This window comes from Podarcis muralis, chromosome 16 (assembly GCF_964188315.1).
Source record: "Podarcis muralis chromosome 16, rPodMur119.hap1.1, whole genome shotgun sequence".
Lineage (NCBI taxonomy): Eukaryota > Metazoa > Chordata > Lepidosauria > Squamata > Lacertidae > Podarcis > Podarcis muralis.
Window position 1 is genome coordinate 3,626,298 of NC_135670.1, and position 112,682 is coordinate 3,738,979.

Below are 112,682 nucleotides of genomic sequence, written 5' to 3' on the forward strand. Positions count from 1 at the left end.
TGAGGTTACTTATCCCCACAGGGAACCCTTCCTCTGATCCCCACAGCTGTGGAGACCTGTTGTTTCGAGTCGCAAGAGAGGGGCCCTGTGCGGCTGCTTTCTGCACGTGCTCAGAGGAATGCTTCCCGTCAGAATTACACCGCTTGCTTGGGGAGTGGATTATTTTTAATTTAAAGCAAGGTGTTTCCCCAGACCTCGCACCTGCCTGTCTCCTTTCCTACAACCAATCCAGGGGTAGCTCTGCTTGCATTGGCTCTGGGCCTCCCTTCTGCCAATATCCCGCCTTTCAGCTCACTAGTAATCACTAGAATTGTGCAAGGAAACACCATCTCGCCCTTTCTTTAGGCAGATAAATGTTTTGGGCCGGCACTGAAAAAATTCCTGGCTAAGTTCGGAGCGAAGAGATTCAGCCAAGCTCCCAAAAGCTTGACCCAGCAGGGCTCTTCCAATGTTCTCATGGAGCCTCCAGGTCTCCAGGCAGTCTATCTTAGTTCCTAGGTTCAGGTGACGTCGGATCACAGTTCTCCTTGGACCTAGCCAATGTGGTGAACAGTGCATAAGATCATGAGAGCCAGCTAGATCAGGCCAAAGGAGGCGTATCTAGTCCAGCATTCTGTTCTCACAGTAGCCAACCAGATGTCTCAATGGGAAACCAATAATAATAATAATAATAATAATAATAATAATAATAATAATAATAATAATAATTTATTTGTACCCAGCCCATCTGGCTGGGTTTCCCCAGCCACTCTGGGCAGCTTCCAACAAAGTTTAAAAATACATTAAAATGTCATGCATAAAAAACTTCCCTGAACAGGGCTGCCTTCAGATGTCTTCTAAATGTCAGGTAGTTGTTTATCTCTTTGACATCTGCTAGGAGGGCGTTCCACAGGGCGGGCGCCACCACCGAAAAGGCCCTCTGCCTGGTTCCCTGTAACTTGGCTTCTCACAGTGAGGGAACTGCCAGTAGGCCCTCGGAGCTGGACCTCAGTGTCCGGGCAGAACGATGGGGGTGGAGACACTCCTTCAGGTATACAGGACCGAGGCCGTTTAGGGCTTTCAAGGTCAGCAGCAACACTTTGAATTGTGCTCGGAAATGTCCTGGGAGCCAATGTAGGTCTTACAGGACTGGTGTTATGTGATCTTGGCAGCCTCCCCCAGTCACCAGTCTAGCTGCCGCATTCTGGATTAGTTGTAGTTTCCGGGTCACCTTCAAAGGGAGCCCCACATAGAGCAGACCCAAGCTCAGGAGCAACTCTCCCCTTCCTGAAGTATACCTGAAGGAGCACCTCCACCCCCATCGTTCTGCCCGGACATTGAGGTCCAGCTCTGAGGGCCTTCTGGCGGTTCCCTCATTGCGAGAAGCCAAGTTACAGGGAACCAGGCAGAGGGCCTTCTCGGTGGTGGCACCTGCCCTGTGGAACACCCTCCCACCAGATGTCAAAGAGAAAAATAACTACCAAACTTTTAGAAGACATTTGAAGGCAGCCCTCTTAAGGGAAGCTTTTAATGTTTAATAGGTTATTGTATTTTAGTGTTCTGTTGGAAGCCGCCCAGAGTGGCTGGAGAAACCCAGCCAGATGCGGGGTATAAATAATATATTATTATTATTATTATTATTATTATTATTATTATTATTATTATTATTATTATTCCTGCCGTCTCCGGCAGCTGGTGTTCAGAAACATCGCATACCGTGGAGTATGGCCATTGTGGCTTTGTAGTCACCCACAACCTTCTCCTCCTCCATGAATCCGCCCAGTCCTCTTTTAAAGCCATCCAAATTGCTGCTCATCCCTGCCTCTTGTGGCAGGGAGTTCCACAGTCTAACTATGCTCTGAAGAATTCCTTCCTTTTACCTGTTCTGAATCTTCCAAGGTTTACCTTCCTCGGATGCCCCTGAATTCTAGCATGATGCTAGAGGGAGAAAACCTTTCCCCCTCTCCAAACTTTCCATGCCACCTACCGTTTAATACCCTCTTCTGTCGCATCTGACCTGCCTCACCTCTAGTGTCGCTCAAACAGCTGTCAAGAGTTGTTTGACCTGCCCAGCAACATCTTGGGGAGCTCGTAGATTCCCACGAATGTGTGCGGCATGTGTTTCCCCTCTTACATTTTAATTCTCTTTGCTTTTCCGTTTCACACTTCAGGAACCGAAGCCGAGGCGCCAACAGTGAAGGCCAAGCAGCCATGGCGATCGCTGAGCATCGGCCCTGAGTAGGGCCTTCTAAGAAACGTGGCGCTTGGGATCTCACTCTTCTTCTACCCAAAAGCCAAAAGAACTGCTTTCGAATTGGCAACAGAGCGAGCCTGGAAAACAGGCAGGGCGAAGGAGGCTGTACCACGGACTGATGCAGCATGCTAAACATTCTGTGTTGGAAAGAAAGGGTTTTTTATTATTCTTTTCGGGTCTCCTCTGCCTTCCTATGGAGGCCCCCCTGCTGCTGCGAGCAGCTGAATAAAAAACCCTGATTCCTGAGTAGGTTTCCATTTTCTTTTTCTCTCTGGTTTAGAGAGACTGGGGCACAGACAGGTGACTTGTGGACAGGTGATATTGATGGCCTTACAGCACCCATCATCCTCATTCCTGACCAATAGGCACACTGAATGCTGAGGCCACGATGGGAGGTAGGAATCCTAAAGTGTCTGGGGAGGAGGGCACAGATATCCCCCCAGTACAGGATTGTATCTACAGTGGTACCTCGGGTCAAGTACTTAATTCGTTCCGGAGGTTCGTTCTTAACCTGAAACTGTTCTTAACCTGAAGCACCACTTCAGCTAATGGGGCCTCCTGCTGCTGCCGCGCTGCCAGAGCATGATTTCTGTTCTCATCCTGAAGCAAAGTTCTTAACCTGAAGCACTATTTCTGGCTTAGCGGAGTCTGTAACCTGAAGCGTATGTAACCTGAAGTGTATGTAACCTGAGGTACCACTGTATTTTGAAAAAAAGTTGTTTGTCTCCTTGCTACGCATCCCAAGCTCTCTTAAGATAAGGTAATGGTCAAGGGACCCCTGACCATTAGGTCCAGTCGTGGCCGACTCTGGGGTTGCGGCGCTCATCTCGCTTTATTGGCCGAGGGAGCCGGCGTACAGCTTCCGGGTCATGTGGCCAGCATGACTAAGCCACTTCTGGCGAACCAGAGTAGCACACGGAAATGCCGTTTACCTTCCCACTGGAGTGGTACCTATTGATCTACTTGCACTTTGACGTGCTTTCAAACTGCTAGGTTGGCAGGAGCAGGGACCGAGCAACGGGAGCTCAACCCGTCACGGGGATTCAAACCGCCAACCTTCTGATCAGCAAATCCTAGGCTCTGTCGTTTAACCCACAGCGCCACCCGTGTCCCTTCTCTTAAGATATCGTAACCAAATTTTGCACGGCCGTTCCCGAGATAAAGGCTTGCACCGTGCTTTTAGAGCAGGTGATTTCCTGCAAAGGATCCTGGGAACTGTAGTTCCTTGCTCACTGAACTACCATTCCCATTGTTGACAGGCGACAGCTCCCAGAATTCAATGCGGGGGGGGGGGTGTCCCATGCTACAAAGGCACATTGGGTTTGCTTTGGATCTACACTGCGGATCTGCCTGTAGATGTTTGGATGAAGTCTGAACCTTTCCAAAGTGTATGGATTTTTAGGGAGATCTTCCTGAGTTTTCCAGGTCCAGAGGTTGGGGAGATGATCTGTTCTGGACACTCCTGGAAGGTGCAGACTCGTAGCCTAAGGGTACGCCTGGACCCAACATAGTTACCGGAGGCCCCTTTCAGACATAGGTGACTGGACCTCCGCACTCCACGCCCTGGTGAACTTCAAGCTGGACTGCTGCAATGCACTTTTTGTGGTGCGGCCCTTGAAGACAGCGCAGGAAGTCCAATTGGTAGCAGCCAGATTACTGCCTGGCTTAGCGCTTGCATGACCTCTTTTCCGTAAGCAACTTAAGAACCCAAATATCTGAAAGGCCACCTCCTTCCCTATGGACCTCCTGGGTGTTCAGATTGGCAGAGGGGCCCCTCTTGGTAGTTCCACCACCCTCAGAAGTTCGGGGGGGTCATGACCCAAGACGGGGTCTTCTCTGCGGTGGCCCCTAAGTTGTGAATCTTTCTCCCTTGGCACCTTCATGAAATAGGTTCCAGAAAATGCTGAAGATGCACCTCTTTTTCTGTTCAGGGAATCATAGAAGTGTAGAGTTCAAAGGGACCCCCAAGGTCATCCATTCCAACCCCCTGAAATGCAGGAATCTCAACGAAAGAATAAACACGGACCAATTCACAGACGGAAGAAAAGCTGTCAGGTGCGATTGGGTCACATCCATGCCATACCTTGAAAGCGCATTTAATGCACCTGGCTTCCACCAAAGAATCCTGGGAATTGTAGTTTAAGGGTGCTGGGAACTGTAGTTCTGCAAGGGGCTGAACTACAATTCCCAGGATTCCTGGACCAGGGGGAAATATACACCGAATGTGTTTTAAATCTATGATGTGCACCATGGACTTGGAGGTCCTCTAAGAACAGTAGCTGGGCCCATCATCTCTGGAGCCTGAACTTCATATAATAATGAAATATTGCAGGGGGGGGGGCCTCAAGGGAAAGTCTCTAAAGAGGAGCGGGCAGGTATCGTCATTTTCTCCCTCCTTCCACCATCCAAGACACAGATCCTGGCCATATTTTGACTTTTTTTTAATTTTTCAAGCATACATTACACTCTCCAGAACAGGTCGCAAGTTGGCGGGGGGGGGGGGAGGGGGGGAGGCAGCAGTGCAGGGGGAGAAAACGTTTTAAGAGCAAAGGAAAATAAAAAAATCTACCCCACTCATCCTCTACCCCACCAGTCCAACCTTCCCTTGGATCGGATACACACCAGATTCTTGCATCCACCCCAGCGAAATTTCTGCACGCAGATTGCGGCTTCTCCCCTCCTTTAAAAAAAATACTCTTTTAGGAAGCTTCCTCGTTATATTTAGACATCTTGGTCCGCCCCCCCTCGCCCCCCCCATAAATTTCCTCGTTTACAAAAAAAGAAGAGAGAACATGTTTTCAGCAAACAAGCACACACCCAAATAGTCCAGCTATTCTTTCCCAAAAGCGATGGTTTCGACGCCAGCCCTGCTGGAGCGAAACTTAAGCAGTTTGACATCGAGTCACCCATTGAAATCGCAGAGGGGAGAGGTGGTTTCAGGAGCTTTGGGGGGTGAAATGGTGCCGGCTCTGACATTAGGCAAAGTGGTGAACAGGGCAGGAGGTCGACAGTAGGTGGCGCCAGAGGCCACGGCAGGCAGAGTCAGAGCCGACGTCATTGGCAGCCTGAGAAAATCTCCTGTTTGGTGTGGTCGGTCTCGGCCGAACCAGAAATATTTGGGGAGCGGGTCCAAAGTTACGGGGAGCAGGAATACAGGCATAGCTGCATTTCTAACCCGGTTTCCTTCAAGAGAGGATCAAGATTTGAGATTAATTTGGAGCGAAAGGACAGTTCCGGAGGTTTTCTTCAGCTCGAATGTGCCGGGGGGGGGGGGGAGTCAGCTGAGTAAGGAGCGCAAACTTTGCCTCTGTGCAGTAGGTTAGCTTCCATCCTACATCAACGCAAGCAGGAAACAGGATCCGAGTTCGAATCAGGGAAAGGTTGCTCCAGGAGGGTGCGAAGGAGAGCCAACGAGGGGAGTGGCCTGGGGAGAGGGGGCGTGGTCTGCAGATGGTTCCGAGGGCCAGGCAGAGAGGTTTGGGGGCCGCTTTTGGCCTCAAGGATCGAGGCTCCTCACCCCTAGGGTCTAAATGACAATTCCCAGCTATCTGATAGCCTCTGGGTGACATCAGACGGAAATCCTACTCAGAGGAGACCCAGGGAAAGCAAGGGAGCGTTCAAGAGGTATACTCTGAGCTTGACTTAGCTGAATCTCGCCCTCCTGCATTTGTTAACTTTTTTAAAAAAAAAGATGGTAAAATGGCAGTAAAAAATTATTGGCCAGCACACATAGAAATGAAGGCAGACTCTGATATATTTCAAACCTGTCGTGTAATGAGCAAATGGATGGAAGTCTTCCACATCTTAATGTGAAAAGCAAAGAGGGGTTTTTTTTGGGGGGGTGGGCAATCAACAGACGACAAAGCTGGCATGGCTCAGGAAAGCTAAGCATACTATTTTTTCCCTTTAACGAACAGAAAGATGTGGGCTTTTTATTTTTATTTTTTTGCAGTGGAACCCTAAAGCGATTCCAGAGTTCAGCCTGGCTGGCTTCATATTTCCTGCAACGGCCCTGCGAATAATAACGAGAGAGAAGGAATGTGGGTGGGAACGATCCGCCACCCGGTGCCAGAGCCTCATGAGGCCTAGAAACTTGAAAGCTGAAGTGCTCCCCCAACACCTGCCCCTAGCGCCCTTCCCATACACCCCACCTCAGAGTTCCTCCTCCTCCTCTTGGGAAACCCCATTCAGTCAGAAGGAGCAATTCTGGAGCGAGGAACTGGCCGGAGGGCTGAATTTCTTTCCGGGGGCAGCATGCCAGCTGTGGGCAGTGGTGCCAGGGAGAAAAATGGGCATAGCAAAGGATATAATTTTCGCTTTTGTGCAGTGGGCTGGTCCTTGCACATTTTCACACAGTCTTCTCTGTGTCCCTGTCAGAGTTCAGGGACAAATCCCAGCCAGGGAACATCATTCAGGATGTGAAGGAGGGATGGAGAGGGGGTGTGGCCTATGGAGAGGGGTGTGGCCTAGGGAGAGTTCTGAGGGCCAAAGAGAGCAGCCTTGGGGGCCGGATTTGGCCTGAGGTTCTCCACCCCTCGGGAGGAGAGTCAGGATGAGTCCTTAGCGATCAGATGGGGGGATGTTTCTGCGGAGAATTTCACGGGGTCAGAGAGAGGAACTTCCAGAAACTGGGGAGGGGGGGGTGCAGGGAAGCATCTGCCACCCACCTGAAATTGCCGGACTACAACTCCCATAATTCCCTCACTGGCCGCGCTGGGGCTGCTGGGAGTTGTAGTATGAGCACCTCCAGAGCCCCACATTCGTGGTTCGACGGGAAGAACTGAGCATCAAGGCTCCTGCAGTCCAAGCAAAATCTCAGTGAAATGTCCCTACCCCAACAGAACGACGAACTTTGCCCAGCTGTGTGCTTTTAACAGGAATATTGCATTTTCTTATATATATATAAAAGGAAGTTCCGAAATTGCCTTGATGTGGTCCAGAGATTTTCTCCCTCCACGATGCTTTGCGGCCAAAGAGGTGACAAGACCTTGCCATCATCTGGACCAGATCCTCTCCATCTTCCGTGTTTGTTCTCTCACTTTGCTTGGTGAAAAAACGTCTCTCCCGTTTTGCTGCCCTTTGGTAGAGGAAGTCGAACATGCAAAGGCCGCCCTGCGTATGGGATGCTTTGCCGCAGGAAACCCAAAAGCGGCCGCACCCCATCTTTAGTGACTGGCACAGAGAAGAGGTCTTCAGGAGCAGGAGCAAAATGCTGGCCAATTGTGGAAGGTGGCGACTGGCTAGTGCCTGTGACGTCACTAACCACACTCTCGCAGGCCTCCCAGTCATTTCAGCAAGGCTTTCACAGGGGAGATTCCGGCAGGGTGGCGCTCTGCCTCCCGCTCTTAAAAAAAACCCGTGCCTCATAGAAAGGTCGATCCTTCTCCCCCTCCCCAGAAAACAGCCAAAAATCCAGTGATTGCACTTCCATGTAAAAAAAACAAACAAGTTACGATAAGTTCCTCTCCAGATTTTTTTGGGGGGATGAAACAGAATGCACTTTTAAAAAATGAAGCAAAATGGCACACACATTATACATTTAAAGCACACGTACCCCGAGAACCGTAGTTTACTCCTATAGCGCTACAATTCCCAGCACCCATAGCAAACTACAGTTCCCAGGCTGATTGGCCTGGGTGTGTGTGTGTGTGGAAGAGGCTTTGGATGTGCTTTAAATGGATGGCATGTTCGCAGACGTAGATGCCTGCCCCGGGCGTCAATCTCCCTCAAACGCCCACCCTGATTCCTTGCAAAGTTCTGAAAAAGCAAAATGCGGCAGCCATGAAACGAAGGACGGCATGAGAGACTGACTGAAGGTCCAGAGATGCTTCTGCATATTTTTTTTTTGGGGGGGGGGAGAAGAGAGAGAGGAAGCGGCAGCTAAGGGAGTGTTGGATTCAGCAAATCTTTCTATGCAAATCTGGGAGGCGAAAATTAGCGGCGGAATAAACTGCTGCGTTTTTGTTGCTGACGCTCTTTTGAAAAAGAAAATCCAATCCGATTTCGTTTGGAATCAGTTTGCATAAGTTACAAAGGGTGTTCGGTGTCTTCTGAGCTTCGCCGACCGGCCTTGACAGGATCCGAGAAGGCCACTTGTGCGAGGGTTGTTTACATACTTATTTCTTTCTTTGGGTTTTCTCAATTCGTTAATTTGCCCGGGACCTGCGAGAAGAGAAGAGATCAGAACAAATAATTACATTCCCTCTCCACCTCCTGCCTGCTCCTCCACCTGAATTGGCAGGGGAAGTGAAAACTACAGTGGTGGATTGCCCTGAATGAATTAAGACAGAGGGAGACCAACCTTAGGATGAGAGGTATACCAGAAGTCCAGGGAGAAAACATTAAAGAAAAATTAATATCAGAATTAGCCCCCTGGCTAGAGATATCAATAGAAGAGGTCGAAAAAGCACTACAATCGGCCTTCAGACTGAAACCAAAGACACTAAGAAATAAAAAATTGGCAGGAGACTGCCTAGTTGTATTCAAGGAGAGAGAAATAAGAAATAGGATACTCCAAAAAAACAGAGAGAAAAGGCTAATTATTGAAGGAATTAACATAGTGATCTTTAAAGACATTCCAGTCAGACTCCTAAAACGCAGGGACTCCTATAAAGAACTGGTGCAGATACTCAAGAAAAACAATATTGAGTTTAAGTGGGAGTTTCCCGAAGGTTTATCTTTCTCATACAGGAGCAAGAGGCAAAAATTGACAAATCCAGAAGAAGTAGAAAAGTTCCTAAGGAAATATAAAGAACTGAAACCACTGAGGGGGGGGGATAAAGACGGGGTGGTGGGAGTTGGGGGGGATCTGGGAGGGGAGGGGGAGAGTTCTGAGGGGGAGGGGGGAGGGGTGGTGGAGACTGAAGAAGCAAGCTAAACTGAAATTAACGGTTGCTCTTTTCATTACTTTATAAGTAAATCACAATGGCATTAAAGGTTTATAGCTGGAACGTTAATGGAATGAATGATAAGGGAAAGAGGAACAAAATTGAGCACATTTTGAAGAAGGAAGGCCTAGACGTCATCTGCCTACAAGAGACCCACATAGCGAGAAAACACAAAAAAATGCTGATTAATCACAGACTGGGAAATGAATTTATCTCTTCAGATTCGAGTAAAAAGAGGGGGGTGGTTATTTACATCAAAAAACAAATTGAGGCGAAACATATATTTAATGATGAAGAAGGAAGGATAGTAGCAGTTCAAATCAACTGGCAGGGAGAAAAGCTAATTTTAGTGGGAATCTACGCCCCCAATGAGAAAAAGTCTGAGTTTTATGAAAGGCTTGAAGGGAAATTACTTGAATATGCTGACCAGAAGATAATACTTCTGGGAGATATGAATGGAGTGGTGTCGTTAGAGTCGGACAGGCAAAGGAATTCTAAAGGGAAAGAGGGGAAGTTACCTAGAACCTTTTTCTCTCTGGCTCAAAGCTGCAATTTAGTGGATATTTGGAGATCTAAACATCCTCTAGATAAACAGTATACATTCCATTCAGAACCTAATGAGTCATTATCAAGAATAGATCAGATCTGGATTTCGAAAGAATTAGTTTTAAGATCAACAAGCGTGGAGATCCAGGTCAGAACAATTTCAGACCACAACCCAATAAAAATGGTATTAAAAGGACAAGAAAGCAGACTAAACAGATGGAAGTTAAGGGACTACTTGCTAGATGACCAAGAGATAGTAGAAAAAGCCCAAAACAGACTAAAGGAATATTTTGAAGATAACTTAGGTAAAGACATAAAGTCAAATGTGGTGTGGGATGCAGGTAAGGCGGTGATGCGGGGCTTTTTCATTCAACAGAGTGCAATTAAAAATAAAAAGAGGGAAAAAGGAAAAAATGAAATTGTTCAACAAATAGCGGAGAATGAACAGAAATTAAGTCAAAACCCAAAAAATAAGAAATTAAAAGAAAACATCAAAGTACTACAATCTCAATATGCAATGTTGATAAATAGAGAGATAGAATGGAAGATTAAAAGGTTGAGACAGAGGAATTTCGAATATGCCAATAAACCCGGGAAACTCTTAGCGTGGCAATTGAAAAAAAGGAAAGAGCAGAATACAATAAACAAGATAGTGGTGGAAGGAGAAGAGATAACTAAGCCTAAAGAAATAAGGAGAGCCTTCTCTGACTTCTACGGAGAACTGTTTAAAAATGCTGACAAGAACAAGATGCGGAAAATAGAGAGATACATAAAATCTAAAAACATTAACAAAATCCCCATAGCTGCAAAAGCAAAATTAAATGCCCCAATCGAGACAGATGAAATCAAAGCAATAATAACGGATTTAAAAAATGGGAAAGCCCCAGGTCCAGATGGGTTTACCAGCAGATATTACAAAGAGATGATATTAGTTTTGTTAAACCCACTACAAGAAGTGATGAACAACATTCTTAAGCAAAGAGAAATACCCGAGACGTGGAAGGAGGCACTGATCACGCTAATCCCAAAGCAAGACTCAGACCCAGAGCAAATTAAAAACTATAGACCGATCTCCTTATTAAATATAGACTACAAAATATTCGCTGGAATTCTGGCAAGAAGACTGAAAGGTATTTTGGTAGAAAGTATCCATAAAGATCAGACCGGCTTCCTGCCTGGCAGGCAAATGAAAGATAATTTAAGAAACATCATAAACATAATAGAATACCTAACAGAAAGAAGTGATAAACAAGGTGCATTGCTATTTGTAGATGCTGAAAAAGCATTTGATAATGTAAGCTGGGAATTCATGCTGAAATATTTTGAGAGTATGGAAGTAGGTTCGGAATTTTACAACGGGATAAAAGCAATATACACGGATCAAAAAGCAAAATTGATAATAAACAACGAGGAGTCGAGGGAAATAACAGTAACAAAAGGAACAAGACAGGGATGCCCGTTATCCCCGTTACTATTCATAATGATACTAGAGATTTTACTAAATTCGATCAGAAACAACAAAGAAATTAAAGGAATCAAAGTGGGCCAACACGAATACAAGACTAAAGCGTTTGCAGACGACCTGGTCGTTACAATCGAAGACCCACTAGACTCAATTAAAGAAGTACTTGCTGAAATCGAACACTTCGGGGAAGTAACGGGCTTTAAATTAAACAAAAGGAAAACAAAAATTATAACCAAAAATATGCATGTAGATCAAATTGAGGAACTACAAAGAGAAACAGAAATAGAAGTGTCCAAGAAAGTAAAATATTTGGGGGTATGGGTAACATCAAAGAATATAGATTTATTCAAAAATAACTACGAAACAACATGGAAAGGGGTTAAGAAAGATATAGAAATATGGAGCAGACTCAAACTATCATTTTGGGGCAGAATAGCCACAATTAAAATGTCGGTCCTCCCAAGAATATTATTTTATTTCCAAAATATCCCAGTGATCAAAGGCACAAAGATATTTAATTCCTGGAACAAAGTGATTTCTAAATTCATCTGGCAAGGGAGGAAGCCGAGAATAAAATTTAAAATTCTGACTGACGCTAAGGAAAGGGGAGGCTTCGCCCTGCCAGATTTGAAATTATACTATGAGGCCTCGTGCCTATGTTGGGTAAGAACCTGGATAAAACTAGAAGACACGGAAGTGTTAGATCTAGAGGGCCACAACAATCGATTTGGGTGGCATGCTTACTTGTGGCATGAAAAGAAGAAGGTGCATAGGGAATTTGTTAAACATATTTTCAGGGGTTCTCTGTTGGAAGTATGGGAAAGGTATAAAGCTGCGTTAGAACCAAAAACACCAAAGTGGCTGTCACCACTAGAAGCCATGTCGGTTACCAGGAAAGATAAGAGTACAAAATGGGCAACTTATGAACATCTGCTAAAGAAGGAGGAAGGAGAATGGAAGTTGAGACCATATGAACAGGTTAAGTTTTTAGTCTATGATTGGCTACATTACCATCAGATAAATGGAATGTTTAAGAAAGATGTTAAGGAGAATGGATATGCGGATAAGAACTCCAGATTCCAAACAGAGATTTTAGATAACAACATAAAAATCCTGTCCAAAATGTATAAGCAACTTTTAGAATGGAACTTAGCTGACGAGGAAGTCAAGGTTGCAATGATTCATTGGGCTAGAGATCTAGGTCGAATTGTCTATTTCGAAGAATGGGACAAACTTTGGAATCAACATCTAAATTTTTCGGCCTGTGTGGTACTCAAAGAGAACCTAATGAAAATGTTCTATCGCTGGTACTTGACCCCAGTTAAACTAGCCAGAATGTATGGATCATGTAACAAATGTTGGAAGTGCAAAGAAAAGGAGGGGTCCTTCTACCATATGTGGTGGGAATGCCAAAAGGTTAAAAAGTTTTGGGAGAGTGTTTATAACGAACTAAAGAAAATATTAAAATATACTTTTGTTGAAAGGCCGGAAGCGTTCCTGCTTGGTATGGTGGGAAGGGAGATAAAGAAAGAAGATTACAGGTTATTCCAATATGCAACTACGGCAGCAAGAGTTCTAATAGCTAAAAATTGGAAATTAGAGGGTCTACCGACACTGGAGGAATGGAGATACAAACTATTGGAATACGCGGAGATGGATAGGCTGTCAGGCAAAATAAGATACTTAAAAGATCAGAGATTTGTTAAAGATTGGGAAAGTTTTACGAAATATCTGGAAAACTTAACTGATGATCAGATAACTCTAGTCGGCTTCAAAACTGCTTTGTAATATCTAAGGGTAATGTCAAAAAGGACAGGGGAGAAGGTAAATGACTTACGGCATTACAATCAATGGAATGCAGATATATTGCAATTATCAGAATGGACGATTCGTGGTAAGATTGAAGGAAGTCTTTATTTATGTAGTATGTGATGATTTGATTTATTATATTCTGTATTTTGTATTTTGATTTTGTAAACCAATAAAAAGCATTATGAAAAAAAAAAAAAAGAAAAGAAAACTACAGTGGTGCCTCACAAGACGAAATTAATTCGTTCCGCGAGTTTTTTTGTCTTGCGATTTTTTCGTCTTGCGAAGCACGGTGTCGGAAAAGTTTTGGAAAAGCTTCAAAAATCACCAAAGTCTTCAAAAACCTCAAAAAAGGCTACCACACCGCCTGCTACGAATTGCTCCTCAAAGCCAAGTCGCAACTGTATTAACGGTTTTAAGAAAAAGGAAACAAACTTGCAAGACGTTTCCGTCTTGCGAAGCAAACCCATAGGGAAAATCGTCTTGCGAAGCAACTCAAAAAACCGAAAACCCTTTTGTCTTGCGAGTTTTCCGTCTTGCGAGGTACCACTGTACTTAGAAAACAGCGTCTAAGCTACGTATTTTAACTCAAGACTTCCCTGGCAGGCTGCCCTCTAGGCAGTGGGGACTGTGGGATGTGATGCATAAGTAGCAGTCAAGTACAACATTCCTTGTTTTCCTAGAGTGGACATGCAAAGAGGATGTTTGTTCCAGCCAGTCGAAAACTTCCTGTTTCCTCCTGGGCTGGAGCATCCTTCCTTTTGCATGTGACCAGAGGTGGGCGTGACCTTACCTGTGCAGGTAACAAAAGCACAAGACATGCAGCCCCCCTCCCTTCTTCTCCATCTTCCTTTCGTCTTGTGAACTGCAGTGACTACCAGTCTGCAGTCACTGGGATTAACCCCCTATATGGGGTGGATCCATATCTACATATTTGTGACTAAGCCTGCCTTCAGGGATCCAACTGTGAACTGATGATGTGAGTAAACTTCTTTTATATATACAGTGGACGCTCGGGTTGCGAATGTGATCCGTGCAGGAAGCACATTCGCAACCCGCAGCGCCGTGTCTGCACACGTGTGGGTTGCGACTCAGCGCTTCTGCGCATGTGCAAAGTGCAATTTAGCGCTTCTGAGCATGCGCCGAAACCCGGAAGCAACCCGTTCAGGTACTTCCGTGTTGGGCGTGGTGCGCAACCCGAAATCGTGCAACCTGAAGCGTCTGTAACTGGTATGACTACTTTAAACAAGATTGTGGCGTATTCTTTTAAGAGGGATATACGGGAACTTACTAGGAACCGGTGGGTTAAACCACAGAGCCTAGGGCTTGCTAATCAGAAGGTCGGCAGTTTGAATCCCCGTGACGGGGTGAGCTCCCGTTGCTCGGTCCCTGCTCCTGCCAACCTAACAGTTCGAAAGCACATAAAAGTGCAAGTAGATAAATAGGTACCGCTCCGGCGGGAAGGTAAACGGCATTTCCGTGTGCTGCTCTGGTTCGCCAGAAGCGGCTTAGTCCTGCTGGCCACATGACCTGGAAGCTGTACGCCGGCTCCCTCGGCCAGTAAAGCGAGATGAGCGCCGCAACCCCAGAGTCAGTCACGACTGGACCTAACAGTCAGGGGTCCCTTTACAAGGTACCTAATAGTAAGAGGCTTAAACTAGCCTGCAACCAGCTATCTGCTCTGCGTTTAAAAGGGGGATGTAAAACTCTGCTAAGTTCTGGAACCATCCCCAACCTTTGGCCCTCTAGATGTTTTGGCCTACATCTCCCATGATCCCTAGCTAACAGGACCAGTGGTCAGGGATGATGGGAATTGTAGTCCAAAACATCTGGAGGGCCAAAGGTTGGGGATGCCTGTTACAGAACTTGCTAGCGCAAGTTAGAAAAGGTATTAATAAACAATATATCCTCTGCTGCCTCCCTGAACACTCCCACAGGGACTAGAGCTCAAACCTTGGGCAGGGAGCCAGGATTCCTGCTTCTACGGCAGAACAAGAAGCTAGTCCTTAATGATCAGATGGGGAACTTATTTTAAAAAAAGGAAGAAGGGATTTTCGTTTCTAGCAAGGCACTTACACGGAAGAGAAAGCGGGGGAAATACCACAGAGCTACAAAACATGGGAGCTGCTCCACTGTCGATCTCGGCCGCATTTGGATCTCATTTCATGCATTGCTCCCGTCTGATGGAAGAGAGAGAAAGAGATCGAGGTTAGGACTAAGCAGCAGGAATACCTTTTTGAAGGCAAAAGCTGTTTGGTGGTGGAAAAAACAATGCTGTCCAGGGTTGTAAAGACTGCAGAGAGAATAATTGGGTGCACTCTTCCCACCTTGGATCAAATCTACGCTTCCAGGTGCCATAAGAAAGCGGCAGAGAAGCGCAGGATCGTGCGCACCCTGGAAATGATCTCTTTCAGCTTCTGCCTTCTGGAAGAAGGTACAGGGTTATAAAGATTAGGACTAGCCGCCTGAGAAACAGTTTCTACGCAAATGCAATTCTGGTTCTAAATTCAGCATAAGGGGTCTCTGTAGTATAGTGTATTTTATAGTATAGTATAGTATAGTATAGTATAGTATAGTATAGTATAGTATAGTATAGTATTTTAAAATGGGGTTTCAGAGTTTTTAGGGGTTTTTATAGTATAGTATAGTATAGTATAGTATAGTATAGTATAGTATAGTATAGTATAGTATAGTGTATTTTTAGGGACACGGGTTGCGCTGTGGGTTAAACCTCACTGCCTAGGACTTGCCGATCATATGGTCGGCGGTTCGAATCCCCGCGGCGGGGTGAGCTCCCGTCTTTCGGTCCCAGCTCCTGCCCACCTAGCAGTTCGAAAGCACTCTTAAGTGCAAGTAGATAAATAGCTACCGCTTTATAGCGGGAAGGTAAACGGCGTTTCCGTGCGCTGCGCTGGTGCCGGCTCGCCAGATGCAGCTTCGTCACGCTGACCACGTGACCCGGAAGTGTCTCCGGACGGCGCCGGCTCACGGCCTCTTAAGTGAGATGAGCGCGCAACCCTAGTCGGTCACGACTGGCCCTGACGGGCAGGGGTACCTTTACTTTACCTTATAGTGTATTTTAAAATGGGGTTTCAGAGTTTTTAGGGGTTTTTGAATGTTTTATGTAGTTTTTCAGTTTCATTGATCTGTATGGGACAATGACAATATTGTATATTGTATATTGAACGGAAGAGCTTGGAAGGTAGCGGACCCTCCTTTTTCAAGCAGGCCCATCTGTCAGGATTCCTGCATTGCACGGGGTTGGACTAGATGATCCTTGGGTTCCCTTCCAAGTCCTCCATTCTACGACGACGGTGTCGGAAGTGGTCCTGCCACAGCACCTTCGATTCCTCGCATCCCAGCTGGATGCTGGGGTTCGTAACCAATGGCTCTCGAGTAGATTCTTTGAACAGGCCTAAGTTAGCCCACCTTCATTCGTTCAGATGGGTCTACTCAGAGGAGGTTGGATCCGGCCCACGGGGATGCAGAGTGCAGGACTGGGGAGATGAATTGTGGGACGAAAAGAGGAGGGCAACTCATAAAACCACCACCTTGGAAATGCAGAAAGGGCCTCCAAGACAAAATAAAAACACCAAAAAATAGAAGAAAAGAAAAAAGAGAGAGGGGGGGAATAAAAGGGACTTCCAACCCTCTGTTTGTCAGATACAAAAAAAATAAATCACTGAAAATATTCACTCTATATTCAAGAGAGCGGGGCCCTGAGCTATAGCTTGTTTAGCTTATACGTAAATCTGGCACTGGGGGTGAAGCGACCGGGGTGGCAAAGGCAGGGCGGGTTTTTGGCTGGCGCTATCTCAGCTGGAGAAGCGAGGGCGCGGCGTCTGGCTGCTGTTCGGATCTCCCTTTCGCACACAAGACTCTCAGCGCCAGCTGGTCGAGGAAGGATGAAGCCCAGAAGCACACAGAGGCATGTTTGCAAAAGGGGAGGGCAGGCTGTGGCAAGCCCAGGTTTTGCCAGCCCTGGCGTTCTGAACCTGTCAAAGCTGCAGCTTTCGAGCCTGATTAATAAGCAGGGCTCTCTGTTCCCTGGCAAACGTCAAAAACGTCCTCTTCCATCTCACCACATTGTTGGAGGGGTTGTGATCAGCTTGGCACAGCTTATCCTTTATGGCAGGAATTTAACTTTGACACAAATGGTAAATATTACAAGGATTGCCATACGTCTGGGGTTTTTTTACTTTAAAAAACTCACCAACTTTCCTTTAAAAATTGAACAATTTCCCCCCAAAAAAGCTCAGCCAACTTTGTGTCCGGACTTCTTGAAATATGGCAACCCTAATAGAAATCATGAAGATGGAGTATTTAAAAAAGAGAGGGAAATGTTTGCAGGATATTTGAAGAATCGTGTTAACAGGTTAAACTTTAGCAGGGTAAACTCAGCAGTTTAGAGTATATAAAGATAGGAGGCGGAAGGAGAACAAAAGAATTTATGGAGCAATTTAAAAATGCAGCCGTAAATGGGTATATATACAGAACCACGGAAGGGGAAGTCGATGATTCTGATTGTATGAGTAAATTGAATGGAATGTGAAAATTTGTAATGGAAAAATGTATATTTTTTTTCATTAAAAAAGAAATACTAATGAAACGAGGGTTTGCTGTCCAAAATTAATGTTGCCAAATATTTCTGATGATACCAAGATTGTCAAAAGAACTGGCCTTATATATGATCTTGACAGATGGGCTAGTAATTGCATCTCAACAGAAAACAGCCCAGAATTTCGCACTTGGTATCGCTCGCTTTGCAATATTGGTATAATGGAGCAAATTATGCATGATTTGAGATATTGACAAGGACCAGAAGCTCCAGACACTTTAAATATGATTATGCGTTCCTTTACAGCTAAACCAGTCCACATCACAAGCCTGAAAATGTTTGGGATTTTGGTTGTTGTTTTTTTAACCCATGTGCAACTGAACTCATTCTACATGCCTGATTTACAGTTTTGTTTTTCCTCTTTAGATTTGCATCTGTGACTGCAACTGCCCTCTCTGGTTTATATACATTATAAAATTAAATAAAAAAACAAAAAAACTTTACAAAACCAAAATTAAAAATGAGGCCAGTTCGGCTGTCGCCCTCAAACAGCCGCTAGAGGGCAGGCGAGGGCAAACCTTTCCTTCCCCATAGAACCTAATGAAAAACCCACTTCCTGCCATTTGCTAGAGTGGATGGGGAAGGTTTGTATCTGCTGCGTGGAAACGCCCAACTCCTTCTGAACCCAAACCGAACCGCCAAAGAGAACAGAGGTTTACCATGGGAAGACCCTCATTCGCCATGTCTCCGGACCCGATGTGCGTCAGGTGGACGAAATTCATGGGCTCCCCTATCATGCTGCGGTCGATTCTCCGCCGCGTCTTCTTCGGCTGCGGGGGGAGAGCGGAGGAACAGGACAGAAGGGAAACATCACCACCGGAGTCGAGGAAACACAGAAACGGGGCTTCGCCTGAGCCAGAAGGCGAGCAAAGCCTTTGGCGCATTGGAAGCGCCACTTGGAAGAGTCCGGTTGCTGGGTCAGGCCAAAGGGGGTCCATCAAGTCCAGCCCCCCTTGTTCCCACAGAGGCCAAATGCTCCAAGAACCGGACTGTCTCGCCAGAGTGGTGCATGCTCTGGTTATCTCCCGCTTGGACTACTGCAATGCACTCTACGTGGGGCTACCTTTGAAGGTGACCTGGAAACTACAACTAATCCAGAATGTTGCTGCCAGACTGGGGACTGGGAGCGGCCGCCAAGACCACATAACACCGGTCTTGAAAGACCTACATTGGCTCCCAGTACGTTTCCGAGCACAATTCAAAGTGTTGGTGCTGACCTTGAAAGCCCTAAATGGCCTCGGTCCAGTAGACCTGAAGGAGTGTCTCCACCCCCATCATTTAGCCCGGACACTGAGGTCCAGCGCCAAGGGCCTTCTGGCGGTTCCCTCATTGCGAGAAGTGAGGTTACAGGGAACCAGGCAGAGGGCCTTCTCGGTGGTGGCACCCACCCTGTGGAACGCCCTCCCACCTGATGTCAAAGAGAACAACAACTACCAGACTTTTAGAAGCCATCTGAAGGCAGCCCTGTTCAGGGAAGCTTTTAATGTTTAACAGACTACTGCATTTTAATACTTTGTTGGAAACTGCCCAGAGTGGCTGGGGAAGCCCAGCCAGATGGGTGGGGTATAAATTCTATTCTATTCTATTCTATTCTATTCTATTCTATTCTATTCTATTCTATTCAGAACCTGGAAATCTGGATAGATTGCACCTGGAGCTGGAGGTTCCATAGGAACACCCAAAGATCCTGGCTACCAGATCAGGCCCAAGGGGACCCATCCAGTGGCGTAGCGTGGGGGGTGCAGGGGGGGCCGGCCGCACCGGGCGCAACATCTGGGGTTAGGGCAAATCCACAGGTTAGGGGGCGCAAATCCACGGGTTAGGGGGCGCAAATTACTTGCCTTGCCCCGGGTGCTGACAACCCACGCTACGCCACTGGACCCATCTCTTGTACAGAATCCGGTTCTTAAGAGTAGCCAACCAGAACCCGGATGGAAAACCGCAAACAGGAGCTGAGCTCTGCCCTCCTGCAGTTTCCAGCAACTGGTATTCAGAATCATAGCTGCCTCTGAGATAGACTCATGGAATTGTAGAGTTCGAAGGGACCCTGGGGCCATCCAGTCCACCCCTGCAACACAGGAATCTTTTGCCCAATGGGGACTTTGAACCAACGAACCCGAGAATCAGGGTCTCACGCTCTACCGACTGAGCTATTGGAAGCAGATTGTCGGATGAGGGCGATTTCTGCTCATTTGTCATTAGACCTGTTAGTGATTAATTACCGAAAATCTCTATGTGATTTAAGAGGCAGTTTTTAATGTTTGATGCCTTATTGCCTTTTTACGTTTCGCTGGAAGCTGCCCAGAGTGGCTGGGGAAACCCAGTCAAGTTATACCTTGTGCCACAGAAACAAGAGAAAACAACACGATCCGTCCAAATAAACAGCTGCAGGAAACTTTGCCAGTGTGTTGGTAACAAAAACAGTCATTATCTCAAGCCGCTGTCACACTGTACATTCAATGTACTCTGATACCACCCTAAACGGTCGAGGCTTTCCCCCAAAGGATTCTGGGAGCTGTAGTTTGTTACAGGTGTGAAGAGTTGTCAGGCGACTGTTCCCCACTATTCGCCTCCCAGAGCTACAGTTTCCAGAGTGGCTTAGCAGTCAACCCCTCTTGGGGGAAATAATAATAATAATAATAATAATAATAATAATAATAATAATAATAATTATACCCCGCACATCTGGGCGGCTTACAGCATACAGTGGTACCTCGGTTCTCGAACGTAATCCTTTCTGGAAGATGGTTTGACTTCCGAGGTGCGTTTGAAAACTGAGGCGCAAAGGGCTGGCTGAGAGTTCAATTGGAAAAATGGAAAAACAGGCAGCGGAAGCCGTTTGACTTCCGAGGTGCGTTTGAAAACGGAAGCAATTACTTCCGGGTTTTCGGCGTTTGAAAAACGTTCGGCTTCCGAGACGCTCGAAAACCAAGGTACCACTGTATCTTAAAACATATTAAAAACGTCGAGCCTTAAAAAACGCTTGCCAACTCTCTGCACTGGAGCATTCCAAGGGCAGGAAAAACCACCCCCAAGGGCCAAATTCAGACCTCTGGCCTGCTGTTCTCCACACCTGGGCTAAGAGATTCGGGACTACCCACCTGCTGCGATTTCTCTACGACGCAGCAACCCAGCTTGTGCCAGAAATCGCTCATATTCGTTGAGGATTCCAGCTTTCCGCCTAGTGGGTCGATCTCCTCTCAGATACTGGTAAGCCGGACCCCTTTCCACGTGCCGGATCCTTCTCTACGCAGGAATGTTTCTGCGACCGCCGCGACCCAAAGCTGCTTTCTTCCTCCCCACCACCACTGTAGGGTCCAGAAAATTCACACGGCGGCCTCCGAGATCATTCCGCGAGCTGAGACGATTCTGCCGTTCCGGAGAAAAGACGCCGGCGGAGATTTGCGGAGTTTGTTCCCGTGCCCTGACAGCGAGGCAGAAGCAAATAGGACTCCTCGGACGTTGTTTGAAGTCTACCTTTGGGGAAGGGAGGAAAGAGAGTCATTTAGGAGATTTTAAATATTCCTTAAGAACATGAAGGTGTCAGAAGAGGCGTTCTGGATCAGCTCAGCAGCCTGGTCTCATAGCAGCCATTGTACAGACAGGAAGCTGGGGTTAATGGGTCACTGGTCTGATCCTGCAACAAGGCTCTTATTTTTATATGGAGGGCTCCCCCCCCCCCCCGCTTGAATCGCTCAGAAACCCCACCCACCCTTGGCGAATCCAGGGTCATGTTGAGGAACGATGGGAGGCTGAGATCTGACTTCCTGCAAATCCTGCGCTGCAAATACTCCAATGGGAGCTGCGTGACGACAGCATTGCGTTTCTATGTATATAGCAAGAAACTCCAAACAGCATCAGCTACGAGTATTAGGATCGCAGAGGCTGTGGTGTTTTTTCTGGCCAATTAATTTGAATTTCAAAGAATTTAACTTCAAATTTAGTACAAGTTGAAAATATTTTTTATAAGTTGGTTTCCCCTTGATGTTTTCATTCCCACCCTTTCCTGCTGTATTAAATGTTTGTTTTCCTTCTGGGATTGTACCCCAAAATGTGTTTTATAAACTTGTCTCCGACCGTAATAAATTATCTATCTACAACATACTTTTATCTATTATATTTCCCCTTCATTACAATTAATTATTCCTTCATTTCCCCCCATTTAAAAATTCATTGTCGATTTCCCACCCGCTGCTATGTTAGATCCTGTTCGCACTTCCGTGGACTTTAATAATTTTCCAGATAGTCCAAAGAAGGCTCCAAACTTCCATAAAGCTTTCAATATTTCAACATCTTAATCTCTTAATTATACTGTCTCCTTTGTCATGCCCAAGGCTTAATAACCCTTTCCTGCCCTGTTTTGGTCCTGAGGGGGAAATTCTCTTTTGGGGAAGACTGTTAATTTGACTTTACTTCCCTTTTCTTAAAAGGACACCTTCTTACTGAAGGGCGTTGCAACGCAGATCGCCCCACAATTTCCCTTCGAGGAAGATCAGACCCAGCAGATAAGACCTCCTTTTCTACTGGTCGACTTGACTGCTCTCTGCAGATAACAGGAAACCGAATGTTTCCATAGAACCAGACTGGAGTGACTTATTTTTCGTAAAAAAAGAACTCTAAACGAAAAAGACGCCACTTCCTCATTTTGAAAGCGTTGCCACAGAGAGAGACTCAGCGAGGGTCACTGGCTCTGGGGCTTGGATTTCCCAAGCTTTCGCGGCCGCCTGCGTCACACGACAGGCCGGAAAGTCATAACACAACCGCTGCGCAATCTGATGTGTGTTTACTGAAAATTGAGCCCACTGAGCTCAGCGGAGCTTGCTCTGCGTCGGATCCCAGCCTTGCAAATAATAAAAAGCCCAATTTTTTAAAAAAATACAGAGGTCACACATTTTGAGCACTCTTACAACGCTTAAGGAACCATAGTTCCTCTCTGCAAAGAATCTTGGGAACTGTAGCTGACCTACTACGGTGCTGCGGTTCCCAGAGCCCTGAACAGAAACTATGTTTCTCAGCAATATTTGTGGGAAGCCATGTGGCCAGTTGGTTAGAGAGTGTTCTGGTGGGCAGAGATTTCAGTCCCCCACTTTTTTTCTGAACAAACACAAACCACTGTGTTGCAAAATGTAAGAATCTGCAAAAATGCAATAGCAACACAATGACTAATAACTGTGAGGGAATACAGTGGTACCTCGGGTTAAGTACCGGTACTTAATTCGTTCCGGAGGTCCGTTCTTAACCTGAAACTGTTCTTAACCTGAAGCACCACTTTAGCTAATGGGGCCTCCCACTGCTGCTGTACAGCCAGAGCACGATTTCTGTTCTCATCCTGAAGCAAAGTTCTTAACCTGAAGCACTATTTCTGGGTTAGTGGAGTCTGTAACCTGAAGCGTATGTAACCTGAAGCATATGTAACCCGAGGTACCACTGTATATCATGTGTTATGATGTCATTCAAAATATACGACTAAGCCACTTTAAAATGATGTATATATCATACAACACATCTCACAAAATATACAAGTAACTTCAAGTTGTTATGGGTATCAGAGTCAAACAAAGAATCAAACAGATCAAGGAATAGCAAGGAACGCCAAGCCGTCTCTCAAAGGAAGACATCTCACAAAAGTCTCAAATAACAACAACAATAACAACAACAACAATTTTTTATTTGTACCCCGCCATTCTGGCTGGGTTTCCACCGCCACTCTGGGCAGCTTCCAACAAAGATTGAAAATACATCAAAATACATAAAAAAGGAAGACGTCTCTCCGAAGTCTCAAAGGACAGTCTATCCGGAATAGTTCAACTGATTCGGAATAAGGTCTTCATCAGCTGGAAATGGAATATAAGGCATTGCAAGCAATGAATGACAACAAAACTGTTTTGTTCCATAGGTTAACTTTTCTTCTCCCGGTCCTGAATTGTCCAGCATTCAGCTTAGCTGGAGGTCCACGAGTTCGAGTGCCACAAGAGAGGCAGGAAAACTCTTCCCTATCCGCTTTCTCTATGCCGTACATCATTTTATAAACTTCCACCATGTTGCCTCTTAACGATGGATAGATTCGAACTCTGGTCTCCCAGGCCTTAGTCTGACACACTGGGATCTTTTCAACCAGACTCAAGACTGGACAGATAGAGGAGATCCTTCTAAATACAGATCAGGGCATGAGCTCACCCTAGCGGTTGGAGGCAAATTCATGGTGGAGGAGGAGGCTATCAGTGGCTACTAGCCAGGATGGAACCTCCAGGTCCAGAGGCAGTCTATCTAGATTTCTAGGTGGTTGGGGGCAATTGACCACAGAGGGAACAGGATACCGGACTAAGATGGGCCCCTTTTGGCCCGATCCGGCAATATGCTCTCCTGATGCTTCTTATGCTGACTGTTCTGTGCTTTGGTAAGTGAAGGCGGAGGGAAGGAGTTTCCGCCGGGGATTTCGCAAAGCGGAATTAAGAAGAGATTTTTGTTAAAGGCATCATTTGAGCAAACTGCTGGGGAAGGCCCAGCCAGCCCCCAAGTCTGTCTGCTGTGGGATCAGCCAGACAGGAACAATGCGCGGCCTTCATCCCTCCGGCGGGGCTGGCCGGCAGCCGCTGCGGCTGATCACCAGGGTTCCCGTCTGTTGCCAAAGGATGACGGAGGCACCGGGACAGAGTCATGGAGCAAATTGCTGTTTTTGCAAGCGGAGAAAAGCTTTGTCAGGAAGAAGGAAAAACGTGACTCAGCAAAGAGTCTTTGCTCCTTTTCCTGGGACGGGAGAACGTTCTCCCCCCCCCCCCAATTTTTTTTTTATTAGTTTTCACAATATTATAAACAAACAAGACAAACAAACATAAATCATAGCCTTATTGAAAATTACAGTTATTAACTTTGTTAAGTGACTTCCTCGCTTCCCCTTGGTTGAATTTCATTGCATGTCCTTTTAACGGTTTTCCAAATCCCAATTTTTATGAAATTTAACTTAAAACATGAACATCCTTTGATCTTATGGAATTAAACATATTAATTCATCACTTAACATAAATAAAATCCCATTAAGTATCTGCAAGCTATTTTCAGTTAGTTTAACTTAACAAATTTAACTAAATAATCATTAAATTTATTCCACTCTTCCTGATACTCTTCCTGATACTCCACCAACGTTCTCTCGGGGGGCTTCCACAGATTTCCTCCGCTCGCTTTGCGATCCTTCAAGGTCCCCAAATTTGAGCCGTGTCCGCATGGCGTCCACTTGAGAAACTCCCCTTTCCCTCAAACAGGCTTCAATCCAATTAGGAAATGGAAGCCGTGGTTCAGCGGAGGTGTGGACGTAAGAAGAGACTTGCAGCTGGATCAGGTCCAGGCCTGGTCCAGCCTCCTGTCCTCTCAAATACGACCCTAAGAACTCAAGAATTCAGATAGACTACCTCTGCACCTGGAGGTTTCATACAAACACCATAGGAACCCTGCAGCTGGAACAAGTCAGCAGTAACACATCTGAATAGCGGTGGAGGGAAACCACCGGACAGGGAAACACAGTAACGCTCGAATCCTGCACACGTTCTCCCCCACGATGTCCACACACCCCTTGTTTCTAGCTCTCTTTCAAATCAGAACCAGTGAAAGTCCTGTCTGAGTGCCTGGAGGCAGTTGGAGGATGGATGGCGGCTAACAGATTGAGGTTGAATCCTGACAAGACAGAAGTACTGTTTTGGGGGGACAGGGGGCAGGCGGGTATGGGGGACTCCCTAGTCCTGAATGGGGCAACTGTGCCCCTGAAGGACCAGGTGCGCAGCCTGGGAGTCATTCTGGACTCACAGCTGTCCATGGAGGCACAGGTTAATTCTGTGTCCATGGCGGCTGTCTATCAGCTCCATCTGGGACGCAGGATGAGACCCTCCCTGCCCACAGACTGTCTCGCCAGAGTGGTGCATGCTCTGGTTATCTCCCACTTGGACTACTGCAATGCACTCTATGTGGGGCTACCTTTGAAGGTGACCCAGAAACTACAACTAATCCAGAATGGGGCAGCTAGACTGGTGACTGGGAGCGGCTGCTGAGACCACATAACACCGGTCTTGAAAGACCTACATTGGCTCCCAGGACGTTTCTGAGCACAATTCAAAGTGTTGGTGCTGACCTTGAAAGCCCTAAATGGCCTCGGTCCTGTATACCTGAAAGAGCGTCTCCACCCCCATCGTTCTGCCCAGACACTGAGGTCCAGCTCCGAGCGCCTTCTGGCGGTTCCCTCCCTGCGAGAAGCCAAGTTACAGGGAACCAGGCAGAGGGCCTTCTCGGTAGTGGCACCCGCCCTGTGGAACGCCCTCCCACCAGATGTCAAAGAGAACAACAACTACCAGACTTTTAGAAGACATCTGAAGGCAGCCCTGTTTAGGGAAGCTTTTAATGTTTGATGTATTATGGTACAGTATTTTAATCTTTTGTTGGAAGCCGCCCAGAGTGGCTGGGGAAGCCCAGCCAGATGGGCAGGGTATAAATAATAAATAATAATTATTATTATAATATTATTATTATTACTTAAGGCAGCAACAACAGAGGACCGTGGGAAGAATTCACCCTGCACCAGGGAAGGTGTTATTTTGGCCCCGGGACTAATGTCAAGGCCAGGGAACGAGTCTTCCAGGGCCTGCGCAGGAGGGGAAAAATAAAACAAAACAAGATTTTCGCTTCCTGTTTGCCTTCGGGAATGAAATCACCTGGAGACCCGTTGCTGAATTGGACTGATGGCCTGCCAAATCAGGCATCCCACTTCCAACCCATCAGACGTCCCCCGGCAAGCAAGCAAGCAAGCCCTCCCTTATTACCCATCCCTAGGAAATAGTTATATTCGGCGGTAGACTGCTCCTGTACATGGAGGCTCCATCTGCTTCTCCAAGCCAACAGATGGCAGTAGACCAACCTAACCACACAGGATTTTCCTTGACAGATCAGACCAACACGGGTCCATTGTGCCCAGTCGCCTGCTCCTGATGGAGGACAGCAAGTTACTTCCTGGAAGCTTATAAACAGGGCAGAGAAGAACAGCAGCAAGAATACTCATTGCAAAGTATTGGAAGACACAAGATCTACCCATCTTGGAAGAATGGCAGATGAAGGTGATAGACTATATGGGACTGGCAGAAATGACTGGCAGAATCCGTGACCAGGGAAGAGAGACGGCGGAAGAAGATTGGAAGAAATTTAAAGACTATCTCAGGAAACATTGCAAAATTAATGAATGTTAGAACGATGTTGATTTTAGAAATTAAGTGGTTGTCAGTTGTAATGATTAAGTAAAAAGAAAAGAAAGGCCAAAAATTAAGTTAAATTAAGGGAGAGGATTTGCTGAACTAATGAATTAGAAATTGGAATACAGAAAGGGGAGGTATGAGGAGGTCAGGGAAGTAAGTTATAAGAAAATAAGGGATTGAAATTATACTTGTTTTTGTTTGTGTTTTGTTTGTATTACTGTTTTTTCTTTTATATAACTTTTGAAACTTTAATAAATATCTTAAAAAAAATAAAATAAACAGGGCAGAGAAGAAACAGCCCCCATTCTCGGTTTCCCCTCTCATTTTCTCTGGGGTCTGGTATCCTCTCATTCTCTTCCAGAAATTTGCCTCGCCCCGCTTTTAAGGCTACCCGAGCCTGTGGCTACTACTTCACGTCTTCCGGCCGCGTAAGAGTCCATAAATTCAAATTAATTGCCCAGGGAGGACACAACACAGGGCGAACACTCAGGTACACGCCACCCAGGAGAGCGCAGTAAGGTGGCAACGCCCCTAACTGTGACAAAGCCGGAAAAACAAAGGTATAATTGGTTTTATACATCGTGGTGTAGCGGTCAGAACCTGGGAGACCAGAGTTCGAATCCTGCCACGCAGGCATGAAGCTCACTGGGTGCGGCCCCAGGGACTAGTCAGTCTCTCAGGCTAGTCTACCTCACAGGGCTGCTGTAAGGATATAAATCGGTAGTACGACTCATGCAACACGTTGGCGACTAATATACAAACAATAATTACCAAAACAATTATACATTCTTTATCAATCTTCTGAGAAAAATACAAAAGCCACAGGGACTTGTGAACTACCCAACTTAAGATGAACTTATAATGTCTGGTTTCAATGGATTTTTCAAATGCTTAACTCAGTCTTTTGTTATCTTTATCTTTTTAGGTAAGTTCATGAAGATACCAATGAAGGGTAAGTTCGGTGTTGTTCACAATACTGAGAGATGCTAGTGGAGTTGTAGATGGATATTAATGAAGTTGCAGACAGGATCTACAGCTTCACTAGCATCTCTCAGTATTGTGAACAACACCGAAGGACCTCAGGTGGTGTACATGTTTCTCCATATTTTATATTACTATCAAGCATAGAACAAAATCATCCCAGAAAACAGGTGTGAAATATTCAAGCAGAGTGAGAGAGAGAGGGCCAGAGACATCCGTAATACCGTATTTTTCGCTCTATATGACACACTTTTTACCTCCTAAAAAGTAAGGCGAAATGTGTGTGCGTCTTATGGAGCGAATGCAGGCTGCGCAGCTATCCCAGAAACCAGAGGGATCGCTGCGCAGCGCGCCCTCTCGCTGTTCTAGCTTTTGGCTTAGCAGTGCGAAGCCTCCTCAGGGCAGCGGGAGCCTTCATCTAGCTTCTGGGATAGCTGCGCAGCCTGCATTCATAACAGACACACACATTTCCCCTTACTTTTTAGGAGGGAAAAAGTATGTCTTATAGAGCGAAAAATACGGGCTGCCCTTCTCCCTCCTTGGGGAAAAGCCTGCAAGTGCCGCATACACGCTCCTCGCGGCTCGTGAAAGGGAGCGCTGAGCAGAGCCTGGGATGCATACAGGCTCTGCTCAGCGCTCCCTTTAAAGAATATTTCTTTCCTTTCCTTCCCCCTCTAAAAACTTTTCGTCTTATGGAGCGAAAAATACGGTGCATTCCAGACTTCTGACATACAGTGGTACCTCGGTCGTCGAACGGAATCCGTTCCGGAAGTCCGTTCAACTTCCAAAACGTTCGGAAGCCAAGCCGTGACGGACGTTCGGGTTCCAAAGAACGTTTGCAAACCGGAACACTGACATCCGGGTTTGCGGCGTTCGGGAGCCAAAACGTTCGACTGGCAAGGCGTTCGCGAACCAAGGTATGACTGTAATAGAAACGACAAGTCTATAAGAAGAAAATTGGCAGGGATACCTCGTTTCTCCAGGGTGATGAGCTGTCTTTACAGAAAACCTTAGTCTGTGAAGCTCTGCAGATATTTCACCTTTATTGTTTTAACCACAGCCATTTATTGGCTATGGTGTGTGTGTGTGTGTGTGTGTGTGTGTGTGTGTGTGTGTAGATCTACTACGTTCTACATTTAATTCCCCCAACAGCGCTGCAGAGAAGGCTAGGCTGAGAGACAGGCTGGTCCAAAGGCACCAACAGACAACAACAACAACAGGTGCCACATAACACCCACTCCACATTTGTAAGGAAATCAATCTTTTAATGTGGCAGCACCTACGGAACTCCTTGCCTCTTGATATCAGGCAGATGTCTTCACTGCACTCTTTTCAGTGCCTGCTAAAAGGGTTTTTTATTGAGACGAGCTTCCCCAGACATGGAGAATGTGTCTAAGAGACACAAATCCAGAATCTTCCCAGGAGGACTGGAAGCTTTTTTTCTAGCCTATTGAAAAAAAAAATTCCCATATGTGAAATCCACAGCGGGGTTTGAAGTTTAGGGAAAAATAGCAGAATATTTTAAGAAACCCATGAAAGTGGATGAAACTGGGTATGGTGGAATTTTAAGACACAATTGTATGCAATCGTGATTATAAATATCGAGGGAGGGTGAGCGGGAAGACATTGGTATGGCAGAATAAAGATAACTGTTGAGTGATAAAATGTAACTTTGAACCTTGAAATAAAAGAAAAAGAAATCTGAAAAAAATGCGGATGTATGTTTTGATCAGCTTTTATTTTATGGCTGATTTTATTTTTTTTAATGTTCTGAAGGTTTTTTTATTTTACTGATAATTCTATCGTTTATTATCTTTGTAAAGTGCTTTGTAAAGTCCGAAAATGAAGGGGAAATGTGTGTGCGTCCTATGGGGCAAATACAGGCTTTCGCTGAAGCCTGGAGAGCAAGAGGGGTTGGTGCGCACCGACCCCTCTCGCTCTCCAGGCTTCAGGAAGCTATCCGCAAGCCTGGGGAGCCCGGCAGGAACTCCCAAGGCTTGCGGATAGCAGCCTGTTCTGGGGGCTGGGGTCGGGGAAAGCTTGGGCTTCCCCCGCCCCAGCCCCGTGCCTGAGGGGGGGGGAAATATTTTTTTTCCTTTATTTCCCTCCCCCCCCCAAAAAAACTAGGTGCGCCCTATGAGCCGGCGCACCCTATAGGGCAAAAAATACGGTATTTGATTCCTTGATTCCTGGCCCTTGGGGTCCCAACTCTACAATTTTGTGATTCTCTGATTCTAAAACCCCGCTTCTCCAAGCTGCAGCTCTTTTGGGCTAACCAGAAGAGACAGCTGGAAGGCTGAAACTCTCCTTGCCGCAGCAGCTATATTTATCTGTTTGAAATATTTCCCGTCCACCTTTCTGGGTCAAGACAGAGGCACCTCCCAAAATACCCAGCTTGTCATCGAACGAAACCTTAAAATACCAACAAACCAGTAAAACCTTAAGCCACCCAGCACATTAAACCTAAAATCAACTCCAATGATTGCAGTTAAAATTGGCACCAAAGAAAGAACAGGGGAATGTTGAAACGGAGGCGAAAGGAAGCACCGAATGGGGAAGGGTCGTGGGTCAGTGGCGTGCAGGAAGATCCGGGTTCGATCCCCAGTGGCTTCTCCAGGTGGGGCTGTGGGAGAGGGAGGGGACCCCAGCTGCTGCCAATCAGTGTGGACAGTACTGTATTAGATAGGCCAATGGTCTGACTCTGTACAAGTTTCCTAAGCAGAGGTTGCAAAACCACTCCAGGGGCTCAGCATCGTGTCGGTGACGACCCGGGCGCTGACCAATCAGTGCTGTCTGCCGTGTTGGGTTTTGCTTTGAAATAGTGGTAAACGTCTCAGAGAAATGAAAAAGTGGATTTGGGCACCAGGTGCCATGAGAACACTTCCAAGTTTATCTATGAGACATAGAGATTAGATAGATGATAGATAGATAGATGAGGGACTCAGATGGCGCTGTGGGTTAAACCACAGAGCCTAGGACTTGCCGATCAGAAGGTCGGCGGTTCGAATCCCCGCGACGGGGTGAGCTCCCGTTGCTCAGTCCCTGCTCCTGCCAACCTAGCAGTTTGAAAGCACGTCAAAGTGCAAGTAGATAAATAGGTACCGCTCCGGCGGGAAGGTAAACAGCGTTTCCGTGTGCTGCTCTGGTTTGCCAGAAGCGGCTTAGTCACGCTGGCCACATGACCCGGAAGCTGTACGCCGGCTCCCTCGGCCAGTAAAGCGAGATGAGCGCCGCAACCCCAGAGTCATCCGCAACTGAGCCTAATGGTCAGGGGTCCCTTTACCTTTACCTAGATAGACAGACAGACAGACAGACAGACAGATGACAGACAGATAGATAGATAGATAGATAGATAGACAGACAGACAGACAGACAGACAGTCTTGAATCTTTGTAAACTCCCTTTCTATTGACTTCAGCCAGCCAACTTCACTGAGCTCTCTTTGGCTCCTGCTAAAACATTTTTGTTCTGGCAAGACTACCCAGGTGTGTAGAACGTTGACGTGTGTTTTAAGCTGTTTGTGGCTCGTTGGTTTTCAATTATTGTCCAAATGTTTTTAACCACTAACTCCATTGTTTTATTAATAATTTATTTTCCTGGGTAACTGCTTTGAGATTGTTGTTTTGAGCAAGCAAGCGGTATACATTTTTTTTTAACAAAATCAGTCAATAAATCTGGACTCTGACTCGCAAGGGCCAGTCCCAGATGATGGGAGAGGCTATGGCTACGTTTGGACAAAGAGAGGCAAGGAGGTTAGTAGGCAGGTGGACCGAATCATAGAATTGTAGGGTTGGGCCTCATGGGTGATCTTGTCCAGCGCTTCAAGAGTCTCACAGCTAAAGAATCCTTGAAAGATGGCCATCCAAACTCTGTTTAATAACCTCCAAGGAAGGAGAGTAGAACAACCTTCCAAGGTTGTCTCAAACAGGTCTTGCCATTGGAAAGCTCTTCCTAATGTTTAGTTGAAATCTCCTGGGTCTTCAGTCTTTGACCCGCAAGGGCCAACCCCGGGGCTCAGCGGGAAACGAAAACGTGCTGTTTGCACATGCTCAGAGACACCCACGCCACTATCGGATAGTACACCCACGAAGGACCTTAAGGTCCATAAATAGCAGCACCCTAGAGGTCCCGGGCCCTAAGGAAGTCAGATTAGCCTCAACCAGAGCCAGGGCCTTTGCAGTACTGGCCCCGACTTGGTGGAACGCTCTGTCTCATGAGACCAGGGCCCTGCGGGATCTGATTTCTTTCCGCAGGGCCTGTAAGACAGAGTTGTTCAGCCTGGCCTTTGGCTTGGAATCAACTTGATCCACTTCCCCTCTTTCCTTTTTCCTTCTGTGATGGAACTCCTACTTGGGGACTTCCCTGGCTTTTTTTCTGGCCCACATAGGACCAGACTGGATAGTTAGCCTTGGTGAAGACTTGATGTTTTCATTCCCCAAAAAGTTTTTGAGTTTCTGCTGAAATGAGGCTGCATTTTAATGTTGTATTTTAATCTTGTTTTTTTAAGTTGTATTTCAATCAGTTGTTTTATATCTGGTGTTAGCCGCCCTGAGCCTGGTCTTGGCTGGGGAGGGCGGGGTATAAATAAAATTCATTATTAATATGGTTGTTGTTGTTGTTTAGTCGTTTAGTGGTGTCCGACTCTTCATGACCCCCTGGACCAGAGCACGCCAGGCCCTCCTGTCTTCCACAGTTTGGTCAAACTCATCCTGGTCGCTTCGAGAACACTGTCCCACCATCTCGTCCTCTGTCATCCCCTTCTCCTTGCGCCCTCCATCTTTCCCAAAATCAGGGTCTTTTCCAGGGAGTCTTCTCTTCTCCTGAGGTGGCCAAAGTCTTGGAGCCTCAGCTTCAGGATCTGTCCTTCCAGGGAGCACTTAGGGCTGATTTCCTTCAGAATGGAGAGGTTGGATCTTCTTGCAGTCCATGGGACTCTCCAGAGTCTCCTCCAGCACCAGAATTCAAAAGCATCACACGAAGGAAATAAAACAGTGTTCGTGCAGGCATTTATTCCCACCGGCTCGCCTCTCCAAAAAGCCACACCTGTCCTCGTTTCAGGGAGGAGAAATAACTGCCGTGTTACAGGGAGGCGGGGAAGGACGGATCCGACCTGCCCTGGCACGACCGGCCTCCCCGAGGCGAAAGGCCAGCCCTCCTGGCCCAAACTGACTCACCTTCCTGCCTCAACCTGCGCACCTCTGACTCATCTCTCCACCTGGACCGGGGTGGGGCGGCAGAAAATAAATAAGAAGGAACCTGAGAAGTGGGAAGCCAGGCGGGCAGTTTTTGGAGGCAGGAATTCGGCGGTGAAAGAGCAGTTTGCGTAGCCACACCTGTCACCTGCATCAGGTGTGCAGGGCTGGCAAAGTCGCTTTGGGGTCAGGCTGCCAGGCGACTGATTGGCAGGGCTGTGGTCCCGCCTGCCTGCCCAAGCCGGCCCGCAGGGTGGGTGTTAACCTAAGAATCTGGCTCCCTGACTGGATCCAGTTTCCCTCAGAATGGGATCTTACCAAGTCCTACTCAGAGCAGATCCATCAAAAGAAATGGTCTTCGTTTAGGACCCATCTGTGCCATACGTTTAAAATGGCATTGTAATAATAATAATAATAAATTTTTTTTATATCCCGCCCTCCCCGGGCTCAGGAGGGACGCGGGTGGCGCTGTGGGTTAAACCACAGAGCCTAGGAGTTGCCGATCAGAAGGTCAGCAGTTCGAATCCCCGCGACGGGGTGAGCTCCCATTGCTCGGTCCCAGCTTCTGCCCACCTAGCAGTTCAAAAGCATGTCAAAGTGCAAGTAGATAAATAGGTACCACTCCAGCGGGAAGGTAAATGGCATTTCCGTGCGCTGCTCTGGTTCGCCAGAAGCGGCTTAGTCCTGCTGGGCACACGACCCGGAAGCTGTATGCCGGCTCCCTCGGCCAGTAAAGCAAGATGAGCGCCGCAACCCCGGAGTCGTCCGCGACTGGACCTAATGGTCAGGGGTCCCTTTACCTTTACCTTTACTTTACCCCGGGCTCAGGGCGGCTAACACCAATAAAATCACAGTAAAAACATAATGGGGGAAAAGAGGGGGGAGAAAAGGGGAAAAAACCCAATTTAAAATACAGGTTAAAATGCAATTTAAAATGCAGCCTCATTTTAAAGTAGCTGATAAATCAAGACCACAAGGGGAGGGAAACATAAGGGTCAGACCGAGTCCAAACCAAAGGCCAGGCGGAACAGCTCTAAAGAACTGTACCGGTTTAAAGAACTGTGGCTTCTCCCCCAGGGAATCCTGGGAATTGTAGTCCGTCTAGGGTGCTGAGAATCGTTGGGCCCAGCCCCTTCACAGAACTACAGTTCCCAGAATTCCATGGGAAGCGTTAAACCGCTCTGGGAATTGTAGCTCTGTGAGGGGAATAGGGGTCCCCCTAAGGAGTCTCAGCACCCGGTGCAAACTACAGTTCCCAGGATGCTTTGCAGGGGAACATAACTGTTTAAAGTGGGATGATACTGCTTTAAACGTATAATGAAGATGAGGCCTTAGTTATGGCGCCAATTCTATTATTATTAGGCTATCAGTATGTTTTTTTATTATGTTTTAAATCATTGATGTTCTGTAATGTGTTTTTAATGTTGCACACCGCCCTGATAAAAGGCTGTACATAAAAATAAATAAAATTTAAAAAAAATAAATAAATTTCAATGGGTGTATATTTTTGAGAAGGATTTGGGTCGACACAGCAATTGTGTGTGTCTGTGTTTGCATGTAGATATATAGATACATACACACATACACAGATATACAGAGAGATAACTATAGATTATAGACGTATAGATATATATCAATATCTATATAACATGGGTTTATTATTCTTCCTTAACATATATGCTGCTTGCAGCCAAACAATCCTCTGAACTAGGCTACCGTTAACGGAGACTAAAAGCCAATTACGTAAAGCTCAAAACATGAACGTCCCTAATTAAAACCCACGATAAAAAGCAGTCTCATTACAGTGTAAAAATAAACACCAGTCATTACAACATGTGGCAATAATAATAACAATCATAATAAACCCCTATTAAAATGACGCAGCATTTGAAAGAGGAGACTCAGCTCGAGAGGTCAGCCCGGGACAAGGGGGCCGCACATTCTCCCGGGGGCGATGTTCTGGGGGCCGCATTCTGGCCAGGAAGAAGCCAGGGATTTTGATACCCCATCCCTTCTCTCTCACGCACAAACATCCCTCCATCCTCCGCCAGAGAAGCAAGAACCAGCTTCAAGAATTCAAAAGCACATCCTGGTCTGGCAGAAGCGCCCAAGGAGGACCCCGAAGAGGACTGCAAAAGGAAAGCACTGTATTTTTCGCTCCATAAGACGCACCTGACCAGTGGCATAGCGTGGGTTGTCAGCACCTGGGGCAAGGCAAGTAATTTGCGCCCCCTGACCCGTGGATTTTAGCACTCGAGCCTGGCACACACCCCCTCCACAGTGGGCGGCGACCCGGCGGCTCGGATTTGCACAGCCAGCACTGCAGTGAGAGAGAGTGAGCCAGGTAGGGGCAGAGAGCTGCGAGTGCGAGCGCACCCCCCCCCAGATGTTGCGCCCGGTGCGGCCGGCCCCCCCTGCACCCCCCATGCTACGCCACTGCACCTGACCATAAGACGCACCTAGTTTTTAGAGGAGGAAAACAAGAAAAAAAAATATTCTGAACGAAACAGTGGATGTATGATTTTTGTGGTTCATGCTGTGGCCATGGACATGTGATTTGACATGTGATTTGGGGTAGCCCAATGCAAAAATCCTGAGAATCCATGTGGATCCGTGCTTTGTAACCACGTTTTTGCGCCACTGCGGCCCCACGGAAAAGTGGATGCGTGATTTTTTTGGTGCAGGCTGTAGCCATGGACATGCTATGTGACCTGATGGTGAATTTGGGGTGACCCAATGTAAAAATCCTGAGGATCCATGGGCTTTTACCTCCCCCCTCCCAGGCAGCCTCCTTTATCGCTAGCATCCCTTATCTCCCTCCTGATCGCTTGCTGATCAGCTGTTTCCTTTCAACACCCCTTTCCCTCGTTTGCCTTAGTGTCTTTCCCTTAGCTGGAGCAGTTTTTTGCTCCTCCTTTTCTTCTAATTTCTCTCCTCATTGCTTTCGTCTTCCTGTCTCCTCTCCTTGCAAGTTCGCTGTGTTTACTCCCCCCCCCCCCAGGCAGCCTCCTTTATCTCTAACGTCCCTTATCTCCCTCCCCGATTGGCAAACGATCAGCAGTTTTGTTTCAACACCCACTTCCCTCTTTCAGAAAAAGAGAGCATGATCTGTTTTTCGCCCCTGGGCAATTCGGCTCCAGGGACCATACATTTGCTCCATAAGACGCACAGACATTTCTTTCCCCTTACTTTTTAGGAAGAAAAAAGTGCGTCTTATGGAGCAAAAAATACGGTAATTTGGGGAGATTCTCCAAATCTCTTCCTTGCATGGTGTCCCGTTGGGCGTGGTGGGGTGGGAGGCGGGGAGCCTGGCAGTAGGGGGCGCTAGAGGCAATAGCGGGCAGAGCCATCCCATTCTACTTTTGCCCCTGACCCCTTCCTCGCTGCTGACTTCCAGAAGAGGCGACACTGAGACAGTAGAGGAGGAAACTGGAAAGCAGGGACACCCCCAAAACTGGTTGTCAGTAGGAAGGTAAGCAAGCGAGGGCTGGCAGAGGGCAGACCAAAGCTGTTGGGGCAGTGCCCCATTGGTCCTACTCTAGGGCCACTCCAGCCTGACTCCCCTGTAAACACACAGTTTTGAAACCCCACTCTAAGAACTAGTGCGACCTAGCGGCTAAGAGTGTCGGACCAGGAATATTCCGCAAAAGAGGAAGGGTATCTTTTTATATGCGACGGCAGCAGTGAGAGTTCTGACCGCAGCAAAACGGAAGAGTAATGACATCCCCTCTATACAAAATTGGATCCAAAAGCTGGCAGAATACGCCAAATTAGACGGTCTATCAGAAAAAAATAAAGAAGAAATTGAAACAGGAATTTGTCTCAAAACGGGAGGCTTTCAAAGAATATTTGAAAAATATAGTGGTTTAAATTCTGTTGCAGCATTCGAGGAACTTCAGTAATAGTTGCAAGGTAGATATAAGAAATTAGATATATTGAGAAAAAGTTTTAATTATGATAAAAGTAATATGAAATCGAAATATGGAATAGACGGGAGGTTAGGTCTTTAGGGTTAAGACCAATTAATGTTTTATTGTTTGTTAAGAAAATTATGTGTCTATGGTTATCCCTGTGTGTAATTTGGTATTTGTGTTTTTTTCTTTTTTCTTACTGTATAAATAAATAAATAAATAAATAAATAAATAAATAAATAAGTAAGTGTCGGGCCAGGATCTGGGTTCAAATCCCCACTCCACCATGAAGCAAAATGGGGGTAACCTAGGAGGCCAGTCGCTGCCTCTCAGCCTGACCTACCTCATAGGGTTGTCGAGGGGATTAAACGTACAGTGGTACCTCGGGTTAAGGACTTAATTCGTTCCGGAGGTCTGTACTTAACCTGAAACTATTCTTAACCTGAAGCACCACTTTAGCTAATGGGGCCTCCCTCTGCTGCCGCCGCCGCACAATTTCTGTTCTCATCCTAGGGCAAAGTTCTCAACTCAAGGTACTATTTCTGGGTTAGCCCGAGGTACCACTGTATTTGTTAAAATGATTGTCCCGCTTTCACCAGTGGACCCCAGGCCTGTTTAAATTGGGGTGGGGGCCAAGCGCCACGTCGAGCCCCTCAGAGTAAAAGGCAGGAGACGAAAATAAAACAGGCCGCCCCCTTTGGTTCGGCACAAACGCCGCCTGAGGGGGCCAGGAAACCCAACGGCTGATATTTCACTTCCTTAACCTCGGCTGCCCCCCCCCCCTTTCTTTCTCTCTTCTTAAAAAACAAATCTCTGGTGGCTTCGCTCTCGGAAGGGATCGAGTGTCGGACGAAAACAGGATGTGCACAGAGTCGGCAGGGAGGATCACGTCCAGAGCGAGACGGGCGCCGTCTCTGTTTCAAGCCTCCGAGGAAAGCGGGGCTGGGCACCCAGCGGCTTGTGGGGGGCGGGTTGGACTTATGGGGCAGAAGAGGAGCCTGGCAACTCAGCAGTGGAATAACGTCAGGCGCTGTCCAACGAGGGCTGAGTCCACGCAGCTGGAGGGGAAAAGGGCTGTGGCTCAGTGGTTAGAGCAGCTGCTTGGCATGTAGAAGGTTCAACCCACCATTGGCTTCTCCAGTAGGGCTGGGAGAGCCCTGTCCGAATCGCAGGAGACCCGCTGCTGCCAGCCAGTGTGCAGACAATACAGAAGTGGCTTCTGGCGCAGCTGGAGGGGCAAAGGGCTGTGGCTCAGTGGTTAGAGCAGGTGCTTGGCATGTAGAAGGTTTTACCCGCCACTGGCTTCTCCAGGTAGGGATGGGAGGGAGAGCCCTGTCTGAATCACAGGAGACCCGCTGCTGCCAGCCAGTGCGCAGACAACACAGAAGTGGTTGGAAGAAGACTAGAAGAAATTTAAAGACTATTTGAATAAATATTGTAATATTAAAGATATGTAACCACTTGAAAGAAACAACTAGGCCTAGGATTAAACTGGAATTAAATTTATAAATAAGAAAATGTACAATAAGGAAGGTTATGTAATTTGATTAGGACTGTGATATGGTCTTTTGAAACACTGATATTGGAAACTGCTACATATGATTACTAAGAAATTCGGATGGAAGAGATTCGAGGAAGTCAAATACTATGTTTATGAAGATGGATGGTACTTAATTTCAATTAATTAAGTGGTAATATGCTGTATGTTTCTTTTTTCTCTTTTGCTTTTATTCTTTGTTTGTTTTTTATTATTGTTAATCTTTTCTTTTCTTTTTACTATGTTTATCTACTGAAAATAATAAATATTATTTGATTAAGAACAGAAAGAAGAAGAAGAAGAAGTGGCTTCTGGCTCCATAGAAAGCACCTCCTCAGTTCCTGCCTAGATCAGACCTTGTCTCACAATCATGAGGACTAGATTCTTCCTCTTGGTTTTAAAGGAGGCTCCGGAGCATCAATGGGAGGTCCCAGGGGTGTTCCCTGGCGTCTCCATCTTTGGAAATGACCCCATCTTTGGAAACCCCAGGGAATCCACTATCCCTATTGTTCCTGAGCTCACTGGGCTGGTTTTGTAACTTGGCTTGAGCATCTTCCTGTTTAAACCATGAGGTCTAGCACCTTACTATCGTGCTTTAAGAAAGGGGCATAGCTCTGGGACAGAACACAAGAGGAAAGTCCCGGGTCCTATCCCTGGAAATCCCAAGTGGGGTTGGGAATGTCCGTTGCCCAAAACCCCGGAGCGCAGCTGGGAAGACCAGCGGCCCAGATTTTGCCCCCGATTTGAAAACGAATTACCGTATTTTTTGCTCTACAAGACTCACTTTTTCCCTCCTAAAAACTAAGGGGAAATGTGTGTGTGTCTTATGGAGCGAATGCAGGCTGCGCAGCTATCCCAGAAGCCAGAACAGCAAGAGGGATTGCTGCTTTCGCTGCGCAGCATCCCTCTTGCTGTTCTGGCTTCTGAGATTCAGAATATTTTTTCTCTTGTTTTCCTCCTCCAAAAACTAGGTGTGTCTTGTGGTCTGGTGCGTCTTATAGAGCGAAAAATACGGTAGTTAGTGGAGTCTTTCGCCCTTTATAGTAAAGCGGAGCCTATCTAAAATCCGCAGGCCGGCCGACACTCACGTGTGTGTGTTGATTCCGGTTAGAAGCAATTGGCTCCTTTTTGTTTCCCTACCTTCTAGTCCTCAAGGCATCGGGGAACAAAACCATTTGCCAAAACCCGAGCGGCGACTGGAGATCAACACAGGTGTCAGGCCCCTTTGTCCACCCACCCCTACCTGGGGATCAAACCTGAGACCTTCGGCACACAAGGCATGTGTTCCACCAGTTTGTTACAGTCCTTCGCCTAAAACCAAAACAACTTCCTAGTCCTCATGGTTCTGATTAAAGAGCTGACTTAAACAGGAAGCTGCCTGTCGGTGTAGCCCAATATTGTGCGCACGGGCTGGCAGAGACACTCTGCGAGTCTCTCGCGGCCCTACCTAGAGATGCTTTGGGGGACTGACCCTGGCACCGTCTGCATGCCAAGCAGCCGATCTGCCTGCTTCTTTTACCCTACCTCCTCAAAAGGCAAGCGAGCCTCACGACGCCCCACCCTCCCTCCCTTGCTTTCCGTTTTGAGCCTGTTGCTACACAGCAGCCGGGACTAAATTGCAAAAAAGAGAGAGAGAGAAAGAAAATAAATCAGCCGTTGCTCAAGAGCGGGAGGAAGGAACAAAGGTGTCTTGCAACGCGGGGAGCTCCTTATCTGCAGTAAGTTTGTGCAGGGAAAGTGTTTAGGCCGGCTGCCTGGCCGTTCCTACGGACTGGACTCTGCTTGGCTCCGGGTCACCCAGCTGAGCGGGTCGCTGGCCAGAGAGAACATGAGAGCCTAGGAATAGCCCTGCTGCAGGATCAGGCCAAAGCGGAGGCCCAACCACTCCGGCGTCCTGTTCTCCCAGTGGTCAGACAAGGAGTCTAGGGATCCAGATAGACTGGGTCTGCAGCTGGAGGTTCCACAAGCACCTAAGAAGAGCCCTGTGGACGGACTGGGCAGCCAAGGGGGACCCTGGCTATCCCAGGATCCTGTCCTTACAGTGGCCAACCAGGTCCCTCTCCTGGGAAACCCGCAAGCAAGATCTGAGCCTGTGGTCTCCAGCAACTGGGATTCGGAAGGATAGGAGAGGCAAAGTATTGTGGCTAGTAGCCATCGACAGCCCTTCTTCTCCACCATGAATTTGTCCAATCCTTTTTTAATGCTGGCCAGGTCAGTGGTGGTCGCCTCCTCCTGTGGCAGTGAGTTCCACAGGTTAACGGCAAAGGCGCCCTGCCTGTCGGCTTCCCTGGCTGCATCTGGAGGGGTGCCGTAGGGAAGAAGAAGCTGGCTTTTGGGTCTGATCCAGAGGGTCTCCTCCTGGGTTCCTTTAATCCTGCACGGAGAGGATATCTTAGGGCCCTCGTATCTACAGGACTGCCTCTCCTGGTCTGCCCCGCAGAGGACCTTAAGGTCCATGAATAACCATAGCTTAGAGGTCCCGGGCCCTAAGGAAGTCAGGCCATCCTCCACCAGGGCCAGGGCCTTCTCAGTGGTGGCTCCAACCTGGTGGAATGCTCTGTCCCATGAGACCAGGGCCCTTCCTTCCGCAGGGCCTGTGAGACAGAGCTATTCCGCCTGGCTTTCAATTTGAACTTAACCTGATCTTTTATTCCCCTTCCTTCCCTCCCCCTCCCCTTTTTATGAAGATTACCCGCTCTGGGATCCCCTGGTCTCCACACGGGCCCAAATAGGACTAATTTAGCCAGCTAGCCCTGGGGATTATCTAATTTATTTTTGATTTTTTAATTGTCATTCATGTTTTTATACTGTATTTTATGCTGTTTTTATAATTAAGTGTTTTAAATTTGTTGTTAGCCGCCCTGAGCCTGGTTTTTGAACCAGGAAGGGTGGGATATAAATAAAAAATTTGTTGTTGTTGTTGTTGTTGTTATTGTTATTATTATTATTATTATTTCCTTGGGAGTTTGGGTAGCAGCAACATCTCACTGGGCTTTTTGGAGTTTGCACCCATTGCTTGCCAGGATGGGGTTGATGTGTAAACAGCAGCTCCTTGATCGGAAAGGGTTTGCGAAGGTCTGGGGGGGGGGCGGTTCTGCTGTGTCCCTGTTCTGAAGCTGCCCAGGTAGAGGGTCAGTCGGCTTGAGTCCAGAGCTGTCTGGAGCTCTGGTTTCTTTGACCGGATATCATGAGATGCCTTCTACTTCTCCCAGAAACTCCTCTAGCCTCTTCTGTAATGGTTAGACTCACAGCTGTCCATGGAGGCGCAGGTCAATTCTGTGTCCAGGGCAGCTGTTTACCAGCTCCATCTGGTACGCAGGATGAAACCCTCCCTGCCCGCTGTCTGTCTCGCCAGAGTGGAGCATGCTCTGGTTATCTCCCGCTTGGACTACTGCAATGCGCTCTACGTGGGGCTACCTTTGAAGGTGACACGGAAACAACAACTAATCCAGAATGCGGCAGCCAGACTGGTGACTGGGGGCGGCCGCTGAGACCATATAACACCGGTCTTGAAAGGCCTACATTGGCTCCCAGTACGTTTCCGAGCACAATTCAAAGTGTTGGTGCTGACCTTTAAAGCCCTAAACGGCCTCGGTCCAGCATACCGGAAGGAGCGTCTCCACCCCCATCGTTCAGCCTGGACGCTGAGGTCCAGCACCGAGGGCCTTCTGGCGGTTCCCTCACTGCGAGAAGCAAAGTTACAGGGAACCAGGCACAGGGCCTTCTCGGTGGTGGCACCTGCCCTGTGGAACGCCCTCCCACCAGATGTCAAAGAGAACAACAACTACCAGACTTTTAGAAAACATCTGAAGGCAGCCCTGTTTAGGGAAGCTTTTAATGTTTAACAGACTACTGTATTTTAATACTTTGTTGGAAGCCACCCAGAGTGGCTGAGGAAACCCACCCAGATGGGCAGGGTATAAATAAATTATTATTATTATTATTATTATTATTATTATTATTATTATTATTATTGCTGTAGATGTGTGTGAGTTCTCTGCAGATCTCCAAATTGACTCCTTTTGCAGGACACCAACATACTCCAGCCAGCCCCTCCTTTCAGATGACACTGAATGAAGCCAAATGGGGGAAGATTCAGGAGAGAGAAAGAGAAAACGTCCTGCTTCCTGCAGAGTGGGACTGTGGAACTCCTTGCCACAGGAGACCGTGATCACCACCAACTTGGACGGCTTTAAAAGAGGAATTGGCAAATTAGTGGAGGGGGAGAGGGCTGGAAATGGCAGGAGGGGAGAGTGCTTGTGTGATCAGATCCTGCAAAAGGATTTCCCACAACCACCTGGGTGGACCCTGAGAGGAGAGGATGTTGGGACTAGCTGGTCCAATGGTCTGATCCAGAAGCAAGGCTCTCCTGAGGTTCATACGGAACCTCCAGCTCCAGAGGCAGTCTATCTAGTCCTCCAGGTTCTTCGGGGTATTTGGCCATGGTCAGAACAGGACGCCGGACTAGATGGGCCTCCTTTGGCCTGATCCAGCTGTAGGGCTCTCCTGATGTTCTTGTGCACGCATAACTGTGTTTCTGTTTGCGTGGCGTGACCAAATTTAGACGCAAGATAAACCGGAACGTTTGAGGGGTGAAAAACAACTGGATTTTAAGCAGCAAGCAAATGAGACAGATACCAAGTGGAAATGAAGCGGTCTACCTGGAAACTTTTGCAAGTGCAAAGAGGAGTGAGATCAAGATCACATCTAACCTCCCCGATATACAACCAGGAGCAGAAATACAAACACACAATTAAATGGTTGCCTGGAGATCACATCTCTCTTTTCCCCAAACTCCAGTGAATTTCCAAATCGCAGGCATTTCCTTTTTATCAATATCAAGAGATGATGATAGATATAGATAGATGATGATAGATGATAGATATAGATAGATAGATGATAGATAGATGGATGATAGGTAGGTAGGTGGGACGCGGGCGGTTTGAATCCCCACGATGGGGTGAGCTCCCGTTGCTCGGTCCCTGCTCCTGCCAACCTAGCAGTTCGAAAGCACATCAAAGTGCAAGTAGATAAATAGGTACTGCTCCGGCGGGAAGGTAAACGGCGTTTCCGTGCGCTGCTCTGGTTCGCCAGAAGCGGCTTAGTCATGCTGGGCACACAACCCGGAAGCTGTACGCCGGCTCCCTCGGCCAGTAAAGCGAGATGAGCACCACAACCCCAGAGTCGTCTGCAACTGGACCTAATGGTCAGGGGTCCCTTTACCTTTAGGTAGGCAAGTAGGTAGATAGACAGACAGACAGACAGACCTTGCAGCAGTTCTCAACCAAGGGTCCGCAGATGTTGTTGGACTACAACTCCCATCATCCCTGAGCTCTGGCCTTGCTAGCTACATGTGATGGGAGTTGTAGTCCAACAACATCTGGGGACCCACAGGTTGAGAACCGCTGCCTTAAGAGAAAACAGTGATCCTTCCCACTGCAGAATTAATTTTTGTCTGGGGAGGAAGAGATCTCAAATGCTGCTAACCGCAGAGGGTGGGCGCCTGACCGAGGTTTTAAGATTCCAGTGACAGCACTGACCGAAAGCCGGGTTTTCCACCCAGACCCCAGGCACTTCTGCAAAGAGGTTATTTCGGGTTCTGTTGGTCACACACGGCATCTGCAGTCTGGTCACAAGGTGCCTCGCTGCAGCTCACACGCCTTGCCGCCCCCTGCTCCCACCCACCTCCTTTCTCCCGTGGCCTTGTGTGGACGGCTTGGAAAGCTTTTCAACATCTACATGAAGCCTCTGGGAGAGATCATCAGGGGGTTTGGGCTGGGTGTCCATCAAAATGCAGATGGTACCCAGCTCTACCTCTCTTTCAAATCAGAACCAGTGAAGGCGGTGAAGGTCCTGTGTGAGTGTCTGGAGGCGGTTGGAGGATGGATGGCGGCTAACAGATTGAGGTTGAATCCTGACAAGACAGAAGTACTGCTTTTGGGGGACAGGAGGTGGGCAGGTGTGGAGGACTCCCTGGTCCTGAATGGGGTAACTGTGCCCCTGAAGGACCAGGTGCACAGCCTGGGAGTCATTTTGGACTCACAGCTGTCCACGGAGGCGCAGGTCAATTCTGTGTCCAGGGCAGCTATTTATCAGCTCCATCTGGTATGCAGGATGAGACCCTACCTACCTGCGGACTGTCTCGCCAGAGTGGTGCATGCTCTGGTTATCTCCTGCTTGGACTACTGCAATGCGCTCCACGTGGGGCTACCTTTGAAGGTGACCTGGAAACTACAACTAATCCAGAATGCGGCAGCTAGACTGGTGACTGGGAGTGGCTGCTGAGACCACATAACACCGGTCTTGAAAGACCCATATTGGCTCCCAGTACGTTTCTGAGCACAATTCAAAGTGTTGGTGCTGACCTTGAAAGCCCTAAACGGCCTCGGTCCAGTGTACCTGAAGGAGCATCTCCACCCCCATCATTCTGCCCGGACGCTGAGGTTCAGCTCCGAGGGCCTTCTGGCGGTTCCCTCCCTGCAAGAAGCGAGGTTACAGGGAACCAGACAGAGGGCCTTCTCGGTAGTGGCGCCCACCCTGTGGAATGCCCTCCCATCAGATGTCAAAGAGATAAACAACTATCTGACATTCAGAAGACATCTTAAGGCAGCCCTGTTCAGGGAAGTTTTTAATGTGTGACATCTTAGTGTATTTTTGGTCTTTGTGGAAGCCGCCCAGAGTGGCTGGGGAAACCCAGCCAGATGGGTGAGGTACAAATAATAAATTATTATTATCATTATTTTTAAGCCTGGGCCAATTCCCAGGGGAAGATGATTTGTCAGTGGCTATTGAGTCACATCCATTCCGTGCCTTGAAAGCACATTTACAGCATCCCCGAAAATTTTGAAAACTGTAGATTAAGGGTGTCAATTATGGGGTAAACTATCAAACCATTGTGGCTCGTAGCTATCGATAGCCTCCTCCCCTCCACAAATTTGTCCAGTCCTCTTTTAAAACTGCCCATCACCGCTTCTTGTGGCAGGGAGTTCCACAGTTTAACTCTTCTTGTGCTGCATGAAGAAGCGCTTCCTTTCACTTTGCCCTGAATCCCCCGGCAGTCAGCTTCGTCGGTGTGTCCCCGGCTGCCCAGCCTAACCCGCCGAACAAAGGAGGACCAATCATGCATGCATTCTGATTTTCAAGTTTGCACGAATCTGCAATGCAGACATCTCAGCAGAAAAGTCCTGATGCAATTAACCCTTCCCAAGGGGGGGGGGTGAGTCAGAAGCAGCGTCTGCAGAGGCATCCCAGCCAAGAGATCCGCCTTCTTGCCTTGCATGCTCCAGACAAAGGGAGCCTTCATCGCAGGGGGGCGGGGGGGGGGGGGCGGAGGTACAGGCTAGGAAGGAAAAGGGCCTTGAGTGAGGCAGAGAGGAGAGGGAGAGATCGAGAGAGCGCTTCCTTTTAGCAGCAAAGGGAGGCCTAGTCACTCTGACGGCAATACTAAGCCAGGCTTTCATTGAAAGGCTTGCCTATCCTATCCCTATCCCTGAGGTAGCGGCTGGTGTGTTGGGACCAGGTCTTGGGTTCAAATCCTCCTTCAGCCATGGGCCCCACTAAAGCAAATACAGTATTTTTCGCCCTATAGGACACACTTTTCCCCCTCCAAAAATGAAGGGGAAATGTGTGTGTGTCCTATGGGGCGAATGCAGGCTTTTGCTGAAGCCTGGAGAGCGAGAGGGGTCGGTGCGCACCAAAGTTGTGCAGCTCTCCCACGGCTTGCGGAGAGCTGCCTGTTCTGGGGGCTGGGGTCGGGCGAAGCCCAACCCCACGGCTGGGGGGGGGAATACTTATTTATTTATCCCCCCCAAAAAAACTAGGTGCGCCCTATGGGCCAGTGCACCCTATAGGGTGAAAAATACGGTAGTCTAATTGGTCAACGTCTAAAAGATATTGAGCACCAGAACAACTTGGCCACAACATTGGTACCTTGGGTTACATACGCTTCAGGTTACAGGCGCTTCAGGTTACAGACTCCGCTAACCCAGAAATATTACCTCGGGTTAAGAACTTTGCTTCAGGATAAGAACAGAAATCATGCTCTGGTGGCGCAGCGGCAGCAGGAGGCCCCATTAGCTAAAGTGGTGCTTCAGGTTTCAGGTTAAGAACAGACCTCTGGACCAAATTAAGTTCTTAACCTAGGTACCACTGTATAAGGAAATTCTGCCCTTGGTATGTTCAGTTGCCACCTCTCTGTTTTGATTCTCTGGCCCCATATCTGCACAAACTTATTATCCCAAAATACAGATGTGCTGTTACACATGCAAGACTGGATGTTTTGCCATCTGTGGTACTTGAGGGTCGATTCCCAAAGATCGCGCCTGAGAAACGTCTTTGCCCCTGTGGAGATGGTAGCACCGAAACAGCGGCACACGTCCTCCTGTCCTGTACTCTCTACAAAGAGCTGAGAAACGAGATCACCACCCCACTCGTACTGACCATCCCAGGGCGCTCAACCACTGCCACAATGTCCTTTCTTCTATCAGATCAAAATGAGCAGATAACAGCAAATGTTGCTAGGTTCATAGCAGGGGCAATCAGAATAAGGGCCACTAACTGACTGCTTTGGGAGAAAAGCAATGACAAACCTAGACAGCATCTTAAAAAGCAGAGACATCACCTTGCCAACAAAGGTCTGTATAGTTAAAGCTATGGTTGTCCCAGTAGTGATGTATGGAAGTGAGAGCTGGACCATCAAGAAGGCTGATCGCCGAAGAATGGATGCTTTTGAATCCTGGTGCTGGAGGAGACTCTGGAGAGTCCCATGGACTGCAAGAAGATCCAACCTCTCCATTCTGAAGGAAATCAGCCCTGAGTGCTCACTGGAAGGACAGATCCTGAAGCTGAGGCTCCAAGACTTTGGCCACCTCATGAGAAGAGAAGACTCCCTGGAAAAGACCCTGATGTTGGGAAAGATGGAGGGCGCAAGGAGAAGGGGACGACAGAGGACGAGATGGTTGGACAGTGTTCTCGAAGCTACCAGCATGAGTTTGACCAAACTGTGGGAGGCAGTGGAAGACAGGAGTGCCCGGCGTGCTCTGGTCCAGGGGGTCACAAAGAGGCAGACACGACTAAATGACTAAACAACAACAAACTGACTGCTGATTCAGGACTTTAAATTGTGCTTTTGTATCAAATTTCCTTTTCTGCGTATACTGTAATGTTTTACTGTTGCTATGGCCATTGGCTAATGCGAATAAAGTTTTATTTATCTATCTCCTTCAGCCATGGAGCTCCGGGGCCAGTCATGGCCTGACCTACCTCATAGGGTCACGGTGAGGACAAGCCATGTGCACAACCACCTCCAAAATCCACCTACGCCATCGAGAGCTCCTTGGAGGAAAGGTGGCGTAGTCTAACTGTGGAACTCCCTGCCACAAGAAGCAACTGGGGCGGCTTTAAAAGAGCACCCACGGGGCAAATTCATGGAGGAAAAGGCTACCGATTTGTGGCTCTGCTCTGCTTCCATAGACATACGACTCAAGAGAATTGGAAGGGACTGTAAGGGTCATCTAGTCCAACCCCTTGAAATGCAGAATTTCCTTCAGGTACAGAAATACATTAAATATTATTATTTTTTTGCCTAAAGTGAGGCTTGAAGCCACAACCCTGAGATTGAGAGTCTCATGCTTTACAGATGGAGCTATCCCAGTCCCAATTCAAATTCCTGGCAAATGCAACAGGGCTTACTCGCAGGTAAGCAGGGTTAGGATCGTGGTCTAAGCGACGAAGCAGATAGTCACAAAATCATAGAATTGTCTGGCTAGGAGGGACCCCAAGGGTCTGGCCAAGTGTGGTACTAGTTCAGGGGTCAGCAAACTTTTTCAGCAGGGGGCCGGTCCACTGTCCCTCAGACCTTGTGGGGGGCCGGAGTATATTTTTGGGGGGGGGGGGACAAACGAATTCCTATGCCCCACAAATAACCCAGAGATGCATTTTAAATCAAAGGACACATTCTACTCATGTAAAAACACGCTGATTCCCAGACTGTCTGCGGGCCGGATTGAGAAGGCGATTGGGACGGATCCGGCCCCTGAGCCTTAGTTTGCCTACCCATGTACTAGTTCCTCCCTTGATCTGAACACTACACTTCTGTTTATTGAGTCTACAATTGCATGAGCTATTTTTGCTGCTGCATCACACCATCGGCTCACGCTAAGCTTGTGGTCTACCAAGATCCCTAGTTCCTTCCTGCAAGTGCTGCTGGCAAGTTGGGTACCTCCTATTTGGGCTGATTTGGATCTCGCCTCTGCCATCCAGCTGCCCTTCTACACCTCACTCTGTCTCCTCCACTCCTCCTGCCTCAGATCCGGGGCTCTATAATACTGACCTACTCCTATGGGGCGGCTGTAAGATACAACTGAGCGATGCAAGGCCCTGAAGCACAACACAAAACACTCTGCAAGGCAAAGGGACTCTTGAATGTGTAGCTGTGATTTATTTTAGGGGTGCAGGAAACTACAGCTAATCCAGAACGTGGCAGCTAGACTGGTGACTGGGAGCGGCTGCCGAGACCACATAACACCAGTCTTGAAAGACCTACATTGGCTCCCAGTATGTTTCTCAGCACAATTCAAAGTGTTAGTGCTGACCTTGAAAGCCATAAACGGCCTCAGTCCTGTATATCTGAAGGAGCGTCTCCACCCCCATCATCCAGCCTGGACACTGAGGTCCAGCACTGAGGGCCTTCTGGCGGTTCCCTCCCTGAGAGAAGCCAAGTTACAGGGAACCGGGCAGAGGGCCTTCTCGGTGGTTGCACCCACCCTGTGGAACGCCCTCCCAGCAGATGTCAAAGAGAAAAAGAACTACCAGACTTTTAGAAGACATCTGAAGGCAGCCCTGTTTAGGGAGGCTTTTAATGTTTGGTGCATTACTGTATTTTATTATGTTGTTGAAAGCCACCCAGAGTGGCTGGGGAAGCCCAGCCAGATGGGTGGGGTACAAATAAATTATTATTATGTATTATTATTATGTTAGGGGGTGCAGAACTGTGTTATCTGCGACGCAATTGGTCAGGTCATTTATTATTTTTATTTATTTACTTGCTTGGGGGGCAGTTGCTCCCCCCCCCGGCTACACCTATAGTGCTCAGACATTCAACTTTTCAGGGACACAAGAAGCAGCAACGGAATGTTTGCTGCCAGACTCTGCGAGGGAAGGGAATGTTGTCAGTTCGGTTGGGATGAAGATTGCCAGCCGAGACCCTGAGGGAGAGGAGATTTGAAGCCGCGGGGAAAGGTGAGGGTTGGAAAATTTGATGTCGATGGGGTTCCCAGAACGGGAAGCCTTGGGACATGTAGGATGTTTAGAAGTGGGGACTGAGAGAGGATGGTTAAGAGCCTAGTCGAAGAAACAGAATTTCGCAGATGGATTTGAATGGCCCCAGTCAATTCCTTAGCCACATATTAAAGGTAAAAGTAAAAGGACCCTGACCATTAGGTCCAGTCGTGGCCGACTCTGGGGTTTCGGCGCTCATCTTGCTTTACTGGCCGAGGGAGCCGGTGTACAGCTTCCGGGTCATGTGCCCAGCATGACTAAGCCGCTTCTGGCGAACCAGAGCAGCGCACGGAAACGCCATTTACCTTCCCGCTGGAGCGGTACCTATTTATCTACTTGCACTTGACGTGCTTTCGAACTGCTAGGTTGGCAGGAGCAGGGACTGAGCAACGATTCGAACCGCTGACCTTCTGATCAGCAAGTCCTAGGCTCTGTGGTTTAACCCACAGCGCCACCCGCATCCCACTAGCCACATATTATGATTGGCTTAAATCAGGCCTAGGCAAACTCGCCCTCCAGATGTTTTGGGGCTACATCATCCCTAGCGCCACAGCGTCCCAATAAAGAGGTATAGAAATGAAAGAAATAATAATAAATTTCATTGCAAAATAAAAAGGGTACCTAGACATTTCGTTGTGGCAACTGTAACCGAGGTTTAGGGTGCCGTTTGGCAATTAACTTACAGTATATATCTGAGTTTCTAACGCTGGCAGAGAGATCCGTCATATTCCCGCCTCCAGAGCACATGTCATTCCCACTCCAAGCCCTAACAGGCCCCTGACTTGTCTGTTGAGAAATCCTTCAAGCCAGTTGACCTCACGTCATGGGCGTGGGATTCAGAGGAGAGGAGAAAGATCTAGGAAGTAGTGGCTGGGGGTTGGGGAGCAGAATGGGGTGAGGGGTTTTTTTGGGTGAGGGATGCAGACAGAGGAGACAGGAAATCTCTGAGGACTTTGCTCAGGTGGGGTGGAAATTGCTTCCAAACCAGCTATCTCCTTCTCGTTCACGTGGGGAAAATGAAACTAAAGTACTAAACGTCTTTTTTTAATCCGGAGGCCACCTCGGAGAGGATATTGAGGGAGGGGCCACCCAAAAGCTCAGGAATGCAGGAATTTGGGGTGCCTGCAGAGGGGAGAGAGAGGGAACCCCCCTTCCCCTTTGGGACACTGAACAGTTTTTTTTTTGTAGCTCCTGGATGGGAGAGTTGTGCAGCGAAGAGAAAAGTTTTGCATTTTAAGAACTCGTGTCTCTCCAATTTCTCTTCCCTTTCCCTCTCCTCTCAACATCTTGTGGTTTTTTATATATATATCTATATCTAGGCAACAGTCTTTTTATCTGCCTTCTGCAAACTGTCTCTCTGTTAAAAAACAGCAACGCCACCCAAAGCAACAGCTTAACCTCTACGTAGGCCTGTTTACTCAGGAGGGAAGTGCAATGGAGTTCAGTGGGGTTTCCTACCCACCTAAGAAAGCTTGCATGGGGATAGCACTGTTAAAATATTCTTGGGATGGTGTGCAGACATTGGTGGGGTGGGTGTAAAGAAGAAGAGAGTCAAAGAATTCTCCCTCCCCCCAAAAAAACTCCACACACATTGCATGGGACGTGAATCTGAAAAGGTTTCGGGTGCTACAAAAATGTGCACGGCACCAATGGTTCATTTCCATCTAAAAGATGAAATTGGTAGCGTGCTCTAGTGGTTAGAGTGTCAGGCTAGGACCTGGGAGAGAGCAGGGTTCACATCCTCCCACTTGGCCACACGGAGATCACTGGGTGTGATCAGTCCCTGCCTCCCTCAGACTAACCTACCTCAGAGGGTTGTTGTGGGGTTTAAACGAGAGGGGCGGAACCATGCATGCCACTTTAAAGATAAAATGTGTTCCACAAAGGCAATAAACAAACATATTTTTAAAAAAGAAATATTGATAGTTGAAGACTTCCACATTGATCCACACTCGGGATGTGAATTTGAAACAATGTCTTGGATGTTGCAAAAACTGTGTGTGTGTTTCCCTGTGGGGGGAAAAACATCAATACCCCGTTCCCACAAAGAGTTTCAGAAACAATTATAATCTCACAAGAAGGAGAGGTATAAAATGTGGCCCGACTTCAGAACTAGAAATCAGACCTGACAAGCCCTTGTCTTTCTCTCTCACACAGAGGCAACCGCACAAAACAAGCCTGTTTCTTTCTTCTGACTTGAATGAGTCAAATCTAGAGAAAGGAAATGGGGGGGGGGAGGAGGAGAAGTGGGTAGAGTGGAGGGAGGGAAATCTTTTCGCACGGTTTTGTAAGCAGCTTTGTGAAGTGGCTACTGTTTCTTTAAAAAAGTACAAAAAATAAATAATTTTTTGGCTCCCTTTGTCAGAGAGAGGCCTCGAATCTTGCTAAACTCCCCGGGTTTCAAGAGCAAGCTAAAAATTCTGATGTCGAAAGCTGTGGGGTGCAAGGCCTCCCCAAACCCCCATTCCCCAAAAGCCCAGGGTTACAGCTGATGGGGAAAGGGGCGCTGAGGCTGTCTGAACCCCCCCCCCAAAGTCCAAAACCGCTTACCGGCCGAGTTGTGGCTGGAGCTTTCCCAAAAGCCACATGAAGAGCATGGGCCTAATGTGAAGTGGGCCATTTTTGCAGAAATTATGATGTTTTCAGCCCACGCTTTGCTGAGCTATGGGGTTTCAACCTCCCCACCCACCTGCCCCACCTGCTCCCCGCAATCCAGAGGTGACACAAAACCGCTGTGGGTTGCGGCAACTTTAGGAAAGGGTTTAAGCGTTCAAATTTTTGCAGAGGCCTTTGCTTTCTTTAGGAGCATGAATGAGCCTTGGGCTGAATAATTTCCCCCCTAGGAAAAGGTGTGTGTGTTTGTGGAGGGAGGTCAAGGATCTAATGTTGCTTTATGGACGAAAAAAATTATTATGACCGGCCAACAACAGACAGTGGAAAATCCAGAAATATGTTTGAAATAAGGGGCGGGGGAAGAATTAAGAGGCAGACAGAGACTTCCTGGCTTCCCTCTCTTTTTTTCCTTTCTGTTGGTGGTTCAGTTCTTTAAAAACTTTTTCAAAATGTGTCATGGGATTAAAAGAAAGAGAGAGAGAGAACATAAGAATTTTGCTAAAGGATTTAGCCAACCAGCTTTCAAAAACAACAAAATCCTCTGGACGCTGAGAGATTTTTAACACCCATTTTTTTTCTTCTGAATCAATGGGACTCAGAGTTTCCTTTGGCTAAAAAATAAAAAGAAATCCCAACTTGGGAGAGGCTTGGGAAGGACACGCCATCTCCCAAGGTCTGAAGCGAAAGCGGATTTAAAAGAAAATGGAAAGGTTTATTTCGTAAAACAAACACGGAAGGGCCACACAACGCCGAAGTTTGCCCTACTCAGAGTAGACCCCTTGAAACGAACGGCTAGACCCTGGCCCCTCGATTTCACCAGGACCAGGTCTACTCTCGAGTAGCACCGGGTTGGCTTCCACCGCCCTAAATTTGCGAGTTGCCCTGCACTTTCGCGTAAAGCGATCCTCTTACAAAAGGCGGATTATTGGTGACAAAAGCACGGGTCCCAGTTCCTCCTTGGCTTACTTTTTTTTGGGGGGGGGGGGAGAAAAGAAAACAGGGACAAGAATACACAGACATATTTGGGAGCCTTTGAAGTAAGAGAGGAGATCAGAGGCGTTTTACAAAAGAGCAGAACCCGAAGCGCAGTTATCTGTCCCGCTAGTCGCCAGCGCGCACAGAGGATCAGGCGTAAAACTGAGAAGAAAGTTTCCAAAGGATCCTTCTTAAGGCAGCCTTACCTGGTCTTCTTGGGGCGCGCGGCTCCTTCTCCTCCGACCCCCTTCCTCTCTCGCCTCCAGCCAGTTCCCTGGCTCAGACTGGCATGGAAACTTTCCTTGGGAAATCCAGCCCCGCGCACGAGGTGTGGCTCTCCACCCCGCTGCGTGAGAGAAGGAGGAAATGCTCAGAAGGACTTTCCACACACAGAGAGAGACGCGCGCGCCCGCGCGTGCACAACACACCCGGGTGCTTCAGTGCGCCTTGGAGAGGCGATGCAAGAGCGCTGACTTGGGGGCGGCCGGGGCATTGCAGAAAAAAAGGGACCCAGGAAAAGCCGCCTTTGGGGTCCAAAGGTCTATCCATCACTGCTGGCAGAAGAAGCGGGCTGGCAGCATCACGCAGATGCCAAGACTCTCAGCGGGCATGGGGCATAGCTGCCAACGTTTCCCTTTTTTAAAGGGAAATTCCCTTATTCCGAATAGGATTCCTCGCAAGAAAAGGGGAAAGTTGACACCTATGGCAAGGGACCTGATCAATGCCAGATTTACATATAAGCTAAGGTTGTTGTTAGGGACGCAGGTGGCGCTGTGGGTTAAACCACAGAGCCTAGGACTTGCCGATCAGAAGGTGAGTGGTTCAAATCCCCGCAACGGGGTGAGCTCCCGTTGCTCTGTCCCTGCTCCTGCCAACCTAGCAGTTCAAAAGCACGTCAAAGTGCAACTAGATAAATAGGTACCACTCTGGCGGGAAGGTAAACGGCGTTTCCGTGCACTGCTCTGGTTCGCCAGAAGCGGCTTAGTCATGCTGGCCACATGGCTGTACGCCGGCTCCCTCGGCCAATAAAGCGAGATGAGTGCCGCAGCCCCAGTGTCGCCCGCGACTGGACCTAATGGTCAGGGGTCCCTTTACCTTTACCTAAGGTTGTTGTTGTTTAGTTGTTTAGTCGTGTAGGACTCTTTGTGACCCCCTGGACCAGAGCACGCCAAGCTCCCCTGTCTTCCACTGCCTCCTGCAGTTTGGTCAAACTCATGCTGTTAGCTTCAAGAACACTGTCCAACCATCTCGTCCTCTGTCGTCCCCTTCTCCTTGTGCCCTCCACCTTTCCCAACATCAGGGTCTTTTCCAGGGAGTCTTCTCTTCTCATGAGGTGGCCAAAGTCTTGGAGCCTCAGCTTCGCGATCTGTCCTTCCAGTGAGCACTCAGGGCTGATTTCCTTGGATCTTCTTGCAGTCCAAGGGACTCTCCAGAGTCTCCTCCAGCACCAAGCTAAGGTTACCATATTTTTTTCAATGAATCCGGGGACACTTTAAAAAAAAAAGGGGCGGGGAGTTATTAAAAAAGAAGAAGTAATATCTTCTCTTCTGTGGTCTCCTCTGTCGCATGGCCTTCCTCTGGGCCCCGGCCACGTGTCCTTCCCTTCCCGGTGCTCTCCTACCTTTTCTCCTCAGCGCAGCAAGGTCAGGGCTCACCTCTTTCTCTCTCTTCATTTTCCTCCTCTCTTTCTTCTCCATGCTGGGAAAGATGGAGGGCACAATGAGAAGGGGACGACAGAGGACGAGATGGTGGGACAGTGTTCTGGAAGCTACCAGCATGAGTTTGACCAAACTGCGGGAGGCAGTGGAAGACAGGAGGGCCTGGCGTGCTCTGGTCCAGGGGGTCACGAAGAGGCGGACACGACTAAACGACTAAACAACAACAACATTGTATTCAATTATGGGGCATCAGAGTTTTTAGGGGCTAACCAGGCTGGGATAGCAGGCTTGTGGGTTGTTGAATGTCCGATGTAGATTTTTTTCAATTTCGTTGTTCTGTATGGGACAATGACAATAAATATTATCGTATCGTAGGCCCATAAATTACCATATAGCATATGTTCAACACACACAAAAAAGCGACAATTTGTTGTTGACTAAGGACAGCTGGACATAGAAAGGGCCCTGTAACCTTCAGTAGCTTAGGGCCTCATCAAACCTGAATCCAGCCCTGGGCCTGATCCTTCTCTCCCTTGATGATTCTGACGCCCTGCACCAGCGGTTGGGCATCTGTTCTGTGTGCTGAAGAGCCTCCATGTTTAGAGGCAGTCTACCAGCAGAGGGTAAGGATGCGGGTGGCTCTGTGGGTTAAACCACAGAGCCTAGGACTTGCCAATCAGAAGGTCAGCGGTTCGAATCCCCGCGACGGGGTGAGCTCCCGTTGCTCGGTCCCTGCTCCTGCCCACCTAGCAGTTCAAAAGCACGTCAAAGTGCAAGTAGATAAATAGGTAAATACCTTCTGGCGGGAAGGTAAACGGCGTTTCCATGCGCTGCTCTGGTTCACCAAGAAGCGGCTTAGTCCTGCTGGCCACATGACCCGGAAGCTGTACGCCGGCTCCCTCGGCCAGTAAAGCGAGATGAGCGCCACAACCCTAGACTCGGCCACGACTGGACCTAATGGTCAGGGGTCCCTTTGCCTTTTTACCAGCAGAGGGTAGCAGCTGGTAGCATGGGGGGGGGGAGGACACCCACCTGTCACCATCCTCTGCCTGGCTCTGTCTAGCAGAAATGTCTCAACAACAGCTGTTCCATATTACTTTCTTTTGACCCCAAGCGCTCAGAATAAACCTGTCCAAATCTTTCTACAATTTCTACTTTCAGTATTTATATTTATTTATTTACTTTATTGGGGGGGGGGTTAGCCCCTGAGTATGCCCATGGCTGGTAGACTGCCGCTAAACTTGGAGGCTCTTCTGCTTCGCCGTTTAGGGACAAATCTGGGCTGCCGGTTTTCTCAGCGGCTTTTGGGGGTTTCAGGCGACAGCTGTTCCTAGCCCTGCTTGGATTTGCCAGAGATGGAACCCGGGACTTTTGGAACACCAAATTAAATGCTATGCTGCTGTGGTGCATGGCCCTTCTCTTAAACAGAACGATAAGATTCCAGTCCTCATTGTTGCGAAGGAAAGGGCTGGTTTAAATAGAAGCTGCCCGACACAGAGACAGATCTTTGGACTCTCTAGCGCAGGACTTTCCAGGGATTTTAGGCAGAGGTCCTCTCCTGCCAGGGCATGTTGAATTTTCCAGTGTTCAAATTTCCCAAAGAAGGAGTCCTAAAACGTTGCAACATGGCTTGGGAATTCAAAGGATATTTCTGTTAAATTAATATAATTTAGTTTTGCTTGGTAAGTAAAATGTAAAATTGCATAGAAATCATTAAAACGATTGCCAAGTACTGACAATTATATTACAATTTTAGTAGTACAGTGGTACCTCGGGTTAAGTACTTAATTCGTTCCAGAGGTCCGTTCTTAACCTGAAACTGTTAACCTGAAGCACCACTTTAGATAATGGGGCCTCCTGCTGCCGCCGTGCCGCCAAAGCACAATTTCTGTTCTCATCCTGAAGCAAAGTTCTTAACCTGAAGCACTATTTCTGGGTTAGCGGAGTCTGTAACCTGAAGCGTACGTAACCCGAGGTACCACTGTGGTAGTATTTAGCATTAGCTGACATTTTCAGAAAGTAAAATTAAAATTACAGTACTTGCTTTTCCAAAAGCAGTTGATGTGCTGCTTCGTTGAACGTAGACTTACCAAGCTAAATGTAGGACATTCCATAGCCTTTAAAAGGCCTCTCTTATCTGAATTTTCATTTTTCACTCAGCTCACTAAATTTCTTAAATGCCTGCTTGCAATAATAATATTGTTATTACAGCCGATTTCCAAAATCAGCCAAACCCTTTCCATGTTGTTTTCTTGAGTAGGCCCACTGAAATTAACCAGGTCTATGAAGTTCAATAGGGACGCGGGTGGCGCTGTGGGTAAAAGCCTCAGCGCCTAGGGCTTGCCGATCGAAAGGTTGGCGGTTCGAATCCCCGCAGCGGGGTGCGCTCCCGTTGCTCGGTCCCAGCACCTGCCAACCTAGCAGTTCGAAAGCACCCCCGGGTGCAAGTAGATAAATAGGGACCGCTTACTAGCGGGAAGGTAAACGGCGTTTCCGTGTGCGGCTCTGGCTCGCCAGAGCAGCGATGTCACGCTGGCCACGTGACCCGGAAGTGTCTCCGGACAGCGCTGGCCCCCGGCCTCTTGAGTGAGATGGGCGCACAACCCTAGAGTCTGTCAAGACTGGCCCGTATGGGCAGGGGTACCTTTATGAAGTTCAATGGTCCTACTCAGAGTAGGGCTTAAATTGGCTGCAACTCTTGTACGATATATATGCATGTGGGATGTTTTGCAAATATTCATCAACAGGATAGAAGGTTGCTTACATAATATTTTTTTTGAAGACCTCAAGTGGAATGCCTCTGAGCGCGTCCAGAGTGCTTCTCCCCCTAAAACATAGGAAGAAGCAATCTGAAGGCAAATATTGAAAGCATACGGAACAGGCTTCTCTTTTTGTTTTTGAAGGGATAAGATTCCCCTCCCAGGGTGTCAAACAACATGGACAGGAAGCAGTTGATAAAAATAACACCTGATAAAAAAAATAACATTGACTAAAAAGCAACAGAAGTTTGTACAATTACTTATATTTAGACTCACAACCGCTATGCGTTACAAATCTTCAAGGCCGTTTTCTAAAAAGAGACTACTCTTCCTAAAAGGAGGTTTATCAACAGCTATAAGCGACGAGATTACGTCAGCATGAAACACGACAGCTCCCATAATTTACCTCTTCTCGAGTGCTCAAAAAGCATCCGCTGCTGAAAGATTCATGAAATTGAAGACAAGCTGCGAGGTTGTTCCGAGACCTGCTGAGCAATGTCTCCCAGGAGTTTTAAAAGAACACGTCGTATCCATTGCTGGCAGTGCTGCAGGCTCACTCAGAAGAGGTTATTAAAGCATTTCCTTGTGACAGGGAGTTCCACAGGCTCCCTGAAAATGCCGGCAAGGCGTAAGGATGGGAAAATGAGTCAATTTCAGGTTCTGTTTTTATTTGTTTCCAGTCTTCAGTCCCCCACATTTCCACATTAGTTTGGGTTTAGGAAAGAGAGGGTCATGTACACATTCTCTGTCTCCCGGTCTAGCCTCCCTCACAGGGTTGTTCTGCGGCTATGATGGAGGAGGAGAGCATGCAGACCATAATCTGAACTCCCTGGAGGCTGGTCGGTGCGGACTGGCTGTCCACAGTCTTCCTCAACCCTACCTGGAGATGGAGTGGACCTGGGACCTTCTGCATGCAGAGCAGGTGTCCTCCTACTGAGCTAAGGCGCTTAAGTATAATATCAAGTTTCTAGTCCTCATAGTTCCGAAGAAAGTCCGGACTTGGACAGGGACATAGGAAGCTGACTTACACTGAGTCAAGCCATTGGTTCATCTAGTTTTTCCTCTGTACGTTGCTATGCGCAAGGACTGAGCTAAAACCTCCCTGTGACTTTCTCCCCAAATCATAGGCTGTTTTTGCTCAGCTTCCTCAGTAAAGTGTCATCTTTCAATCCAGACTGTGTAATTTAAGTTACTTTTCTAACACGGGATTTTTTTTTTAAATGGTGCAGGGTTCCCTGGGAAGAAGAGTTGATAGTTAAACAGCTCTGGGAATTGTAGTTCTGGGAGAGGGGATAGAGAGAGGCGTCTCCTAACAACTCTTAGCTCTCTTAGTAATAATAATAATAAATTTTATTTATATCCCGCCCTCCCCAGCCGAAGCCGGGCTCAGAGTGGCTAACATCAAATGTATAACACATTAACATAAAATCAGACAATCAATTAAAATATATCCTCAAATCAGATCAGGATCAGAATAAAATCCAATCAGATGGCAACCCGCAGATTAGGGTTGGGGACCTTAAATGCTCACCAGGCCCAACTGTTTGTGCTGAACTTATATGGGCCTGTGAGAAAAATTGGGAGGCCACTTTCATGCACGTTCTTATGAAAGGGGAGAGGGAGTCAGACTTAACCCCGACCAAAGGCCTGGCAGAACAGCTCCGTCTTGCAGGCCCTGCGGAAAGATGTCAAGCCCCGCAGGGCCCTAGTCTCTTGTGACAGAGCGTTCCACCAGATTGGGGCCATGACCGAAAAGGCCCTGGCTCTGGTTGAGGCCAGCCTAACCTCTCTGTGAACTATAGTTCCCAGGATTCTTTGGTGGAAGCCAAAGTCTGTTAAAGTGCTATAAAGGTAAAAGGTAAAGGTACCCCTGCCCGTACGGGCCAGTCTTGCCAGACTCTAGGGTTGTGCGCCCATCTCACTCAAGAGGCCAGGGGCCAGCGCTGTCCGGAGACACTTCCGGGTCACGTGGCCAGTGTGACAAAGCTGCATCTGGCGAGCCAGCGCAGCACACGGAAACGCCGTTTACCTTCCCACCAGTAAGCGGTCCCTATTTATCTACTTGCACCCGGGGGTGCTTTCGAACTGCTAGGTTGGCAGGCGCTGGGACCGAACAACGGGAGCGCACCACGCCGCGGGGATTTGAGCCGCCGACCTTTCGATCGGCAAGCCCTAGGCGCTGAGGCTTTAACCCACAGCGCCACCCGCGTCCCAGCACAAAGTGCTATAAGAGTGCTTTAAATTTATGGAGCAGACATAACCAGGCTCCTTGCCTGAAGCGCTGGAGAGCTGCTGCCTATCAGTGTGGACAATATTGAACTAGATGGACTGATGGTCTCAGTTAAAGGCAGCTTCCTAGAGCATCACTAGAGCTATATCCCTGAGAATATTTAGAGATATACACTGCCTTTGAACATGGAGGTTCTCTCATGATCAAGAACACGGCTTTATAGCAAGTAAAACCTTTGATCCACATAACTCAGTACTGTCAGCCCTGGCTGGCAGCATCTCTCCAGAATCTCGGGCAGGAAGTCGTTCTCAGCCCTACCTTGGGATTGAACCAAGGACCTTCTGAATGAAAAGCAGATTTTTCAGCGCTCAGCTACCACCATTTTCCCAATCTTCTTCCTCCAATCTGCCTGACCCGCCCTTTCAAAACACCTAAGGCAGCGTTCATCGTCAAATCCTGCAGCGGGGAGTTCCGCAAGTGAAACCTTGCCTTGTGTGGGGAAATGCTTCAACCTACTTCCCCTCATGGCCACTGGTCCCATCACCTCCTGGCAAATAGAAGGGGAAGAAATGGAGGCAGTGGGAGATTTTACTTTCTTGGGCTCCATGATCACTGCAGATGGTGACAGCAGCCGCAAAATTAAAAGACGCCTGCTTCTTGGGAGAAAAGCAATGACAAACCTAGGCAGCATCTTAAAAAGCAGAGACATCACCTTGCCAACAAAGGTCCATATAGTTCAAGCTCTGGTTTTCCCAGTTGTGATGTATGGAAGTGAGAGCTGGACCATAAAGAAGGCTGATCGCCGAAGAATGGATGCTTTTGAATTCTGGTGCTGGAGGAGACTCTTGAGAGTCCCATGGACTGCAAGAAGATCAAACCTCTCCATTCTGAAGGAAACCAGCCCTGAGTGCTCACTGGAAGGACAGATCCTGAAGCTGAGGCTCCAAGACTTTGGCCAACTCATGAGAAGAGAAGACTCCCTGGAAAAGACCCTGATGTTGGGAAAGATGGAGGGCACAAGGAGAAGGGGACGACAGAGGACGAGATGGTGGGACAGTGTTCTTGAAGCGACAAACATGAGTCTGACCAAACTGCGGGAGGCAGTGGAAGACAGGAGGGCCTGGCGTGCTCTGGTCCAGGGGGTCATGAAGAGGCGGACAAGACTAAACAACTCAACAACAACACTTCCCATCAATTTCGCCAGGTGACCCCAAGTTCTACTATAACAGAAAAGTATGGTTTTTTTATTATCATCTCTTAGATTTCTTAGCCTCGACCTTCCCCATAAGGTCCCAGAGCAGATCATGACCACGTAAAAACTTAGCGTGAAAACCGGTTCAAACAATTTGCCACTTGGGGCTGGTTGATCTGCGAGACCGCCTTATTCCATATACATCTGCTTGACCTGTTTGATGGACAGAACCAGCCCTCCTGCGGGTGCCACATTTGTAAGAACTTGATTTTTCGGTGTGGCAGCACCTGTGGAACTCCCTGCCTATTGACAGCAGGCAGGTGCCTTCACTGTGCTCTTTTTGGCACCTGCTAAAAACAAACCTACCGAGATATTTAGAATCTTAATATGTTTTTCGTCTCTTTAACTTTCCAAAAGTCTTATCCATTGCTGCTTTCAATTTTTCTTATTGGTAACTTTATCGTTTCATCTTTCTTTAAAACTGCTTTGAGGTTGTGTTTGTCTTTTTAACAACCAAGCAGTGTGTAATTTCTATTCAATAATTTGCAATCAGAAGAATAGGATGGATATATGTATGTGTGTGTGTGTATATATTTAGCCTTGGTGAAGACTTGACGTTTTTATCCCCCCAAAAGTTTTTGATTGCGTTTCCGCTGAAATGAGGCTGTATTTTAATGTTTTTATGTTGTGTTTTAATCTTGTTTTTTAAGCTGTATTTCAATCAATTGTTTTTATATTTGGTGTTAGCTGCCCTGAGCCCAGTCTTGGCTGGGGAGGGCGGGGTATAATTAAAAAGTAATAATAATAATAATAATAATAATAATAATGTGTGTTTGTATTCTGGCCTTTGATACTATAGATAGATGATTGATAGATAGATAGATAGATAGATATTATCAAAGGCCAGAATAAAGACATGTGTCACCAGCGTTCATCTTTCTCTGTTCCTCCACATCGTGCATCGTAATTGCTAATAATGCAGCAATTATCTAATCATTTTAAATACACACACACACACACACACCCCGCTCCTGGCAAGCTCACAGAGATTGCATCCGCCATGCATATATATGGAAGGAAAATCTCCATGGCTTCAGCCTCCTTCCCCGACTGAAAATAGAAAATTCTTCTTGGAGCTGATTCACTGTGGCCGCTGCAGTCCCTGCGATGAAGGCTTAGGAGGGGCTGCATTGCAGCAAAAAAAAAAAAGAGGAGAGGCTTGTGCGCAACAGAGACAGACCCACACACAGCCAGCCAGCCAGACAAAAGCAGGAGGGGAGACGGATCACACCATCTGCCCATCTCTCTGGACCACTAGAGATCTCTCTGTCTCTCTCCTCCGGCAACACAAAAAGCATCTCTTATTTCTGTTGCATCCCGAGCCCCTTTTGGCCCTACTCCGAGGAAGGTAAGGAAAAGTCGGAAAAGAAAAAGGGTATTGGAAATATATATTATTTGGAGGGAAATGGGGGGTGGGGAGAGAATGTATATTAATTCTGGTCGGTTTCTTCCATCTTCCACTTGTCCTTTAAAATAAACAAATAAATCTCGCATTGTTATTAATCTGTTCAGAGTTATTGTATCTTCCTGCATACAATACATTTTGCCTTCTTTTTTTAAAAAAAGGCTCATTCAGACCTGTTAAGCCTGTCTGGAGGGGTACGCTGGGATTGGAGGGGATAAATGTCATAATAATAATAATAATAATAATAATAATAATAATAATAATAATAAATTGTATTTATACCCCGCCCTCCCCAGCCAAGACCGGGCTCAGGGCGGCTAACAACCAATAATAAAAACAAGTTGATTGAAATACAACTTAAAAAGCAAGATTAAAATACAACATTAAAACATTAAAATGCAGCATCATAACAGGGGGAGAAAGGAAAAAAGAAAGAAAGAGGGGGAGATATAGATATATAGCTATAGATAGGTGTTTAGAGTAGACTGATTGAAATGAATGGGCCTAAGAACGCCACCTTGATTAATTTCCATGGGTCTCCTCAGAGTAGGGCATCTTCTTCAACCCATGTCATCGCCAGCCACCTGTTCAGTGTTAAAAACGTTTAAAAATGCTAATTTGGTCCTCTTTATGGAAACGCAACCCTTCTCTGACCACTCCCTTGTTGTATGGAGAGATACAGATATTTTTAGAAACCTGAAGAGGCGACGGTGGTCCACAAATGAAATGGTCCTTGAAAATGAAAATTTTAAAAAGCAGGTTTTTCTAAAACAACAAGGCTGCAATCCTAACCAAGTCCACTCAGAAGGAAGTCCCATTTAACTCAAGGGGGCTTACCCCCAGGTAAGTAGGGTTAGGATCTCAGCCCTTTTAATGGCTCTCTCGCTCTCTCCACCTCCTTCCCACTTATTAAATTAAGCAGGTGGTGATTCGGGGCTCGCGGAGCCTCTTCGGTTTTGATTCCGCCAGTCATTTGGTGCCTTTCAATAAAACGATTATCCGGAAACAATGTTAGAAGGATGTGTCTGCGTACATAAAAATATCCACGCACCCCCCCCCCCCGCATCTTGCAGAGGGGGCTATTTTCAAAACGCAGATGTCTGCCACATGCTTGGGATGCCACACAAAGGTCTTTCAGAGGAGCCTGCACTCTCACACAAATCCCCACCCCGCTTTTAAAATTAAAAGTGATGTAATTTTTCTTGGGAGCCCAGAAAGGCATCGAAAGCAGAGATAGATATAGCACAGCAGGAACCAGGAGATGGCTCCCTTGAAGGAAAATACGGAGGTGCGTTGCATGCGTACAATTATATTTTTCAAAAAATGCACACTCAGGTGAAGCGTAACCTCCAGATTTCAATTCCTTTTCCTTCCTTCCTTCCTTCCTTCCTTCCTTCCTTCCTTCCTTCCTTCCTTCCTTCCTTCCTTCCTTCCTTTCTTTCTTTCTTTCTTAAAAAAGAGTAAGTTTCTAGAAGCTGAGATATGAGGCGAAATGGACAGGCGCTGCTCTTATTTTTGTGGGGAGGCGAGGCGAGAAACTAGCCTGCTCTCCCCCCTTTTGGAATTTTATTTTTGAACCCCCGTAAAAGATCTTTCGCTGCCCCATGGGAATGCAGTCTTGCTAGCCAAGGACAGCATGTCTGAGAAAAGGGAGCAGGGAAAATTGGCAGAGAAGGCGCAAAGAGGGTCAGGTTGGAGGGCAGCCCCTCCTTGGATGATGGATGGATGGATGGGGAGATGTTCTACTGCCTGAAGAAAGGAAATCTCCAGACTGAGAGGTGGGGCAGTGAGGAGGGCGGGGGAAAAGGAGATGTGTGGTTGGGGGTGGGAGAGAGGGAAGGTACCGCAGTTAAGACCCACCCAAGGGTGTTGCTGTTGGGTGTGGGGAGAGGAACTCGCGGCTGGAGGAGGGATGGGCCCAGACCTCAGGGTCCTGTCCTCTCCCCCATCCTTTTCAACATCTACATGAAGCCGCTGGGAGAGATCATCAGGGGGTTTGGGCTGGGTGTCCATCAATATGCAGATGATACCCAGCTTTACCTCTCTTTAAAATCAGAACCAGTGAAGGCGGTGAAGGTCCTGTGTGAGTGCCTGGAGGCGGTTGGAGGATGGATGGCAGCTAACAGATTGAGGTTGAATCCTGACAAGACAGAAGTACTGTTTTTGAGGGACAGGAGGCAGGCAGGTGTGGAGGACTCCCTGGTCCTGAATGGGGTAACTGTGCCTCTGAAGGACCAGGTGCGCAGCCTGGGAGTCATTCTGGACTCACAGCTGTCCATGGAGGCGCAGGTCAACTCTGTGTCCAGGACGGCTGTCTATCAGCTCCATCTAGTACGCAGGCTGAGACCCTACCTGCCCGCAGACTGTCTCTCCAGAGTGGTGCATGCTCTGGTTATCTCCTGCTTGGACTACTGCAATGCGCTCTATGTGGGGCTACCTTTGAAGGTGACTCAGAAACAACTCATCCAGAATGTGCCTGCCAGATTTGGTGACTGGGAGCAGCCGCTGAGACCATATAACACCTGTCCTGAAAGACCTACATGGCTTCCAGTACGTTTCCAAGGACAATTCAAAGTGTTGGTGCTGACCTTGAAAGCCCTAAACCAGACATAGCCAAACTTGCCCCTCCAGCAGTTTTGGTACTACAACTCTCATCATCCCTGACCACTGGTCCCGTTAGCTAGGGATGATGGGAATTGTAGTCCCAAAACAGCTGGAGGGCCGAGTTTGCCTATATCTGCCCTAAATGGCCTCATCCACCCCCATCGTTCTGCCTGGACGCTGAGGTCCAGCTCCGAGGGCCTTCTGGCAGTTCCCTCCCTGTGAGGAGTGAGTCTACAGGGAACCAGGCAGAGGGCCTTCTCGGTGGTGGCGCCCGCCCTGTGGAACGCCCTCCCATCAGATGTCAAAGAGATAAACAACTATCTAACATTTAGAAGACATCTGAAGGCAGCCCTCTTTAGGGAAGCTTTTAATGCTTGATGTTTTATTATGTGTTTATATGAGTTGGAAGCTGCCCAGAGTGTCTGGGGCAACCCAGTCAGATGGGCACCATATAAATAAATTATTATTATTATTATTATTATTATTAGCGACATGCCTAGCGCTCAGGCCTCCTGAGTGTTCCCCTAACAGAAGATCCCTTCTTCCTCCTCTCTTCTCAGCAAGAAATGAGGGACACGGTCAACTCCCAGTACGACTCCTTCCTATATTGGAAGATGCCCATCCCAGAACTGGACCTGAGCGAGCTGGAACACCTGGGCTTAGCTGAGCTGGTCGCCTACAAGCCCAAGGGAGGCTATGGCAGCTTCACGGCAGAGCGGAAGAAACAGAACCGCAGCATCTCCGACGGGGAAGACGACGGCGAAGACACCAGCCTCCTCCAGTTCAACAGTTTCAATTTCTGGAGGGCTCCTATACCCTGCGTCGGCCCTTTAGATTTCGACCTGATCTGAGGCCTGTGCAGCTGGGCTCCTGTCCTTCAGTGCGACGAGTGAGGCGGCTAAACCTTTTGTCTACACCCCCCCCTTCCGACCAATTCCCCGTAGTGTTTTCCTTTTCAAATTGTACGGCCAGGCTGAATTGCAAAATTGCTTCTGTCGGTGTCGTCTGCCTGTGTCTCTCTCCTTCTCACGTTTTGTCTCTTACGTGTTTTTGCGGGCGGGGAAGGGGACTGTGGTTTGCAAAATTGGGACTGAATGTATTTATTGGCTGGAGGGTGAACTGCGTCGAGAGGCCCTGAGGTGCGCCCACGTTCCTGTTTGTGGCGATGGCAGCCGGAAGCGTGCGGGGAATTAAGCGAGGCATTTCCCCACCCCCTTGATCATAAAAACGACTCCGTACAGCTGGGTGGCTTTTGAGGGGATCGCAGCTAGGATCTGGAGCAGGAGTCGGCAACTAAGCAGCCTCTGAGCAAATTCCGCCCCGCGGGTCTTTGGCCTGTCGAGCTGCAAGCTCTGTTTCCTTCTTCCTCTTGCCAGAAGCCACTTTCAGAAAGCGTGAAATTACATATCTTGCTTCTGAATAACTCGAGAGGGATAATTTGTGTGTGTGGGGGGGGTGTTGGGGGGTCTGCGCTGCCACTTCCGGGTTCAGCCGAGGGGGGGAGGGGGCGCCAAAGAAGCGCCATTTCTTGGGGGAGGGGAGGGAGATGTGTAGGCCAAGATGAAAGCTCAGCTCCTGGACATGTTTGAGATTAAACTGCAAAAGAAAAGAGGTGTCTTTAAGAGCGTTTGTGGTGGTGATTTCATAATAACCACAAGAGATTTGCGCACCTGGAGATTTATCGTGCACGGAGCGGAGGCGGTTGGCTGCCCCCCGCCTTGCCGCCCCCACAAGTACATTATCAAATTACAGCGTTGTCTCTTAAGCAGCTGCTGGGGAAACAGGATTGCGGTTCAAAGTCAGGAATCAGGACGAATTTTATTTTATCAGTTGGAATGTGGGATAAGACGGGAACTGGGTAGGCTAATCGCCAGTGGCCCTTGGAGCGGGAATCATAGCTGTCAACTTACAGATTTGAAAATAAGGGACCAGCAGCCTTGAAAATAAGGGACCAGCAGCCAAAATTAGGGACCTGCAGCCTCACCTGTTCCAGGCGCTCCAGTCTTCCTGTCCTCCTGCAGTCTGGTCAAACTTATGCTGGTAGCTTCGAGAACACTGTCCAACCAACTTTGTAACCAGAGGTTCAACTGAATAGGATCTGAATCACATGCACCACAAGGCCTATGCAGCCTCAACTTAACATGGCTCCCCAGCCTGGCTTTGCACTGCAAAGTTTGCAGCAGCACGTGCAACAAAATGGCGTCCAGCATGCAAAAACCCCCTCAGCTTGCATTAACTAGCCACACACAAGGCATGCAAGCTCCACCCCCCCAGTCGTTCTTAGACTTCTTATTGGGTGAGCAACACAGCCAAGCAACACAGTTGGAGCCTCCCTCCTCCCTGGCTGGCAGGGAGGGAGGGAGAGGAGCTTTTTCCTTTGAAATTTAAGGGACATCCATCAATAAGGGACAGCAGTGGGACATGGCGCTGGAATAAGGGACTGTCCCTTCAAATAAGGGACACTTGACAGCTATGGCGGGAATGCCTCTACTCTCCAACCGTAAAACAAAAAGGGAGTGGATTTTGGCCGACTGCAGCCACAGTCCACAGCAGGAGTTAGCAACTAGCGGCCCGCAAGGGAAATCCGGCCCAGGGGGCAATGTGGTGCCAGGGCGAGAGGGAGTGAATTGGGTAAAGGCTGGCATGGCCTGCAAGGAAACAGCAGCCAATATTATAAACACAGTTGCACCAGCCACCTCTCCATTTCTCCACAGACCAGAACAAAGATCCAGGTTTTCCAGTAACATCATGTGTGGAGACTCAGGCCTTATCATGTGACCTGCAGTGGCCCATTGGCCTCAGGCAGCACATCACTGGGAGCGGCGCCAGTCCCTGCCGCTCTCATTCCCCGAGCCGGAAACCTTAAGAGAGTCAGCGGCAAATTTCTAAAGTTACAGATAGATATAGATAATTTATTATGGTCGGAGACCAGCTTATAAAACACACTTGGGGGTACAATCCCAGAAGGAAAACAAACATTTAAAACAATGCACAACAATAAATTTAAAATTTATAAATGCAATAAGCATATAGACCAGGGGTCTGCAACCTTTAAGACAAAAAGAGCCACTTGGACCCGTTTCCGAAGGGAAAAAAACTGGGAGCCGCAAACCCATTGCGACATTTAAAACAAATATAACACTGCATACAGTGGTGCCTCGCAAGACGAAATTAATTCGTTCCGCAAGTCTCTTCGTCTTGCGGTTTTTTCGTCTTGCGATGCACGGTTTCCCATAGGAATGCATTGAAAATCAATTAATGCGTTCCTAGGGAAACCGCCTTCAGACCAGGTCCGGGGACAGTCTGTCCCCGGACCTCTTCTGAAGGCTGGGGGGGGGGGGGACAAGGGCTTTTCTTCCCACCCCCAGCATTTTAAAAAACCCTGGGACAGCGGAGGACTTCTCCGCTGTCCGGGGCGATTTAAAAGCCCCTGGGAAGGCAGGCAGGGGGGACAAAGACTTTCGCCCCCTGCCCGCCTTCAGAAGGTGTTCCCGCCCCCCCTCCCCGCTTCGGAACAGCGTTCCGAAGTGGGGCGGCTGGGGCAGGTCTTCCCGCCCCCCCTCCCCGCTTCGGAACAGCGTTCCGAAGCGGGGCGGCTGGGGCAGGTGTCCCCGCCCCCCCTCCCCGCTTCGGAACAGCGTTCCGAAGTGGGGCGGCTGGGGCAGGTCTTCCCGCCCCCCCTCCCCGCTTCGGAACAGCGTTCCGAAGTGGGGCGGCTGGGGCAGGTGTCCCCGCCCCCCCGCCCCGCTTCGGAACAGCGTTCCGAAGCGGGGCGGCTGGGGCAGGTCTTCCCGCCCCCCCTCCCCGCTTTGGAACAGCGTTCCGAAGTGGGGCGGCTGGGGCAGGTGATCCCGCCCCCCCTTCGGAACAGCGTTTTAAAATGCTGGGGGTCGGGAGCGAAGCGCTGCCGACCCCCAGCATTTTTAAATCTCCCCGGGACACGGGGAGATTTTAAAATGCTGGGGTCGGCAGCGCTTCCCTCCCGACCCCCAGCATTTTAAAATCTCCTCGGGACAGAGACTTCTCTGCTGTCCCTTGGAGATTTTAAAATGCTGGGGGTCGGCAGCGAACGCTTCGCTCCCGCCCGCCAGCATTTTAAGATCGCCCGGGGCAGGCGGGGGGAAGGCAGGCGGGGGGGAGCAAAGACTTTTGCCCCCCGCCGGCCTTCAGAAGAGGTCCTCTTCTGAAGGCCGGCTGTGGGCGAAAGTCTTTGCTCCCGACCGCCAGCATTTCTCTATGGGCTTTCGTCTTGCGATGCAAGCCCATAGGGAAATTCGTCTTGCGAAGCGCCTCCAAAACAGAAAACCCTTTCGTCTTGCGGGTTTTCCGTCTTGCGAGGCATTCGTCTTGCGGGGTACCACTGTATATTGTTTCTTACCTTAATGTCCGATCTGACAGCGGGCGGGAAGGTGACGTTGGGACGGTGCGTGACTAATGCACGCACCGCCCCCATGCGACGTCACAGCCAGTACAGCGCCCGCCACAGTGGGGAGTGTTGGGGCGCACAATGCGCCTCCTCCCCTCGCTAGTATCCGCCCCGGAGCCGCGGCAAAGGTGTAAAAGAGCCACATGTGGCTCCGGAGCCGCGGGTTGCAGACCCCTGATATAGACACTTAAAACTTGAAGATAAGCTACCACACAGAGATGAACCAGAGTCACCCATGGAACTGAGTTTGGGGATTTTCTTAACGAACTAGTCTCGGTTAGGGGATGGTCTGCGCCTACAAATCTGTACACAGAATCTGGCGACCATCCTGGGTCACGAAGAGGCGGACACGACTAAACAACAACACAACAACAATAATAAATTTTATTTATACCCCGCCCTCCCCGGCCAGAGCCAGGCTCAGGGCGGCTAACACCAGTAAAATTACAGTGAAAACGTAATAGGGGGGAAAACCCCCAATTTAAAATACAGGTTAAAATGCAATTTAAAATGCAGCCTCATTTTAAAAGTCAAAACCATAAGGGGAGGAAAACATAAGGGTCAGACTGAGTCCAAACCAAAGGCCAGGCGGAACAGCTCTGTCTTGCAGGCCCTGCGGAAAGATGTCAAGTCCCGCAGGGCCCTGGTCTCTTGTGACAGAGTGTTCCACCAAGTCGGGGCCAGTACTGAAAAGGCCCTGGCCCTAGTTGAGACCAATCTAACCACCTTGCGACTTGGGACCTCCAAAGTGTTGTCATTTGTGGACCTTAAGGTCCTCCATGGGGCATACCAGGAGAGGCGGTCCCGCAGGTACCTGGGTCCTAGGGCTTTAAAGGTCGCTCTTGGCTCTTCTGTTGCCCGCTGCCAACGTGCAGCCCCACACGGATTTTCCTCCCCAAGGGAGAGTGGTCTTTGACATGGGGGGCTCCTGGCCTACACAAATCCTTTGACCACATCCCAGACTAAAAAAAACCCCACCTTCTGTTAACCCAGCCTGTGCCAAGCCAAACGAAAAGGCGGCCTGACCGTACGTCTCACGGAGATCCGAGAGAAGAATGGGACTTTGAATGCGCGAACAGTGCGCTGGGGCCCAATGCATCGCGGCCTCTCAGCGCCGGACAAAAGCCTCATTCAAAAGATGGCAAGATGCCTGTTCGCACCATGCAGACTTTGCTCAAAGCCGGGCTGAAGGTCTCGTCGATGGCGGTGGCTGCTGGCGAGGAAAACACATGACCTAAGGCCTCAAACGTAATAAATTGCGGGGTGTGGAGGCAGGAGACAAGTTGAGGCTCTGTTTCCTTAGAAAGGGAAGCCTTTCTTTTAGGGGGGACAGTTTTGACACCTTTGAGGGATTCATCGGACGACGCCCCTGCTGCTGCGCATCGCCACGGCCTCCGTATACCGGGTGGAAAAGTTTCCTGAAATGGGCAAGAAGTGTGTTATGTACCGAGTTGAATAGGATTCAGAATGCAGCAGTCTGATTGGTCCTAGAACAACAGGATCCAGAATGCAGCAGTTTGATTGGTCCTAGAACAATGGGATCCAGAATGCAGCAGTCTGATTGGTCTTAGAACAATAGGATCCAGAATGCAGCAGTCTGATTGGTCTTAGAACAATAGGATTCAGAATGCAGCAGTCTGATTGGTCCTATAACAATAGGATCCTGAATGCAGCAGTCTGATTGGTCTTAGAACAATAGGATCCAGAATACAGCAGTCTGATTGGTCCCAGAACAATAGGATCCAGAATACAGCAGTCTGATTGGTCCCAGAACAATAGGATCCAGAATACAGCAGTCTGATTGGTCCTAGAACAATAGGATCCAGAATACAGCAGTCTGATTGGTCCCAGAACAATAGGATCCAGAATACAGCAGTCTGAATGGTCCTAGAACAATAGGATCCAGAATGCAGCACTCTGATTCGTCCTAGAACAATAGGATCCAGAATGCAGCAGTCTGATTGGTCCTAGAACAATAGGATCAAAAATGCAGCAGTCTGATTGGTCCCAGAACAATAGGATCCAGAATTCAGCAGTCTGATTGGTCCTAGAACAATAGGATTCAGAATGCAGCAGTCTGATTGGTCCTAGAACAATAGGATCCAGAATGCAGCAGTCTGATTGGTCCACAGGAGCCACCCAATCCAGCTCCAGGTGGAAGTGAATCCGCAATCTGATTGGCCTACAGGAGAATCCCAGAATTAGCCAATCACGTGGGGCCCATTGTGTAAATAATGTATATAAAGCAGACATTCTGGGGGAACTTCCATTCCTCCTCACCACTATGAGCTGAATAAAGAGCATGAAATCCACTCTCAACTCCGAGTATATTTCAAAGTGGAATAAATAGAGTCCTTCCAAATCTCACAGTGTGCTGCTGCATGGATAGTTTACGTACATTTCATGAAGTTTAATCCTAAAGGAAGAATCGCAGGTCAGTGGGCAGACTGGCTGCCTTGAGTGCAGAAGGTGCCAGGTCCCCAGTCGCATCTCCTGGTGGGACTGGGGGCAATCTCCCCCCAGAAACCCTGGAGAGCTGCTGCCAGTCAGTGTATACAGTGCTGAGATGGATGGACCATTGGTCTGGCTGGGGGTGAGGCTGCAAGCCGTACATTTAAAGCACCTCCCGATTCATGAATCATGGGAATTGCAGTTTACCATTGTCAGAGCTACAGTTGCCTGCACCTTTAACAATTGCAGGTTGAATGAACTTCACGCCTGTGGCAGCAATTGTAAATGTGCTGAGCTAGATGATTTTAATTTCTTTTTTATTTCTTCTTTTATTTCCTATATCTATTTAGACAATTTTATTTGCTTAGACAATTTATTTCCCGCTAATTGCTATTGCCTCTAACTGGTGAACAAGGTACGCAGCGTAAAGAAAAAGAAAAATAAGTCAAGCCTCTAAAATCCCATAGGATTTAAATTTTTAATAAAAAGAATGCAATGTAAGAAATAATGGGAGTGGTTGAAATACAATTAGAAGCCAATGCAAACATTTAATGCGGCATCTCCCCTCGGGCCACCAGTGTGGAGCTCGCGAAGCACAGCCTGGGACCCCAGAAGACCGGAAAATAAATAAATTTAAAATGACTTTTTGAAAAATATCAACAAATTTAAGAGTCACACTAAGGCAAACCAGTGCAAAAGAATGAAGCAGTAATTCACGAACAACATCTCCTCTCTGGAGCAGAAAAATAAGCTGAAGACATCAGTGGGCAAATTTTAGCTTTGAAAAGCCTTGGGAAAAATCACCAATATTCAAATTGCGACTTACCGCCATAGAGAAGCCCATGCCTAGAGCGGCTCCATCGCTCAGCGCCCATAGACTCTCAGTCTATGGGGCGGTCTTTAGTCTTACCATAGAGGGATAGAGAGGAAGGAGGAGGGAAAAAAAAACATGGCCGCTCCCCATAGAGGTGACAAGTGATAGAGCGTCCGAGAAAATCCTCGGGTCAACCACGGCCGCTTACCATTGTACCATAGAGATGGCGACGGATAGAGCGGCAAGCCCCTCTAGGAAGAGAGCGGGAGAACGCACGTCGGAGGAAGGGGTGGGCCTTTCCCATACGGGTACCGGATATATCCATTGTGCGACGCTCCCTCACCTCGGTGGCTTCGTTTTCAAACCCAGCCGAGGCGCACTTCCGGTTCCGCCATTTTGCCTCCCTTTCGGCGCCGAGGGGGGAGGGGAGGAGAGGGGAGGGGCTTGAAAAACAAAAACCAATTTAATATATATATATATATTTTCCCATGATGATAATAACCTATATTTTTAAAAAAGACTAAGGGCTTTTTTTTTTAAAGGAAAGATGCCGGTAGGAAGTTAGGAGAGGAGAAGAACCGAACCCCAGACGCCTCTGAGGGGGTGAGTGAAGGGGGGAAAGAGGGTGGGGGGGGGTCGTTGTTGTTGGGGGGGGGGAGCCGGGTTGCTTTATGAGGGGGGGGCAGTTGGCGTGAGGGGATGAGGCGGCGGAGGCCCGAGAGAGAGAGAGAGAGAGAGAGAGAGAGAGAGAGAGAGAAAGAAAGAAAGAAAAGAAAGGAAGGAAGGAAAGAGACGACCTCGCAGGGCTGTTGTGAAGAAGAGAGAGAGAGAAAGGAAGGAGGGAAAGCGCCACGTCCGCCGCCTCGAGCTCCTCGGAAGAAAGGGCAGCCTTAGAAATAACGCTGGATTTAATGCAGGAATCAACGAACACACAAATTCTTTGATTCTTCCTCTTCTTTTAATGAAGCGGTATATAAAGAAACAGATAAATCCTGGGAGCAATGGCAATAAAGTAATAGGAACTCGAAACAACCACACTAAGCAAAGCAGATCCTGCCCCACAGAAAAGAGGCCACAAATATTTGTGTGTGTGTGTGTGTTTTTTTGGAAAACCGCTTTAAACTAAGGGAAGCTTTCCCCCTAATGGGTTTGCTAGTTTTCAAGGTTGCAGAAGACTCTTTGGGGCAGGAAGAGCTGTAAGTGGAGTGATGGGAGTGGTTTTCTTTCCCCCCTAAAATGGGTATCGAGGATTATGGATTTAATTTGGCTTCATTCCCAAGAGAGACCTCGAAGCCCTTTGCCGTATAATGACGGACGCGCACACGTTACAGTATATATATGTGTGTGTGTGTGTGTGTGTATATCTGTATATGTATATATAATGTAATATCTAAAATGTTTTATACACACACACACACATATATGGGGAGGGGACAGAAACAGGATGCTAAAAAAGGACAGGAGAGCCGTGGGGTCTTGCCAATACATTTGAGTGGAAATACAACAAACATGTAACCCCATTTTCAGGTCCTGCCTTTGCTGGGGATCCAGAGGGAGGAGGAGGCCTCCCCCTCCCCGCTTTTATCTTATCTCATCGTTTCTTGGTGCGGGGGAACATGCCTGCCTCTGTGGGTGGATGCCATGTGCATTTCAATGAAATATTAGCGTTCGCTTCCCCCCCCAGTTTTAATATTTGTACATACCCCTTCGTACGTGTACGATGTAAATATCAAGTGGAAACATCCTTTACGTGTTTATTTTAAATATGCGTATACACGTGTGCCTGTACACATTCATTATTTCTGTTCTGTTCGACAAGTCTTGATTGCAAGGAAGCCTCTGAACGGTTTGCAAAGGTACCTTTGTGTATCTTTCACGTAAAAGTTTCTAGGGGGTTTGTTTGCCCTGTCGCAGCGAGATCAAGGACTCGCCTCCTGGCAGCCAGCTAGGCCAATGGCAAGGGATGACGGGAGATGGAGTCCAGGGGAACTGGGAAGGCTGCAGGTTTCTCACTCCCTGCTGTAAAGAATTGGCCTTGCTGTATTGTGAACCAGCGCTTAAGGTCTCACCTGTTGCACTGCGCTCCTGGCAAGTGGTTATAGGAGGGGCTGGAGCATTTAATAATTGTCATGCCTTTTAAAATGCTAAATTATAGCCTTGTGGAGTTTGATGTCCTCTTCTTGAACCATACCATATCCTCTGCTCTCTCTCGCACCCCATGTCAAACTCCAGATTTTTGAAACCATCTGTTCCCATGTATCAAGATGTCCCTGGTGGACCTGGGGAAGAGGCTGCTGGAAGCGGCTCGCAAAGGCCAAGATGACGAAGTCAGGACGTTGATGGCAAACGGGGCGCCTTTCACTACGGACTGGGTGTGTATGGAGGGCAACAATATTGCGGGGGACGGGAGAGGGAAATGGGGGGGGGGAAGGTTCTTTTGCTGGGATCACAGCAACAAATTCATGGCTACTATCACGATGGCTCTGCTCCGCTTGCACACAGTGTTTCTAAATACAGTGGTACCTCGGGTTACAGACGCTTCAGGTTACAGACTGCACTAACCCAGAAATAGTACCTCTGGTTAAGATCTTTGCTTCAGGATGAGAACAGAAATCACACGGTGGCGGCGTGGCAGCAGCAAGAGGCCCCATTAGCTAAAGTGGTGCTTCAGGTTAAGAACGGACCTCCAGAATGAATTAAGTTCTTAACCCGAGGTACCACTGTACCAGCTGCTGAATTCCATGGGAGTGGAGCGGGATGTGCTGCTCAAATCCTACTTGCTTGTTTCTTATGTACTATAGAGCTATGGTCTATTTTTTAATTTATTGAATTTATATCCTGCGCTTTGTCCCGAAGGAGCCCCGGGAGCAAGCATGTACTGTAGTAGCTTGGTTCTCGAACTTAATCTGTTCCAGGAGTCCGTTTGACTCCCAAAACCATTCGAAAACCAAGGTGTGGTTTCCGATTGGCTGCAGGAGCTTCCTGCACTCCATCGGAAGCTGCGTCGGACGTTTGGCTTCTGAAAAGCGTTCACAAACCGGAACACTTACTTCCGGTTTTGCGGTGTTTATATGCTCATACTAACACATCTGCTGAAATAAATAATTGTGGATTTGTGAACAGTATATTATGTCTATTCTATGCAACTCTGTCTGCACCAGTTTCAGAGGAACCCAGATTTGCAACCTCTCAGACAGTGTTGGACTCCCAGCTCCCATCAGTGTACCTGCCCATTGGCAGTGCTGATGGGGAATGACGGGCGCTGGAAGCGATTGACATCTGGAGGGGCATAGGTTCCCTACACACTTGTTATAGAAGACTGCATGGTCAGCTGAAGCCATTTGTCCCCCACTCCCCTGTCCACAAGGCACAAAGTCCCTGCATGCCTCCTGAGTCACGGAGATTGCGTGCCACCTTGAATACGAGGGGAGCATCCGCAGAGCCATAGACGAACCCCTTCATCGTGGAGCATAGTCAGGGACGGTGGACTGTTCCGTAAGAAGGTGGTAACATTTTCCTGTTCACTCGTCCGGCAGCTGGGAACATCCCCTCTTCATCTGGCAGCTCAGCATGGCCACTATTCCACGGCGGAAGTCCTGCTCCGAGCGGGAGTGAGCAGAGACGCACGGACCAAGGTGGACAGGACGCCGCTGCACATGGCGGCCGCTGACGGGCACTCGCACATCGTGGAGCTCCTCATCAGGGTAAATGATCTTCTGTCGTAATGGGGGTGGCTTTAAAAAGACCTGAGCAGCGGTTAAGGTTAAGCAACGAGGTGTCAGGTTGGGAATAACAGCAGAACCTAAAGCCCACCATCTGTTTTCACCCATAGAAGCAGGAATAAGAAATTATCCTTCTTCCCCTCTCTGCTGAACCTTCACTGATTCGTTTACCCACATCTTGCTTTTGTCATAGTGTCTTGTTCAGGCATAGGCAACCTTTGGCCCTCCAGATGTTTTGGACTACAATTCCCATCATCCCTGACCACTGGTCCTGTTAGCTAGGGATCATGGGAGTTGTAGACCAAAACATCTGGAGGGCTGAAGGTTGCCAGGGCCTGGTCTTGTTGGTACATTGGGACAGACTAGCATAGTTGTATTCCTGTTGTCTCGACTGTGGCTAGAGTAGCATTTGCGCCAGCGTAGAGAGCTGAAAAGCACTTCCTTGGAGCATCCTTGATGGTGTGGGCTGTTTGATTTCTTTGCACGGCCGGGGAGCAGCGTTCCCCATGCTCCTCATGCAATTGGCTTTGACCCATAGCTGCTGTTTCTCTTCCCCCTGCTCGTCAGAACGGTGCCGACGTGAACGCCAAGGACATGCTGAAGATGACGGCGTTGCACTGGGCGACGGAGCACAACCACCGCGACGTCGTTGAGCTGCTCGTCAAGTATGGGGCCAACGTGCACGCCTTCAGCAAGTTTGACAAGTCTGCCTTTGACATCGCGCTGGACAAGAACAACCCAGAGACCTTGTTGATACTTCAGGTGGGAGAGAAACGCTGCCTTTTTGTCCCCAACAGAACACCAGCCCTGATAAACTGTATCTTTAAAGGTAAAGGTACCCCTGCCCGTATGGGCCAGTCGTGTCCGACTCTAGGGTTGTGCACCCATCTCACTCAAGAGGCCGGGGGCCAGCGCTGTCCGGAGACACTTCCGGGTCACGTGGCCAGCGTGACGAAGCTGCTCTGGCGAGCCAGCACCAGCGCAGCACACGGAAACGCCGTTTACCTTCCCGCTATAAAGCGATACCTATTTATCTACTTGCGCTTAGGGGTGCTTTCGAACTGCTAGGTGGGCAGGAGCTGGGACCGAAAGACAGGAGCTCACCCCGCCGCGGGGATTTGAACCGCCGACCATGCGATCGGCAAGTCCTAGGCACTGAGGTTTTAACCACAGCGCCACCCGCGTCCCTAAAACTGTATCTTAATGAGGACCTAAAAGGGTATAAAATATCCCGAACGCCCTCCAAAACAGCAGTGCTTTTTATTTTATTTTTATTATTTATTATTTATTATTATTATTTTTATTATTATTATTATTATAACTTGCTGTCTGAACCTCCATTGGCAAAGGAGCTGAGTGAGTTCCTTCTTTGAGGGTGTCCTACAATCCAAGCACCCTCGCCACGAAAGGAGCACATCAGACAGTGAGGGAAAGGGGTGAGTAGAGGAGCAGGTAGAGGCCTTAGGAGACCTGGCCTAACACTGTTATCTGGGTCTAGGATAACGCTATGCTTGTGGTTAGCAATACTGGCGTTTATCTCTTTTAGACCCGAAGGGCTGGCACCTAAAAATAACATTGCCTCTTTTAGATTTCTGGTGTCTTTCTCCCACCTCACAGCTGAAGCAGAATACGCCGACAAGCCTTGAAAGTTTAATTTCTTTTGACCCAAGGCAGTGGTTTTATCTACGTATTTGGCAAGATTTTTTAGCAGTTTGCATAAAACAGTATAAAACATTCATAAAAAATACTGATAGAACCAAAGGTTCAAAACTAATGGATGTCCAGTTCATCAAAATAGAAATAAAACTGGAAGTTTTAAAAGCAGGCCTACGTAATAAGATGGCGTATCTGAGTGTGTGTACGTAAATGAAATATGTTTTAAGCAGATGTTGCAAAGAGTACAGTTGTACTTTCGTTGCCGAATGCCTTGGTACTCGTACGTTTTGGCTCCCAAACTACTGAAAACCAGAAGTGAGTGTTCCAGTTTTCAAATGATTTTTGGAAGCTGAACATCTGGCACGGCTTCTGTGGTTTCTGATTGAGTGCAGGAAGCTCCTGCAGCCAATTGGAAGCCACACCTTGGTTTTTGAACGGTTCCAGCAGTCGAACGGTGACTGTATGGTGAAGGCATTTTCCTAATGTCAATGAGCAATGCTGCAACGCTGAAAGATTGATTCCTTGCAAGTGTGAAAGCAGTTGAGTAGGCACATATGGAGCAAGGTGATTCCCCCTTGAATTTGTCCGGGTAACAAATCGGCACCCAGTGCGGATCCCTGAGCCTGAAGTGTAACACGCTGAGAGGGTCTTGCTCCTGTCAGGGGTTGTGCCTCAAAAACGGCAGTTTTTGGACCAAGGATTCTCCAGCAATGGGCTTGCAAAGAGGTGGCTGGATATGGCAAGTGGAAGGCTGTTTTGAGGCAAGCATTTAAGAAGGAACATCTGCCTGAATCATGGCATCGTTCTCTTCCTCAGGAAGCAATGCAAAACCAGGTCAACACCAACCCCGAGAGAGTGAACCCGGTCCCAGGCTCCGTCACCGTGGGCCAGCCGTTTATTTTGGCTTCAGGAGACATGATGAGTCTGGCCAGCATCGTCTCCTCGGCAGGCACCAAAACAACCTCAGGTAGGACTCTGGCAACGGCCGCACCCACTTCCTCCCCTCTTGCTGTGTCAACACAGGATAGTGAAACCGCCTCTGCGCGTGTCTGCCATTCTGGGATGTCTCTGTTAACATCCTTTGTTCCCTCTTCCACCCTCCCGGGCAGGCGATTCCCACATTTCCACGGTGCAGTTTCCAAACTCAACAACCTCAGTCCTTGCCACGCTGGCAGCCATCGCAGAAGCCTCCGGCCCGCTTTCCAACTCAAACAGAGCTCCCGGTAGGTCGAAAGGAATCTGGGTATTAGTCGCCAGGGATGGGTGGACTGGTGGAAAGACTTTGGGCATTGTCCCTATGCAGTCTGTCTCAACTCTGATGGGAAAAAGCAGGCCATCTCTGCTCCCTCTCCAGCACCCTCCTGTCCATCCAGATCATAAGCAGGGAGGGGGGGATTGGCTTAGCTCGCTGGACTTCCCCCAGTAACCTGGTGGGCATTATAAAAACAAACTAGTTAGTTACAGTAGCGTGCTCTTTAACGAATGCTAGCAATAAAAATAAACAGAAAAGCAATACAGAAAAGTTACAGAATCCTGTAAACAAGACCAATAAACAAGGAAACAATTACATCATAAGGTAAACAAACAAAATGACAACATGAATTAATATTTCCAGTTTAACAAAATGCAAGCCTCAAGGCTAGCAGGGCTGCCAGGTACCCACTGCTTAACCCCTGAGAGACCTGCCACAAAGGCACACTTCTGAAATATTTAGGGGTAGGATGAGGAACCAGCGACTCTTCAGATGCTGACTCCAACCTCCAGCAGCCAGCAAGGCCAGAGGTTGTAGACGCAGCAACATCTGGATAGCAACAAACTCCCCATCCCTGTTCGGATCCTCACAAGCCTTACACACACACACACACACACACACACACACACACACACACACACGTGGAAACAAAGAGCTAGTAGTGTTACTCTCCCTCCAATCCCCCCATAGTGCATTTTAAAGCAGGGAGAGGGAAACTGCCTGCCTCCCACCAGCAAGACAAATAGTTGGGGTGAGCATCCGGCAGGCCTCAGGTCCCGCCAGTCCTGAGTTAGGCCAATCAAGGTCTCTGTGTTCAGAAAACAGCCATGCCCCTACACAAAAAAAGGGAGCTAGAAACCCTTCTGTTCTCTGTGCTGCCATGAGGTCTAGAAACCTCGTTTTGAGTTTCTCGAGCCCATTCCAACAAATGTGAAAACCGCAGCTGCGTGTGGGTTGCTACACCTCATTTGCTCATTTTCTTTGTGGCGCCAGTTTGTAAGCGCTGTGTTTGTCCAGGCGGCCCCCAAAGCTGTGATTTGGAGGATGGATGGCGGCTAATGGATTGAAGTTGAATCCTGACAAGACAGAAGTACTGTTTTTGGGGGACAGGGGGCGGGCTGGTGTGGAGGACTCCCTGGTCCTGAATAGGGTAACTGTGCCCCTGAATAATAATAATAATAATAATAATAATAATAATAATTTATTATTTATACCCCGCCCATCTGGCTGGGTTTCCCCAGCCACTCTGGGCGGCTTCCAAAAGAATATTAAAATACTGTGATACATCAAACATTAAAAGCTTCCCTAAACAGGTGCGTAGCCTGGGAGTCATTTTGGACTCACAGCTGTCCATGGAGGCGCAGGTCAAGTCTGTATCCAGGGCAGCTGTCTACCAACTCCACCTGGTACGCAGGCTGAGACCCTACCTGCCCGCGGACTGTTTCACCAGAGTGGTGCATGCTCTAGTTATCTCCCGCTTGGACTACTGCCATGCGCTCTACGTGGGGCTACCTTTGAAGGTGACTTGGAAACTACAGCTAATCCAGAATGCGGCAGCTAGACTGGTGACTGGGGGCGGCCGCCGAGACCACATAACACCGGTCTTGAAAGACCTACATTGGCTCCCAGTACGTTTCCGAGCACAATTCAAAGTGCTGGTGTTGACCTTTAAAGCCCTAAATGGCTTCGGCCCAGTATACCTGAAGGAGCGTCTCCACCCCCATCGTTCTGCCCGGACGCTGAGGTCCAGGGCCGAGGGCCTTCTGGCGGTTCCCTCACTGCGAGAAGCAAAGCTACAGGGAACCAGGCAGAGGGCCTTTTCGGTGGTGGCACCCGCCCTGTGGAACGCCCTCCCATCAGATGTCAAAACGATAAACAACTACCTGACATTGAGAAGACATCTTAAGGCAGCCCTGTTCAGGGAAGTTTTTAATGTATGATATTTTAGTGTTTTTTGGTTTCTATGGAAGCCGCCCAGAGTGGCTGGGGAGACCCAGCCAGATGGGCGGGGTACAAATAATATATTATTATTATTATTATTATTAAGCTCTTTCCTCCCTGTTTAAATTTTTTAAAAAAGAAACAGAAGCGGCTGAGCTCTTGCCTTTGACTTCTTTCTTTCTCTCTCTTTTTTTTTTTTTGCAGCATCTGAGGAAACAGTGGACTCCAGCTCTGCCAGTTCCCCCCTCCAGCACGTGGTCGGTGGCGGGGGCCGGCGGATTATCACGATCATGACCGACGGCGTCCATCTGGGCAACCTCCAGGCGGCCCTTCCCAGCGGGGCCCTCGGCCAGCCCTTCATCGTGACGATGCAGAATGGGCAGCAAGGTAAAGGGGGGGGGGGAACGACTCCAGGGGAGAGGTGCAAGCTGCTCCCTCAGCCAGCATCAAACAGAAGAGCAGAGAGTGTGGGGGACAAACCTCTGGCCCTTCCAGTGTGGCTGGACACTTGACTACATCTGGGAGGTGTTATGAGAGCCACCTTCAAATTGCTGGAGAAGACAAGCAGGCTTGATCTTCTGTTGCTCTGGAGTGGAGGATACTAAGCAGCATTTTCATAGGACAAGGAGATGTCAACCAAACATTAAGAAGAACTTTTCTGACGGCAAGAGCTGTTTGACAGTGGAATGGACAATTTTGGAAGGCGATGGACTCTCCTTCCCTGTAGGTTTTTAAGCAGAAGTTGGGTGGCCATCAGTCAGGACTTCCTTAGCTGCCATTGCTGCTTTGCAGGGATTTTGGACTTTGATCACCATCCCTGGCCTTTGGAGGGCATTCCTGTCTGGAAGGCAACAGGTTGTCAAAGGCCTGCATAGTACAGTGGTACCTCGCAAGACGAATGCCTCGCAAGACAAAAAACTCGCTAGACGAAAGGGTTTTTTGTTTTTTGAGCTGCTTCGCAAGACGATTTTCCCTAGGGGCTTGCTTCGCAAGACGGAAACGTCTTGCAAGTTTGTTTCCTTTTTCTTGACACCGTTAATACAGTTGCGACTTGACTTCGAGGAGCAACTCATAGAACGCGGTGTGGTAGCCTTTTTTGAGGTTTTTAAAGACTTTGGTGATTTTTGAAGGTTTTCCAAAACTTTCCCGACACCGTGCTTCGCAAGATGAAAAAAATCGCAAGACGGCAAAACTCGCGGAACGAATTAATTTCGTCTTGCGAGGCACCACTGTATCTTTTTGGCCTGGCAAGCCAGACCTCATCTCTGCCCCACCTTCCCCTTCCACAGTCCCAACTGCGTGGGGCCACCCATCCAAAGGAACTTGGCTGAAGATCGTGGGTATGAAATAGGGTTGCCGTTTGGAAAACCCCAAAGTTGACGAGCCTTTTAAAGACAAACCCCAAAGTTGTTGAGATTTGTTTTTCCCCAAAAATGCCACAAACACCCTGCGATTTTTCAATTGAGTTGTCTTAAGATCCAGGACAAAGCCAGATGTCAATTCTGCCTTTGAAATCCCAGAAATGTCCGGCAAAATCCGGGCGTATGGCAGCCCTGTAGAAAACAATAGAAACAACAATAATATAATAATTGTTATTATCTTTATTAGCATGCCACACTTCAGTCTCAGGTACCAAGGGGAGTTACAGCAATTTAAATACAGTATTAAAGAAATTGAATTGAGCTATGAACTGAAGATGAACCGACCAACCTCTGTTCTGTAAAGGGGCGAACGTGAACTGCAGTTAGTCGAGGCTGGAATGGCTCCCGTTCTAAAAACTGGACTTTCCAACCCCTGAGCAGAACTGTGTGCTTTCCTCCCCTCACCAGAATTTCCTCTCTCTCTCTCTCTCTCTCTCTCCCCCCCCCCCCCCCACCTTGCAGTCCTCACAGTGCCTGCTGGTCAGGTCGCAGAAGAAACCGTCATCGAGGAGCAAAGTGACAGCGATCACCACATAGTAGAGGAGGAGGAGGAGGAGGAGCCCCCTGCCAAGAAGATCAAGGTGGAGGAAGTTGCAGATGACCTGGAAGAAAGCAAGGTAAAGTGGGGCCTTTTGGGCACCCATGTCTTAGAATGGCGAGAAATTTTACTTACTTTTACAGTGGTACCTTGGATCCCGAACGCCCTGGAACCCGGACGTTTTGGCTCCCGAACGATTGAAACCCGGAAGTGATTGTTCCGGTTTGCGAATGTTCTTTTGGAAGCCGAACGTCCTTCTGCGGCTTCCGATTGGCTGCAGGAGCTTCCTGCAGCCAATCGGAAGCTGTGATTTGGTTTTCGAACGTTTTGGAAATCAAATGGACTTCCGGAATGGATTCCGTTTGACTTCCAAGCTACGACTGTTGTTATTTTGTTGCAATCGTATCCCATCATTTTCCCTCCCAAGAAACTCAACGTGGCGTAATCTGGTGAACCGGGTTCGCGTCTCCACTCCTCCACCTGCAGCTGCTGGGTGACCTTGGGCCAGTCACACTTCTCTGAAGTCTCTCAGCCCCACTCACTTCACAGAGTGTTTGTTGTGGTGGAGGAAGGGAAAAGGAGATTTGAGACTCCTTCCGGTAGTGATAAAGCGGGATATCAAATCCAAACTCCTCTTCTTTATTCTCACAATAGCCCTGTGAGGTAGGTTAGGCTGAGAGGCAGCGAGGGGCCCAAGGAGCTTCATAGGCAAGTGGCAGGATTTGAACCCTGGTCTCTCCCAGGTCCTAGTCCAACACTCTTAGGCACAAGTAGTTCACCCTTTTTGCCAGAAAGATTTTACTTGTGCATCCCTTCACAGAGGGAAGATGGACAGGGCCTCTGTGCCTTCCCCCCCCTCCGCAGCCCATGAGGTCTAGAACCTTGCTTTCCCCCAGCAGTAAACTGGGATCTTTAGCCCAGCCCTGATCCACCATCCATCCACCCTCCTCTTTGGAGGAAGCCCTCTCTGCAGCTGCCCTGAGCCGCCCCTCCTGACAAAGACATGGGTCTGCTCCCCCCCCCCCCCCGTAGGAGAGGGAGATTTTGCAGCAGCAGCTTCAAGAAGCCAACCGCCGCGCTCAGGAGTACCGCAGCCGGCTGATGAAGAAGGAGCTGGAGGCCGAGGGGTACCGGCAGAAGCTGGAAGCCATGGACAGGCAACAGGCCAACGGGACGGAAGGGGTCGCGGAGGACGACGGCGAAGGCCAGGCGGTCAGCTCTGCCGCCGTGTCGGAGGAGGAGGCCGTCAGCTCCACGGTGGACCTGGAACTCCCGACCGACGTCGCGGTGGAGACGGTCAGCACCTCGTAACCCTTCAGGTCGCCCTTTCGCTTACTTTCTTAAAATAGGAAAATCAAAAGGATTAAAGCTTGCCTGGGAAACGGGTGTAGCTGAGAGAAGGAAGCCACACCCCTCCCTCCAAAAAAACTCTGGACAAAAGTCCTTTGGTGGGGGACAGTTCACAGTCAACCCCCCTATCCCCTCTCCTGTCCGTTGTCCTCGCTTTTTTCCCCTTTCAGAACAGGGCTTTAAACACACACAGCCATAAAATAAATGCCTTTTTTTATAATCTCCCTAGCCGTTCAGAGAGAGATATTTTTGTTACCGGAAGCCCTTTTTATAAGCCGCCAGCAAGTGACCTAAAGCACCGAACCAAACCTGGCCCTTTTTATGAGGGCGAGGCAGCCTTATTGTCAGGGTGCCAGCCCTCTCTGGAACGGGGTGGGAATGCTGATGTATGCAGCCCAGTTTCTCGGGGGGGGGGGCGGAGGCAGAAAACAGGAGCAGATCCACAGGACGTTCCCTCCCCCCCCCACCAAATGGCCCCAGTTGCTGAAGGACCCTGCGTGCAAATGGACAGGAGGCACTCACTTTCCTGTTTCCTGAGGCCTTGACAATAGCCGGTGCGACAAAGGCAAGCTCGCCTCTTAGAAACACTGGCAGCGGCTTGTATCGAAAGCATTGCCCTTGGTGCTGAGCCTCTGAGCTGCCCTCTCTGTACCTCCTGGGGGCCAAGGGGGAGGGTTTTATTAGCTCTGGGGGTTCCCTTGAATTCCAGTCGCTCCTCTCGCTTATCTGGCTGGAGGGGTGTGTCTGTGTGTGTGTGAGAGAGAGACTGTACAAACCAGCCTTATTAGATTACAAAAGGTAGAAATCCACGCCCGTTGCTCCACCCACTATCTCCTCTGGCCCTGCGCACCTCTGCCAGGTGGCCCCTGGAAGATGGGGATGCGGCCCCTGGGCTGCAGAAGCTTCCCTGGCCCCAGCACAAGCCTGCCTGCCTGTGCCTTGTGAGATGTGCATATTTACCTCTGGCTCGGGGATGGAGGGATGTCTGCAGCCCTTCCGGATGCTCCCAGGCCGCAAGCCGCACCCTCCTTGTCCTCCTTTAATCCCCATCCTATTCTGACCGGGGCTGGTGGGACTTGGGGTCAACCTGTGGAAGGCTGCAGGTGTCGTCTCCCCCCTGTTTCTGCCCCCCAGGCTTGCTCTTCGATTGGTGCAGGCCTTTGGGATATTCAGCTTTCAAAAGGACCCCAAAGACTCCCGCCCTTGTCTGTCTCCCTTCACCCTTGCGCCCCCAGCCTTCAGTTCTACCCAGAATACAACATGTACCATATCTTTCCGTCTATAAGACGTCCCCATGTATAAGACGCCCCCTATTTTGGGGGGGCACAAATTTAAGAAAATGGGGAGAGAGATGGCCCCTATCTAAGACGCCCCCCCAATTTTTGACATTTTTCAGGGGGGAAACCTAGTCTTATACACGGAAAAATATGGTAACTCTTAACAGCTAGGCCAATATTTTATAGGAAAGGAAAGAGCCGCCCCATTGCAAGGAATCTCGCAAACCTAGCGTGTGTGGGGCTTTCGAATTTATTCCCTTTGGACTGCGAAGCCACTGTGAGGCTGAAGCAGGCTTAATTTCAAAAGGTGCATTTATTTATATTTGCTATAGCTCTCTATATTTTTAATATATATATATATTGTATGTATATAACTGATCGCAGTCCAGTTCCCAGAGTCGTCTTCGTGCCTGTGAGGACTAGAACCACATTTTTTAAAAAAATGAAGCAACCCCAAAAACTGTATTCAGGTTTACACCCGTCTATCTGCTCTGCTGTGTGTTGCACTCGATGCCTTAGGGACCGGATGGGGAAGCCCCCATTGCTATCCCTGATGGTTGGCCACACAGGATGCTGGGAGTTGAAGCCCAACATTGTAGGGAGGGCCTACCCCACCCCCCGGCTATTATAAAATAAAAGTAGGAACTGTAGGGGGACCAGTTAGCCTCTGATAACAGCCCTTGATGTCGCTCACGTCTCTCTGGTTCTGGGGCGTGTGTGTCCAAGGGTGGGTTGAAAGGCAGCCAGCAACTGCACACGTGTAGGAACATAAGAAGACCTTTGCAGGATCAGGCCAGCGGGAGCCCGCCTGGCCCAGCACTCTGCTCTCACAGTGGCCAAAGGCCCCAAGGAACCGAAGGACCTAGATAGACTGTCTCTGGGTCTGGAGGTCCCGTAAGAATGTGCGGAGAGCCCTGCTGTGCAGGATCAGGCTGAAGGGGACCCATCTTGCCCAGCACCCTGTTCTCACTGTGGCCGACCAGATGCCCCAGATGCGAGCGGGACGCGAGCATGACGGCAGCAACACACTCCCCACTTGTGATCCTTGCGGGGCCTTTGTTCCTTCAAACAAACGATGGGCGAGGCCAATTGTCAGCAGCTGAAGTTCCTCATTACCCAGAACAGAGGTCGCCAACGTGGACGGGGTTTTGCAGCTCTCAGCATCCCTGATGGTTGGCTGTGCCGACGGGGGATGATGGAAGTCCCAGCACCCTCTGCAGGGGCACCTGAGCAGCTGCTCAGACTTTAGAAATTGAAGAAGCGAGGGCCCTGGCAGAGCATCAGAGCGGCTGCCTTGCGTGCAGAAGGTCCCTGGCTCAGGTTCCTGAGGCACCCCCCTCTCTGCCTGAAAGCCCAGAGAGCTGCTGCCGGTCAGTGCAGACAGCACTGCCCTTTGCGGACCAACGATCTGCATAAATCAGCTTTCCACATTCCTAAGATTTTCAGGGATAGCTTATAAAAGCAAATGTCGGGCACGTCAGCAACTGAGAACTGATGATTTTGGCGGGGCAGGTTTCTTGCAGGGTTGTTGTTTAAACATTCCTAAGAGTTGTCCACTGAGCTAGAGATGTCCATGCACTCTCTGGATGCGCTTTTGAATCCCTGGTGCAAGCTGTGGGCTTCTCCGTTCCTCCCAAGAGAGGGAGGGAAATCAGGTGTGCAAAGGATCACGGACACACAGCCCCGTCCCCCACAAGAAATGGGAGACCCCCTCTCACAACACCTGTCACTAGGGCCAGATTCGCACCCTGCATTTAAAGTACTTCAGTACCACTTTAAGCAGCCATGGCCTCCTCCCAACAAATCCTGGGAGCTGTGGTTCGTTGTGGGTGCTGAGAGATTTTAGGAGACACCCCCCTCCCCCAAATATAGGAGCTATGGGTCCCAGAGTGGTTTAGGAATCAGTCCCTCTTCCCAGGGAACTCTGGGAATTGTAGTCCTGTGAGAGGAAATAGAAGACTTCTAGCAACTCTCAGCACTCTTAGCAAAACTACATCTCCCAGAAGTCTTTGGGGGAAGCCATGACTGTATCGTCGTGGTATATGGCGCTTTGAAATGCACGGTGTTTGCCTGGCCCTGGGCAGGACAAATGAACTGTGAGCAAACAGGTTTCGCGAAGAACCTTCCCCTCTAGGAGCGAGGGAGGCAGTGAGCACCAGACTCGTGCTCCTGCGTTTTTAGGAAAAGGAACCCTATTTATTTAATGTGCAATTTAGAAAAAGGAAATTAAAAAGCCTTGCTGCAGCCTTTCACTTTTTAAAGCAGCGATCTTGAAACGATCTTCTAAGTGCTAAGAAACGTAGCACCTTGGCGTTCGCCCGGTGCCTTGGTGGTCTCTGGAGAGAAAGGGGAGCAGGCAGAGCGATGACCCTCGTCTCTCGTCAAAACTGCAGCGTCAACGTTGGGGCCCCGCCGGCCTTTTACGGCCACGGAAACCTCCTAACTTGGCCCAGCGCAGACTCCAGGAGGCAGCTGTTACAAGTGCCCTACAGATTTGTAGATGACTTTTTTCTTTTTTTATTATGAAAAATAGCTTTATGTACAGGCTGGCTTGTTTAAGGGGGGGGGGGGAGGGAAATATATTTTATATTTTAGGGTCTTTTGCCCGAAAATGTTACGTTTACAATGTGTACAATTTCCTCTCTTTTTTTGTACTCTGGTTTGGTTAATAAAAATGCCATGGTCACCCGTTTTCTTTCTGAGCTGGGAAATTAAAACAAGCAGGACTCCTCCGTGGAGTAGCGAGACAACCGTTGTTACGGGTTCTGTGGGTCTGGGAGTCTGCGGAGTTCAGCCTGACCCCTTGCAAGGAGGTCCTGCTTCTGGAAGGGTTCCTTGACACCCAGGGCCATGTGTCCACATTTATTACCCATATCTCAGTCTCAAGGGATGGGAGAGCCCATAGTCCTTCAGATATGGCTGGCCTAACCATTGGCCCTCCGAGTCCGACGACGACATCTGGAGAGCTTCAGGTTCCCCACTGCTGGCTGATGATCCCATGAGACAGGGAGGGAGATGGAAGAAGGGGGTTGCTGGGGAATACAGTGGTACCTCGGGTTAAGTACTTAATTCGTTCTGGAGGTCCGTTCTTAACCTGAAACTGTTCTTAAGCTGAAGCACCATTTTAGCTAATGGGGCCTCCTGCTGCCGCCGCGCCCCCGGAGCACGATTTCTCTTCTCATCCTGAAGCAAAGTTCTTTTTTTTAAAAAAACAACTTTTATTAAATTTTCCATTTTAACAATCCAATCAAATTATTCCAAATTATACAAATATGTATCATGTAGTCCGAATATTCTGCCAAATTATAATTTTTTATTGGGACTTCCTATGCTTCAAGTTTGGGGGGGGGGGGTTCTGATCATCTCTGAAGCCGAGGTCTTAACCCGAGGTACTATTTCTGGGTTAGCGGAGTCTGTAACCTGAAGTGTATGTAACCTGAAGCGTATGTAACCCGAGGTACCACTGTAATAGGATTGTAGGAGTGGAAGGGACCCCAGAGCATCATCTAGTCGAACCCCCTGCACTGCAGAAACCACTAATAGAGAACCCCTGAAAAGTGGCCATCTAAGTCAAACCAGAAGATTGACTTGCTAGAGGCCCACTTGCCAAATTCCCGATTCAGAGAGGAATCAAATCGCCCTGAGAATCTTAGGAGAACCAGTCCGAAGGGAAGCTTAGTTACGCTGAAAACGGTGGTTTGTTCCCCCCCTTTGACTTGCCATCCCCAGGTGGGAAAACGAGCGCGTTGTTTTCATCCATGGATCTGAGCCCCCGCAAGGTGGCACGGTCCGGACGTCGGCCCCAAATGCCCCCGTCTGCCCTGCAAAGAGCCTGGATCTTGTTAAGATTCCTGGGGCGTCGCAGGCCTCGCTCTCTGCCAAGCGCTGACTAATAACTAACATTTCGCCGCTGGTAACGAGGCGCCAGCCGAGCCCCGCTTTGATTTATAGCGGCTTAGCGGGCTTTTGACGGGGAAAGTAATTAGCTTTCCCCAGGAAAATGAAAAGTGGGGGGAGAATCGGGGAGTAGCTGAAAGGCAGCCGTGTGCCAAGCGATTCTGGGCCTCTGGCTCCCCTAAAGGCATGGAGTCGGGGACCCAGGTGGGTGTCCTGGGGGGAACATACCTGTCCCTTCCTCTTCTGGTCCTGGATCTCAGTCAGCTTACGAAGATGCTTGCCCCTGTTTCAGCTTGTTGGCCTCAAGTGTCCTTGCTGCTGGTTGCCCATCTGCTACTGGGCCTAATTCGAGGTGTCGTCCTAAGCAGCCCCTAACAAATTGGGGCCAGTTTACCTGCGAGTTCACCTTACCCCACGTGCGCCCACTCAACTGCTCCGATCTGTGAAACCGGCACCGTTAGAGGTCTCACGTGATTCTCGATCCACACTTGTAAGACGTCAACCTTTTTTAGTGTGACACTTTGGAACTCCCTGCCAATTTAATGTCAGGCAGGCACCTTCACTGCGCTCTTCCGTGCCTCCTACAAACATTTCCATCTAGGCAAGCTCGCCCAGACATTTTGGACGTTGACCCGAGTTTTAATCCGTTTTATCATTAATCTGAATGGTTTTTCCAATGTTTTTAAGAGCTGTTCTTAACTATTTTAAACCGATGGTTTCATTGTTCTTTTCGGAAGGTGCTTTTGAGTTTTTTCTTTTTTTAATTAGCCACCAAGCGGTGTGTAGGTAAAGGTAAAGGGACCCCTGACCATTAGGTCCAGTCGTGGCCGACTCTGGGGTTGCGGCGCTCATCTCGCTTTACTGGCCAAGGGAGCCGGCGTGCAGCTTCCGGGTCATGTGGCTAGCAGGACTAAGCTGCTTCCGGCGAACTAGAGCAGCGCACGGAAACACTGTTTACCTTCCCGCCGGAGCGGTACCTATTTATCTACTTGCACTTTGACGTGCTTTTGAACTGCTAGGTTGGCAGGAGCAGGGACCGAGCAACGGGAGCTCACCTCGTCGCGGGGATTCAAACCGCCAACCTTCTGATCGGCAAGCCCACAGTTTAACCCACAGCGCCACCCACGTCCCAAGCGGTGTATACATTTTATGAAATAAATGATGTTGGCATCCATCATTATTCTGGGGGCGAAGTCTAACCCCTGTGTTAGCACCCAGTTGACCTCCCCAGGGTGGTCAGTGTATATGGAGGTCCCGGGCTGCCCAGACGACAAGACCCCCTCCTTGGCCTTGAGACCACCTGCCGCCATCCTGTGTCCTCTGATAACCCCCTCCACCCTCATTTCTCGCCATGCCTGGGTCTGTCCCCCAGTCTCAAGCTGCCATTCCCTTTGCTCCTTTCCTTATTCCCGTCCCAGGGCGCCTGGGGAGCGGGTTCCTCTTCCTCTCCCCAAACCTTTTCCCTATACAGTGGCACCTCAGGTTAAGTACTTAATTCCTTCCGGAGGTCTGTTCTTAACCTGAAACTGTTCTTAACCTGAAGCACCACTTTAACTAATGGGGCCTCCTGCTGCTGCCGCACCACCGGAGCACGATTTCTGTTCTCATCCTGAAGCAAAGTTCTTAACCTGAAGCACTATTTCTGGGTTAGCGGAGTCTGTAACCTGAAGTGTCTGTAACCTGAGGTACCACTGTACACACCTTTTTTTCACAATACACCCCCACCAAACAATACAGAAACCATGGTCACAAGCACAGGAGTCCTTTGTTAGGGGTGGGGGAACCTCCAGTTTTGGGGTGCGGCCCTTGGTGCTTATTATTCTGGCCCCTGACACACCTTTTATTCCCAACCCTCTTCCTCAAAGCGCTTTGGCTGGGCCGGAATGTGCCATTGAGCCAGGATCATGCCCACCCCCCCAAGCCAGGATGGAGGACAGAGAGAAACCTCCAGCTTTCACACGACCATATTGTGGTGCAAGAAACACAAAAGCTCTCGTCTGCAGAGCAGCCTGCTCTTGCCTCTGAGCTCACTTGCGGCTGGAATGTGGCCCCCGGAAGGTTTCATATGTGGCCCCCGGGCTGAATAAAACTGCCCTGTGATACTCCCCCCCCCCCCCAAAAAATAAATAAATCAGATGGGCACTGTTTATATAAGAACAGTGGGTTACTGTTCCTAATCCTAACCTTGCAGAAAGCCATCTAATTAGACTTTAATTTGATTTCGACCTGTCTTTGGGAGGTAATTTAATTATTGCTTGATTTTATACTAATGTTATATATTTAATGTTAGCCAACCGGGAGGGCGGGATATAAATAAAAGTTGTATTATTATTATTATTATTATTATTATTATTATTATTATTATTATTATTATTGCCTGCTGGATCAGGCCAATCAATGGCCCATTCAATCCACCATCCCCTTTCCACAGTGCCTGGGGGAAAACAGCAGGCAGGATTTGAGCACGAGATCAACTTCTCCCCTCCTGGTATTCTGAAGTGTCGCCTTCTCCTCCTCCATGATTTTTTCTCACCCTCTTCCAAAGCCGTCTCAGTTTGTGGCCATCACTGACTCCTGTGGCAGGGAGTTCCACAGTTTAACTGTGCAAAGCAGCAAGCGCCTCTTCTCTAGGCCAGTCTCCCCCAGCCCACGGCACCCTCCCCACCCAAAGGTGCTAATTTATCCCCCCAGTGGAGAATTTATGGGTAGCTACGACTGCTTTGAAGTTCAGGGGAAGAGACCCAAAAGCTCTTGGGTTGCGGGTCAGCAGCATCGCATTTAATCAAATATATATATAATGCCCCGCAACCAGCCCCACCTGGTGTTATCTTGGGCTCAGTGGTGATCTGGAGAGTGTAAGCTCTGCGGGGCAGAGACCATTCTCCCCCAACACTGCTATTCTGTAAATCATCTTCGCTGCTGCTTCTGCTGCCATGACCACATCAATTTTTTAAAAAAGGACAAGACACCAACGCTCTTCAGATCTGTTCATTTCTACTCCCAGAGTACATTTCTGCCACAAGCCACCCCCCTCTTCTGGTCTTACTTAACAATAATTTCTGCATGGCATGGCAGCTATTATTTGCCACGCTCCTCCAAAGTTTAAATGCGTGCAGATCGGATCGTTCCCTCATTCGAGTCTCGCATAATGATCCATCATTTCAGGATCTCTAGAAGTCTCTTTCTTCTGGCTGCGGTGCTGTAGAAGTTCTGGTCTGGTGCAGTTTGGTTGACTGGGAAAATTCCTCTTTCCGCAGACTCACCCTATTCCTGCGGCATCACTGACAGAGGGAAGTAGGGGCATTATTTTAAGAACATCGGACTGTAGCTGGATCTGGCCCACTTGGTCCAGCATCCTCTTCCCATTTTGGAATCAAGATAGACTGCCACTGGACCTGGAGGTTCCATAAGGATATCAGAAGAAACCATGGATCAGGCCAGTGGTCCATTTTATTCCAGCATCCTATTCTCATGTGGGAAACCCGCAAGCAGCATTTAAGCACCTGAGCAATTCTCTCCACCTGCGATTTTCAGAAGCCTTTTTGCCTGAGCACGGCCATCATAGCTTGTAGCCACTGGTAGCCTTTATGTCTTTTAAATCCATCCAATGTGGTGGCAGGGAGTTCCATAGTTCACCCCTGCGCTGCGTAAAGAAGTCATTCCTTCTACCTGTCCTTTGTACATCAATGCGTTCTACGTAGGGCTGCCTCTGAAGACGGTTCGGAAACTGGTGCAGAATTCGGCCGCCAGGTTGCTCAGTGGGGCCAGACGGTTTGAGCATATTGCACCGATCTTGGCCTCTCTGCCCTAGCTGCCAATTAGTTCCCATGCCCAATTCTGGGGTTGACCCATAAGCAGGGGGTCAGCAAACTTTTTCAGCAGGGGGCCGGTCCACTGTCCCTCAGACCTTGTGGTGGGCCGGACTATATTTTGAAAAAAAGAAGAACGAATTCCTATGCCCCACAAATAACCCAGAGGTGCATTTTAAATAAAAGCACACATTCTACTCAGGTAAAAACACGTTGATTCCCAGCCCGTCCGTGGGCCGGATTTAGAAGGCGATTGGGCCGGATCCGGCCCCCGGGCCTTAGTTTGCCTACCCATGCCATAAAGCCTGAAATGGCTCAGGACCGCTATTCCTCAAGGACTGCCTCTCCCTTTATGAATCAACCTTTGATCAGTGCCTCTTTCAAGAGAGGTCCGCAGGGTGGCAACACGAGAACAGGGCCTTTTTTGCAGTGGCTCCCCATCTGTGGAATGCTCTCCCCAGGGAGGTTCGGCTGGCTTCTTCCTTATATATCCTTAGACGCCAGCCAAAAACCTTCCTTTTTAACCAGGCCCTTGGCTGACCGACATCCGATGCCCTTTTAAATGTGCTGTGGATTTTTGGTGTCTCTTTGTTCTAATTTTTATTACGCATTTTGCGTTTTTTATATTGCGGTTTTATGTTGTGGACCGCCCCGAGACCTACGCTTGGAAGGCGGCATACAGATTTAATAAAGAATGAAAGTAATAGCTGCACGTCGAGGTCAGAGTCAGACTCTGTTTGCAGAGTCAAACCGAAAAGCCCACGTATTCCGGCATCCTGTTGTCGCGATGGCCAACCAGATCCCTCTTCTGGGAAGCCGTCAATCAGGATCCGAACACGGGAGCACTCTCCTCGCTTGTGAGTCCCGGAAACTGGTGTTCAGAGATTGGCAGTAGCCCAGAGCTGTGACTACTGGTAGCTGCTAAGTCATGGAATGATAAAGCTAATTCCTTATCCTTATTCCCGTCTCTCTTGGGAACGACTTATCCCTGCGCTGTGTGAAAAAGTCCTTGCTTTCGCCTGCCTTGAATCTCCCAGTGTTCAGCTTCGCTCTCGCTGCCTCAGGATCAAGCGGGCAGCTGAGAGACTTTGTGGTCCCAGGAAAAGATCCCCATGGGTGCCAGGTCTCACAAGAGGCGCCGCTTGATTCCTGACCTTTGAGAGGCCGCTCCTCCTCTGAATGAACGTGCCCGGTTCTCTTTAAAAGCCGCCAACAGCCCAGGAGTCATTACAGTCTTCATGAGGCAGTGAGTTCCGCTGGTTAACGCTGTATTTCGTCACCTCTCTGCCCTGGACCGAAAGCACAGTTTGCCAGAATGCTACAGGTGGTGTGAGCCGATCCAAACCCCACAAATTCCAGGCGCCTCGGGGCCACATTTCTGACTTCCTAGCTCAGGGGTCTGCAACCCGCGGCTCCGGAGCCACATGTGGCACTTTTACACCTTTGCCGCGGCTCCGGGGCGGATACCAGCGAGGGGAGGAGGCGCAGTCTGCGCCCCGACACTCCCCACTGTGGCGGGCGCTGTACTGGCTGTGACGTTGCATGGGGGCGGTGCGTGTGTTAGTCACGCACCGTCCCGACATCACCTTCCCGGTTTTGCGGTTCCCAGTTTTTTCCCCTTCGGAAATGGGTCCAAGTGGCTCTTTTTGTCTTAAAAGTTGCAGACCCCTGTCCTAGCTGAAGCTCCCAGACAGTCTTCAAGGGGAAGCCCCACATGAACCTCATTGCAGCAATCTAAAACTGCACAACTCACTGCAGGCAAGTTATCTCGAATCCAGGAACGGCTGATGTTGGGAAAAAGGCACTGTGCTATTTAGGATTTGTGGCGTGGTTTTGGTTTTAATTCTACTCTTCTCTTCCCCCTTTGTTTTTGGTTTAAAGATTCGTGTTGTAGTTTTTTTTAAAAAAAGTTTTAAGCTTCTCTTGTTATAATTGCCCAGAGGACATCGTTAATTGGCTGGGTTACAAACGATGTACATAAATATAAGCCACGGCGGATCGGACCGTGAAGGCAAGAACATTCCCTTGCTGTTATTCACCCAGTAGCTGGCATTTAGAGGTAGACCATTCCTGTCCATGGAGGTTCGACGCAGACCATTCTCTCACTTCACCCCAAAACCAGCATTTGGAGGTAGGCCATTCCTGTTTGTGGAGGTTTGACACGACCTACCATGACTTCCAGGAGGAAAGGGGGCAGATTCCAACTTTGGAAGCCCTGCGTATGTCTCTGAAACAGCCTTAAAAAATAAGTAATGGTCCATCCATCAGGCCAGCCGGTAATCAAACGTATCTTTCTCCATGTAATCGGTCCATGTGGACGAGGGCATGCTGCGGTACGGATCCAGTAGGATCCGGAAGCAGCGGACAATCAGGAGCCCCAGGAAGACGAAGAGGAAGAAGACGAAGACGAAGGCTGCTTTCTGCTCCAAGGTCAAGGTGGGGTCTGGACGGACAGCGCTGGCCAGGGCAGGCAAAGTGCCAGAGAGACCATCGGCCATCGTTTCAAATCCTGAGAGCCAAGAGCTCATTGATCCAGGAGATCTGCAAGGAGAAAATAGTGGATTACTAGCCACTTGGGACGGGCAAATTTGCAGGAATGTTCGTTTTTCTGCTTTCCTCTAAGTTCCGCTCTCCTCATTTCTGCAACAGTCTGCAGATTTATTTTTTAAAAGAAAGTCCCCGTGAAAATTCACTAGCATTTGGGTGTGAATTTCATCTCTTAACACAAACATTTTTGCCAAGCAATTTCAATTCTTCCACTGGAAAACGGCCCGAAAACTTACGCTTGGTACCACTTGCCCTGGAACATCGCTACAATGGGGGAAATTACGTACAATTTGAGATTTTGACAAGGACCGCAACCTGCAGGCACTTTTTATACGTCTCCACTCCCATCCTGCCCGGACACTGAGGTCCAGCTCCGAGGGCCTTCTGGTGGTTCCCTCCATGCGAGAAGCCAAGTTACAGGGAACCAGGCAGAGGGCCTTCTTGGTGGTGACGCCCGGCCTGTGGAACGCCCTCCCACCAGATGTCAAGGAAATAAACAACTATCTGACTTTTAGAAAACATCTGAAGGTAGCCCCGTTTAGGGAAGTTTTTAATGTTTGATGTCCTATTGTGCTTTTAATTCTGTGAGGAGCTGCCCAGGGTGGCTGGGGAAACCCAGCTGGATGAGTGGGGTATAAATATATTATTATTATTATTATTATTATTATTATTATTATTATTATTATTCCAGCTCTATGATTCCCTATGACGGGACGCAGGTGGCACTGTGGGTTAAACCACAGAGGCTAGGACTTGCCGATCAGAAGGTCGGCGGTTCGAATAACCGCGACGGGGTGAGCTCCCGTTGCTCAGTCCCTGATCCTGCCAACCTAGCAGTTCGAAAGCACGTCAAATTTCAAGTAGATAAATAGGTACCACTCTGGCGGGAAGGTAAACGGCGTTTCCGTGTGCTGCTCTGGTTCGCCAGAAGCGGCTTAGTCCTGCTGGCCACATGACCCGGAAGCTGTACGCCGGCTCCCTCGGCCAGTAAAGCGAGATGAGTGCCGCAACCCCAGAGGTGGCCATGACTGGACCTAATGGTCAGGGGTCCCTTTACCTTTACCTATTATTATTAATTGTTCCAACTCTATGATCTTCTATGCAGATAGGTCTGAGGGGAGGGTAGCGATTGGTGCAACGGCTCCCCTCTGGTGAAAAAGCGACTGAATTTCTTGTCGGTCAGACCAAGCTGCGATTGACGCTGGCCTGGAGGTGAGGAATGATGATCAATTTGCACGTTAATGGGAACACTCTGCGCAATTTCCTCAGGCAAGCGAGTGGTTCAGAGTGACTGCGCTGAAGCCCAAGCAGAACCCAAGCGGCTGCGTCTTCCCTCCACGCACTCCCACCCCCAGGACTGGCAGCTTCGAAAAAGCAATTTATAACCCCTTCTCTTTGTTTTAAAAAAAGTTTTTAGAAACCTCCAACCGGCTCTTTGCAATTTCCAGAGCTTGTCCATTTGTTTCCGGAAACGAACTTGCTTTCCGAGGCGTTTTGTACCCTTATCGCTGAAGGGGAATATAAATATATATGTACCCCTGTTACGACAAACTCTCATTTATAAGGCTGATAAAAATCGACAAATCGCTTCGGAAGGCGGCCTGGAACATTGCTCTCGTTTTCTCCGGGTAGGGACTGACTGTGTACTGTTCCGAAATGACTGATGAGGGGAAGGTGGCTGTTTTGAGCCTCCAAACCCAGGAGCAGTCTATCTCTGAAGACCAGCTGCCAGGAGGCCACGGTGAGGAACGTTCGAGGCCTCTTTGTGATATGCCGGATGCAGCTTATTGGCAGCAGCGGGAGAAGAGAGAAGGCCTCTCTTGGTTCCATCCAGCAGGATTTACCGTAGTTTTCGCCCCATAGGACACATCGCCCCATAGGACGCACCTAGGTTTTTTGGGGGGGGAATAAAGAAAAAAAAATTATTTCCCCCCCAGGCTGCTGCCTGCAAGCCTTGCGAGCCCAGCACGCGAGGTTTGCCGACATCTGCCCGAAGCACGGGGCGGGCTCCACAGCTCGCCCCGTGCTTCGGGCTGCAGGCTGCTGCCCACAAGCCTCGCGCGCACCGACGCCTCTCGCTCTCCAGGCTTCGGCGAAAGCCTGCATTCGCCCCATAGGACGCACACACATTTCCCCTTCATTTTTGGAGGGGAAAAAGTGCGTCCTATAGGGCGAAAAATACGGTAGATTTATTTTTTTTTAACTTTTTTAAAAATATTACAAGAAAAGGAAAAGAAAACCGAAACAAAAATCCATGCATAACATTGTAAACACATTTGTCTACGTGTTTTCCAAAATGCAGACTAGAAAAGAAAAAAAAGACAGAAGATAAAAGAAAAGGAAAAAGAAAGGAAATACTTTTCATAATCATTAATACCAAATTTATACTTTAAGCAGTACCATATATAAATCCTAGTTAAAATATTATAAAAGACCTCCACCACATTCACCTTAATTTCTAGTTCACCTTTTCTAGTTTCTTTTTTCACCTTTTCTAATTTCTAGTTCACTCTTAATTTCTAGTTCACCTTTACTTCTGTTCTTCAGTCACTTCCTTTCCTTAAGTTCTTTCATAGTCCATCAAATCTTTGTATTCTTTATATTCTTCACAAGGTTAATCTAAGCGCAACCAAACTTTCATATTTGAGCCCTGCTTGTGTAAGTATTCATTTAAACATTCCCATTGTTTCTGTACCATACTTTTGGGTTTACACCTTATTAAATCCGTCAGTTTTGCTAACTCCAGACACTCACATAATTTACTTAACCATTCCCTTTTTGTTGGGATATTATTTCCTTTCCAGTAACTGGCTACCAATATTCTCGCTGCTGCTGTTGCATATAAAGGTAAAGGGACACCTGACCATTAGGTCCAGTTGTGGACGACTCTGGGGTTACGGCGCTCATCTCTCTTTACTGGCAGAGGGAGCCGGCGTACAGCTTCCGGGTCATGTGGCCAGCATGACTAAGCCGCTTCTGGCGAACCAGAGCAGCGCATGGAAACGCCGTTTACCTTCCTGCCGGAGTGGTACCTATTTATCTACTTACAGTTTGTGCTTTTGAACTGCTAGGTTGGCAGGAGCAGGGACCGAGCAACAGGAGCTCACCCCATCACGGGGATTTGAACCACCGACCTTCTGATCGGCAAGTCCTAGGCCCTGTGGTTTAACCCACAGCGCCACCCGCGTCCCTGTTGTTGCGTATAGAAATATGTCAATTTTGTCTTTGGGGATATCCTTACTCAAAATTCCTAATAAGTACACTTCTGCTCTTTGGTTATATGAAACCTTTATCGATTTTTTAATCTCTTCATGGATCATATCCCAAATTTTTAAAATCTCTGGTGCCAAAAGATTCCGGCGTGATGAAGATGAGCTGTTGGCAAAGGTGTTGGAACCCCAGAATTGTAGCATCGGAAGGGACCCCACAGATCATCTAGTCCAACCCCTTGCGATGCAGGAATCCTGCTCGCATTTTGTCCCTGGGTGGGCTGAGGAGGTCAATTCGCTGCAGGAACGGGGTCCGTGGAGGGTGCCTTGCCCAATGCCCACCCCACATTGTACAGAAAACAGGGATCTCGTTTCTCTCCCTCCCTATCTCTGCCTAATAATAATAATAATAATAATAATAATAATAATAATAATAATAAAAATTTATTATTTATACCCCACCCATCTGGCTGGGTTTCCCCAGCCACTCTGGGCGGCTTCCAACTGAATATTAAAAACAATACAGCGTCAGACATTAAAAATTTCCCTAAAGAGGGCTGCCTTCAGTTGTCAAAAAGTAAAATAGTTGTTTATTGCCTTGACATCTGCTGGGAGGGCGTTCCACAGGGCAGGTGCCACCACCGAGAAGGCACTCAGCCTGATGCCCTGTAACCTCGCTTCTCGCAGTGAGGGAACCGCCAGAAGGCCCTCAGCGCTGGACCTCAGCGTCCGGGCAGAACGATGGGGGTGGAGACGCTCCTTCAGGTATACTGGGCTGAGGCCGTTTAGGGCTTTAAAGGTCAACACCAACACTTTGAATTGTGCTCGGAAACGTCCTGGGAGCCAATGTAGGTCTTTCAAGACCGGTGTTATGTGGTCTCGGAGGCCGCTCCCAGTCACCAGTCCAGGTGCCGCATTCTGGATTAATTGCAGTTTCCGGGTCACCTTCAAAGGTAGCCCCACGTAGAGCGCATTGCAGTAGTTCAAGCGAGAGATAACCAGAGCATGCACCACTCTGACGAGGCAGTCTGTGGGCATGGAGGGTCTCATCCTGCGTACCAGATGGAGCTGGCAGACAGTTGCCCTGGACACAGAATTGACCTGCGCCTCCATGGACAGCTGTGAGTCCAAAATGACTCCCAGGCTGCGCACCTGGTCCTTCAGGGGCACAGTTACCCCATTCAGGACCAGGGATAGCTAGGTGGATCCTCCAGATTCAGGAGCGCTCTACCTCAGACTGCCAGTTTGTTACTGTGGGGGCCAAACACGGGCAATGGTTTGCCTTGATGCTCTGCCTGGGGGGCTTCCTGGGGAATATTAGACGAGGGGTGTAGAGTTGGGGAACCACTGGCTCTCCTAAACGCCGCTAGACTCTTTGCTGTATTGCCAATGGTTGCCGAAGATTCGATCTCGTGCCCCAGGAGATTCTGGACGCAGTCCCCAGCAGCAAATCCAGGTCGGCTTCAGAAAAGCTCTTTCCCAAAACCCCGGAGAGCTGCTGCCAGTCCGTGTAAGCAGTACTGATCTAGAGGGACCAAAGTCGGGCTCAGTACGCTACGGCTTCCTCTGTTGCCTCTGGAAAGGAAATGACGGCCTGTGCCTCTGCCCTTCTACTAAGCCAACCACCTCAAAAACAAGCCCCATACCAGAGGTCCTTCTGCGTCAAGTCTCTGCAAAATTCGGCTTGCAACCAGATAAACCCGGGCCAGATCTGCGGCTGCATTTGCAGATGTCGCAAGACCGCCTCCTGCTGGTGGCCAAAGGAACCACAGCGCAACGGCTCTCAGTGTAGCTCAGTGCTGTCCAATGGCGACAGGACCAAATGCCGTATTTAAGGAGGGAGAAAGCGAGTCGCAGTTACACACCTCCCAATTGAACTGGAGGCAAGGGGTTCGAAGGCTTGACCGATGTGGTGGCGTCAGCGATGGAGTTTAAAGGAAGGAAGGGTCACTTAAGGTCTCAGGGGTGTCTGTGTGTGGTTCCTGGCTTAAGGAGCATTGAAGCTGAAATCATTTAAGAGTGTATTTGTAAGAAAGACCAGATCTTTCTGGACCCTTGCTGGACCAGGTGCTACGGTTACCATCTACCCACCAAAGGTAAAATAAATCTTCCCACCCACTCACCCTCCCATTCCTGCCTTTTTTGTCACGTAAACTGATTTTTTTTTTGGTCAATATATGTATATTGCTTCACCTACATTGCTTCACATCAGCCAGAAAGGCAAAACACGTACATTCCTAGCTCTACTAATCAGCAATTCCGGAGGAACAGACCTAGAATTTATTTCTAAGTTCTGAAATCATTTGGATGAGAACGGCCTTGCCCCTGTATTTCACAGTCTCCGGTGTTTGACAAGGTGAGTTCTTTTAATAATCAAATCTCATCAGGGCGAAGGATCAACTTTAGTGAATATGAATCGGAAGGGTGGGGTGGGGATATCTTTTCCCCTCCCCTGCGAATAAGGGGTATTTGGCCCTTCTCCCCAAAGCAGAGGGCGGGGGTGGTCTTGTTCGAATGTAATTTTGTGCGATTTGGGAGTGTCAAATCAAATGCATTGCATATCAGTTTTTCCGGTTTGTGAAATCGGGAATGTGTCTCCCTCCCACCCACAAGGGAGGAAAAAACAAACATTTAGAAATACATTTTCAGCACAAAAAGGGTTTGAAATTATTATTATTTTTTTTAAAAAAGAGAGGAAAAGCAAGACTATATTAGCAGGGAAATATAAGCCTGTAAATTAAGTGCCATTATAGATTCTCATTGTTTCTCCGGTGGAGATGAGAAGTGTCTGTGTGTTCAGGCAGCAAAAGCGTGGGGTTTTTTTTCCTCTCTCTCTCTCTCTCTCTCTCTCTCTCTCTCTCTCTCTCTCTCTCACACACACACACACACACACCACACTTGAACTTACATCCTGCACTCTCTGCAGACCTGGTCTGTGCATATTCACCTGTACCTACCAGTACAAATTCAGTTACCATGCAAAAAAGAGACCCTCACCTGTGTGTCTCAGGTAAGCCAGCCTTCTGGAGTCCTCAGTGGGCGGATGCCTCGGCCCCTGTACCCATTCGCCTGCCTACGGAGATCCGCTTCTTAAACCCCATTCCTGGTTGGATCTGCAAACCAGACGTTGTATTGTCCAGCGAGTTCCTCCTCCTACCTTGTTGATGACTGGAAACATACGGAGGCAGAGCTTGAATGCTGAGGGTGGCTGGATGGGGGAAGAGCTCTTCCCCTTGAGGGGCGAGGGGGTGTACCGCTCAGCCCCACGCAGGATCGGGCCGGGGAGGGGAATTCCGGGAGGCGACAGAATCGCTTTTCTACAGCCTTTCCTAGCCCACACACGCGTGGACGGAGAGATGCTTCAAAGCTGTTGCCGGTGGCAACCGGTTGCTATGGAGATGCCGGAGCAAACTCATTCGCTGCTGGACCAGGGAGGGGCCAGGAAGCTGACGGAGGCTTGGAGGGGGTCCCTCTCATTCCATTTCATGTCTGACTGTTTTTTTGGGGGTAACCTTGCAGTTGTTGAAATGATAAAACGATGGGGAACAGTATCTATCGTTCTGCGTTGCTGAGGTGGAGTGATGGGCCAACCCCCCCTTCCCCCCCAAAGGGACAAGGGTTAGGGACACCCCTCTCTTAGAATGAACCAAATCGCTCATTCAAAGATCAGTCTTGCCAATGTGGTGGACTTGAAACCCGAAGACCCGAGTTCAAATCCTCCTCTTTCAGCCTAGCCTATTTGTTTGTTTCTCAGATTTACAGACCGTACCTCAGCTGGTAGGCTGAAACCAACCTCACAGGGTTGTTGTAAGAGGAATAAAAATGGGGCGAGCTTCCTAAATTCTACCCCAATGTGAGCTCCGTGGGGGCAGAACAGGCTGCAACAGAGACGGATAGGAGGGCTGTAGAGAAAGAGGGAAGGAAGGAAGAGCGTTTGGAGAGAGAGAGTAAGAAAGTCAGATAAGTCAGTTAGATAAGTAAGTCAGAAGTAAGACAGGAAAGTAATAAGTGAGAAGTTGGATAAGTCTGTGAGATTGGTTCCGTAGGTGTTGTGCAAAACGGGAAATGACAGCAAGAAATCCACGATAATGCTCCAAAATGCAAACCTAAGGTAAAGGTGAAGGAACCCCTGACCATTATGTCCAGTCGTAGCCGACTCTGGGGTTGCAGCGCTCATCTCGCTTTACTGGCCGAGGGAGCCGGTGTACAGCTTCCAGGTCATGTGGCCAGCAGGACTAAGCCACTTCTGGCGAACCAGAGCAGCGCACGGAAACGCCGTTTACCTTCCTGCCGGAGCGGTACCTATTTATCTACTTGCACTTGACTGCTTTCGAACTGCTAGGTTGGCAGGAGCAGGGACCGAGCAATGGGAGCTCACCCTGTCATGGGGATTCGAACTGCCAACCTTGTGATCAGCAAGTCCTAGGCACTGAGGTTTTACCCACAGCGCCACCCGCGTCCCCATTACAAGTTGTACAAGTGACAAAAAAGTACTTCAATTTCAATTATACTATGGAACTCCCTCGCACAGGAGACAGCGATAGGCACCAATTCAGATGGCTTTAAAAGAGGAGTGGAAAACTTCACAGAAGAGGAGAAAGCTATCAATGGCTACTAGCCACGATCGGCGCCAGATTTAGGTTTGATGAGGCCCTGAGCTCCTGAAGGTGATGGGGCCCTTTATATGTCCAGCTGTCCTTTGTCAACAACAAATTGTCACTGGGTTTTTTGTGTTGAATTTATGCTACATGGTAATTTATGGACCTAAGAGGTATCTAAAGCCATTCACACATAACAAATAGGAGCCTACACAACACAAAACACTGTTGCTGTGTGCAGGTTTTATTTTATTTGTTTTTGGAAATGTTCATCCAGTTATTTTTCCTTTAAATTTTTTTGGGGGCCCCCAAGAGAGTGGGGCCCTAAGCTATAGCTTGTTTAGCTTATACGTAAATCCGACACTGGTCACGATGGCTCTGCTTTTGCCTCCACAGTTGCAGGCAGCAATGCTTATGAACATCAGTTGCAGGAAACCAAAGAGAGACCTTCTTGTGCTTGAGTCCTGCTTGCAGGTTTCCCATTTGGCATCTGGTTGGCCACTGTGGGGACGCGGGTGGCGCTTTGGGTTAAACCACTGAGCCTCTTGGGCTTGCTGATCAGAAGGTCGGCGGTTCGAATCCCCGGGACGGGGTGAGCTCCCGTTGCTCGGTCCCTGCACCTGCCAACCTAGCAGTTCGAAAGCACGTCAAAGTGCAAGTAGATAAATAGGTACCGCTCCAGCGGGAAGGTAAACGGCGTTTCCGTGCGCTGCTCTGGTTTGCCAGAAGCGGCTTAGTCCTGCTGGCCACATGACCCGGAAGCTGTACGCTGGCTCCCTCAGCCAATAAAGCGAGATGAGCGCCGCAACCCCAGAGTCGGCCACGACTGGACCTAATGGTCAGGGGTCCCTTTACCTTTACGGCCACTGTGAGAACACGATGCTGGACTAGATGGGCCATTGGCCGGATCCTGCAGGCTCTGTTATGAAGGTAGCAAGTCCGAGGTTGGTGGGGCAGTTCCCTATTTGCCCAGGCAGAGCAGGCACCACTGTTTTATGAAACCCCACACCCTGTTTAAAGCCCTAAACGGCCTTGGTCCAGTGTATCTGAAAGAGCGTCTCCACCCCCATCGTTCAGCCCGGACACTGAGGTCCAGCGCCGAGGGCCTTCTGGCGGTTCCCTCACTGCGAGAAGTGAGGTTACAGGGAACCAGACAGAGGGCCTTCTTGGTGGTGGTGCCCGCTGTATGGAACGCCCTCCCGCCAGATGCCAATGAAATAAACAACTACTGTATATGACATTTTGAAGACATCTGAAGGCAGCCCTGTATCGGGAAGTTTTTAATGACTGATGTTTTAATGTATTTTTAATCTTTTGCTGGAAGCTGCCCAGAGTGGCTGGGGAAACCCAGCCAGATGGGCGGGGTAGAAATAATAAATACGGTAATAATAATAATTAATCATCATCATCCCAGAGGCACAGGAACCCTTGGCAAGGGGGGAAAAGGTGGCAATAACCCTGCCAGAACAGTTTCCCCAACATCGTCTTCAGGAAAGAAGCTTTGCATGTAAGAAGGTTCCTTTTTTCAATCTCCGTTATTCCCTGTTAGAAGGACTGAGTAAGACCAGACAAGAAAGGCACCCTCTTCTATACTGGAAACTCAGGAGTAGCTGCTGCCAGCCAGAGTAGACAGTATGGAGCCAATCCGCCTTGTTTTATGGCTGATTCCTCTTCTGAGCCAACAAAAACGTCCCCAGACGGACCACAAGGGGGCACATTTTCTCTTTGAAGAAGCAACATCTCATTCCCTTTTAAGCAAAGCTGAGCGGTGGGAGGATAGGAAAAGGGAATTGAAGCCAGTTCAGCATATATATATATTTGTTTGTTTCTGGGTTCTCCACACCACAGATCTGCTCAACGCAAGAAAGTGGGCAACTGAAATGCCAGACAGATAGACACAGATCTTGTGCTTTTAAACCGCAATAGAGAGCCTTGGACAATAAAGAGCTGGGTTGTATCTGATGTTAAAGAGGAAACATAGAAATGAATCGGACTAACTTAGGCCCTACCTGGAGATGAACCTGGGACCTTCTGCATGCAAAGCAGGTGTCCCAACACCACCGAGCTTCAGCCCTTCTCCTTAACTGGAAAACAAAGGGAAGCAGATTTTAGCTAGGAGAAATTCCCTTCCACTGCCCAACAATCGAACAGGCTGTCTCCCCACAATTGAGTTATTTATGCAGGGGCTGGATGGCTGTCAATCAGGGATCTGGCCTTGCAAGGCTCCGCAGTTTGAGCAGCGGAGGCAGGCAGGTCCATTCGGATGAAGGGGGCACTGCCCTACCAAACTCGGCCTGCCCTCAGCCAGCCCCTACCGGCCTGCCCCCTTACTTACAACCAGTTTTTTGGGGGGTTGCTGTGTCACTTTCCTATTCCTCCTGACTCTCAGCGTTGTCCCTTGGTGAACTCAGCAGAACAGAAGAGGAGGAGGGGGACAAAACTGGAATGCGTCGTCCTGCCATTGGCTCTGGCGCCCCCTACTGTTCGACTCCCTGCCTTCTGTCCCATCAGTCTCAACGTTCACCGGGCTGGACGACTTGACTGATGGATTGCATTTATAAATCACCTTTTTCTCCTTCAAGGAGGTCAAGGTGCTGTAGGTGGCTCTCTCGCCTCCTCATTTAGTCCCCACAACGACCCTTCGAGGTAGGATAGGCTGGGAGAGGCAGCGACTGGCGAAAGGTCAGACCCAGTGAGCTTCACGCCCGAGTGGGGATTCGAACCCTCGTCTCTCCCAGGATGCCTAGTCCAGAGGTCCTCAAAGGGTGTGGCAGGAGAGGAAAGCAAGTGTGGCAGGAAGATTCAAGGACACTAGAGATTCTATTTTGGGAATGATTCATGTTCTTATTTATCTGCATTGTTCGTACTTTCTCAGTGTCCCGTGATCACATTATGAAGCAGCTGTGTTCTGTGTCATAAATCAAGCACGGATAGTCGTCGTTTCTTTTCGTTTTCCAGTGTTATTTCTTAATCAATAAAAAATTTGGTGTGGCGTGAGCAAATTTTTATTCTGAAAGTCTGGCCCAGTGAAAAAAGTTTGAGAACCGCGGTCCTCGTCCAACACTCTAACCAGTACACCACACTGCCTTTCCAGTTCCACGATTCTACATTCTGCGCAGTGGCGTAGCATGGGGGGTGCAGGGGGGCCGGCCGCACCGGGCGCAACATCTGGGGGTTAGGGTTAGGGGGCGCAAATCCACGGGTTAGGGGGCACAAATTACTTGCCTTGCCCCGGGTGCTGACAACCCACGCTACGCCACTGATTCTGCGTTCTTCTTGGAAGCATTGGCTTGGCTGTCACTGAAAACAGGGCCGCCTTGGTCGGATCCAGAAAGGCTCTGCTTGTACCCTGACTCTCTGCAACTTGCCGCTGTAGATCTAATCAGAATGTCAAGATTCAGAGGACGTCTCCTCGGAAGATCAGGCGCTGGGAACGGACAACACCGCAGGCGACTTGCGGTTTCTGATAACTATCTGGCTGACCACTGTCGGAAACAACATACTGGGTTAGGCAGGACTTCCATCTCGGCTTGCCAGCAGAGGGCGCCAGAGAACTGCTTCTGCAATGGACTTCCTCCTCCTTTTGATCGATAACTTTCTACACCTTGACTTCATTGAGCCAATTCCCGGCGCATTGTTCCCTGCAGGCGAGCGATTGTTTGGCCGCGGCTGGTTCCTTCCTCTGCCTGCCCGAGATGAATGGCCTCTGGAAACAACAGCAGCCGCTGCATCTGGGACGTTTCCTGCTCAGCAGCTGCAGCGGGAGAATGCAGGGACCAGCTAGGCAAGCCCCGTATTCAACGCCACCCCTGCGGGTGCAAGGCAAAGGCCCTTGTGTGAGTTTGCACGCGCACACGATTTGCACGCATCATAGTGCACAGGCCCTGACTCGGATTATGTCTCCTGCATTGGTCGTTTACATCGCAATCCCCAGTTGTTCTGCGCCAGATTAACAGCTGGGAGGGTCTTTGTGTTAAAGCCTTGCTAAAACGAAGGGGCGCTTCCTGCATTTTGGCTTGCCCTCAAGAGGTAGACTGCCTCTGAACTGGGAGGTTCTGTTGTTTCATTCTGTCGATTCAACAGTGTACCCTCTTTTCCTCCCCAGATCCCTTTGAAGAGCCAACCCTGGTCCTGAATGGGGCAACTGTGCCCCCGAAGGACCAGGTGCGCAGCCTGGGAGTCATTTTGCACTCACCACTGTCCATGAAGGCTCGTCAATTCTGTGTCCAGGGCAGCTGTCTGCCAGCCCCATCTGGGACGCAGGATGAGACCCTCCCTGCTCGCGGACTGTCTCGCCAGAGTGGTGCATGCTCTAGTTATCTCTCGCTTAGACTACTGCAATGTGCTCTACGTGGGACTACTTTTGAAGGTGACCCGGAAACTACAAGTAATCCAGAATGCGGCAGCTAGACTGGGGACTGGGAGTGGCTGCTGAGACCACATAACACCGGTCTTGAAAGACCTACATTGGCTCCCAGTACGTTTCCGAGCACAATTCAAAGTGTTGGTGCTGACCTTGAAAGCCCTAAATGGCCTCGGTCCATTATACCTGAAGGAGCATCTCCACCTCCATCGTTCAGCCAGGTCCAGCTCCGAGGGCCTTCTGGCGGTTCCCTTCCTGTGAGAAGCCAAGTTACAGGGAACCAGGCAGAGGGCCTTCTCGGTAGTGGCCCCCGCCCTGTGGAATGCCTTCCTACCAGATGTCAAAGACAACTACCAGACTTTTAGAAGACATCTGAAGGCAGCCCTGTTTAGGAAAGCTTTTAATGTTTAACAGACCACTGTATTTAAATACTCTGTTGGATGCCACCCAGAGTGGCTGGGGAAACCCAGCCAGATGGGTGGGGTATAAATAATAAATTCTATTCTAACCAGGCAAGCAGCCCTGATGGCTTCCTGTGGCACTGAGTTCCACAAGATAACTGTGCACAAAGTGGACTTAGAATCAAGGACATCAGCGGGATAGGAGCATTGGCACTATGGAACTTTATCTCAGGGGTTCAGGAGCTCAGGCTTGGGGGCTGGCCCTGGCAAATTTGACACCAATTGCCCCGCCCACTTTGCCCCGGGCCCCTCCCTCCTCTGTGAAGCGGCCCCTGGAAGGCTGCTCAGAAAGAGGTGCGGCCCTCAATTCTCCTCTCTCCTCCTGCTTCAATTCCTTAGCAAGAAGGACCTAGAAACCATTAACCAGCTTTTCTGCAGAGACCAGGACCAGCCGTAGCAACTCATCATTAACCTATTTGGACGCCAAGCCTCTAGTCATCATTATTCTTTCATCAGCACCCTTCCCAGAGGAAGCTTTCCGCACGCTCGGCCCTCACCTGCCGTTATTTTGGGGTAAATTCGGAGAGGCAGGCACCGGATTAATCAGCAAGCACTTAAATCGTCCTCTCTGTGTATCTGTCTTTTTCACCTTCCCTTTCTATTTTTATTAAAAATGCCCTGAAATATTGACGAAGGATGGAATGCTTCAGCTGTTTATGAACTCCAGGAAGCTGCCGGGGGCAGCCGGAGGCGTTGGCTGCTGTTCTCCGCTGTGACAGGCCCATAACACCGTACGGCTTTTTACAGCTGGAAGTGGGGGGGGGGGGCTACGAAAAACACTCGGCCGAGAGAGGGGTCGCTTTACTGTCGAAGCTTCTCCCCTGCCCTTCCATCCCAGGTCTCACGCACAGCCAAAGACTCCCTTCCCGGCCTTTTGCAGACTGTAATTTTCATTTGCTCTGCAATTGTCCACCTTCCGATTTTAAAGGGGGGGGGGGAGAGATTCCTGTCGAAAACCCCGGAGAGCTGCTGCCAGCCAGTGTAGGCGCAGACCCTGCAAGTGTCCCTATTTTCCAAGGCCGCCCCAGATTTACAGAAACTGTCCAAGTTTCTGATCTGATCCCAGAATGTCCCGCTTTCCCCTATTTTCTTTGGAGAAATGCTGGAGGGTATGGAGTTATCCAACCTCCCCCCCTCCCCCCGCCATCTGAAGGCAGCCCTGTACAGGGAAGATGGTTGACGTTTAATGTTTTATTAAGTTTTTATATATGTTGAAAGCCACACAAAGTGGCTGGGGCGACCGGGTCAGATGGGTGGGGTATAAATGTTGTTGTTGTTTAGTTGTTTGTTGTTGTTTAGTCATTTAGTCGTGTCCGACTCCTTGTGACCCCCTGGACCAGAACACGCCAGGCCCTCCTGTCTTCCACTGCCTCCCGCAGTTTGGTCAAACTCATGCTGGTAGCTTCGGGAACACTGTCCCACCATCTCGTCCTCTGTCGTCCCCTTCTCCTTGTGCCCTCCATCTTTCCCAACATCAGGGTCTTTCCCAGGGAGTCTTCTCTTCTCATGAGGTGGCCAAAGTCTTGGAGCCTCAGCTTCAGGATCTGTCCTTCCAGTGAGCACTCAGGGCTGATTTCCTTCAGAATGGAGAGGTTGGATCTTCTTGCAGTCCATGGGACTCTCAAGAGTCTCCTCCAGCACCAGAATTCAAAAGCATCCATTCTTCGGCGATCAGCCTTCTTTATGGTCCAGCTCTCACTTCCATCCATCACTACTGGGAAAACCAGAGCTTGAACTATACGGACCTTTGTCAGCAAGGTGATATCTCTGCTTTTTAAGATGCTGTCTAGGGGTTTAAATAGTAAAATTATTATTAATGATTAGTATTAAAGGTAAAGGGACCCCTGACCACTAGGTCCAGTCGTGACCGACTCTGGGGTTGTGGCGCTCATCTCGCTTTATTGGCCGAGGGAGCCGGCGTACAGCTTCCGGGTCATGTGGCCAGCATGACTAAGCCGCTTCTGGTGAACCAGAGCAGCGCACGGAAAAGCCGTTTACCTTCCTGCCAGAGCGGTACCTATTTATCTACTTGCACTTTGATGTGCTTTCGAACTGCTAGGTTGGCAGGGACTTCCTTATTTTCACTGGAGAAATGTTGGAGGGTCTGTAGGCAATACTGTAGTAGATAGGCCAGACTCAGAATAAGTATGATATAGAGAGGCTGAAGTGCTATGTTTGAACATCTGCTTTGCATGCAAAATGTTCAATCTCCAAGTAAGGACGGGAACGGCTGCCAGTTGGTGCTGACAGTATCAGGCTAGAGGGACCCGTGGCCTGACTTAGTTGATGCTGGATTCATCCTATGTTGCACAGAAGGATAATGCCAACAAAAGTGTAACAAGGCAATAGTCAAAGTGAGGATGGGGAGAAGCAAAATAAAAATAGCCACAATGATTTTCCAGGGAGCGAATAGGAAAACGGGAACAGCAAATCAACTGGGGCAGCACTGGATTCCTAACTATTGCTGCTCTCTGACTCGCTTAAAATGAAGTTTCTTCCAAGCAGTTTGGGAATGGGGCTGCCTGGGCCTGTAATTTTTAGCAAAATCTGCACGGACAGGGCTGGTTTTTGCAGCTCCCTGGGCCCCCACGTTCTCAGACACCGGTCTTGAATTTATGAGACCCTACGCAGGAGTCATATTTATGCAACACACGAGAGAGGGGCTCATAGCTCCCTTCCCGTTCGAGTTCCATCCGATCTCTCACAGCAATGAGATACCAAGTTTCTTTTCCGATTAGGTCTTCAGAGAAAAGCTGCCTTTTAAACAAGGACGCAAACTGGGTATCAGAAATCGAATCAGCCAGCGGCCCACCTAGCAAGGTAGCCCCACTGGGGAAACTTTTAAATTCCCCAAGTGACTGGTGCTAAAAAGTTGTAATATGACTGGGGAATTCAGAAGACATTTTGGTTAAATTAATTTAGTTTTGCTTGGTAGGTAAAATTGCAGAGAAAGCCTTAAAAATGATAGCCGATTCCTTGCCGGCATCCGTCTGTCTCGAAAGACAATGGAGTTCGCCTCCGAGGGTGAAGTGAAACTGCTGCGTTAGCGGGGCGCAAAAAAATAAAAACAATAAAGTACTTGCAGTTATTTATTTATTTAGCATTTCCTGGCATTTTCAGAAGGTAAAATTAAAGTTCTTTCCAAAAGCAGTTTGTGTGTTGCTTCATCAAATGCAGACTTGCCCAGCTAAATGTTGTCCAATCACAAAAATAATGGATTTGAATTCCTCTCTCTCTCACACACCCAAATATTAAGACACCTCACGGAAGAAATTTGCAAAAATTACTTTATTTTTCGCTCCATAAGACGTACTTTTTTCTTCCTAAAAAGTAAGGGGAAATGTCTGTGTGTCTTATGGAGCGAATGCGTAGTCCCTGGAGCCAAATTGCCCAGGGGCAAAAAGCAGATCATACTTTTTTTGTTTTGTTTTTTGAAAGAAGGAAGTGGGTGTTGAAACAAAGCTGCTGATTGGTAAGCAATTGGAAGCGAGAAAAGGGACGCTAGCAATAAAGGAGGCTGCCTGGGAGGGGAAGGTAAACACAGCGAACTTGCAAGGAGAGGTTTGCAATTAGCCGCTTTGTGAACCGTGTCCGTCGCTTGTTATGCGTCCATTAACTTCTCCCTCCTCCTAATAAACTCCTTCCACGGGGCGGCGTACAGAGGAAGAGCCGCAAAAGATATCGAGTAAAGGATAATTGTTTGGGGCCTCTTTCTTTTGCAATAAAAATTTTAAGGTCTTCTATATCTATAATAAATGTTATTTAAAT

General features: G+C 48.7%; 3 protein-coding genes and 1 long non-coding RNA gene across 9 annotated transcripts; 2 read left to right on the forward strand and 2 right to left on the reverse strand.

The window, feature by feature from the left end:
* Positions 1–5,918: 5,918 nt before the first annotated feature.
* CDC42SE1 (CDC42 small effector 1) lies at positions 5,919–53,669 on the reverse strand. Of its 2 annotated transcripts, none has more exons than XM_028709753.2 (5): positions 53,481–53,669; positions 20,660–21,031; positions 18,218–18,328; positions 15,017–15,120; positions 5,919–8,395 (listed from the first exon to the last, which is right to left on the reverse strand). In XM_028709753.2, exons 2-4 carry the CDS (start codon positions 20,711–20,713, stop codon positions 15,049–15,051), a joined length of 237 nt encoding a protein of 78 aa, XP_028565586.2. In that variant the 5' UTR covers positions 20,714–21,031; positions 53,481–53,669; the 3' UTR covers positions 5,919–8,395; positions 15,017–15,048. The 2 variants fall into 2 exon arrangements, with proteins under 2 accessions (XP_028565586.2, XP_028565585.2); XM_028709752.2 differs by having other exon boundaries at positions 20,660–21,035.
* An 8,566-nt stretch (positions 53,670–62,235) lies between these two features.
* MLLT11 (MLLT11 transcription factor 7 cofactor) lies at positions 62,236–66,179 on the forward strand. 4 transcript variants are annotated; one of them, XM_077920194.1, is made up of 2 exons: positions 62,236–62,548; positions 65,743–66,179. In XM_077920194.1, exon 2 carries the CDS (start codon positions 65,749–65,751, stop codon positions 66,031–66,033), a length of 285 nt encoding a protein of 94 aa, XP_077776320.1. In that variant the 5' UTR covers positions 62,236–62,548; positions 65,743–65,748; the 3' UTR covers positions 66,034–66,179. The 4 variants fall into 4 exon arrangements, with proteins under 4 accessions (XP_077776320.1, XP_028566372.2, XP_077776321.1 ...); XM_028710539.2 differs by having other exon boundaries at positions 62,330–62,521; XM_077920195.1 differs by lacking the exon at positions 62,236–62,548 and adding an exon at positions 63,400–63,421.
* Positions 66,180–69,978: 3,799 nt separating this feature from the next.
* On the reverse strand, positions 69,979–73,075 carry LOC144325916 (uncharacterized). The gene is made up of 2 exons (XR_013391079.1): positions 72,886–73,075; positions 69,979–71,026 (listed from the first exon to the last, which is right to left on the reverse strand). It is a non-coding gene; the product is annotated as an uncharacterized LOC144325916 (long non-coding RNA).
* A 213-nt stretch (positions 73,076–73,288) lies between these two features.
* Positions 73,289–88,716, forward strand: GABPB2 (GA binding protein transcription factor subunit beta 2). 2 transcript variants are annotated; one of them, XM_028709693.2, is made up of 9 exons: positions 73,293–73,476; positions 75,106–75,245; positions 76,410–76,577; positions 77,163–77,357; positions 79,068–79,218; positions 79,361–79,474; positions 81,649–81,831; positions 83,328–83,482; positions 84,436–88,716. In XM_028709693.2, exons 2-9 carry the CDS (start codon positions 75,138–75,140, stop codon positions 84,712–84,714), a joined length of 1,353 nt encoding a protein of 450 aa, XP_028565526.2. In that variant the 5' UTR covers positions 73,293–73,476; positions 75,106–75,137; the 3' UTR covers positions 84,715–88,716. The 2 variants fall into 2 exon arrangements, with proteins under 2 accessions (XP_077776989.1, XP_028565526.2); XM_077920863.1 differs by lacking the exon at positions 79,361–79,474 and having other exon boundaries at positions 73,289–73,476.
* Positions 88,717–112,682: the final 23,966 nt, after the last annotated feature.

Coding starts and splice junctions, on each gene's coding strand:
- GABPB2 (XM_028709693.2), top strand. CDS start 75,138: ATGTCCCTGGTGGACCTGGGGAAGAGGCTGCTGGAAGCGGCTCGCAAA. Junction 76,578..77,162: donor TCGTGGAGCTCCTCATCAGG/GTAAATGATCTT, acceptor CCTGCTCGTCAG/AACGGTGCCGACGTGAACGC. Junction 81,832..83,327: donor GATGCAGAATGGGCAGCAAG/GTAAAGGGGGGG, acceptor CCCACCTTGCAG/TCCTCACAGTGCCTGCTGGT.
- MLLT11 (XM_028710538.2), top strand. CDS start 63,840: ATGGCTCCCTTGAAGGAAAATACGGAG. Junction 63,867..65,742: donor CCTTGAAGGAAAATACGGAG/GTGCGTTGCATG, acceptor CTCTCTTCTCAG/CAAGAAATGAGGGACACGGT.
- CDC42SE1 (XM_028709753.2), bottom strand. CDS start 20,713: ATGAGCGATTTCTGGCACAAGCTGGGTTGCTGCGTCGTAGAGAAATCG. Junction 18,329..20,659: donor TCGTAGAGAAATCGCAGCAG/GTGGGTAGTCCC, acceptor CTCCCCCCGCAG/CCGAAGAAGACGCGGCGGAG. Junction 15,121..18,217: donor CGAATGAGGGTCTTCCCATG/GTAAACCTCTGT, acceptor CTCTTCCATCAG/ACGGGAGCAATGCATGAAAT.